General features: G+C 36.7%; 11 protein-coding genes and 2 long non-coding RNA genes across 16 annotated transcripts; 8 read left to right on the top strand and 5 right to left on the bottom strand.

The window, feature by feature from the left end:
• Positions 1-21,445: 21,445 nt before the first annotated feature.
• On the bottom strand, positions 21,446-23,425 carry LOC139189593 (uncharacterized). The gene is made up of 2 exons (XM_070808586.1): positions 22,197-23,425; positions 21,446-21,870 (listed from the first exon to the last, which is right to left on the bottom strand). The coding sequence occupies exon 1, from the start codon at positions 23,320-23,322 to the stop codon at positions 22,294-22,296; it is 1,029 nt and encodes a 342-aa protein (XP_070664687.1). The 5' UTR covers positions 23,323-23,425; the 3' UTR covers positions 21,446-21,870; positions 22,197-22,293.
• A 288-nt stretch (positions 23,426-23,713) lies between these two features.
• Positions 23,714-24,838, top strand: LOC139189720 (uncharacterized). Its single transcript, XR_011573588.1, has 2 exons — positions 23,714-23,844; positions 24,217-24,838. It is a non-coding gene; the product is annotated as an uncharacterized lncRNA (long non-coding RNA).
• Positions 24,839-25,689: 851 nt separating this feature from the next.
• Positions 25,690-26,838, top strand: LOC103448707 (uncharacterized). 2 transcript variants are annotated; one of them, XR_531265.4, is made up of 4 exons: positions 25,690-25,775; positions 25,869-25,975; positions 26,092-26,162; positions 26,627-26,838. It is a non-coding gene; the product is annotated as an uncharacterized lncRNA (long non-coding RNA). The 2 variants fall into 2 exon arrangements; XR_011573526.1 differs by lacking the exon at positions 26,627-26,838 and having other exon boundaries at positions 26,092-26,225.
• Positions 26,839-39,596: 12,758 nt separating this feature from the next.
• LOC103448708 (squamosa promoter-binding protein 1) lies at positions 39,597-41,904 on the top strand. Its single transcript, XM_008387976.4, has 2 exons — positions 39,597-40,498; positions 41,456-41,904. Exons 1-2 carry the CDS (start codon positions 40,140-40,142, stop codon positions 41,664-41,666), a joined length of 570 nt encoding a protein of 189 aa, XP_008386198.2. The 5' UTR covers positions 39,597-40,139; the 3' UTR covers positions 41,667-41,904.
• A 1,569-nt stretch (positions 41,905-43,473) lies between these two features.
• On the bottom strand, positions 43,474-46,019 carry LOC103448709 (probable protein phosphatase 2C 39). 2 transcript variants are annotated; one of them, XM_070808877.1, is made up of 6 exons: positions 45,803-46,019; positions 45,664-45,719; positions 44,763-45,008; positions 44,331-44,607; positions 43,906-44,060; positions 43,474-43,806 (listed from the first exon to the last, which is right to left on the bottom strand). In XM_070808877.1, exons 2-6 carry the CDS (start codon positions 45,694-45,696, stop codon positions 43,669-43,671), a joined length of 849 nt encoding a protein of 282 aa, XP_070664978.1. In that variant the 5' UTR covers positions 45,697-45,719; positions 45,803-46,019; the 3' UTR covers positions 43,474-43,668. The 2 variants fall into 2 exon arrangements, with proteins under 2 accessions (XP_070664978.1, XP_008386199.1); XM_008387977.4 differs by having other exon boundaries at positions 45,664-45,832.
• A 4,162-nt stretch (positions 46,020-50,181) lies between these two features.
• On the top strand, positions 50,182-50,916 carry LOC103448836 (uncharacterized). Its single transcript, XM_008388098.2, has one exon. It carries the CDS (start codon positions 50,182-50,184, stop codon positions 50,914-50,916), a length of 735 nt encoding a protein of 244 aa, XP_008386320.2.
• A 3,817-nt stretch (positions 50,917-54,733) lies between these two features.
• On the top strand, positions 54,734-58,797 carry LOC103448837 (E3 ubiquitin-protein ligase At1g12760-like; the record flags this gene model as incomplete). Its single annotated transcript, XM_008388099.2, has 5 exons — positions 54,734-54,771; positions 57,098-57,175; positions 57,263-57,395; positions 58,289-58,426; positions 58,624-58,797. Coding segments are annotated over 5 exons (561 nt in total), but the record flags the coding sequence as incomplete, so codon positions are not given.
• An 8,918-nt stretch (positions 58,798-67,715) lies between these two features.
• On the bottom strand, positions 67,716-70,532 carry LOC103448710 (protein RICE SALT SENSITIVE 3). 2 transcript variants are annotated; one of them, XM_008387978.4, is made up of 7 exons: positions 69,974-70,532; positions 69,780-69,830; positions 69,480-69,611; positions 69,118-69,223; positions 68,928-68,969; positions 68,745-68,801; positions 67,716-68,650 (listed from the first exon to the last, which is right to left on the bottom strand). In XM_008387978.4, the coding sequence occupies exons 1-7, from the start codon at positions 70,102-70,104 to the stop codon at positions 67,919-67,921; spliced, it is 1,251 nt and encodes a 416-aa protein (XP_008386200.2). In that variant the 5' UTR covers positions 70,105-70,532; the 3' UTR covers positions 67,716-67,918. The 2 variants fall into 2 exon arrangements, with proteins under 2 accessions (XP_008386200.2, XP_028944863.1); XM_029089030.2 differs by having other exon boundaries at positions 69,469-69,611; positions 69,974-70,495.
• Positions 70,533-84,577: 14,045 nt separating this feature from the next.
• Positions 84,578-95,653, top strand: LOC103448711 (uncharacterized). The gene is made up of 21 exons (XM_008387979.4): positions 84,578-84,884; positions 85,270-85,542; positions 85,917-85,973; positions 87,207-87,234; positions 87,322-87,444; positions 88,144-88,255; positions 88,623-88,660; positions 88,792-88,845; positions 89,032-89,100; positions 89,178-89,294; positions 89,430-89,498; positions 91,569-91,648; positions 91,884-92,009; positions 92,079-92,343; positions 92,763-92,855; positions 92,956-93,123; positions 93,634-93,758; positions 93,885-94,017; positions 94,515-94,639; positions 94,741-94,926; positions 95,353-95,653. Exons 2-21 carry the CDS (start codon positions 85,445-85,447, stop codon positions 95,390-95,392), a joined length of 2,106 nt encoding a protein of 701 aa, XP_008386201.2. The 5' UTR covers positions 84,578-84,884; positions 85,270-85,444; the 3' UTR covers positions 95,393-95,653.
• Positions 95,654-97,573: 1,920 nt separating this feature from the next.
• LOC103448714 (uncharacterized) lies at positions 97,574-101,365 on the top strand. The gene is made up of 10 exons (XM_008387983.4): positions 97,574-97,962; positions 98,170-98,279; positions 98,490-98,621; positions 98,713-98,786; positions 98,884-98,989; positions 99,496-99,564; positions 99,980-100,044; positions 100,130-100,228; positions 100,378-100,477; positions 101,019-101,365. The coding sequence occupies exons 1-10, from the start codon at positions 97,812-97,814 to the stop codon at positions 101,079-101,081; spliced, it is 969 nt and encodes a 322-aa protein (XP_008386205.2). The 5' UTR covers positions 97,574-97,811; the 3' UTR covers positions 101,082-101,365.
• A 720-nt stretch (positions 101,366-102,085) lies between these two features.
• On the top strand, positions 102,086-105,382 carry LOC103448713 (uncharacterized). Its single transcript, XM_008387982.4, has 7 exons — positions 102,086-102,443; positions 103,042-103,125; positions 103,278-103,418; positions 103,707-103,772; positions 104,062-104,229; positions 104,353-104,676; positions 104,959-105,382. The coding sequence occupies exons 1-7, from the start codon at positions 102,183-102,185 to the stop codon at positions 105,070-105,072; spliced, it is 1,158 nt and encodes a 385-aa protein (XP_008386204.2). The 5' UTR covers positions 102,086-102,182; the 3' UTR covers positions 105,073-105,382.
• A 38-nt stretch (positions 105,383-105,420) lies between these two features.
• On the bottom strand, positions 105,421-108,165 carry LOC103413301 (uncharacterized). The gene is made up of 3 exons (XM_008351778.4): positions 107,870-108,165; positions 105,857-107,542; positions 105,421-105,737 (listed from the first exon to the last, which is right to left on the bottom strand). Exons 1-3 carry the CDS (start codon positions 107,921-107,923, stop codon positions 105,672-105,674), a joined length of 1,806 nt encoding a protein of 601 aa, XP_008350000.2. The 5' UTR covers positions 107,924-108,165; the 3' UTR covers positions 105,421-105,671.
• Positions 108,166-115,575: 7,410 nt separating this feature from the next.
• Positions 115,576-116,654, bottom strand: LOC103413300 (ethylene-responsive transcription factor 4-like). Its single transcript, NM_001328795.1, has one exon. The coding sequence runs from the start codon at positions 116,627-116,629 to the stop codon at positions 115,937-115,939; it is 693 nt and encodes a 230-aa protein (NP_001315724.1). The 5' UTR covers positions 116,630-116,654; the 3' UTR covers positions 115,576-115,936.
• Positions 116,655-144,179: the final 27,525 nt, after the last annotated feature.

Genomic DNA, 144,179 nt, shown 5'->3' on the forward strand with positions numbered 1-144,179 from the left:
ATTTGGAGCTTCATTACGCGGTACAGCCCCAGAAGACGAAGGCAATAAATGCCTTTGGAACAAACCCACAAATCTCTGATGATCAAGTAAAACCTGACCATCAGTTTCCTTCATCTGGTCAAGCTTCCTCTTCATGTTTGTAGCATAGTCATGTGCGAGCCGGTGCAACTGTTTATTCTCATGCTTGAGCCCTCTAATCTCCTGTTTGAGACTCATCACTTCAGCCGCCAATGATTCAACTTGGCGGGTTCGAGCAAATAGGCGTTGGGCCATATTAGACACAGAACCTGCACACTGAACACTGAGAGCCAGCGAATCCTTAACAGCTAACTCATCAGACCGTTTGGAAAGTAGTCTGTTATCTTTGGGAGTGAGAAGGTTCCTGGCCACCACCGCAGCGGTCATATCATTCTTCATCACGGAATCCCCAACGGTAAGAGGACCAGTAGGGGAGACGAAGGATGGGCGCCATATGTTGTCTGGAGAAGGCGGGGCTGCCTCTTCAACAAGGTTCAAGTCAAAACGACGGTCGGAGGGGCCAGACATTTTCAAAGGTGTTGAAGAGAGAAGAGGTCGGACAAATCAAGATCTTAGAAGTGCAAGAATGAAGCTTCTACTGGTGGAGATTCAAGTGTGCTTTGGAACTTAATGCCAGCCCCTATAAAAATCTGCACTCGACGGAGCTTCAGAAATCGAAGAGGCGCCTGCTCAGAAATCGAAGAGGCGTTTGCTTTCTCAAAAGCTGGGCTGCTTAGAGATCACGAGGGTTGATCTCAGAAATCGAAGAGGCGTTTGCTTTCTCAAAAGTTGGGCTGCTCAAAGACCTCGAAGGCTGATCTCAGAAATCGAAGAGGCGCTTGCTTTCTCAAAAGCTGGGCTCCCCAGAGACCACGAGGGCCGATCTCAGAAATCGAAGAGGCACCTACTTTTCCAGCCTTGTCAGCACCTGTCACACGCACACTCAGCTTTGCGGAAATTATGGGCATTATGTCGAAGACTTCTGGGGAAGTAGAAAACACATGAATCTTACTGTTCAATCACCCACTTCCCACACGCAACAATAGCTCATGGGTACCACAGATAACTTTGCCAAAGTTCTCTGCCAAAGTTGAGCACGTGAAGCTTGCAACTCCCACTACATCGCTCTGACCAAGAAGGGTAAAAGAATAGCAAAGAAACAGCACTAACAAAGTTTAGACCCATAAATTTTGAAGGTCTAGCTACCATATTATTACCCACAAGGGTAAAGGAATAGTACCACTGCTGGATAATTGGAAAGTCCCTGTGTGTCAACCTCTGTGCTTCGTGGCAAGGTAGACTAGCAAACATGCCCAACCTTTACTCACATTCGAGAAAACACTCCCAATAAGATTGCTTGCTCCAAAATCGAAGAGGCACCGTCCTCCGAATCTCGAGAGCCAGACTCCCAACATGACTAAAAGGTCGTACCCAGTGCACAAGACTCCCAACATGACTACTTTCTTAAAAATCGAAGAGAGGGTAAAGGAACAGTACCATTGCTGGATAATTGGAAAGTCCCTGTGTGTCAACCTCTGTGCTTCGTGGCAAGGTAGACTAGCAAACATGCCCAACCTTTACTCACATTCGAGAAAATACTCCCAACAAGATTGCTTGCTCCAAAATCGAAGAGGCACCGCCCTCCGAATCTCGAGAGCCAGACTCCCAACATGATTACTTTCTCACAAATCGAAGAGACACTGCTCCCCGAATCTTCGAGAGCCAGACCCCCAGCATGATTGCTTTCTCAAAAATCGATGAGGCATCGTTCTCCGAATCAATCGAAGAGGCGCTCGCTTTCTCAAAAGCTGGGCTGCTTAGAGACCACGAGGGCCGATCTCAGAAATCGAAGAGGCACCTACTTTTCTAGCCTTGTCAGCACCTGTCACACGCACACTCAGCTTTGCAGAAATTATGGGCATTCTGTCGAAGACTTCTGGTGAAGTAGAAAGCACATGAATCTTACTGTTCAATCACCCACTTCCCACACGCAACAATAGCTCATGGGTACCACAGATAACTTTGCCAAAGTTCTCTGCCAAAGTTGAGCACGTGAAGCTTGCAACTCCCACTACATCGCTCTGACCAAGAAAGGTAAAAGAATAGCAAAGAAACAGCACTAACAAAGTTTAGACACATAAATTTTGAAGGTCTAGCTACCATATTATTACCCACAAGGGTAAAGGAACAGTACCACTGCTGGATAATTGGAAAGTCCCTGTTTGTCAACCTATGTGCTTCGTGGCAAGGTAGACTAGCAAACATGCCCAACCTTTACTCACATTCGAGAAAACACTCCCAACAAGATTGCTTGCTCCAAAATCGAAGAGACACCGTCCTCCGAATCTCGAGAGCCAGACTCCCAACATGACTACTTTCTCAAAATCGAAGAGAGGGTAAAGGAACAGTACCATTGCTGGATAATTGGAAAGTCCCTGTGTGTCAACCTTTGTGCTTCGTGGCAAGGTAGACTAGCAAACATGCCCAACCTTTACTCATATTCGAGACAACACTCCCAACAGATTGCTTGCTCCAAAATCGAAGAGGCACCGCCCTCCGAATCTCGAGAGCCAAACTCCCAACATGATTACTTTCTCAAAAATCGAAGAGACACTGCTATCCGAATCTCGAGAGCCAGACCCCCAGCATGATTGCTTTCTCAAAAATCGAAGAGGCATCGTTCTCCGAATCTCGAGAGCCAGATACCACAGACCACTTTTTCAAAGTGCTCTGACAGAGTTAAAACATGTGAAACTGGCAGCTCCCACTACCGTGCTATGACCAAGCAGGGTAAAGGAATAGCATTACTACTTCTTAGGGAGACTCCTATATATGTCGACCTCCATCCCCAACAGACAGGCAGACCTGCAAAAATGCTCAACCCTTCATCATATCTGAGAGGGCACTCCCAACGAAGCCTTTCGAAATATTCAGCTTTCCTTCCCCCCGATAATACCTCTGCAAACAAGCTATACTAGAGCAAGAATATCTCATATCATCAGGGTTAAAAGCAAGAGTATCCCATATCATGCTTTTTCCCTGTCTTTTCCTTTGGCCTTGTTTTTACCTGCAAGACAAGGAGAAAGAGAGCAATCAGTCAGCACTTGGAATCAAGCTTCCAGCCAGGAACTGACTGCCTGGAACCCCTTACCTGATTACTTACCTGGCATTGCTCTCGAGTACTCATCTTCAACATCTTATATTTCCAGGGAAGATTCCGCATCTGCTTGAGGAACAGATAGGGCAAGTGCGAAGGATACAAGGAAGCATGTGGAGACAAGCGTAACAGCACACGTGCCGATACATCCATTACTCTGTCAAAAGCAAAAGTATCCCATATCAGCAGGGTGGAACGTACTCTAGATTTGATGGACTTGTTTTGACCCTCAAATTCTTCAGTCGGCCTTATACTCTGGAGGAAACCAGAAAACCCTCCAGCTCAGTTCAAGAATAAGCCTGTGGAAAGTTACTTCTTCAAAAGCAAAAGTATCTCATATCATCTCTTCTCATTTTTCTTCTCTTTATCCTTCATGCTGCTGCAAGATGGGGAGAAGGTGAACAATCAGTCGGAGCTCTGATTGCTTACCTTGTCTGTCACCTCTTTCAGCAGACCCCCTAGCTCGGCGACTTGGGGGACTCCTACTACATGGTTTGTATCGCGCTTGACCAAGCCTGAAACTACAAGTAAGCTTCAAGTGAAATTGATACATTACCTTGTGCATCTCCACCAGTTAAAGATACCACCCCTGGATGGAGGAAGAGTACTTCCAGAGAAGATGCCACATCTACCTATGAGACAGATAAGGCAAGTCAAGACGACACCACACTCCGATACTTAGAAGTTTCGTGATTACGAGATCATTCTCCCACAATATTTCCTAATGTCATTTGTACTAAATCTTTCACTTGTACTCACTAAAGGAGAGCTTGAACCTATGTACTTGTGTAAACCCTTCACAATTAATGAGAACTCTTCTATTCCGTGGACGTAGCCAATCTGGGTGAACCACGTACATCTTGTGTTTGCTTTCCTATCTCTATCCATTTATATACTTATCCACGCTAATGACCGGAGCAATCTAGCGAAGATCACAAAAAGCGACCGTTTTCGCTACCTAGGATCTATCTTGCAAGAGAACGGAGAATTAGATGGAGATCTCAACCATAGAATACGAGCTGGATGGATGAAGTGTAAGAATGCATCCGGCGTGTTGTGTGACCGTCGTAGGCCACTGAAGCTCAAGGGAAAATTTTATAGGACGGCAATAAGGCCAGCGATGTTGTATGGCACAGAATGTTGGGCGGTGAAGCATCAACACGTACACAAAATGGGTGTAGCGGAGATGAGGATGCTTCGTGGGATGTGTGGGCACACGAGAAAGGATAAGATTGGGAATGAGGATATCCGAGGTAAAGTAGGAGTAGCCGAAATTGTAGGAAAGATGAGAGAAAATCGGCTCCGGTGATTTGGACATGTGCAAAGAAGGCCGAATGACGCTCCGGTTCGAAGATGTGACTACGGGACAGAGGTTCAGGGCCGAAGGGGTAGAGGAAGACCTAGGAAAACTTTGGAAGAGACTCTAAGAAAAGACTTAGAGTACTTGGATCTAACGGAGGACATGACACAAAACCGAGCGCAATGGCGTTCTAGGATTCATATAGCCGACCCCACTTAGTGGGAAAAGGCTTTGTTGTTGTTGTTGTTGTTGTTGTTGTTGTTGGATTGAAGATTAATTTCATAGTATGACACTAGTATGAACATTTTCTTGGTTGAAAAAAAAAAGGAAAAAGAAAAGACAAGAAAAGGATTTTGAGGTTCAATGAATCAATGACCTATCCTCAGCCGAGCCCAAGATTGAAAAAAGAAATAAAGACTTTATTTTCCATCACTACAAAAAGTTTGGATTGGACCTATTTTCAAGAAAAAAAAACTGCAATTGAAGCCCAAAACCTGTTTGGGCCTATTTTCATAAAAAGGCTTGTGACTGAAGCCCAAAACCAAATTGGGCTGTTTTCATTCCAAACCGAACCCATTACGTTTGGTATCAATTCGGTATAAACTCTCATATCGAACCGAATCGTATCGAAATTTTTTAAGTTTCAGTTTCGGTACTCTAACGAACCGTACCGAACTGAGCCCAACCCTAGTTGCAAGGAGATACTCATTAGATTTATTAACCAAAAACGAGATGCTTGTTTGCAATTTGCAAACCAACAGTTGGTGAAGTATATCACCATATGAGAGAATATCTAGATCAAGTTGGAGGAGACAAAGAAAGCTGACAGGCCAACTTGAGTTTGATTCCAAAGAAAAGTTGCATGTAAAAGGTGTCCAAACCGCTCCACGTGTCTCTCGCATAGGTGCTCCTTCCCATAATATCAATTTTGACACTGAAACAACCGCTACCATAGTTGAGGAAGAATAATATATATAAAGTGGAAAACAAAACACCAAAACATAGCAAAGCCAGCAACAATGTTGATCATAGCAAGAAGAGCTGTTGCCTCTAAACCTTTGATTCAACCCTCCGGCGGATACTCCAAGAATTGGTTCTCAACCACCGAGCTTTATTTTCTCAAGTTATGATATTGACACTACACATCAACCTAATCAAAATATCAAACCAATAAGAGCAATTTATGTGACACTGGGACATTAATATTGTGGTGTTATGTGGTCTTCTGTTACGTAGAGAAACATTTATACATCTATTCGTGTCATAGAAACTTTGGAGATTAGAATATGTTATTAGCGCTTCATATTGATAGTCGGACGTAAAATATGTGACAAAAATAACATGGTTTTTCAATCTTGTTATTATTATTATTTTGGTTCAAGAATTTTGTCATGTGTTTATGGGTCTCAATTTTCAGGGTGCCAATGCAGTGGCAGATGCAAGAGAAAGTGGGGGTGAAGTTAGTGGAACATCGGGCTTGCCTTTCTCGGCAAAGGAGACGGTGAAGGAATATGAAGCGAAGCATCAAGGTCTAGCCATGACGAGTGACCCTGCAAAAGAGATGGACCTGTGAAAGCTACTGAGATGGCAGAAACTGTGGGAGACAGAGCCAAGCTCACCATGGATGGTGCGTGGAAGGCAAGTAAGGAGACTACCGAAGAGATCAAAGACCGAGCGGGCATCGGGCAAAGATCGTCATCGTGATCCGGCCCGTCCAAGGGCCAATTGATGATCTGAGAAGCCATGGTGTAGGTTACAGGTATGATGTATGAAAATTTAAGGGAGTTTATGGGTTGCTCTCTATGTATACGTATATCTGTTATTGTAGGAAGTGAACGTAAGGTGGTGCACTTCCAGTATTGTACTGCAATCTCAAATATTTTTTTTTTAGGCATTTTTTGTTCTCCTTTTTTTTTTAAACAATGAGCAATCTCATCCTCTAGATAGATAGAGCTTGTAAATCTATAATATGTTTGGATTTATAGTTGTTGTCCATTCTAATAAGCAGTGGACAAGTTGTTTATTTTAGTTGACTAATTCTCTTACATTCTTCTAAATAACAAAGGATAATATATACTTGATTCGGGGTTTACATATTTTTTCTTTTGTAAACAATGTATCTTCACTATATTAATTTTCATTTTCATTCCCATCCCTACGGGGATGGTTTTATTTTTTAGGCTTCATTTATTTGACTTTTCAAAAAATTCTTCTTTTAAATGATAAAAAATAAAGGCTTATTATATTAACACCCCACAAATTGTTGAATAAACTTCACATACTAAATACACCTTGTTGGTACCATATTATATTGGGTCTCGTTACTTGGGCTTCCAGACATTGAGCCCATGATCTATGTAAAAAGGGAGGAGCTCTTAGTCTATAAAAGAGACTCCTCACCCTCACAATCCTCAAGCCTCACATCCCCAAACAGAGGCTCTCATATTTAGAGCATCCCTCTCTCAACTCTTTTCCTCTGTGAACCCAACAGAGGGCAATATCCTTACAAACACAACAACACTTTGTAATCCATACATACAATTACAGAGGAATAATATCAACATCAGTGTGGACGTAACCCAAACATTGGGGTGAACCACGATACATCTTGTGTTCTTTACTTTCTTGTAGATTCACGGTCGGATTTACGTTGTTTCAAGACCCCCTCCGATTTTGTGCATCAACATTTGGCGCCGTCTGTGGGAATCGACACGAAAAGCTATGTCGGTTATCTCTCAAATTGTCACCTCCGTCGTGAATCTGCAGAAACCCAGAACCTCCCCCTTAGGTTTTTCCAGAAAACCTTCGCAGATCTCTCTCTCATCAGCCATTCTCCCTCTCTAGAAAATCCGAAAAGAGCTCCCAGTTCTCCTGCAAGCTTTTTTAGATGAACATGGAGGCACAAAAGCACTTACACGAGCTGCTAAGAGAAGACTAGGAGCCGTTTCTGCTCAAGAACTACATTGCCGATAAACGCTGCCAGCTGAAAAGTGCTTCTACCAAGAGCCAACAAAACTTACAGGTCAAAAACGCAAACCCATCTCCCAAGTTTCAAACTTTCCCGACAATCTCTGAAAAAATGCCTGCTTTTTCTCCCTCAAAGACTCGCCGAACCTCAGAAAATCCCCGCTCTTTGACTTCTCGTCGTAGCGGCCAAAAGTCCATGTAAAAGCCCCAATGTCATCTTCCTCCAAATTCCGAACAGAACTGCCGCCCTGCTCGTGGAAGCTGTTATAGGATTCAGAAGCAGTCGACGAATTCTAAACCAAAAACCCAGAACAAAAATCAAGGGTTCGGGCTATTTGGGTCGTTTTTGAAGAGGTTAATGAATCAGAATCGGACTCGAAGGCGGGAAGTCCACGGCGAAGATGGGGTTCAGGTCTCGATGAATGACATACTCCGGTGGGATTCGTCAATCGGGAGGAGAAAGATTTCTTCCAATCAGGTGGAGGAAAAGGTTGAGTCTTGTTTGGAAGTTAAGGACAAAAGTGCATCTCTGATAAGCACTAGGAGGCCCAGCAGTGCGGTCTGGTCCGAAACCAATGAAGCCACTTCAAGCAGCTGCAGCCAGTCTGAGGAAGACACAGCCGATACAGATTATGCTTGTAATTGTGAAAGGCTTAATGCTTTTTACGAAAGCCCTTTCCGTTTCGTCCTCAAACCAACCCCCTCTCCATCTGGCAGCCGGGTGCCGGAGTTCACGTCGCTAGTGACGTCCCCTAGTCGCCACAAACAAGAGGCAGATTCGAGGACAGTGATTCGGTTTCTCATTAGCCCAAGGTTAATGACCGAAGCTCGTCCATGTTCGTGCAAATGGTGTGGCTTATGGAGCTTCTGAAGAGCAATTTGGAAGCTAAGTCAAAGATTTACAGGGACTCCGCTTTGTGCTATGTTTTCATGATGAACAATGGGAGGTACATTGTGCAGAAAGCGAAAGACAGTGAGTTGGGATTGTTATTGGACGATGATTGGATCCAAAAACACACTGCGAAAGTCCGGCAGTACCATGCGCAATATACAGAAAAGCATTGAAGGAGATAAGATTCTTTTTTCTTTATTATTTTACTTTATCATGATACAACTCACTACTCGATCAGTCTCAGGGATCATTGTAAACCATCAGACAGCTCAACCACTCATACAAAAGAAAAAGAAAAAGGATGTCTGGAGAAAAGCAGAAAGAAAAGCAGAAAGCAAAAGAAGATAAAAAGAAGCAGACATAATTGTAGTGGTGATGACATGCAGAAAAGGGAATTATGGACGTGACCCATTGAGCAGAGAGTCAGATTTATTTTTGAATGATGTGATTTATTTTTTGTTATCCTTTGGAGACATTTGTATAACCCCAACAGAGGGTAATCATAAATAAAGAAAGAAGGCAACATGCCAAAAAAAAAAAAAAAAAACAGGGCCAAAATGTCGGCAAGCCCACAAGCCCAAAATAGTGGGTTGGAATGTTATGTGGAGGGCGAAGGCCCATATGCCCAAAAGAGCCAGGCCCTATGACTTCAAACTCCAACCTCCACCCCTCCATTTAGGGTTCACCCTCTATTATCACCAACCAGGTGATCAAAAGTATGTCCAGTACTCCAAAATTATTCGGCAGCCTGCCGCTATTATCACCCACTAGGTGATCAAAAGTACGTCCAGTACTCCAAAATTATTTGGCAGCCTGCCGCTATTATAACCCAATAGGTGATCAAAAGTACGTCCAGTACTCCAAAATTATACATGAGCATCACTCATGTCATTCGTACATAAACATTCATGAGCATCACTCATGTCAATCATATATAAACATTCATGACCATCATTCATGTCAACATTTATGAGCATCACTCATGTCAACATCCATGAGCATCACTCATGTCAATCAACATAAACATTCATGAGCATCATTCATGTCAATCAGCTTCGAAAGCTTCATTTACAGAGTTCCAGCTTTGAGAGCTCCAGCTTCAAAAGCTTCATTTACAAAAGCTCCAGCTTCAAAGCTTCACTTGCAAAGCTTCACCTACAAAGCTTCAGTGTAGGGTATACAAATACTGCATCCGAACAATCGCCACTTCGGCCCATACATGGATTCAATTTGAAGTCTCCAGCCAACAGACTCTATTAACTGAAGACTTGGGGGACTACACTATGTACCATATATTGGGCTTTTGCAACTGGGCCTCATGAAAAATACTTGGGGGACTTAGCCCATTATTTATGTACTGAGGAGCGAACCCTTATTCTATAAAAGGGACTCCCTCACTTTCATTAGAGAGCACCCATTATTCATGTATTGATGAGCGAACCCTTATTTTATAAAAAAGACTCCTTCACCTTTATTAGAGAGAGACTCTTAGCCCATTACTTATGTATTGAGGAGCGAACCCTTATTCTATAAAAGGGACTCCCTCACCTTCATTAGAGAGCATCGCCGCCTGCTGAGCAACCGCCTCGCCGCGAGCATCACTCTTAACCCATCACTTATGTATTGAGGAGCGAGCCCTTATTCTATAAAAGGGACTCCCTCACCATCATTAGAGAGCATCGCCGCCTGCTGAGCAACCGCCTCGCCGCGAGCATCAACTCTAGCCCATCATTTATGTATTGAGGAACGAACCCTTATTCTATAAAAAGGACTCCATCACCTTCAACTCCACAAGCCGAGCCAAACAAGGCAACATAAGCCACAAGCCGAGCACCCTCGCAACATGTACTACTTTTAGTTGAGCATCATTTCACATTGAACACCGCCTCATATCAAGTATCAGTTCTAGACGACATCTAGTTACTTCGGCGCACATATAGACTGAATTTCAAGTCTCCAGCCAAAAGACTCTTTTGACTGAAGACTTGGGGGACTACTGTTAGTACCATATTATATTGAGCCTTGTTACTTGGGCTTCCAGACATTGAGCCCATAAAGAGCTCTTAGTCTATAAAAGAGACTCCTCACCCTCACAATCCTCAAGCCTCACATCCCCAAACAGAGGCTCTCATATTCAGAGCTTCCCTCTCTCAACTATCTTCTTCTGTGAACCCAACAGAGGGCAATATCCTCACAAACACAACAACACTTTGTAATCCATACATACAGTTACAGAGGAATAATATCAACATCAGTGTGGACGTAGCCCAAACATTGGGGTGAACCACGATACATCCCTCACCATCATTAGAGAGCATCACCGCCTGCTGAGCAACCGCCTCTCCGCGAGCATCACTCTTAACCCATCACTTATGTATTGAGGAGTGAGCCCTTATTCTATAAAAGGGACTCCCTCACCATCATTAGAGAGCATCGCCGCCTGCTGAGCAACCGCCTCGCCGCGAGCATCAACTCTAGCCCATCATTTATGTATTGAGGAGCGAACCCTTATTCTATAAAAGGTACTTCCTCACCTTTAACGCCACAAGCCGAGCCAAACAAGGCAACATAAGCCACAAGCCGAGCACCCTCGCAACATGTGCTACTTTTAGTTGAGCATCATTTCACATTGAACACCGCCTCATATCGAGTACCAGTTCTAGACGACATCTAGTTACTTCAGCCCACACATAGACTGAATTTCAAGTCTCCAGCCAAAAGACTCTCTTGACTGAAGACTTGGGGGACTACTGTTAGTACCATATTATATTGGGCCTTGTTACTTGAGCTTCCAGACATTGAACCCATATGAGCTCTTAGTCTATAAAAGAGACTCCTCACCCTCACAATCCTCAAGCCTCACATCCCCAAACAGAGGCTCTCATATTCAGAGCCTCCATCTCTCAACTCTCTTCCTCTGTGAACCCAACAGAGGGCAATATCCTCACAAACACAACAACACTTTGTAATCCATACATACAGTTACAGAGGAATAATATCAACATCAATGTGGACGTAGCCCAAACATTGGGGTGAACCACGATACATCTTGTGTTCTTTACTTTTTTGCAGATTCACGGTCGGATTTACGTTGTTCCAAGACCCCTCTGGTTTTATGCATCAACACACCTCATATTTGCTTTTTCAATGAAACATTATCTTAATACACCCCACATACTTCCCCATAATATCCTCACACCTCACATTCTCAATATACACCTTACATTTTCTACATGCACCTCATCTTTTCTATACACCCACATTTCTCAAATCTTATAAAGCTTTTAATTTGGACAAAAAATGCCGACTGGAATTTTGACAAAAGATGCCGCCTAAGATTTAAAGCATATGTGGGTTGTTTTCAATTCCACCATTTAAACCCATGTCATTTGTTTTTAATATTGGTGATAATTTTAGGTGTTTAATTCTTCATGTAATCCCTGTGATCTCTAAACAATGAATACGAACATAGAAGCTTGAACAACGGAACAAAATCAAGATTAAATAATTATCGATGAATTCAAAATCACTAAAACAATAAAAAAAAAAATATGAAGTCTTACCTCATGTGAAGCTTCCGAAACATCGATTTCGTGTTTCATTAGTCAAAAATAATTTTTCTCATTCAACATGTTTGTAGTTTCATTGGTTGGAGGGATTTTGATAGTTGAAGAAGATAAATAATACATTAAAAGTGATCTGAGATGTATTTAGAAATTTTTTATTTTTTTAAACCTAATAAGGTCAAAATTGTCATTGCATAGTAAGGTAAATAAATTATTTAATATTAAATTTTAATGTGGGGTGCATTGAATATTTTGTGGGATGCTAATATAAAAAGCCAAAATAAATAAACTGAGTATCAAATAACATACTTAGGAATTTTTATTTATTTATTTGACATATCTTCGTAGTTATAAATCTCTTATTCAAATAATTTTTTTTTAAGAATCTTACATCACAAGAGTAAAAAAAAATTCGGTACACTTATGTTTTTGCATATTTTCTTATTTGTTACTAATTCACTACAATATATTTAGGTACGGACATGTCGGTACACTAATTTAGTAAAATATATTATGATACGGACATTTAGGTACACTATCAGAGAAAGTAAAATAAATATAATGAATTAAAATGTGTATAATAATAAATAATTTTAATTTTAATGTAATGACATTAAATAAGATATCCATTAAATATTAAAACAAAAATATAATATAAATTTGAATTAAGTACATATTAGAGAATTAAAATCAATATCCAATCTAGCATTAGGTTTTTATTGAATTTTAATCTTCTTCAAGGATTAAAGTTCAAAAAACCCCTTCTTATATTACCCGCAACTATCTTGAACCAATTGTGGATGTCTTCCCTGCGCATGGCTTGACGGTGTTGGAACCAGAGGTTTGACGGTCAAGTTAGATCAAATTAGTACAACAGTTTGGGTGAGACAAGCCCTCGCTCTTATTAAAAGAAAAAAATTTGGAGTCAGAACGGCATGTCGAACTGAAATCGTTGATTTTAGAAAGAAAACCACCGTCAAGTCAGCAATACGCTATGCTTAACTTGCTACATTCCGGATACGACACTACATTAAGGGTGAGCATTCAGACACTCAAACGGAGATCGTCACCGTCGCCGTCCACAAGCAGAAGAAATGGAAAGAGACTCAGGCGGAGAATCACCTAAATATCCCATCACGTCGAAGGAATTGGACACTGGTGCAAATTCTGCACAAGGTGTCCGGCAAAGGAGAAGGTTGGTGTGGGGCACTCTAGTGCGATTTCAAACACTCAAACCACATGGTGAGTATTTGAACGAAGGGCTCTTACCATCAGCAAGCATTAGATGAGCAAGTGTTGGAACTAAATTCGCCATCCGTCAGTTAATTTTCTCTTTTATTGCACCTATTTTACCTTTCCACAATTGTTGAGAATTATCGTGTTAACTACTTCATAATAATTTGTGTGGAGATTTTTCATTGCACGAGTACCAGTAACTCAAACTTAAAAGCAGAATTTTATGATAAAATAATGAAAACAAAGGGAGTAAAAGTGGCAATTTATGAGAAAATCAATGGATACAGAGAGAGGAGAGTGATAAATTTGAGAGACTTACAGGTCCGGTGGCTCCCGAACTTTGCTGCTTCAGACTGAAAAAAGAAAATAGAACTACAGCTCCAAGTTTTATGACCTACAATCTCAAACCTAAAAGGCTTATTAACTGACTTATGTCACAATCTTAACACTGGCATGTACTTAGTGAAGTTGTTAGTAAATTGGTTGAGTGCGGTGAGTTGGTTAGAAGTTAGCTCACTTAAGAGGTTAAGATTACCACTTTACTATAAAGTGTCGACAGTGTTTTTTGTGATAGTGAATAGTGAAATTTTTTTTGGGTGCTCCAGAGTATTCGATATTCCATATGTGTTTACTGCTAGATTTTAATTTTTATGTTTTTAAACAAAGATCTAACGGTTAAAACACTTAAGAGTCCTAATTATTCCGGAGCACTCAAGAAAATCCCATGAATAGTGATTCATTAATAGATACTGCAAAAATTTCTCTCCCATTTCATCTTTCTCTCTGTGTATTTTCTTAGCTTTTCTCCCTTTTTTTAGAACACCTCGACGGTACGAGGGGAATTTTATTGATAACGAAAAAAGAGGTACACCTAGTCAGGGAGAAGATAAACCTAACCTCTCATAATACAAGAAAGAATGATAATAAAAAAATACATGAAAAAGAAGGGGGACATAAACCTTACCATTCTAGAAATAAAAACAACAAAGTTACAAGGAAAAGAGAGGGGAACATGAAACCTAACACCTCTAAAGACGAACCTAAAGGTCTAAATCTGCAAAACAGAGCAATTCACATCACAAGGTTAAGAAAAAAAAATCAAAAAATGAGACAAACCTGTATGCCGAGATGCATATTAAGTTGAGAAGCGGAACCCAGGAAAGCCAAAATAATCTGAAAACAAAGTAGAAGCGGAACCCAGGAAAGCCAAAAAAGTCTGAAAACAAAGTAGCTCGAATCACCAACGGAGGGGAATCCTGTCATACCGAAGTTGGAGAAGACAAGCCTATGTTAGCAAAATTGTCCGCAACCACATTGCCTTTGAGATATATGTGAGAGGCCAGTGGCAAATCAAAAAAAAAAAATTGGGAGGTCACGTATAAAATTCGCAAATATTTTTTCGACAAATAAATAGCCTTAGAAATAAAATCATAACTCCAAAATTCATAAAATAACATTACAAACTACAATTGTTTATCCACGACGCGGTTTCATATTTTGAAAATGTATTAACTTCATTATTTATAAAGGAAAATTGAAATTTTAAAGATCTAGAATTTGGGCTGGGATTGATAGAAATTATGATTAAAGACTTGGGTTTAAATATGTCTAGACTAGAAGGTTAAGTAATTTTTTATTTTTTCAAGTGGTCAGGTCTTATTGTTAAGAGAGCATATAAATTGACCTAGTTGTGCCGCATAGCAGCAGCAAAAGTGACTTTATCTTGGCAGCAGAAGAGACTTAGTATCAGCAGCGAAGGAGCTGCGCGCTGCATATAATGCCTTACCCTGCCCAATGTTCATTGAGGCATTTCATCAAGCGGTTAGAGGGCATATCTCAAGGACAGTTCTAAGCTTCAAAGGGGCAACACTTAGATCTCCCATGGAGGTTTGCAAAAGTTGGAAGGATCGGCTGACCCATTCCGCCCCTGTTTGGATCCGCCAGTGTCAAAGGTGTAAAAAGTCATATTTCGAATGCGGTCCAAACAAATAGACCACTACGTACGAAGAGGTCAAGGAGGATCAAAATCAATCGATTAGAGACCAGAAATAACACTAGAAGATTCACTTTCCTGTCAAAGACAATGTTAAAATATAATGAAAACCTTGTTGAGAAAAAATAAACAAATTAATTTAAAACTCACACATTCATTTTGAGAACTAGATAATAGTTTTTAATGAAAACAAATAAAAACAAGTAAATATGTTGTCAAAGTGAATTTCTTTTATTCAATTATATTGTGTGATAGCGAAACTGAACTAAATCACATAAAACATCAGCTATAATTTAATTACCAGTCTCAACCGTGATGCTATTTATGAGAGTTAAATATAATACTTTCACGTATAATGTAGTGTTAGTAGTGTTTTCAGAATAACTATTTGATAAAATGAAAACAAACTGATTAACAAATGAGCTTTATTAGAAAGGAAAAATTTCACAAATCACTCTTTTCATGTTGGTTTCCTTGTTAATTTATACAAACATGTTCTCTTGATCAGATGGTAGATGATGGTCTCTTAATTTAAAGGCATGTATGGTTACTAACATTTACATTTTATATTAAAGGGCAAATGAATGAGTGAGTTTTTAACATTTTAAGCTCAATTCTTGATAGCCGATTAAAAAATGTGTCATTATTATTCCTTGATCATCAGATGACGAAAAATTTATGACATTAAATGTATTACAAATCTTTGCTCAAACCGAATTTTCTACTCAATTTTACTATTTACAAGTGCATAAATAAAAATGTCGAATGAGCTTCAGATCGCGTTTATACGTAATATGAGGATGAGAAGAAACTCGTACGAGAAAAAATGTGGATGCATATGAATATGTATGAGAAAGAATATTTAAAAATAGAAGAATTCACTCACATTTCATTCTTGTGGTGGTTAATAAATACATGAAGGATATTGTTTTTATCTCTTATAAACAAACATGCCTTGAAGGAGATTTTTTTTTTCTTGAAAAAATAGATTTTATTATAATGTTTACATCTTCTGTAAGAGTATTAAATAGAAATTCTGAACCAATTTCGTTCCAAAGGAATGCACCAACATGCAAGGGGGCAAATGAAGCAACTGCGTGGGCAGCAAGATTGCCACCCCGCGGAACAAACCCAAATTTCACATCTTTAATTTGCATAGCTAATGACTCAATATCGAAAAGAAAAGGAGGATATTTTTTACTTGCTTACAAAGCTTATACATCTTTTTTTTATAGAAAAACTAATAAAAAAAACTTGAAAACTTTGAGTTTTAACAAAAAAGACAAAAATGTGTTGTAAGTGAATAGTACCAGGAGTGACATTTTAGATTAAAAATGTCCTTAACGTTAAAAGTGAACAGTACCAAAAGTGTTTCATTAAGACTTCTTTTTTTTTTTTTTTTTTATTTATAGAAAACTTCATTTTAATCCTTAAAAAAGATGAGTTTTAGATTATAACCATATGTAAGATTAAAATCCAATTTTAGTCCCTAGCACATTTAATCATATCATTTATTAGTTGTATTTTGATGTTTTATTTTATCCTTTTATTTTTATTTTAATGTATTAATTACATTTAAATTTAATTTTTATTTCATTTATCATAACATATTTTAATGTCTACATTTAGGCAACTAATTTTTTTATAATATATATTCCGATAACAATTTTGTATATTCTTTATTTAGGTACATTAATACATTTGAATATTTTGGTATATCCATCGGTACAAACATGTAGTTACATTGATTCAATATAATGCATTTCGGTCAATATAATGTATTTCGTTACGTACACTTTGGTACACAGATTTGAGTATCGACTTTTAGGTACATTAATTCAATTATTATATTTCGGTAAATACATTTAGGTACATACATTTTGGTATTGATATTTAGGTACATACATTTTCGGTATTGACATTTAGGTACATACATTTCGGTATTGACATTTAGGTACATTAATCAATATAATACATTTCGGTACATACATTTAGGTTCATTATAATATATTTCGGTACAATCATGTAGGTACAAATATTTCGGTACAAAAAAGTCAATTTTATATATTTTGGCACAATCATTTCTGAACACTTATGTATTTATATATTTTTGTATCACAATTTTTTTTAATATTTTCTCATTTACATTCATTTCTAATTAAAAAAAAAAACTAAATATGTGCATATTAATAAAATAAAATTTTAATATGTAGAGATTAAATAAAAATACACATTAAATAACAAAAATTGAATGTAAATTTTGATAAAAGTACACTCAAGGGATTAAATTGAATATTTAATCTAGCACCAGGTTTTTTTTAAATTTTAATCTTTTGCAAGGATTAATGTTCAAAAACCCCTTTTATTTATTGGTGATATAGTTAAATTTACAGTTCGGTTTGAGTTTGACATCAACGAAATCAGAAGGGTTTTACCAAAAGTTTTCACCACGTGATATTATTCACGTATAACTTCACTCCCTATATGTAGGAATGTCATGATTTATGCATGTAGTTTGGCCTTTCTAGTAGCTTCAACTGCTTAAACTATCACATAGCAGGGCAGATGTTTGCCTAAATCTTGGCTATAACCGGAAGCGGTTCGTTAAAGTTCCCTAAATTCTATAGTAACTCGTACTAACCGTATACAACAAAAAAGATAACAAGTGTCGAACATCTGCAACGCCGCAATGAGAAACGTTGTGCAAGTGTTGCTCAGGGGATGTGCCACTCTGTCACGTGGCTACTGTTTGACATACATATGATCTCACCAGATATTGGGCACTTAATAGATGAAGAATTCTGCGAACAGATAATTTTTTTTTCTTTTTTTTTTTCTAAGAGAATCAAATTTCATAGCGCGAATCATGGCGGCAACATTGAGAAAGAGAGCTATTGAATTTTGTGAATGATATATTCATCATAAGACAATCAGGTACAAGAGATAGCAAATATATATGTGCTAGAGAGAAGAAAACAAGAATACCTATCCCTCCTTGATTTACGTCTAAAGCTAACAAAAAAAGAACAAATAAAACACATCCCTTGAATTAAGGGAATTGACAACAAGACAAATAAGACACATCCCTTGAATTAAGGGAATTGACAACAAGAGACACATCCCGGCCCGGGGTGGATCACTTCCCGGACCCGCTCCACTACCGTAAGCACGATATTGTCCGCTTTGGGCCCTGACCACGCTCTCACGGTTTTGTTTCTGGGAACTCACGAGCAACTTCCCAGTGGGTCACCCATCATGGGAGTGCTCTGGCCTCGTTCTCGCTTAACTTCGGAGTTCCTACGAAACCCGAAGCCAGTGAGCTCCCAAAAAGCCTCGTGCTAGGTAGAGATGAGAATATACATTTAAGGATCACTCCCATGGGCGATGTGGGATGTTACACCTTGAATTAAGGGAATTGACAACACTATCTATCACCCTAAAATTCTTTGTACGGTGAACATGCAACCTAACCTAACAAATAAGACACATCCCTTGAATTAAGGGAATTGACAATAAGACAAATAAGACACATCTCTTGAATTAAGAGAATTGACAACAAGAGACACATTCCTTGAATTAAGGGAATTGACAACACTATCTATCACCATAAAATCCTTAGTACGGTGAACATGCAACCTAACCTAACAAATAAGACACATCCTTTGAATTAAGGGAATTGACAACAAGACAAATAAGACACATCATTTGAATTAAGGGAATTGACAACAAGAGACACATCCCTTGAATTAAGGGAATTGACAACACTATCTATCACCCTAAAATCCTTTGTACGGTGAACATGCAACCTAACCTAACCCTAGTTGCCATTCTTTCTTCCAATACTCCCCATCAAGATGGATCAAAGGGATTAATTGATCCAAGCTTGAACAAAAGACGCTGAAAAATTAGAGAGGTTAATCCTTTTGTGAAAATATCCGCAAGTTGATCATAACTGCGCGTGTACGGAGTATCGATTACCTTGGACTGAACTTGATTTCTGACGTAATGACAATCAACTTCAATATGTTTAGTTCGCTCATGGAATACAGGATTCGATGCAATGTGCATTGCGGCCTGATTATCATAGTGTAGGGACATGGGTTGTTGATGAGGAAAACCTAAAGCCAACAGAAGGCTTTTAAGCCAAATAAGTTCACAAGCAGTCGACGCCATAGCACGATATTCTGCCTCTGCACTAGAACATGCAACAACACTTTGTTTCTTGCTTTTCCAGGTAACTAGGTTGCCTCCCACAAACGTACAAAACCCAGTGGTAGACTTGCGATCGAGTGAATTGCCTGTCCAGTCAGCATCGGTATAGCCTGAGATCTGAGTGTGACTATTGTTGCGCATAAGAATTCCTCTACCAATGGAACCCTTAAGATAACGTAGCACATGATGAACAATCTTCAAATGATCCATGCTTGGAGAGTGAATAAACTGGCTAACAATGCTGACGGCATATGATATATCAGGAAGTGTGATAGTCAGATAAATGAGTTTGCCAACCATTCTTTGATAGTAACTTAAATTGGGAAGTGGATCACCATGAGTTTTTAGCTTCAAGTTGCTATCCAAGGGGGTACGAGCAGGCTTGCAATCTGTCATTTTTGCTTCGTGAAGAATATCCATGACATACTTGCGTTGGTTGAGGAAGAAACCCTTGTGAAAGTGTGCCATCTCGATACCCAAAAAGTATTTGAGAGTGCCAAGATCCTTGATAGCAAACTTGTTGAGATACTGTTTAAGAGCATTAATCTCTAACATATTATCACCTGTCACAATTAGATCATCAACATAAATGAGCACAACTAGTTTACCCACTGAGCTGGAACGAACAAATAGGGAAGAATCCGTAATACTTCGACAAAAACCAACCTTTTCCAGAACATGACTGAGCTTGGCATACCATGCACGTGAACTTTGCTTGAGACCATAAATGGATTTATGGAGTTTGCACACCATTTCTGGATTGTTTGATTGAGGATGACCTAGGGGTAACTTCATGTAAACCTCTTCTTCAAGTTCACCATGCAGGAAAGCATTTTTAACATCCATTTGAAAGAGAGGCCATGCATTGTTAATTGCAACTGACAACAATACTCTAACAGTGTTCATTTTTGCCACCGGAGCAAATGTCTCTTTATAATCGACGCCATAGGTTTGTGTAAAACCTCGAGCAACCAAGCGAGCCTTATTCCTTTCGATTGTGCCATCTGAATGAAACTTAATTTTGTACACCCAACAACTCCCCACTGCCTTATTTCCTTTTGGAAGTTTCACTATAGTCCATATGTTATTTTCATGGAGGGCTTGAAGCTCATCTGCCATAGCATTTCTCCACTCACTGTGAAGATTGGCTTCTTGAAAACTTTGAGGTTCTCGAGCTTCATTAATGGCACTTAGGAATGTAGCAAAAGAAGATGAGACTTTTCTATAGTCAATAACATCAGTCACGGGATACCTGGCAGTGTAGGTCACATAATCATGCAACTTGGATGGAAGCTTCCTCTCTCGTGCAGGATTGCGACGAACTGTAGGAGATTGAACTATAGGTATTTGAACAACATCATGGTTGGAAGGATCACTGGAGGGTGCAGTGTGAATCTTCGATGAGGAAGGGGTTTCATCTTCAAGATGTTCCACCGAGTGAAGATTAACATCATCCGGCACATGATCACTAGGAGTGCATGTTGCATCTTCTCCGTTTGGATATGGAAAAGGAAATAAGTCCATCAAATGCTCCCCCTGTCTAGAGTAATCCAGTGATTGTGAGAAGTAAGGAACATGTTCTTCAAATTTAACATCCCTTGAAACAACCATTTTTCTAGTTGTTGAATTATAGCACTTGTAACCTTTTTGGGTAGATGAATAACCTAGAAAGACACATTTGGCAGCCCTTGGGTCTAGCTTGTCACGATTATGAGCTTGAATGTGAACAAAGCATGTACACCCAAAGACTCTCAAATGGGAAAAGTTGATCTTTCTATTTTTCAAGACCTCATAAGGTGATTTAAAATTCAATACTTTACTAGGCAATCTATTGATGAGATATGCCGCAGTAAGAACTCCTTAAGACCAAAACTTCTTAGGCACATTCATGTGAAACATAAGAGCTTTAGTATTCTCAAGTAGATCTCTATTCTTCCTCTCGGCCACCCCATTTTGTTGAGGTGTTCCAACACAACTTGTTTGGTGTAATATACCATGCGTGCTCAAGTAGTGCGACATGTTATGAGACATATATTCTGTGCCGTTATCTGATCATAAAATATGAATTTTTGAAGCAAATTGGGTGGCCACAAGTCTATGAAAATCTTGAAAAACTTCCATCACTTCACTTTTAAATTTCAAAAGATACAACCAAGTAATCCTTGTGAAATCGTCCACAAAAGTTACAAAATATTTGTATCCATCAAAAGACTCTAGAATTGGTCCCCAAACATCGGAATGCACGATTTCAAAAGGATTACTAGCCCTAGACAAAGAGGAAGTAAATGGTAATCTAGTAAACTTAGAAAAATGACAAACATCACAAGGACTTGTAACTTTGCACATGTTTGGGAACAAGGTGGATAAAACTTTTTCAGAAGGATGTGCTAGACGTTGGTGCCAAAGTTGTTGTTCTTGAGCTAAGCTTGAAGTGACTTGAAAAACCTTGGGAACTTGAATATGCTTGGAAAGATAGTAGAGACCATTTAAGAAAAATCCTTCACCAATCGTCTTCTTGGTGACTACATCCTGAAAGATCACATTTTTAGGAGAGAAAATGGCAAGACAATTTAATGAGTTTGTGATCTTGCCAACAGATAAAAGTTGAAAAGGGAATGAGGGAACATAAAGAGCCTCGGACTCGACATCACTTGAGATCAAATGTATTTTTCCTTTTCCCACAACCATAGCATTTTTTCCATTGGCAACTAACATTTGAGATGGAATAGAAAAATTTTCAAATTTATGCAAGTTTGTAGACTTGTTAGTCATATGATCAGTGGCTCCAGAATCTACAATCCAATAATCAGGCACATTACCAATGTTGAGAGCAGTTGAGAATGAGTGTAAGATACCTGGGATGTCCCTTTGTACCATGCCTTCATTTCCAGCCAGGAAGCCAGCAAACTGTCCTAGTAGTGCAGTTTGATTATTGTCACATTGATTTAGTGGTCATTCACTATCTCCAAGACCTTGTTTCTTATGAAGAAACATAGCAAACTCGTTGATCAGTGCAACTAGATTAGTTGTGAACTTCAGTGCTCCCTCAGAAGAAGTTGTGGCAACATGATTTGCCTTGTAAGAAGGGTGGTACGAGCCTTTCGAGACACCTTTGTTATCCCTAGGAAACTTTGGTTTTAACTCTGGATGAAGAATCCAGCATCGGTCTCTTGAGTGCCCACCAGCATCAAAATGGCTACATTTTAAGCCAGTTTTCTTTCCTTTGTAGCCTCTCTCCTCACCAAGTTTTTGGTTAGAGAAGTAAGCCCTAGCTTCTGGTATATTTGCCTTTATGTCCAAGGTTATGACTTTCCTTCGAACCTTTTCTCTTTGAATTATGGCACACACACTTGAAAAAGAAGGCAGGTCAGGATTCATGAGGATATGGCTTCGAAGATCTTCGAATTCAGGGCTCAGGCTTGCTAGGAGTTGGAATATTTTGTCTTCCTCGGCTCTCTTAGTTAGCACAGCAGCGTCGATGGTGTGTGGTCGATACACATTCAGCTCGTTCCACATAGTGGTCAGCTTTCCAAGATGTTGCACAAATGGCTTCCCTTCCTGTTGCAAACCAGCAATGTCCTTCTTTAACTGAAACATACAAGCTGCATTGTTCTGATTTCCATACATTTCCTTGAGATTTTTCCAAATAGTCATGGAGGATTCAACATAGCTAAAATTTTTTGCAATCTTACGATCCATGGAATTGAGTAGCCATGACATGACCAACTGGTCTTTGCATAGCCAAGCATCATACTCTAGTGAGGTAGTCTCAGGCATTGGAATAGCACTATTAACATAACCAAGCTTTGATCGTCCTCCCAGAGCAAGAGAAACTGCTCTCTCCCATGGAAGATAGTTAAACTCATTTAGCAAGACAGAACTAAGATGTTGATTTGGGTTGATATCAATATCTGAGTGTGGTGATGGTGGAGTAGCATGAAAGCCGTCTCCTTCCAAATTTACTGAGCTTTCTTCAGCCATGATTGAAGGACAAGAAGAAGCTCACAAATCTCTCAAGAGAACACCACAGAAACAGGCCGGTTAGGGTCACGCTCTGATACCATATTGAATTTTGTGAATGGTATATTCATCATAAGACAATCACGTACAAGAGATAGCAAATATATATGTGCTAGAGGGAAGAAAACAAGACTACCTATCCCTCATTGATTTACGTCTATAGCTAACAAAAAAGAAAAAACAAATAAGACACATCCCTTGAATTAAGGGAATTGACAACAAGACAAATAAGACACTTCCCTTGAATTAAGGGAATTGACAACAAGAGACACATCCCTTGAATTAAGGGAATTGACAACACTATCTATCACCCTAAAATCCTTTGTACAGTGAACATGCAACCTAACCTAACCCTAGTTGCCATTCTTTCTTCCAATAAGAGCCCTTGCCAACATCTCAAAATCTTTGTCTAAAGAGCATCCTCCTTGTATTCAATCCTGCTTATCCAGGGCTTGCTTCTCCACTTCTTATGAACGTGTCCAAGTAAATATTTCTTTTCCCATTTTATTAGGTTTTTTTTAATATCTTTTTGGCATCTTGGGTTAATCTATCAATGATTCGATGTTAGTCGAACCCTAGACAACCCAGTGAATATTGGACTAAGAACATGCTAGCGAACAAGTTATAAGAGGAACAACCTTTTGTATCTTAATTCGCCTCTCCTTTTGGATATAAGTGTGCTAGAAAAGGCATAAATATATTAAGGCACCTACTTTTTAGGATACGCGCTCGAGAAAATTTATGTATGCCTCCAGTTCTGTTGTAATTAGAGTAGTATTATTATGCGAAACATATAGAGAATAAAAATTATCCTTATAGCTGTGCTTATTTTTTATTTTTTCTCCCATGAAATAGGACCCAAGAAATAGGCCACCGACAGAGGCAGGCAGGCATGGAGCAACGACCGGAGGAAGAGAAAGTGATACCAGGATTGATGACATGAGCGTTACAAGATTTGTAGCAGACACAGCAAGACAAGGCGCTGCAAAAACGGCTGATGTCGCGGAGGACCTGGTTAACTTGGCCAAGGGAGACAAATAATGTTGCATGGGATTCTGCCAAGAACACTACCCGGAAGGTCACCGACACTTTGGTTGCTGAGGCTGATGAGAACGTCGTTGATACAGCTGAGTATAGAACTATTGAAGATCTGAGTACGTTCGCAGATCAGAATGACCACCATCAGAAAGAAGGATCACATTTGATCAGGGATGAGAATGTAATATGAGACTTGATAAATAGGGCTTTTAATTATTCCCAGACTTTGTTGACTCTGTGCAACTTCCTCACAAATCGAGGGGAAATCGTATGTTGAATCTTATCTTTTCTTATTTATTAGTATAGAAAAGGGTATAAAGAGAAGATGTAGATATAAATTGTAATTTTGGGTGCAAGTGTACATATATATATATGTTAGATGTATGTTTAACATCCACTTGCGACTTTGGAAATATACTCGATCTATTTACAGTTTGAATCAGTAATTATGACATCAACTAACCTAACGCTAAATCAAAATCAATATCAATTTGAGGTAGATTATTCTACTTACACAATTTGGACACATGAAGAATACAACTTCAATTGTAGAAATGTAAGTAAGCTTATGTATTTCCTCATAAAATGCGATCATGTAAACAATTGGGGTTATTTAAATTATTAGGGTTATTGGGCAAGGTTTTCTTAGAGGCTCTCTGACGTGTGATGTAATTCAAGTTTAATTTACGTGGAAGTACGTAGGTGGTTTTATGGTAGAGTCTCAATTTTTTTCATGGTATCATAGCAGGTAGTTCTACGTGTGGCGCTCCACGTCACCTCGTTGTGCTAACGGCTTGAAAATTCGTCACACGTAAGTGGGCGTGTTGAGAATGAGTCTCACATTGATGAGAGAAGGGACCTTGCATGAACTTATAAGAGGTTGAGCTACTCCTTATATTGCCAATTAGTTTTATAGTAAAATCTAAACTTTCTTCACTGTTGGGCTCAACACGTGAATATTATAAGTAAGACTTTATTTTTCATACGATTTTTTTTTTATGACAAATGATATGATTATCTATTGAATAGATTTTACTTAAAAGAGAGATTCAACCACGAAATCTCGAGTACAAAGACAGATACTCTTGACCTATTAGTCATTGCTGTTCTGTACGATTCATTACTCTCTTTTTTGTCAATACGATTCATTGCTCTCAACTTTAATGAAATTATGTCTTGCTTATTATATTAAAGGCATGCCTACAATATAATCATAGCTTGTCTCCCCTCTCACTTTGCCATTGTTTAAAGGTACGCTCCTAGATCACCATTGTTGCTAATTTCTATGTTTTCTTCTCCTACGTTCGGTAAGGTTCACACCGCGCATATGCTTGTTTTATCCTTCTCAAGCATCTGATGCAAATATGTATGAAAATGTGAGAACCATATTTAGTTGATTGCTTAAAGTGATACATTGATTTCTGAATGTGATACTAATTTTACATCACATACTCTTTTTTCGGATCCAGAAAGAAGCCATATCTACTTCACATTGTTCTCAGTCAAACACTAACGAAATGCGCATGGAATGGTGTTTCCAGCAGGAAAGATCAAACTTTTGTGGAACTTGTATAAGGTCTCAGAAATATTTTGTATAACTTCTAATTTTGTATGATATTAGTGTTGTGTGGTGTTTACTTTGTCAAACTATACATCTTAAATGATTTTGTTTTTCATTTATTTGTTTTATAGCAACATATGAGAAGGAGTTGAGATAACTCAAAGCTGAACGGAAATCAAGTCGAAATGAGCAGTGTGGCAGGGTGAACTTGCTCATCTTTAAACCCTAAGAGTACAATTTGATGAGTTTTGGATATTTCTTTTTTGTTTCTGTTTTTTTCTCGATTGGGATTTTTGTAACAAATTCATAATTAGGCATGTGTATGATCTGTTTCTTTTAAGTTGTGGTTTTTTCTTCCTCGTTCTTTTTGACAGGAAATTTCTTTGCTCTGTTATTCGTGGCACCACGGTAATGCACCAGACGATTTGATATGACTTTAATATCTGTTTTTCCATTAAATTGTCTGTCGTTTCTCTCATTATTTCATTGAAATTTCGCACTAACCGATAGAAATGATGAGAATGTATGCATTAGATGATTTCATTGTATGAACAGATGAGTATCAACAGAATCCTTTCTTTGGTTACTTTATCCGTTTTGAAACTGCATTAATAAACTCTTGTTGGTATTGCCTTCTTATTGTGGTTTTCTTCCTTATTTTTACAGGAAATGCAACACTTCTTTGCTACAACGTGTGCTCTCATGTGGGTTTCGATACCATTTCCTTTTTCTGATAAATTGGCTACGTTGTCACCCTTTTTTAATTGGGTTATGATATTAAGAGATTTGTTTTTCGTGTTTTATAAGAAATTTGTAGATGTTATGGTGGATGATAACTATGTAGTTTTATATCATACAATGTGAATTGTCTTTGAGGATTTTATTTATGTTTCTTGCATCATGTGACCCTAAAATTGCAAACAAAGATGAAAGAGGCGATGGTTTTAGATTAGTGATCAACTTTTAGTGACCTCTCTTGAGGTCACTACATGATGAATGTGATTTTCAGTGTAGTGATATTATTTTTGTGACGAAATAAGTGATCAAAATTGTTGTAATTGAAGATTCTTGACATAGTGACCATGCAAAATAGGTTACTAATAGTTTGGCGTATTTGTGACCTAATCTTTTAGCGGGTTATCAAAGAGAATTTGTGAAGAGCTTTTAGTGACCACTCTTTATTGGTCAGAGTGAAATTAGCGACCAATTTACTTACTTTCAATGACCAACCAGGTCACTAAAGCCCTCTTTCCTTGTAGTGGCAAAATAATTTTTTTATTTACTTTTCAAATTTCATGTCACGCATGGTATATATAGAGATGCGAATTGCAATGAGGTTCAACAATGGTGTTATTCCAACAACAAAACTGGTATTATTTTCATAGACGCCAAGTGAATTAAGATGCATTTCTCGCAATTAATTTTTGTTGGATCATGTTTAGCAATTTTGATATGCTAATCTTTTGATATATCAAAATTCATGTTATTTTCATTGAAATATATATATATATATATATATATATATATATATGTAAAATTCATGTTAATATTTTGTGGCTGGTATTAATATGTCCAAATTAAGGCAATTAGTTTTTCCATCACCATATTCTAGTGGTATTTCTCTTTACTTGTAAATGAGAGGTTTTAGGTTTGATTTTTGCCAAAGACGAATTTGAACCACATTATTACTAACCCATTATAAGGCTTACCTCACTCCCTCACCCCTTAATGTAGATAATATTATTTGTTAAAAAAAAAAGGCAGTTAGTTTTCCTTTCCTGAATATTTTGGTGGTCCAACTTTCGTCTCATTACAGTAACCCTACATTTTAATACAACAAAACCTTATCTCATTAAGTGAGGATGGATGTATAAATCATAGAATACTATTGCGCTCATTTTCATGTCAAGTCTTTTGTCTTTTCTTAAAGTTTCTTTCCAAATCTTCCTAGGACTTCCTCTATTTCTTTTTCCCTGAGCATTTGCCTTATAAGCTCATTTTCTAACCAAAACATATGTAGGTCTTCGGTTCACATGTCCAACCACCTTAACCGATTTTGACTCATTTAATTCTCAATTGCAGCCACTCCTACTGACACACCCCGATCTCGATGTCCGAAGGACAGTGAGATGGTCACGTGCTGGCTGACATCCGAGGGTGATGCAAGTCATTTAATGAATGTATATGCCGAGAACATGTGAAATATGCATATAAATTTTGTTCAAACTACATAATACAATATTCAAATGCAAACTTTACCAAACTAATATAATAATATCCAGTCGTCAATAAAATGACAGTGATAATGCATAACATGTTCAGAGCATACATTTAATTCAGAATACAAGCAGAAGGTGTAACAGAAACTGCTATTACAAGTGATGTAAAAATCAGAGAGGATGACACGATATCACTGGTAAGGGAATGCCTCGTAGCTCGGATCGTATGCCTCATTCCTATGTCATGAGGGAGCGCAAAACAAACATGAGTGGACCAAGTTGATAAATATATAATATTAAAACAGTTATTCAACAACGTACTAACCCCCAAAGTTTTATGACAACTCAATAACATAATAAGTTTTTCCGAAAACCCTAGCATGCCATAAAACCTTCGTAAAACGTATATCATATATAGTGTGCTAAATAGTGGTATCAGTTTTGACCGAAGGCATAGAGTGCTCTTCATTTGCCCGAAGGCATATAAGTATCAATCGTCTGTAGGCTCCTACAGCACCGACCCGAAGGTAAATATATATGTATTAATCGCCCGTAGGCTCCTACAACACCCACCCGAAGGCGTGTATATGTATCAATTGCATATAGGCTCCTACAGCACCCGTCCGAAGGCATATATAGTAACCACTACATAAGCACAAAAACATTGCATATAATCTTTCCAACATAAGCACATATATCTCAACGGAGCTCAGTAGCTCAAACATCATATCTCAAAACATCTTCATAGTATATAGTCATCCATTATATATACTACAAAAAACATAAAAATCGATAAAGTATGGTATTCCAAAATATTCTCAGTAAAGCATAATATTTCGTAAAGTGTAAATCTAATTTACTCATAACCGTTTCACAAAACGTAACCATTAAATCATGATTTTCATGTATGCATTTCTAACAGTAAAATCATGCATTTTAGAAGGGGTCCATTCATAGATACTTTGTTGTCGAAGAGCCGTGCGAAATAGGAAGAACGAAATCACCTCTAATAATCGCACCTAAGCACATTGTTGAGCCATATATTTTCATAGAGAAAATATATTAGCAAGTTTTATAAAAGATGGGGACATTTAAAAAAAATAGTCCAAAACATGGACTGACCATAAATAAGGTTCACATTATATATATCTTTTAAATATATATATATATATATATATATATATATATATATATTACATATATAAGGAGAGAAAAAAATCTCAACAACCGACAAACCAAAAAATAAAGTTCTTGTCTATCCAGAACTCTCCTAAGCTCCCACGTTCTCAACTCAGTAAGGTGATGGCCTTCCTCAACTTCCCCACACCCTGGGAAAGTAGAACACGTAAAAAAAAATGGAAGAGGTTAATGGAACTGCTCCTTGAGTCTATAAAAAGGGGAGGGCACACGAAAAAGAAATGGGAGGGCACACGAAAAAGGCAACAAGAGGGACAGACGCACAAGCAGCAACTGTCGAGGATCCCATTGCTCAGAGAGAGATGTACTGCAGCAAAGCCCTAACAGGCCAAGTAGGTCAAGAGCTCTGCTTCCAAGAAACCTAAACAAGTCGCTGCAAAAAAAGATCTTCTGGTGTCATCGTTTTGTCCAAGTAGCTACTTTGAAGCCATTTAAGATTACGCCCCATGAAAGGTAGCCACCGCAGTCAACCTCCGCAAAAATTTGAGCATGATGATCCAGGTGACAAGCTTATGGATTTGTACGGGCAATTGTTGCCATCTTTACTCATGAACCACAAGAATGAAGAGGCCACAGAAGAGTTCCTCTTGGGACAAAGCAGGCTACAAGCTAAAATACACTATATTGATTTGATTAATCCCAAGGCAGCGGATATGCCTCTAAAACTTACGAAACTGTTTCATGGCCAAGCATCTTATGGTAGCCAGGAGTTGCAGAAAATGGGACGATGCATATGAATGCATAGAAGGCTTGCTGGAAATAAATATTTCACTTCCTTTTGGTCACCCTAAATATGATGACAGTAGAAGGATTAATTGAAGGAAACTGAGATAACATAGGATTCTAAAAGTCTATTTAAAGGTCAAAATGAGGCTATCGTACACGGGACCCTAATCTCACAAAAACCATGTTTGAGATATAAAAAATAAAAAAAATAAAAAAATAAAAAAAGGGAATGAAGGCTAGTACAACTTTTGTCACGTTTGATCGACCTATGCATGGTTTAAGCCCACGAAAGGGGGATGGCTACTGCATGTATTGAGGAGGAAAATACTTGAAACCACATGGAAAAGTCATGCAAAGATGGAGTCCTAATTCACTAAGGATTTATAACACAAGGGAAGCTTTTCAATAAGCCAATGCAAGTTGATCTCGTGGGCCCACCATTTCCACCAAAATGGACTTGTAGGCTTGAGCACCCATTAAGTCAGGGGTCCAAAACATGCAACGTCAACCAAGCTAACCCGTTATCAAGTACAAATACAAATGGGTGACGAGGACGACGCGATAACTCCAAGCACGGTAGATGTGAACCATCTCAGAACCATCTTAAAGCACAAAGCTCGGTGGACTTACATCATGTCAAAATTCAAATGGCATGAAACCGTATCAAATCCTAAATGGCACGAAGCCATGACAAGTTTCAAATGGCACGAAACCACGACAAGTTTCAAATGACATGAAGCCGTGTTAAATTTCAAATGGCAGGAAGCCGTATCAAATATCAAATGGCACAAAGCTGCGTTCTGCTCCAATAGCTCAAAGTCCTCATCCGCACGAGCTAAAACTGCATAAGGCGTCAAAAGCTCCAATGGCACAAAGTCCTTGCCCGCACGAGCTGAAATTGCACAAGGCATCAAACACTCTAAGTGGCACAAAGTCTTTGCCTGCACAAGCTGAAACTGCATAAGGCATCAAACGCTCCAATGCCTTAAAGTCCCCGCCCGCACGAGCTAAAACGACACAAGGCATCAAATGCTCAAATGGCTCAAAGTTCTCGCTCGCACGAGCTAAAACTACACAATGCATCAAATGCTCTTTGCCTGCACAAGTTGAAACTTTACAAGGCATCAAACCCCAACAAATATATAAGGAACTACGAGTGACTTAATCCCTCAACCAGGGTACGTAGGCAATCTAGGGCTCGACCTAGGTGCAGTCGCAAAATAAAACAAACACCCAAATCCCCAAGTTACGATTTATTCATATTGGAATCAAAGGGTTTTCCTTTTTAAAGAAGGATTGTAATTAATAGACGCATAGTCTAGAATGGGTCGAACTGAAATTAATAAAACCTTATTCGAAAAATGAATGAGGGTGAAATTGTGACAAGTGAATTATTTGTTTACATATTGTGTACATTTTTTGCTCAAACACACATAAATGTACCAATTAATAAAACTCTACCATAACGATTGAATTTCGAAAAACGGACGTCATAAACATATTCAGGATGCCAAAAAATATAAGGGGGAACCTCAGGTACTCCCATACGCCCTCATGCACCACCGCAGCAAACGCCGACATGGGTCGTCAGAAAGTTGGCTAGAAAAGTCGTAGGCGCCGCCGTGGAACACATGCGCTGGCACCGGCACCGGTAGCCCTTCACGCGCGCCCATGAACAGGCGCACGTGTGGCATGGGTTTTTGGGATTCGATTGAGTTGGACCAGATCCGATTATGGGCTTGGGCTTGGTTCCTAGGCTTGGGCCTATTGGGTTTGGGTTCAAGGGGCCAAAGGCCCTAGTTTGTACGGCCCAAAGACCTAGGTTCAATAGGTCTAGGCTTGGCTAATTGGGCCGGGTTCCATAGCCCAAATGCCTGGTCTGGGTTCAGTAGGTCACCCAAATGGGTTTGGGCTTAAGGGTTATCAGGTTGGTTTGGGCCAGAAAGCCCAACCCAAAGGTTTGGGCAAAAGGGCTTGGGTTTCCAGGTTTGGGTCGTTTCGACCTAGTTTTGATGGAAAAGAAGGCCGGAGCTTCCCGAGCTCCGTTCAATGCTGATTCTCAAACTTAGGGTGCGATTTAGCTATCCAAATGAAGCTTAAGAGGAGAGGAAGAGATTCATACCTATATCACGCCGTGTGGTGGCTAAAGTTTGGCTCGAAAGCCACGGGGCTCATCGGATGAGTTTGCTAGGTTTCCTGGGCTTCACAAAGGTGGAGGGAAAGAAAGACTCAACACTAGAGGGGGTGTGGTGGTGTCGTCATCTCTGTTTTCTCGATTTTGAGGTGTGAGGGTGTGTGTGTAGATCGGGAAGAGGGAGATAGTGTGTGTGAGAAAGAGAGTGAGTTGAGAAAGGGGAAGAGTGACTTAGGGGAGAAGAGAGAAGAAGAGAGAGAGAGATATGAGATGGGGGTGATGCCACGTGGCAGACAAAGATAGGGAAAATATCCCAAAAGGGAAATGGGAGATCCGGGTAAAGTGAGGGGATAAGAAGGTAAAATAGTCATTTCATAATTCCGTTAAAATGCACATATACATAATTTGGGACAGGGTTTCACAATCTACCCCTCGTACAAGAATTTCGTCCCGAAATTACAATCTCATATAAACAAATGCAAATATAGACTCCTCACCAGTTCTTCTGTTTCCCACATCGCTTCCTCAATTGCATGGTTTTTCCACAACACCTTCACTAACAGAATGATTTTATTTCTTAGCATTTTATCTTGTCGGTCAATGATCGCCACTGGTTCCTCAACATAACTTACGTCTTAACTCACCTCTAACGGTTTCGGCTGAATAACATGAGAATAATCCAGTACATACTTTTGAAGCATGGAAACATGAAAAACGTCGTGAATCTGCAACAACTCTGGTGGTAGCTCCAACTTATAAGCAACCGCACCAATTAACTCTGTGATCTGATAAAGACCAACATATCGAGGGCTCAACTTCCTTCGCTTACCAAATCGAGCCACACTCTTCCAGGGAGACAACTTCAAGAAGAAAAATTCACCGATCTCATACTCACGATCCCTGGAATGTCAGTCCACGATGCTCTTCTTTCGATTTTTTGTCACATCACCTGTAACATATATTTTGATCAGACGCACTTGGATTAAAGTGGCTGAAGGATCACCTCGCCGACTCACTGCCTGAGCCCTCACTAGATGATCCTGAACCCTGACCATGTTGCTTGAACGACTGAGAGCGTCCAGGGTCGAAGGAATTAGAAGAAATAAAAGGCTCCCTCATACTTCGGGATCGGAATCCACGACCCTGCTGACTCTGGCTCCAAGGCTGGTTCTGGTTAAGTCTGTTCCACCTCGTCTGTTAGATTCTTAAAGCCGCCTCATCTCCTAGTATGAGGTATGCCTCTGTGGTGCCAGAAACTTGCAAAAGTCTTGGTTTATAGCAATCTCCAGCTGAATCATCATCTTCCGTTGGTTCTCATAAGTTCCCTCATGGTGTCTTGATAGGCGAAACTCTTGTCTCTTGTCTCTTCCTCAGATTGCCCTGCCGAAACTCTAGGAACTCTTGTCTCTTCTTCAGCTTATAACCGGGGCTCAAAAAGTGTGCGCTGAATAGTTTCCTGAACGTAGCCCAAGTCACCAAAGAGTTATGTGGGCGAGAGCCTATCATTAACTTCCACCAATACCTCGCGTTCCCCTAAAGGAAGTAACCAGCGGTATTCGCCCATTCAGACGTTGGGCATCTCATGCTCTTTAAGGTGTTCTCCATCTTTTCTAGCTAATCCTCAGTCTCCTTACATGCTCCAACTACATTAAGTTCTGTAACGTCGTGGTTACGAGCAATCTCCATATAAGTATGACTTGGCCTGTTACTCCCAGGAAAAGCATTTCACAAAGCGGAGGTCAACTGTTGAATTCCTCCCATTAGACCAGAACGAGGTCGTCGAGGTACATTCCCACCAGTAAGATCCATGATTCTGATAAGAGGCAAACAAGACTTAGAAGGATGAAAGATTATGGCCACAAGAAAGCTTATGATTACCAAATGGAAGAATGAAGTCCCAAGTATGCTCTGATACCAATCTGACACACCCAGATCCCGATGTCCAAAAGACAGTGGGATGGCCATGTGTTGGTCGACACCCAAGGGTGACGCAAGCCATTTAATGAATGCATATGCCCAGAACATGTGAAACATGCATATAAATTTTGTTCAAACTGCATAATATAATATTCAAATAAAAACTTTACCAAAACAATATAATAATATTCAACCGTCAATACAATGATAGTGATAATGCATGACATGTTTAGAGCATACATCTAATTTAGAATACAAGTGGATGGTGTAACAGAAAGTGTTATTACAAGTAATGTCAAAAGCAGAAAGGATGGCACGATATCACTAGTAGGGGAATGCCTCGTAGCTCGGATCATATGCCTCGTTCCTATGTCCTGAGGGGGTGCAAAACAAACATGAATGGACCAAGTTGATATATATAATACTGAAACAATTATTCAACAACGTACTAACCCCCAAAGTTTTTTGAAAACTCAATAGTATAATATGTAATAGGTTTTTCTGAAAATCCTAGCATGCCATAAAACCTTTGTAAAACGTATATCATATATAGTGTGCTAAATAGTGGTATCAGTATCGCCCAAAAGCATAGAGAACTCTTCATTTGCCCAAAGGCATATAGAACACTTCATTCGCCTGTAGGCTCCTAAAGAAGCCACCCGAAAACATATAAGTATCAATCACCCGTAGGCTCCTACAACATCCACCCGAAGACATATATATGTATCAATCGCCCGTAGGGTTCTACAGCACCCACCCGAAAGCATATATAGTGACCACTAGATAAGCACAAAAAGATTGTATATAATCTTTCCAACATAAGTACATATATCTCAACGGAGCTCAGTAGCTCAAACATCATATCTCAAAACATCTTTATAGTATACAGTCATCCATCATATATTACAAAGAACGTAAAAATCGATAAAGTATGGTATTCCAAAATATTCTCAGTAAAGCATGATATTTCATAAAGCGTAAAAATCGAAATAGGAAGAACATAATCGCTTATAATAATCGCACTTAAGCACATAAAGGTTCCAATTAATAAAACTCTACCATAACAACTGAATTTCAGAAAACGGACGTCATAAACAGATTCATGACACCAAAAAATATAAGGGGGAAGCTCGGGTACCCTTACGTGTACTCACGCGTCGCCGCATGTTCCGAGATAGGTTGCCGGAAAGTTGGCCGGAAAAGTCGTCGGCGTCGCCGTGGAAGGCGGTACGTGTACTCCATGCGCCAGCACCGACAGCCCTTCACGCGTGTCCTAGGTTCTTGGGATCTAACTAGGTGGGGCTGGATCCAGGTCTAGGCCTGAGCTTGGGCCTATTAGGTTTAGGCTTGGGTTCAACGAGCCGAATGCCCTAGTTTGTACGGCCCAAATGCCTAGGTTCAATGGGTCTAAGCTTGGCCAATTGGCCCTGGTTCCATGGACTAAAGGCCTGGTCTGGGTTTAGTGGGTCGCCTAAATGGGTTTGGGCTTGAAAGCCCGACCAAAGGGCTTGGGTTTTCGAGTTTAGGTCGTTTCGACCCGGTATTGACGAAAAAGAAGGCTGGAGCTTTCCGAGCTCCGTTCAATACCAATTCTCAAACCTAGGGTGCGATCTAGCTATCAAAATGAAGCTTAGGAGAAGAAGAAGAGATTCATACCTATATCACGCCGTGTGATGGCCGTAGTTTGGCTTGAAAGCCACGGGGCTCGCCAGATGAGTTTGCTGGGTTTCTTGTGCTTCACAGAGGCGGAGGGCGATAGAGAAACTCGACACGGGGGGGGGGGAGGCGTGGTGGTGTCGTTGTCGCCATTTTCTCGATTTTGGGGTGTGAGGGTGTAGATCGGGGAGAGGGAGAGAGAGTGTGCGAGAGAGAGAGAGAGAGAAAGTGAGCTGAAAGAGAGGAAGAGTGACTCGAGGGAGAAGAGAGAAGAGAGAGGGAGACAGGAGGTAGGGGTGGTGCCACGTGGCAAACAAGGATAGGGAAAATATCCTAAAAGGGGCTAAAATAGTCATTTCATAATTCCGTTAAAATGCACATATACATAATTTGGGACGAGGTTTCACACCTACTTCCTTGTTCTTAATCATATCCTTTCTCGTGTGCCCACACATCCAACGAAGCATTCTCATCTCTGCTACATTCATTTTTTGCACATGTTTATGCTTGACCTCCCAATATTCTGTGGCATAAAGCATTGTTGGCCTTATTGCCATCCTATTAAATTTTCCTTGAGCTTCAGTGACACACGACATACGCACAACACACCCAATACACTCTTCCACTTCATCCATCCCCCTTGCATTCTATGGTTGAGATGTGAGAGGTGTGGGAATCCGATGCTCGGTCCATTTCTTGGCCATTAACTGGTCTAAAATAAGGTTCAGGATCGAGGAAAGATGATGAAAAAGAGGAGATAGAAAAGCATTTGAGTGAAAGATCCAATCCTTCAATTTTAGTGCGGTGCAGGAAAGGGACTGAATATACATCACCAAATTTATCATGCTCTGAAGAATTATATATGCACATATGAACACAATATGATTTACATGTCAAGCCAAAACCTTGGGACCAGCCGAATCAAGATTGGTTGACCTCCATTTTCATCAACCTTCATTTTCTTCACAGGTTGGAAAGGCTCCTTTCCAGCATGATAACATTCAAACTTTTCGCAAACTCAAATTTTATGTTTTCTTCATGTTAGTTACTATAAGTTTTTTGCCAATTGGAGGGAGAGAGGGATTCAAACTTGAAATCTATTCTCATATTACGTAGGTTTCCTCTGAGAACGGTATAGTGTTTGTGTCCAAACTAGTAATGTTTCTAAACTGAGAGCCAGTACGTTCGCTTTTTAGTCCACTAGATGAGTAAGATGCGTAAAGCGAACACTTAATTTTGTGGTGATATTTTTATTGAGGAGTTAGAAATGGGGCTTGATTGGGTTAGAAGTAACGTTTAGGGTTCAAGATCGAAATCTGAATCTCATTCCTCGGGTTTAAGGTCTAGGGTCCAGAGTTTGGATCAATTAGGGCTCTAGGTTAAACGTTGAGCTAGAGGTTCCAAGTCTAGAGTTTGAAACCAATATAAAAAGAAAGTATGTCAAATTACCGATTTTATATAACTTTGTGTATATCTCTTTCATTACATAGCTGAGTCACGCGGTACTCTTGTCTTGTATGCTAGCAATAGATCTTTTAGTCGTATTTTGAATTTGTTAGTTTAACTCCTCAATGAAGAATGATCTGATAAAGGCCTTATGCTTTCAAGTTCATGATAAAGAGAGAATCCAGGAACTAAGAGCACCGGGACCAAGACCCAACTCAAAGCTGGGAGTGATTGGCACAATATTGTGGCGAAAATTACTTGGTGTGACAAATGGATTCTTACTGGCTAGAGAAAGAGAGAGACGACGCGGAAGTCAGAGAGGTGAATGTTTCATGAAGCTAGCTTGGACCACAGTGTACGTGGTATGATGCTTTAATCATGTATGGCAAGCGACTATAAATGGACCAGTCACCTTAAGTCTTACGTCATGTTAAGTGATTAAATGGTCTCTAAATTGTAAATGATTTATTTCAGAGATGATTTATAGATGATGGTAAAGAGAATTGCCGGTTTCAATTATAAATGTTTGTACAATCAAATGATGCCACGTTAGAGGGAGGACTTTCCTCCTTATTGGAACTGAGGGAAGTATTATATCCCAAATTTGAAATCTGCAGAATAGATTGACAATGCTACATATGTATCACTAATGACATTGTTGATCATATCTCTCACACAAAGAACCTAAACTTCTAGGTGAATCCACTAAACCTACCGGGATATATTATCGATTAGTAATATGATTAGGAAACTGCTATTTACACTTCAAGAGCGTTCATTGACTTACTCATGATTAAAAAGAGTGCAAAATGACATTTTTATATTGTAAATAACTTCTTCCTATAACGACATATATGATGGCATGGACACATTGCAAACGAACCCAAAGCATTATTGCATACCAGTTGGAAGTAGAATTGTTATCGCCTGCTTTCTTCACTTTTGCTTGTGTTTTGAAAGATCAAACTAGCTAGAATGAATGTTTAGGTCCACAAAGGTAAAGATCCCATGACTTATTGAACGCTTGCATCAACCATTGGGTACTTTCGTACTATGACCATGTGAACGCAGGGGTCATGTCACACTTGATTTTTCTTGCTAATCTCTGCATATGTATGTACCTGTGTTCCTCCATAACACATCCAAGGTCCCGTGAGCTTGTACCATCCACATAATGCCATGAGCTATATACTAATACAAAACATCAACAAAATGGGGAACTATTAAGTCACCGAGCTATAACAAAAAAATATAACTAATGCAACGTGAAATTTTGACAATGAAAAGCGAATGGTCACACGTATACGTCCTATTTTGCTAAAGTTTTGCATAGAAGATTCTCAAAGGAAAATCTAAACTTGATGAATAAGATCATTAAACCTAATAACAAGCGGCCCCAACCATTAATGTATGTTTGAAAATTTTCTATAACGTGGTTATGGTTATGATGAGGGATGAGATTGTTTCAGAGCACATACATTATTAATTACGTTATTTTTCAAAATTAATTGCCCACACAACTTGTGTGCAAAAGGGATGCAAATTATACTGGTGGATACAATGAAGTCTAACCTTGCGACTATTGTTTATCAAAGTTTTGCACACTCTTGAAACAAATACCAAATATTCTAAAAATAATACGAACACTCAAATATTCAAGAATAAAATTTACATAAACTTTTATTTTTGGTGCTTTGGTTTTCAATAAAATGGTGGAGAGAATTGGAAAAGCTTTCGCTACATCATTTGTATAGGATGCTTAGAAATATGAGTGAATGAAGTCAATGACGATTCTAATTAAAATTCGTCCTTTATTTATAAAGGTTTCGGTATCCCTTTATGAAATAGGTTGGCAACCATTCAACTCCAAATAAGTCTTAGATTACACCCCTTCGGTATCACTGAATCATCTCCCTTTCCATTTGAATTTGATTTTAACCATCTAAACCATGTTTTGAAGTAACTATACGTATGTATTCACATTATAATCTAAGGACATAATACATATAATTATCTCTTGAGAAAACAGTGGATAAAAATGAAATCGACTTTACCCTGGAAGCTGTATATATATACTGTAAATTCTGCACCCAATAAAGCATAGGGTAAAGTAGAGAGTGGCAGACAAAGCATTCACTTTAGATTAAAGATCACTGTAATTCAAAGTTCTCTTACTGCATGCAAGTTTACTCATCCTGCGTACCGTACTACGTGAATTTAATTAAAGCATGAGCTACTGCCCTTCTTCTTACGTACTCACTTGTAAATGAACTGTCCCCTCTCAATCAATGACACTTAACTTCAGCAATGCAACGACCCCTGCAGGCTCTTGTGCTCTTTCACTCATCTCCGCATGTTATTGTTAATAGATCATCTCAGAAAGCAAAACTCAATTATATACTTTCTGATCGATATACTCTTTTATCACCAGTTGACCATGTAGTAAGCTCATTTTGAACGGATGGTCATTTTTTGGATACATGACAAACATTGATTTGTCGGATGAGACCACTGAGCCTAGGAATAGGTTGCAAGAGAAATTCTCTTGTTCTGATCAACATTAACTGTTCTTATATTTTTTTCACACTGATACAAATTAAGCTCAGAAGCTTTCAAATCCTAACCTCGTTTTTTAAGTGCTCTTTTGTTATATATTCACTGGTTCATTCAAAATTCTGCCACCTTATACGATATCGACACGTGCAGAACACAAAAGAATGGAGCTTGTGTTTGTGGTCCTCTTCCACTTTTTCACCTATTAATTCCTTACACTTTATCCACCTTCATAACTCCACCCAGTTTCCCCCCTTCTTAATAACGCTCAACCATTCTCCATTTCCACCAAAACCTCATTGTAAATTCTGATACGTAGACTTCCTTAACAATGGAGGGCAAAAATTTTGAAGGAAGGCAAACATGGAAAGAGAAATCGAAGAAAGATGTTGAGGAAGTAGAGGATGACTACTCGGACGAAGAAGAGACTGGTGGCGGTGGTGGAGGGTTGATGCTGAGATTTGAAGAAAATGAGAGGCAGAAGAAAGCTGCTGCAGCTGGAAGAAGAGGATCTGGTGGTGGAGGTGGAGGTGGGGTTTCACAGCCATCTTGTCAAGCGGAAAGGTGCGGGGCTGATTTGGTTGATGCAAAGAGGTACCACCGCCGGCATAAGGTTTGTGAGTTTCATTCGAAGGCAGCTGTTGTGATTGTTTCCGGGACTCGACAGCGGTTTTGTCAGCAATGCAGCAGGTCTAATTGCATCCCATTTTCCTGTTCTTTTTCCCTTCTTTCACTTGCTTCCTTGCATTTTTCTGCTTCTGTATGATTTAGGACTTGTTAGCAGAATGGTGATCTCTGCTTAATTTTTATGGAATAAAATTTTGGTTTTATTATACCCTCAGAAAGCAAAAACTCCATCCATATAATTAGGGTTTTGACTAATTCTGGGGAATTAAACTCGAAAAAATATATTCCTTTAACATTAACACATATAATTAAGGATTTATATTCCGCTTCAGATCATGAGGACCGTTTGGAAACATGGGGTTTACAGCTATGTAACAAATTTTTGAAGCAGATTATTCCTTGATTTTTGTTTATTCCTGAATGCATCTTTCCATGGAGTCAAATAGATCATTGACTTAACCATATAAGCTGGAATATTAAATAACTTTTACTTGACTGGTATTGTTAAGAGTGTCGTCAACACGTTAATTAATTTAGTCAAATGCAGCAACGGTTCATGCCGAATCATGCTAGGTATATAACTGGTACAAGCTTTTCTTAATTTCTTAAATTTGGAGATGAGGTAAATTATTAAGCTGCAGAATATTAATGAATATCTGCTTAAATAGCATAACGTGTGAGCCAGTCACTGAACATTTTCATTCCTTTGCTTGTCCATTAGTTAATCAACCCACACTAGCTGAACTTGCTAGGGCCAAAGCTATTACCTCTGAACTTCAATTGCAGAATTTTTGGAGACCCTTAATTAATATACGTAAGTGATTTCTGGATACCTCTTTTCTCTTCTTGCATTCTGACCTATAGATTGAATAAATTAAGGGAGAATCAAGAGGTAGTGTGCCAAAGAAAAAAAGTCGGAGTGCTAAAATCACCTCTCTTAATATACTCCTCCATAAAGTAGTACTCTTACATACCACCATGTTTTTGAACTTTTCATTATTATGGGACTGCACTGCACAGGTTCCATGAGCTAATCGAATTTGATGAAGCAAAGAGAAGCTGTCGCAGGCGTCTGGCAGGACACAATGAGCGACGCCGCAAGAGCTCAGGCGAACCTTATGGAGAAAGCTCAAGCCGGAGAGTGGTTGGTCACCAATACAAAGAAAGTCAGACTAGATATCAGATCACGCCCCCAGGAAACTCTTCCTCCAAGCATTGTCAGATCAGATAAGGCCATGCATCTTGTGATCTGCTCTCTACATGCTCTCTCTCTTCTGTCATCCGTGGCTTTGTTTCTAGGCCATTACATATGTGAGCTTCTAAAGCTATTCTGGTGTATGGTTATGTAGTTTCGACTTGTGTTAAAACTAATCCTTAACACTATTCTGGATGTTTCAATAAGACAATTGGGAATGTTTATGTAGGAAGCACCTATGATATTAATAATACAGAAACGCATATGCTCATAACTACCTATTATAAGCACAACAAAATCTTTACTGAAAGATCAAGTGTTTTTTAGAAAAGCACTTGAGAAGCACTTTATGGACAAACACCTCAAAAAAAAATTAATAGGACACATATAATTTGTTCGATGAATATCAAACAGGTATTAGACTATGTGTGATGGAATGTTTTTATAGGAAGCACTTATGCCCACAAAGTCACAATACATAATTAAGTGCATATCCTGGAACCGCTTTATTATAAGCACAACAAAACCTTCACTGAATGGCCAAGTGCTTTATGAAAAAGTACTTTTGAAAAAAAAACTTTCTCGAGAAGCGCCTCAAAAATTTTATTAGTGCATCTAGTTATTTTTGTCAAACGCCGCCAAAAACGATTTTTAGGCATGTAAACAGTGTCCAACATGTTGACAAATCAAAAGTTAGACCAATTAAGGCAATTATTCACTCTAGTTTTCTGTTGAACATGATTGAACAAAAAATAATGAATTAAAATGTGCAACATGGCTTTCACCATGAATGAAGGTTTTGACAATAAGATGCTGAAAACGACTACATATTATGGATAATACGACCAACTGCAATATGCTTTTACTAGGATTAATTAGGACGCCTTATCTCAGATATTTTCCATACCAATCGGAACCTAGCTTTCTGACGTTCATATATTTTCCCATCTTGTTAAAGGGTCATCTTCCTTAGCTGTCTTTTTGTCTGCAAATATAAGCTTTTAGCTTTTCTTTTGTTTGTGATAGCCATCCATATTATCTTTGTCACCATGTCAAGTATTTTCTTCATTATATTTTTGAAAACTTCGACGGAGTGATAAGTCTTCAATCTTCAAATTAAAAGTAGGAAAAGCTGCCATAATATGACATTTTCACAAGGGTAGTGTTTTTCACACCTATTTTTATCTCCCACACCCCTTTGATAATTTTGTCAATTGATCTTCTTTAATTCATTATATCCGACGACAGGAGATTGAGAAAATGTGTGTAAAAGGTAAAAATATGAATGTAGATAGCACTACCCTTTAACAAAGCAGAGCGTGTAACTATTGCACTCTTCTTTTCACCTTATGCACACCGCTCTTTAATTTTATCCATTGATTCACCTCTAGTAATTCAATCTAATAGTAGATCAAACATAATAGAATGCAAAAGAAAAACAAAAATTGCAAAATTCACTCCGTATACAAATCATCAATAAAAAGTATAATTTTGTCCAAAAGACTACTAAACATGTCATTTAACACTACTATCTATTGATAAGCACGTCCACTTGCAAATTAGAGATCTCTAATCCAATTTCCATGTATAACAAGTTCGATACTAATTTATTTTGACTGTCTATTATGTGACCTCCAACCTTTCTTGTAAATATCTCGCTGTAAAACAAAAAAAAAAGTTAAAAAAAAAAAAAGTAGAGACAATGAAAGGCACTAATTAAGGGACACTAAAAACATGTTATATTTCCTGTTCATTGCCCCACAAGTCGAAAAGTTGCATTTTGATTGAAGATTTGTAAAAGATTCTGTCTGCATACAGTCAAATTCGGAAAGTGTCGACCACGTTTGCCAAGACCCTTGTTCTAGCATTATATGAAATCCTCAACGACAACAATGTTCAAAGAGTATCAACATGGAAAGGGTACAAGAAACTTGAAGCACACTTGAATGCCGTAGGTGTTTATCAATACAACATATCTAATACATCTTTCAAGAGTTAAGAGAGAAAGGTAAATTACATGACAGAGAGAAATACGCATTCACCGAAATCTTACGACTATACAGGAAATATCATCGGAGCTCCTCCTCTTGACGGCCTCTTCAGTAAGGTGCTTTGCTGCTGCCCGCGCATCCTTTATTTGTATGATAGAATCCACAACTTCTTGGTTCGTCATCACCTGACATCAAATTGTATAAACAAATTTCAAGTCCAATTCTTTGCCATTTAATTACAATGGCAGTAAGTAGCTGTAGTTGCATAATTTCAAATAAACAACCTTCCATAGTCCGTCGCTTGCCAAGACAACGAACTCGGTGGTATCATCTATTAAATCCACCATCACATAAGGTTCAGAACTGAGATGTTTCTTCAAGCTCTTGTCACCAAATGCTCTTGCTACCGCCAACTGCCCATCAACCCGTGGGACGTCCCCTGAATTCATCAGAATCATAAATTTAACACTACTATAAAAAAAGATTGATGTGATGAGAGTGACGAGAACTGGAGAAGTATAAATTGATAAGGCTTTATGATCAATCTCAACAATGGAAACTATGCTTCAAGCACCTAAGGTCACAGCTCATAAATCACAAAGCAACAAATCCCGTCAAACTCAAACAATTTAAATGGTATTCAAAAACAGAATATATTTTTCGTGTGGTTTCTAAACACATTAGTTTGTATTATCAGAAATCTTCTCACCTGGAAAGTTTGACACGAAACCACCTCTGTTCTCGATATCTTCTCTTTCTGTGCTAGGCTCGTGATCAACAGATAATTGTTTAGCTACACCATTCTTGCAGACAATAGCTCGAGAATCCCCAACATTGGCTACCACCAGCTTCTGGCAGTCAATTAAAATGGCCGTCACCGCTGTTGAACCCCCCTTGCCCAAATCAACTGCCTTCTCCAGAATGTTAGCATCTGTTACACGATAGGCTCTTTCGACTGCCTTCTTGGGTTCTGTCCAGAAATCAGGCTGAGGAGAGGAGAAAACAAGGACCAAAAGTATAAAGACGTTGAAATTTGATATGTAACATCGTTTAAGTGCATGAGCTTCTATCAAACAACAACAACAAAATCAAAGCACATAAAAAACCTAACATAATACCAAACAGCTACGTAATACATTACCTCTTTCAAGATATTCTTAAAGAGATTAGACTGCAAGTACTCAGGAATTTCATGGCTCAAATGGCCATCAAATATTGCAAATAGTCCAAGCTCGTGGTCATCGATGTTCTTAAATTGCGCAACAACATAGTCTTCCATAGGATGATGCGCTTTTCCCTTTACCAAATGGAATCCATGTGTTATATGATGCGACATCTTGCTCTTTCCCTTTCCAGAGTCAGGGTCTGATGAACCTAAAACTTTCTCCTGCAACAAAACAAGAAAACTCCCATTTAGGTTCTCCACCGGAAAGATTAAACAAACGATATCAGGGTATTCATTTCTAACATGCAACCAGCAACACTATGCTGAAAAGAAATCTCCTTAAATAATCATCTCACCCATAAAGCATCAAAAGATTATCTAAATTAGCTTAACTAGTCCAACAGGGAGAGAAAATTCTCCTATTTGTTCATCGATTTTTTATTTCACTAAAAGCTTCTGCTACATTTTAATCTTCCCACCCATAAACCCCAACTAGTAAAAGGAAAAAAGGAAGAAGGGTTAAACAAAAAAGAAAAAAAGAAAAGGGTTTTCCTCTTCCACCATCCATAAACCCTGAGGGGTATCAAGGAGGAACAGTAGAGTTACAGATCTAAAATTGCAATTCTGAATAAATAACACAAACAATTACAATTTAGAGACATGGGTTTTTGCTATTAACACACATAACACAAGGATCTGCAACAATTTCTCTATATGGTGTGGATGGAAATTAAATTTGCAGATCAGGAAGATATAAAGAACAAGCCAAAAAAGTCAACTGATGAACAGAGGAGTGAGGCAATTGAAAAACGGATTGAAACACATTAAAGCAGATACATGAAGGAGTAGAGATACTGTTAAATGTAGCAAAAAATACCTTCATCTTAAGGAGGATTTCTCTGCCGGTCATGGCTGTCCTGATGTGAAGTTTATCTGTTTAAAAAAATAAAATTTGAAAAATGAAAATTTGGAATTGGAACCACAGTGGCCAAGAAAAAGAGGAAGAGAGACAAAACCCAGAGTCACCGAGACGATGAGAGAGAGAGAGAGAGAGAGAGAGGGAAGTGAGAAGAATTGAGGATGAGGTGAGGATGAGGATGAAGGATGCGTTGACACGCCCTATGGTCTCTGTTTTCCAGCCTTTCTCTTCCAATTCTATGCCGCGTTCCTTGCATTAATCAAAGACGCGTTCGCGCCGCGACTTGTCTTTTTTGTAATTATAATTGTAATCCTTTTTTACTTTTAAAACAAGGGTATTTCTACTCCAAAGTCCAAACAAAACGGAAAGAATAGCGTTTGAACTCGAAACTCAATAAGTTAAAAAAAAAAAAAAAATTAACCATCGCCAGATCCATTAGTGATTCAATTTATTAAAATTTGCATGTTACTTAGTCTTATAGTTTAATAATATCTCTCTTCACTTGTAAGTGAGTGATTTTATATTCAAATCTCGTAGATGAAATTCAATACCAATTTGTTCTCTAACCAAATATATTTTTGTATTTGAAAAAAAAAAGAGATTTTTATCTTATTTAATGCTAAGTTACATTGCATGCAATTACTTAGTATAATGTGGCCAAAAAAAAATGTAATAAGGGTAGCATCAGGAGCGTTTAGGCGTTAACTAGTAACTTAATACAATTAACCCTTTGATCTAAGTTCACTTCGACAATATCCTTCATAATTTGAGTCGATCACTTTTTAAGTTATCATGAAAGATTGATGTAGCAAAAATTCATTTAAACGGAATGACATTTAGCCCTCTAATGCCGACCTTATAAATCTAAGAACATAATGTCGTCGATAAACAATGAAAAGTTCACAATATGATTAGAGGGCTAACAACTTCCGAGTTGAGTGAATTTTCACTAAATTTACGAATTATGACATAAAATGAAAATTTTAAATTACGACAACTATTGTAAAGCGGTCTAAACAAATCGTTAGTGGAGTTGTATCAAAATTTTATTGCATGTTATCAAATGTCTTAATAGAAAGAGTGTTAGATTTCTAATCAGATATTGCACCATCGAAACTCTCTTCTTTTAAATTATTGCAATGGTGTAAAATCTTTTCCCCTCTCTTTTACAAATAATAAAAAATAGAAATAAGAACGTAGGTGGGAGCAGGCGAAACAAGCAACAAGGACGCGTGAGTGGTCGCGTGCATGGATGACACGCGCACGTTAGGATTAAATGGTATTTCACATATTTTATATTGGGTTTTGAGTTTTATAATTGTTGGTCATCATTGGAAGGTTTTTTTATTTATTTTTTTTTTTTTAGTACTTTGATATTTTTACACTAAAGAGATGAAGAGTTCGGTTAAGCCATATAATAGGCAACCTAATTTAGTATCAAATTTGTCATCTACGAGATTCAAACCTAAAACCTTACATTTCCAAATGAAAAGGAATATCATCGGACTATAATACTGAGAGAGCATCATTGGATTTAATTATACACTATTGACTTCCTTTAATCACACATATGAAGGACAAGCACATGCCAAATATTATTTTAATCTCAGGGATGAAAATGAGGGCCAAGGCTTGAGGTCCGAATTCTAGTTTGGGCTCAACATCTAGGACTTGAGTTTAAGTCCCCCTTGGCCCATGTTTAAGGTCCGAATGGGCCCAATAGGATAGGGTTCTCATCCAAAATCAAATCCCGAACTTCAAGTTGGATTTATTTAGTCCAAACTCAGTTTTTTATCTTGTGAAAATTCTATGGTGTTGTTGAGTATTCTATATTTCGAAATTTTCAGCTTTGGTTAAAAATCTTATAGAATTTAAGTTTTGTGTTACATTGAAACTTGAATTATATAGATTTTGGTAAGTACAGTCACTCGCTCGTACATGAGTAAAACATTCTTCTTTTTTTTTTTCTTTTCGGTTTTCAGTTTTTTGAACCTACCCCTACATACATTAAGCATATGAATGGTTGGGAGTGAGTGTCAGCTATGAGCCTTTGAACCTTTGAACCTTTGGTCTTTGAATTCAATTCATATCCCCAACAGGCCCTAGCATTGCACATGGGCTACACTCTAGCCCAATGTATTGACACAGAACCTCCCCTAGGCACCCCTACATAAACATCCATCAAATAAAGTCCAAGCCATTGAATTTTGCTTGAAAACATCGCGTCCGAAGTCCATACTACGGCTCCAATTAGCTAGGCCATCAAGCATATGTATATATGCTTTAGCTTGCACTCCCTCATCTGTTTTGTGCTAAATTGTCTGCTAAGAGAACAATTTTTTTCACACAAACATATATATACTTGTATATAGAAGTGGCAAATCAACTCATTGGGTTGTTAAACAATATGCAAACTTTTCGTCCGCCTAAACAATCTTATTTAATATTGTATATAGAGGTGGCAAATCAACTTATTGGGTTGTTAAATAAATACCACTAGACTATAATCCAGCTCAACTAATTTTAGATGTGTAGTTTCTTTCATCCCTACTCTTTGAAAGAAGTTGAGGTTCCATCATAAAAGCAGTTGACAGTATGGAAAGTAACTCAATTACTTATAAGTACATGCAAGTTCCCTCGTTCCTCCGATGTGGGATTGATACTATTAACACGTCCCCTCACGTGTGGTGAAACTTTTAAGCTTAGCACATGAACGACACAAATTGGAACGTGGAGCACACGTGGCCGTTGAGCTTCACAAACCGAACAACTTGCTTTGATACCATAAAAGAAGTATATTAATTAGCAACCTCTTTTAAAATTCTTGATTTTGCTCTTACCTCTATCTATCATAACTATACTTGTATACATGTTTATGTTTGTGTGTAACTATGCTTGCATGGATAGACATACACACGAACAAGTATTATGTCACATTAAAACAAACCAAACCTTCAATTTATGATAATCTTAACTCATTTTTTCACGCTTTCTCGTTACTTCGGCTAACTCAAACTCAGCAAGGAAGACCATGGACCTACCACACAGCATAATTAGAGTATCATCCAAGGAAGTGTATAACTTAATCGACATTGTTTTGTGTTTGTGTGTTGTGTGAGTGTGGTGGGTGGAAAGAGGACTGACTAAATCTGGCTGACCTGCGGTCCCCAATAGCATGATCAGCTGAAATGGACCCATGGGGTCTCCACAAGAAACCCTAATAGGAGACCACAGAATTTTCTAAGAGCCACTTGTCTCCATGTTTTGTGAGTAATCAAAGTGTTTGATCAAATATTATAAAAACTTGCGCTCCCTTTGTGAGAGGAAGGGTACTTCGTTTCCACAACAGCAAGGAAGCTTCACGCCATTGTGTTGCTGATTCCATCATTGCTTGGTTTTGTAAAAGCTCAGACAACCCAATATGCTTGTTATTATGTCTCCTGATCACAACTCTCCCTTTCTGCTTTCAGATGTGGGAGGAGTATTTTTGGGGGGCTGCACCAAATTTTAACAAAAACAAAAACAAAAGCTAGTGGACAAAAGATTAAAAGGATCCACTGGATTATGAATAAACAAACAAGGGTTTGAGAGTATTTATTACTGTACTTCAAAGATTTTATATGATCTTATGCCAAAATACAAGATCATCAAAGGATTTCAATCCACACACCTCTTGATTAAATATATAGACAAGTTACTTCTCAGCGTTCCATTTATCATTACATTTTAACTTAGTTTAAATCTTAATTTGTATGTAAATAATAATGTTACATGTATCACATTTGCTGATCACAAATTATAGATAGTGAAAACCATATGAATTCCACTTGCCAGTCAATGAATATAATATTAAAAATAATTTAGGTAAACCTATTTTCTCTTTATGCACTCTTCTCTTTATTTTTGTCTCTTGATTCTCTTTTGATTTATTCAATCCAACAGTTAAAAAGAAGATATAAGTGAAAAAATATTTATGTGTATTTGATACCTTATGTCAATGTAGTAATTTAGGTTACCATGCTCATATACAAGGACATGATAGCCATTTATGAATTGATTTATGCTTGGATTACAATTTATCATGGTTAGACTACCAATGTTTTGGTCACTTGGACTAAATGTGGGGCATTCTACAATGTGGGTTTTGTTTGACTAAAAAGTGTTAAGCCTCACAACATTTATGATTTCCTTTGGAGTATCCCACACTATGAGAGTGAGTGTTATGGCAACCCCACCCTAGTATTGAATTTAACATTTTGAGTTGGCCAGTAGGATTTCATGATTCACACCACCACAAGTCTATCCATCTCACCCAATAGAGGGTTAAGATCACTCCATGTGTCTCACCCATATCAAAAGAAATCCCAAATTCCCTCACTTGTTTCCCTACCCCTCCATTAAAAACCCTCTTATAAATATACATACCTATACCCCATGCAAATACACCAGCCTCCCCCTCAAAAAAACCAACCATCCATGGAAAATCGAAGAAAAAATAGCTCCTCCGGCGACACATTCTCCTTCCCTAGCACTCCAGTCCACGACCAAGACTCCGACTTCGAGTTTGGGTGCATCACCCCGGACTCAGCCTCCAGCACCGATCCCTGCAAAGACTCACCCGCAGACCATTTGTTCCTCAATGGGAGGCTCTTGCCACATGCCTTCCCATTTCAACCTATTAGCAACGGCTTTATGGTTGTTGATAATAGTTCTCGCAGAACAAGCCGGACAAGCAGCATTAGCAGCAAGGACTCTCTCATGTCGTCGAGAAGCAATAGCACCAACAGTAGGAGTAGCAGTTGTAGCAGCAGTGCTAGGACAAGCTCAAGTGATAACTCTGAGAGGAAGTTGGTGTATCACTCCAAATTATCATCCGATAGACAAAAGGGCAACAAACCTAATAACAATATTTCAAGTCATCAAGTTTATGGGAATTCTCAGAGGTGGCAATTCATAACGGCCGTGCCCATGCCAGCTTCTTTAAGCCGTGATAATTCGCGGAAGAAAGTGATAAAAGTGGATCAGCTTGAAAGGAAAGAGAAATCCGTTAAAGCGAAGAATAAAAGGCAGGTGAAGACGGTGGTGTCCCGGCGGAGATTCTTATTTGGCCGGAGGTTTTTCCGGTGGCTTGTTTCGACGTGCAAAAAGTGTCACGCAATGGAGCCATCCAAGAAAAGTACTAATGATAATGTAATTTCATCTGGAAATTAGCTAAAGTGAATTGTGAAGTTACATTAATTGATGATTTTTATATGTTAATTTACTGAGTTTTGTAATTTTTTTATGATCAATGTGAGGTCAGGATTTTGAAGTTTGTTTATAGATGTGTCAGGTTTTGAAAGAATAGAATTGGCTTTAGCTTTAGCTTTGGCTTTTGATTGCTTTGAACTTTGAAGAAAAGCAAAAGGTAATTATATATGCTGGGAACGTAAACTAGAAAAAGAAAACTTGGCGCTTGTTCATAATGATTCTTCACAATATGCGTTTAATAACATTGCAGAGCAAACGTTAATCTTAAGGTGAAGTTGTTATCCTAATCAGATATATCTAAAAAGCAATGGCTTCAACAACTCAAGTTTGAGCTCATTCATTCCATAGTTGTAAGAGGTCATAATCTTATTTCTTTTGACATTGTCGATAGTCGTTGTCATTGTCTGAAATGTAATGCAATTTGGGTAAACTCGTTAACTCTTGCTCTTGTTCTTGTGTTGTTTTTCTTTTATTTCCGACTTGAATTAGTATTTGTTCGATTATAAAGACACGACTAAAAATTTAAGTCAGCAAAGTCAATTATAGCCTAGTATTGAATGTATCCAAATCAAACGTCAAATCACGTAATCTACATTTAAAAACATATTTTCCCTAGCATTTTCTACTACATCTGACTTTTTTTGTTAGGATCGATGATCAATAAGCTTCAACTGGCTTTGCTAACTTGAATTTTAGTTGTTACGTTAGATCATTGGCTACAAATTTATCAGAAATTTCTAACACATGATTGTAGTTAGCTTATCAAATGAATTAAATTTGATTGAACATACAAGTTAAATCAAATAATTATTATAACTTTTTTTATAGGAGGAATTGAATTATGGACTATTCTAATCATAACTCGTTACTCTTCTCTCATCACTTGTTCGAAATCCTTTTAAAGCATAAATTATGGGATTTGTTGCCAAAATGGTCCATAAGATTAGTACAACTCCTTATTTTGGTCTCTAACACTGAAAATCGATAGAAGTGGTCCCTAAGTTTGTATACCGTAAATCTTTTGGTCATTCCATAAAATATCTAACATTATCCTCGTTAAATTATTATGTGAATGACTACATGACCACAAATTTAAGTGTGTTTTTTTGTCAAACAAACCCCTCCACTTAACAAGGATAGTAACAGATTTTTCACGTAATGACCAAAATAATTTACGATGGACAAACTCGGGGACCACTTCTATCAATTTTTATTGTAACAGACCATGGAGACTTATGCCAATTTCATGTTGGAAAAATTGAGGTCTAATTGCTATCTTAAATCACATGAAAAATCAAGAAATAATTCATGCACTTGTATATCAAAGTAATGCATGCACATGAGTAATCAATGTTAAATGAACATGATATAATGGATTAGAAAAACCTAAAAAATATGGTCGAGGCAAGTGTTGGACACTTTGTCCTTAAGACAAGTATACGCCTCACTAAGGTACTCAAGTGTTGGACACTTTGTCCTTAAGGCAAACATCATCATGTCTAATACATTTTTTTTTGCTTCAAATATCCCATGTTTTAATGTCTAGTCTTTTCATTTCCAAAGACAAATGTTTTGACTTAAAACGTCACTTTTATTGTCACAACATAATGTTAAATTGATTTCTTTATGAATAATCATGAGCCGGGGAAAACTCACTTCGCAATGACATATCATATATCACACTGACCTTTGGATAGTCATGTCTCACTAGTACAAAAACATGTTTGTGCAAATGGCCTTTGCGCGACGCAAGCCTTCGTCACGCAAAGTGTCGTCGCGCAAAGGCCATTTGCGCGATGTTTTGTGCTTCGCACAAAATTTTGGCGCTGAACTATCCCACTTTGTGTGATGTAATTGAACCTGCGTCGTGCAAAGCTGTTTTGCGCAACGTATGTGGCGTTGAGCAAAGTCGATGACTTTTTTTTTCTAAAATAACCACACACAAGGGCCTTTTTCTTCACATTCAACCTCTCTCTTTTAGACTTTCCATCTCTTTCAACCCTCACCATCATCACCTTCAGGTATTGTATTTATTTGATTAATTAATTAACTATTTATTGATTACATTTATGTTTGGATTTTTTTTTTTTTTTTTTTTTTTTGTGTATTTATTTTTTTCTTTAATTATCTTTGTCAATGCTTATTTTTAACAAGTTGAGTTTTGGTTTTGAACAATTGAATGAGTAGAATGAATGACTAGGAGTATGAAGGATTTTGATAGGTTTAGGGAAACAAAAGCTAAGAAACTGCAAGCTGCTCAGTTAACTTGATCTAATTTAGGGATAGATTGATGTGTAGAATGTTAGAGATTTAGAGAAGAAACCAGTTTACAGCTTTGTCAAACCACTATTCTATTACGTGGTTAGTAATCATTTTAGTATGTGCACCTACGTCGCGCAAAGTGTTTTTTTTTTGTTTTTTTTTTCCTTTTGCTTTTCTTTTGGGGTTTTTGCATTGCCTTTTTCTTTTATGGTATCTACTTGTGTAAATGTTTTAAATTGACGATCGAATTAGTTCCTTGTATTCATATATGATCCAAGAGTGTAGTTGTAAAAAATCATCACAATCGGAGTTAAAATAACCGTTAAATCGTGATTTTTTCGTTTATAACCGTCAAAAAGTTTTGTCCTGTTACTTGATCTTTGAAGGTTTGTTGTTTGCCATTTTTTGCGTATGCGATCTCGAAGCATATACAAACAAGTTTGATGGTTGGATCGTTGAAACTAGTTTCGTACAATGCGTATCCCATTAAAACGATAGATTCCCTAATCATTTTAGGTGTAGTCTCTACCCTTTACGATTTAGAATACGTGGTCTCATCATATAGGTCCTTAAACAATAATTTTAAGGCAGGAGTGGAAGGGGTAAATAAGAAGTTAAAATTGTGGAACTTCGAAAAAAACAAAAACAAAAAAAACACTTTGCGCGACCCAGGTACACATGCGTCGCGCAAAGTGTTTTTTTTTGTTTTTGTTTTTTTGTTTTTTTGTTTTTTCCTTTTGCTTTTCTTTTGGGGTTCTTGCATTGCCTTTTTCTTTTGTCGTATTTACTTGTGTAAATGTTTTAAATTGACGATCGAATTAGTTCCTTGTATTCATATAGGATCCAAGAGTGTAGCTGTAAAAAATCATCACAATCGGAGTTAAAATAACCGTTAAATCGTGATTTTTTCGTTTATAATCGTCGAAAAGTTTTGCCCCGTTACTTGATCTCTGAAGGTCTGTTGTTTGCCATTTTTTGCGTATGCGATCTCGAAGCATATACAAACAAGTTTGATGGTTGGATTGTTGAAACTAGTTTTGTACAATGCGTATCCCATTAAAAGGATAGATTCCCTAATCATTTTAGGTGTAGTCTCTACCCTTTACGATTTAGAATACGTGGTCTCATCATATAGGTCCTTAAACAATAATTTTAAGGCAGGAGTGGAAGGGGTAAACAAGAAGTTAAAACTGTGAAACTTAGAAAGAAAAAAAAACACTTTGCGCGACAAAGGTCCACATGCGTTGCGCAAAGTGTTTTTTTTTTGTTTTTGTTTTTCTTGTTTTTTTTCCTTTTGCTTTTCTTTTGGGGTTCTTGAATTGCCTTTTTCTTTGTGGTATCTACTTGTGTAAATGTTTTAAATTGACGATCGAATTAGTTCCTTGTATTCATATAGGATCCAAGAGTGTAGCTGTAAAAAATCATCACAATCGGAGTTAAAATAACCGTTGAAAAGTTTTGTCACATTAATTGATCTCTGAAGGTCTGTTTTTTGCCATTTTTGGCGTATGCAATCTCGAAGCATATACAAACAAGTTTGACAGTTGGATCGTTGAAACTAGTTTTGTACAATGCGTATCCCATTAAAACGATAGATTCCCTAACACTTATATTTTATTTATACTTTCATCAAGTATAACATAAGATTTTGTGGTATCCCCTTGTGTAAATGTTTTAAAGTGACGATCGGATCAGTTCCTTGTATTCCTATGGGATCCAAGAGTGTAGCTGTAAAAAATTGGAAAAATCGGAGTTAAAATAATCGTTAAATTATGATTTTTTCATTTATAACAGTTGAAACGTTTTGTCCCGTTACTTGATCTCTGAAGATTTGTTTTTTGCCATTTTTGGTGTATGCGATCTCAAAACATATACAAATAAGTTTGACGGTTGGATCGTTGAAACTAGTTTTGTACAATGCGTATCCTATTAAAACGATAGATTCCCTAACACTTGTATTTTATTTATACTTTCATCAAGTATAACATAAGATTTTGTGGTATCCACTTGTGTAAATGTTTTAAATTGATGATCAGATCGGTTCCTTGTATTCATATATGATCCAGGAGTGTAGTTGTAAAAAATCATCAAAATCGGAGTTAAAATAACCGTTAAATCGTGATTTTTCATTTATAACCGTTGAAAAGTTTTGTCCCTTTACTTGATATCTGAATGTTTTTTTTTGCGATTTTTTGTGTATGTGATCTTGAGGCATATACAAACAACTTTGACGGTTGGATCGTTGAAATTAGTTTCATACAATGCGTACCCCATCAAAATAATAAATTCACTAACACTTAGTTTATTTATACTTTCATTAAGTATAACGTAAGATTTTGGGGTATCCACTAGTATAAATGTTTTAAATTAACGATCAAATTAGTTCATTGTATTCATATAGGATCAATGAGTGTAGTGGTAAAAAATCATCAAAATCGGAGTTAAAACTACCATTAAATCTTGATTTTTCGTTTATAACCATCGAAAAGTTTTGTCCCGTTACTTTATCTCTGAATGTTTGTTTTTTACGATTTTTGGCATATGCAATCTCGAAGTATTTACAAACAAGTTTAACGGTTGGATCGTTGAAATTATTTTCGTACAATGCGTATCCCATCAAAACAATAGATTCACTAACACTTAGAGTTTATTTATACTTTCATTAAGTATAACATAAGATTTTTATGGTATCTAGTAGTGTAAATATTTTAAACTAATGATCGAATTAGTTCATTGTATTCATATAGGAACAAGGAGTGTAGTTGTAAAAAAACATCAAAATCGGAGTTAAAACTACCGTTAAATCGTGATTTTTTGTTTATAACCGTCAAAAAGTTTTGTCCTGTTACTTCATCTTTGAATATTTGTTTTTTGCGATTTTTGGCGTATGCGATTTCGAAGTATATACAAGCAAGTTTGACGGTTGGATCGTTGAAATTACTTTCGTGCAATGTGTATCCCATCAAGTTCAATGTTATATATATACATTAAGTAGACTTAAATTTATTTATTTTGTACGTATAACATTTAAGAAATTGAATGATATGTATATTTATTAAGTAGCTTTAAATTTATTGTTGTAGTTCGGATCGGATTTTTGTAGGTTTAATGTAAAAAATAAATAAATGTAAAAAGAATAAAGTCACATTTCAGTAAATTTTATAACATTTTTTTTAAATACCTTGCTCGACGTCATGATATGATCGTTGCGCAAAAACACTTTGCGCGACGTCCAAATGTATATCTTCGTCGCACGATTCCTGATAATTTTGGCGGTGCTATTGTTAAAAATGGGCGCCTTTTTAAAATTTTCCCAACTCTAGACAAAATTTTCCCACACCCGAACTCTCTCTCACTTGGTCTCTGTCTTCCCTCTCTCTCATCTCACCCTCTCTCTCCCTCTCTCTCCCACCCTCCTCATCCTTCATCCTCATCCTCTCCTCATTCTCTGTGGTAGCCTTCCTCCTCATCTTCTTTATTTTGAACTCATACCTCTCTTTCCTCTTCGCAAGCTCGAACCCCAAATCTTGAACCCGGACCTCTCTTTCCTCTTCCCATTCTCGAATCCAACCACCACCACTACTTTGTCGGTTGTCTCTCTCCCTCTTGTTCTAAACAACGGGCAGCCACCACCCCTTCGTCATGCTCGGAGGCTCTCCTTGAAAGTAAGTCTAATTACAAATTATGAAATTGTGAAATTAAGGAATTTGATTGTGAATTGAGATGAATTTTAGAATTTAGAGTTTTAATTTGGGATAAATTACTAGGGCATGGGATGTATTTCAGGGTTTAAAAATTTGTGAATGGGAATTAGGGTTTTAATTTTGAAATGGGGATTGAATCAGGGTTTTTATTCGTTTTAAAAATCTCATCCCTTCAACTTCTGGTGGATCATTGGGTTCTATTGGGTATCAGCAGGTGGTCAATCTTTAGCACGCGCCTCCCCTCAGCTTTACTGGTTTTTGCTATCTATCTCTTTCTATCATCTATTTATTTGAAAATCAAGGATAAACTCCTAACTATGGCAATGTGGCTTTGTATGCAGGTTATGTATTATTTTCCTGGGTTTTGATGTGTTTTTTGTCGTTTTCTGTGTTGCACTAGCATGTATGATTGGTATCGCAGTTTGTTGCTGTCTTCTGTGCATTTTTGCACTTTTATATGCTGTCACAGATCAGGTAGTTCTCATCCCCAGTAATCTCTATTTTTTTTTTGTGGGGGTGTGTTGGTTTTCATGTCCATAACTATCAGTGTCTTTTATCATTATCATTCTGTAGGTTCGGTGAATATTGATGTATTACTGGTTGAAAAATGAAACCGAAAACTGACAAGTTCTATATGTTTCTACAATAGCAAACTTTATTTACCAGTTATTTGACAATAACAAAAATTAGTCAAATCTTGTTAGTTTGAACGGAAATATCAATGTATCAAGATTTTCAGTAGGAGGATTTGGACTCTAAAATGGAACTCAGCTAAGATGGGCTTGATTCCGGTTTAGCATAACTTTATCTGGGGTGGGTTGGCAAGTGATGTTTTGTATAGAAGTTTGTTGATAGCCTTCATGAGCTCAACTAAACGGGCGAGTTCCCGTGTTGGTAAAATAAGTTACACTAAATTAAACCGTACCCTTCTCCCATTCACTGCTAAACTTTCATCTCCTCATAAATATCTGGTATATCCTCTCAAATTTGATAGTATTGATAGATAGTTGAATTACATGGTTCTATTTCTATTGATAAAAGAGGGTTGGAAAAATTGATGTATAGTAGTTTCCCTTGGAGCACTTCGGGATGAAAGATTTATTATTGTTATACTAATTCGTTTCATTTAATTTGTTCTGGCTCTCTTTTAGTTGCATCAAACTTAATGGGCTTGACAAAAAAATTTGATGGGACAATGCTTGATGTTTTGTTGTTGTAACTAAAACTTGGAAGTGTTGTTTACTCTTATCAATTTGCCTCCTCATTGTTTATAAATTTAATGGAGTGTAGTTGGAAGAATTATATAGAATATTGATGCCTTATTTACTCGTTCCCTTGTATATTTGTCTGACCTGTTATTGAAACAGGATGGAGCATCTAAGGAAGACATCGAACAACTTTCAAAATTTAGATTCAGAAAAGTTGCCAATGAGAAAGTTGCCGATGATGTACAAGGTGGTGGAACAGATTCACCCATCGAACATGTTCTTTCTCAGGAGGATGCGGTAAGTGGCTCTTGACTTTTAGCTCATACTCTTCTTTACTCTCTTGAGTTCCGGTAGTTAAGGAGGAACGTTTTCTAATTGACCGGTTATATAATCGGATTTGTTTTGTATTCAAATGCAATGTGTGGACTAAAGAAATCTTTAGAGCAGTCAAGAGATTCTTGTTACATTTGAATGATGATCATTGTGATTTACAGGAGTGTTGCATCTGCCTTTCTTGTTATGATGATGGAGTGGAACTAAGGCAACTTCCTTGTGCCCACCATTTTCACTGTTCCTGCATCAACAAGTGGCTTTTTATCAACACTACATGTCCTCTCTACAAGTACAATATCTTGAAGAGTAGCAGCCAAAACCAAGGGGAAGTGTAGAATTCTTTTAAATGAAGACAAATGCCGGGCACGCTGCGGAATTACATAAAATTCTTGCTCAGGAACTTGAGTGTAATGTTATGCAAAGCTTGGCATTGGACGATACCAAGTAGCCTGATGTATCGATCCTAGGAGACTAGTTGTTGTAGTTTTTTTCTTTTTTGTTTGCACATTTTGTATGTACATTTTCATATATTTTATAATTAAATACTTTTTCTTGATTTATTAATTATTGTTTAGAATTTAATTATAATATTTATAAAAAATTTAAATAAAAAATATTTTTGCCAAAAAAGAAAAGAAAAAACAAAGGTTTGCGCGACGCACCAAGAAGATTACTTGTAGTTTTTTTCTTTTTTATTCGGACATAGACAATACATTTCCATATATATTTTATAATTAAATATTTTTCTTTGGTTAATTAATTATTGTTTAGAATTTAATTACAATATTATTAAAAATTAAGAAAATAATATTTTTGACAAAAAACCAAAAATCCACTTTGCGCAACTCAGGCTATGTCGTGCAAAGTCGCGCGACGAAGGGTTACATGCGTCGCGCAAAGCCTTCTGTCACTGCCTTGCTACGACGGTTTGCGCGACGAAGGTGCGTTGGGCAAAATTTTGCGCGACGTTTTTTGACTTTGAGCTACGAAGGACCTGCGTCGTGCAAAGCGTTTTTTGTACTAGTGTCTGTTCATTTGTTTAAAACAAGAAAGGTTGTGTTCTTAAATCACAATAATTTGTAGAGCAACGAAAACCCGAAAGATCACATCCTCATCGCCACATTATCTTTATACCGGTTCATGAGGAAATGACAACATTCAGTGATTACCCACTGGGTTGGCAGCCAACCTTTCATTGCAATGCAACCGATGTACATAGCACAACCATTCAAACAGCCAAATGTAATAACAGCATATGTATAAATCTCAAAGCAATATCCGAGATCGAACAGCAGACATGAATACAAGGCCTTTACTGTAAATGCAGTCATACCAACGGTAGCTCATAACGTTTAACATAATATTCAGTGCCAAAGATAAGTATCTTATGCGAAATGCAAGGTAAATCTACCTAGTCTACAAAACGCATCCTTTCAGAAGATAGGTTTTCCCTACATACCAATCTTAAAACCGTTACACACTTGAGACTACTAGAACAAAAGTTGTGAAACAAAACCTTTATCCTTTTGCATGCATATTTCATAGAATTGAAATTAATAAACTCATTGTCAACAAATACATGAATTTAATTAGTGTAATGTCAAGAAATAAAATGCATATATGCAAGTATATATGTTAGTATAACTTTTCTGTGCCATCATTACTCGCACAACAGAATAAAATCACAATTGATTTCAAAGCAGTGCATGATCAATTTTGTCGAGAAAATTAAAAACCACAAGCCATATTATAATAGCATTAAACCAATAAATGTAACATCTCACATCGTCCAGGAGAGTGGATCATGTAAAGCTCATATGTATATTTCCATCTCTACCTAGCACGAAGCTTTTTGGAAGCTCACTGACTTCGGGTTCCATCGGAACTCCGAAGTTAAGCGAGTTCGTTCGAGAGCAATCCCATGATGGGTGACCCACTGGGAAGTTCTCGTCTGAATTCTCAGAAACAAAACCGTGAGGACGTGGTCGGGACCCAAAAAGGACAATATCATGCTACGTTAGAGTCGAGCTCGTGATATGATGGGGGCTCATGCCAGGATGTAACAATAAACTTGTAAAGAATATTTGGTTTAATTATAAGCAAACGAACAAAAGAATGATGAAAGGTTACGAGTTGGCATCTTTTGAATCAAATTAACTTGCAATACATTTGGAAACAATTAACATATGTACTTTTTTTATGCAAAACTAGAAACCAAACCATTCTACCACGAAAAGGAAAATCCACGCATAAACATTCATGACAGAATATTGATCTTAAACAAACATAGCAACCATACCATAAACTTGTCTTTTAAGTTTGTTGGAAAAATTGGGGTCTAATTGCTATATTAAATCACATGAAAAATCAATAAATAATTCATGCACTTATATATCAAAGTAATGCATGCACATGAGTAACCAATGTTAAATGAACATGATATAATGGATTAGAAAAACCTAGAAAATATGGTCCAGACAAGTGTTGGACACTTTATCCTTAAGACAAGTTTACACCCACTACGGTGCTCATGGTTGATCTACACATGTCTTCCAAGATACAAAGACCGCGTCCGTGTAATAGTAGCACTCCAAATCACAAGACTCCATGAACCACGATTGTGTTGAAAAACTTTCTCATATGAACTTAACGAGACTCTAATATTTAATGCACTATATGTATGTATGATGAAAAGTTATTAAATGATTATAGGGGCTTTCCTATTTATAGAATGTGAGATACCTCTTTAGACAGCATGTGACTATTCATAAAGGGTCAAAAGTTACAACTCTTCATTTGAGTAGACACATTTTTCTACTAAAAGGCTCCACTTCTAATTTCCATTCAATTAATAAATTTAATATAAAGGTCAATTGTTGAAGAGGGCAGGGGCACCACCCAAAACTGTTTATGCGATTGAAAATGCTTTAATCCAAGCCCCACTCATATGATTCAAAAGTCGAATTGGGTTTGGACTTGACCAAATCAAGTTGAACATGGTCTACATAGTTTTGTGTAAGGAGTTTTTGTTCGGAACCAGCAGAAATGCTCAATTCACTCAGCAAAACATGGAAATATCCATTTTATCCCTTAAAAGTATTTTGAAAACTAGAAAACTGAAAATAAATGACCATCGGTCTACTTAGTGTCACCGTCTAATAGTATTTCTCTCAACTTATAAATAGAATGTCTTAAGTTCGAGTTATGTGAATGAAAAATTCAATACCAAATTATGGTTGGTTAATTATGCGCCTTAACCTAATCTCTCACCCTTTAGCGTAAATATATTAATGTATAAAAAAAAAAATTGAACAAACACCCGACATTGTTGAATCACAATAATCTGACCTCCATCTATGTCGTCATTATAGTCTTGCCATTAGCATCGATGAGGGAGTTTCCAAAATGAGTCGAGGTCAATGTCAACGATTGGGTACAAATAAAAACTTTGTTTTTTTGTATTTGTAGTTAAGTAGATGATTTATTATCATTTAGTATTATGGTCCAATAATATTACTTTTTACTTATGAATAAGATGTCTTAGGTTGAAATCTAATAAATAACAAGTTCAATATCAATTTATTTATATGCCACATAGTATAAATATATTATTGTAACTATATTAAAAAAATGTAGATAGTCTTACTATATGTTGTGTATTGTGGTTGTATTTTGGATCAACCATAAACCCATTTTGGACATGATGTGGTTGTACAAACCAATTCCATTGTGGCTAGATGTGGATGCAACCTTGCAGTAGTTGAAGGATGTGATTATGTTGATTTTTTTTCCTAGTACAAGCAATATACGGGAAAGAGAGACCAAAACTTGAACTAACGACCAACACTTCAATCGAAAAGGGGTTTTGCATGATATTCAGTACTATATAGGGAACAAACTGATACCATTTAAACCAAAGCATGCACTAACTATATAGATATACATGTATACTCAAATCCAAATTATTTAGGGAAATACCTAAAAATAGGACACTTTCTTAATTTTGGGACATAAATAGGACAAACCGGTCATACACAAGCCATGTACACCATGCACAAAACCGAAATTAGTAAAATACCCACATATAAATACTAAAATCATCAGCACATTGCATCACTTTTCTGATTTGGAAGAGAGGGAGAGAAAGCTCTATGAGCTTGGGGTTTCTAGGTTGAGCTCAGATTTCAAAGAGATGGAAGTCCAAGAGAGGTGAGAAGAGTGAGTTGGGTTTTGGATTGACCTCATACCTCTGATTTCAAACAAAAAGATGCGAGAGAGAGATGAGAGGAGTGAGCTAGGTTTTGTACCATATTTTCTGTTTTGGCCGAAAAGTTCCATTTTTTTCGGACGACTGAAGCTTTGGCAGGCATAATCTGGTAGGGTGTTTAGTTCCGAGTTTCTACATCAATGATTTATGGAATAAATGGGTTGTTGTAATATGAATTAATACTTAGAAGTTAAATTAGGGTTTGTGTTTCATGTTAGGGCCTATGGGTTGTGGAATAAAATTTACTTTTTGACGTGCTACAAAACTGGGATGGAACAATTTATGGTTCAAGTGTTCAATTACATAAATTTGTGAAAATTTTTTCCGTAATGTGCATGTGGTGTGCATGATTACAACTTAATATGAGAAGCGGGAATGTTCATAATGCACCTATGTTAGGCCTCGGAATTTAGCAAGTATGATCACAACCTAGTTGGCCTCAGCAAAAAACAAAATTAAGAAAAAACTTAGAGGATGTTAAGGGTCATACGTGTTCATGTTTTTCATGTGCACAGTTAAGCGGTAGTTGATATATGTAAAAGACTTTTCAAACTGCCACTATAACCTTATATACATAACAATTATGTTTTAATTGTATCCACTATACTAATAGATTGTCGTTCAAGTTTCTTATTAATTTGAAAACCAACTTGTTGCTCAATCTCCAGTTCTGTGCATATCATGTGCATGTACTGTTCATATAATGTGCAGATGGTGTGAATATAGTGTTTATGGTAGTGACGTCATGATGTCATTTTTCTAATTGCGAAGAGAGAGCTGTGAGTTCTAGATTTTTTTGTTGACTCAGATCTATGAGCATATCATGAGCATGTCACTGGAAATAGATGATTCTTCATGGGATTTCCAGAATCTAGGTTCATGTCAAAGATTTATAAACTACAAATCTCTAAGGTATTTCTAAAATCTAGACCCCCACATATCCCCCAACGCCGTTAATTGCACGATGCATGTCCACAACAAAATCGACTTCGTGGCACGTATTGATACAAATAACAAATTTGGGATTTTCTTCCAACTTAGAAGGAGAAGGCGTTCATCGGCAGAGGGGAGAGAGAGAGAGAGAGATTGCAGCAAAAAAAATGGTGTCTTTAGTTTTTCATAATGGATTTTCTTCAACATATGAAAATTTTTTGGACTGCATATTGGTTTTGACCTAGATGGGTTTTGAATGGGATTTCGAATTTGGGGAAGAAGATGATGATTTGAGGAAGAAATCCCAAATCTGCAACTATAAGCACATAAATGTGTTCATTTCCCAAAATGGCCAATCAGCAAACACAAACAATCTCCAAATAAATCAAATCTTCCAACTGGGTTTTCAAATTTGGGGAAGAAGACGATGATTTGAGGAAGAAATCCCCAATCTACAATTGCAAGCATAGAAATGTGTTCATTTCCCAAAAGGGTCAATCAACAAACACAAACAATCTCTAAATAAATCAAATCTTCCAACTTGGCTTTCCATTATCTTTCACTAATCTAAGAACGTCCAATAACTACTAATTTTAGAGAGAGGGAGAGAGAGAGAGAGAGTAGAGAGAGAAAAAATTAAAAGATTGGAGGAAATAATCCATTTATATACCAGGGCAATTTGGTCATTTTAAGGTGTAGAAAAAATTGTATTTTTGTCCGATTGTTGTGCATTTCGTGTGCATATTAAAAAATCATCTTTCTGTCCCAAAATTAATAAAAGGTCTTATTTTTTGATATTTCCCAATTATTTAAGCATCTGTACAAATAAGTTGTGAATCACAGTGGATAGGTAAATCGACCTATATCAGAACAATTCACTCAACCAAGTCAAGGCTGTCATCTCATCAGTTTCTGGGTTGCTTCCCTTCTAAATTTCGTTTTCTTATCATATAGTTGAAACACTGATCTCACTGATTCTTCCTGTTCATTGCTAGGATGAGAAACTGAAACTAAGAACACACTCTATTACTCGAAGGCATAGAGGAAGGTTAACGGAAAAGGGGACGGAGGAAAACTCTGCTATAAATTGTTCCCGCAAATTCATTTTAAGAAAACGTACATTTGCTAGATTACTCTTACGTAGAAAAGTAATTTGTTTAATGGATGGAATTGATTTCTTAGTAATGTGTGTAGTCATGCCTTCATGTTTACATTCTATAACTAAACCAAGCCAGCTTTTACGCTATCAAATGTTTGTACATGTCTGATATTCATAGTTTCAACTATATCAAGTACAGCATCTGGTTGGAGTTGGTGATATGTACATATTTTCACCGTTCCAATTACAGACCAATTGATAAAGCTTATATACAACTATATAAGCTTAAGTGTACTGGTATTATATAAAGTGAGATATAGATTCAAATTCCCGCCTAGTGTCGGATAGGCGCTAGGCAGCTGACTACCGCTCCGATGAATTCTTATGCATTTGAAAATTAAGAAATGACACCTAGACATGTTTAGGCATCCATCTAGACACCTGCCTAGGTTGTGACTCTCACTTAGAACATCGTTAACTTTCTTTTTGCATTTTATCTTTTTCAAAAAAAATGTAAGAGACTTGTTAACTACGTGGATGAACAATCACTTATATCCTTATTCTCCATGTTTTCAGTATGTTCTAATACTTTATAATCTATATGTTGAACAACAAAAATAACAATTTTTGCTCAACACTATATGTCATTTTATTTTGTAATTTATGTATCCCAATACAATTAATTATTTTTTGAAGTATAAATAGGCATGTATGTGTTCATTTATTTTCCAAATATAAATATATTCAAAACGTTTCTTGTAACCACGTTATTTTAGATCAACCAAATGACTTGTTTTTTTTTTTTTTTTTTGGTCTAAGCAACCAAATGAATATTTGAATTGATTGATTCAATTAGTAATACCAAGTTATTTGACCAGGATTAGAGTGGGTGTCGTGCCCTTTTGTGATGGCTTGTACTTGTAAATAGGAGTTGATCATTATGGTAGTCAGTGAGTTCGAGCTATGCTTTTGTTTTATAATTTAGGTTAGGGAAATACAACAAACTTTATGGAAATTGATTTCACTAAATTTTGTGAATGCTATATTATATGTTGATCGTTTTGGTTGATCAGTCTGGTTGGATGCTTATTGGTTATCGATTATTGTGTTACCATTTGGAATATTGTTCGTTGGTGAAATAAGAAATGAAATCATTTGTGAATCATTCATGATGTGTCATGCGGTTGGAGCTTTCGGTGTTGAGAAATGAATTAAGGAAATGAGGGTAATGGTAAGATCTTTTCTGTAGTTAGCCAAGGTCTTAGTATGTGTGGAGCCAAAAATAATCACAAGGCGACACGTGGATTTTTGGACAAAAGATGACAAAAATACCCTTGAGGTACAACGAGATTCCTACGCGCGAGCAGTGGGCAATCATTCTTCAACCAAATCAAAAGTGCTCAAAATAGGTAACAAATTCAAAGTTATTTCATCCATCCTCATCCTATATATTCCACAAGGTAATTATTTCATAACCTTCAAAACATCCCATATAAATTACATAACCCCCAAAATATTTATTCCAAAAATGTGTTGACTAACCAATTAATGGATTAATTGCCTAATTAATCCATTAAATCACACATTAAACCATAAGTTACACCCTATCCCTATAAATAGGCTCCCATTTTCACCAAAAGATCATTCCAACACACTTGCAAAATTCCCAATACTCTCCAAACACTTTTCTCTCTAAATTCTAACTTTGGCATCGGAGGTTCTTCGGTTAAAGTCCCCCCAATTCATCGTGGGCACGTGAGGCTCTTGGCCTTGACCCTAAGGTGTTAATTGTTTTGTAGGTGCAATTTTGTCCAAGATCAAGGAGGAAGAAATTTGCATCCACAGTATGTACCACGTCTTGGGCGAGCCTACAATTAATGAACAATTTTTTTTAGGATAATTCGAGACTTGCAACGACGAGTTTAGGCAAGATGACTAACAAAGGAAAATTTTGAGTGATTGAGTTACGGTGGTTAGTTTTATATAATAGTTACTAGGGATCAAGTTGTATAAGTACATAATGAGATGTACGAGTTCGAGGTGTTTAGTTATAGGGATTTACGGGTATAGTTAAGGTTCTTTGCATTGCATTCATGCATTGTTATTGATTATATTTGATATTTGATTGCGTGATGCCATGATACTTCATTTAGTATTGCCAGTTTATTATGGTAAGGTTATGTCCTTATTGAGTTGTTGATGCTCATCCCTCTATTATTATGCATATTTGTGAATTAAACAATTGAGAGGGTAGGTGGGATGAGATTGGATTAGTTGTGAGGATAGAAAATTTATTTGTTTTTACTTTTATTTTTAGCCTTGTAAAAAAAATTCTTGATTATTATTTTTTAAATAATTTTAATTTTCACCTTGTTTTAGTTTCTTTTTAGTTTTTATTTAAGGAAAACTAATGAAAAGGATTTGAAAACTTTGAGTTTTAATGATAAGGACAAAATAAAGGGTAAAGTGAATAGTATAAGGTTGACTTTATAGTGTAAAAATATGGTTTTTCATTAAAGTAAACAGTACCGTGGGTTTTTCGTTAAAACTCCTTATTATTTATTTATTATTTAAATTTTAGCTCACGCACTAGGTGTGAGGTTATTTTTTCTACCGACCTAAGGTCCAGAAACTAACAGAATAGTATCATTGTAAAGGCGGAGGCACAATGTTCTAATCAACTTAGTTACGCAAAAGGATGCAATGTGTTGATTTTCTTGAGGCTTACTTTTAATTTAAGGAACTTTAACGAAAAGCTCCTGGTATTGTTCACTTTAACGAAAAACCATATTTTTACACTAAAAAGTCAATCATGATATTATTCATTTTAACCTTTATTTTGTCATTATCGTTAAAACTCAAAGTTTTCAAGCTATTTTCATTAGTTTTTCTTTTAATTTAAGATTCCATGGTGACAATTAGAAGACAAAATAAAAATTGAGGAAAACTCTTCATGGGATGAACTACATGCAAATTTTCACTAATTAAGTCTCACTAACTGATTGGACCAAAAAAAACCATTAAAAAAAACAAAAGATATAAAGAGCTAAGAGCATGAAATAAAAGCACAGAAGTATAAGCAGCAAAGGAGCTCGAAGGCTTTGCCGACATACAACTCTTCCCCATCGTTCCTCTCTTTAATACAGCCCTCCCCGTTTCACTCCAAGAATGTCTCCATGACATCTGAGTACATACCAGCTTCTGCGTTTCGATACCCGACAGGTTGGTGCTGATGGTGATCAACCGAATTCGAAGACGACGAAGCCATCCTTGCAGGCAAAGTAAAGCTCCTCTTGTACTTGTTTTCCATGTGCTTCCTTATGCTACTATCCGGATGGCAGTCCAAGCTCAAAAACTCATTGTGGTCTGAATTTGCATTCGGGTTGTTGTGGTGATGATTTTCGTCCCCGCCTTTGTTTGCCAAGCTCTCCGGATTGAACAAAAGCTTTGCATCATCAGACCGCCCCGTGAGTGCATTGAAGAAGGACAATCCATTAGGCCATTTGATGTCACCTTCATGCTCTCCTCCTCCTCCTCCTCCGCCTCTCATCATGTCTCCTCCCATTTGTGTTTCGGCCGAATGAGGCAGCAAAAACATGTGTGTCTCGTCTTTACCAGCTTGAGGATTGTACCCTAGTCTAGCAGCAGAGTTTTGGAAATTGGGTGAAGGAAGCTGCATGGTTGCTGCAGATGGAAGAGGCCTTTGAGCCCAATTGAAGAGAGGTGGAGAAGGGCGGATTGGCATTGGGGACTGCTTTGAGGGCAGCACCGATGATCCAGAGTTGTTTCGGTTTGATGAAAAGAGTTGGGAGAGGTAGAAACCAGATTGGTAGCCTAGAGATTCAAATGTATGCCTCATTCTTAGCACAAAATGCAGGTCTTCAGGAATCTGGTAACACATTGTTCATACCCTTTTATTAATTTACAAATTAATAACATAAAAATCAAAATTATATCGAAGTGAAAAGAATATATAATCTCACAATCTTGCAGGAGCCCAACTGCAGAAGCCCGTGACCAGCTTGAATTACAGCAATTGTCTGGTGAAAATTAAATTCACTGTTTAAAAACTAAGAACAACAAACAACTAGGGAAAAATTTAACTGTAACTTCAAAAAATGATGAGACCAATAACAGTAAAACAGTAACTATTTTTCTGTTCTGACCTGAATGCCTGACTCAAACTGATCAGTCCATTCAGGAGGAAGCTGCAATAAATAGCACCAAAAAAGGAAAGGTTACCATATCAATCATCAATAATTCCGACCCGCGACTCGGTTGAATACTCTTAACTGCGTGAGCTACAAGCGCTATTGATAAATAAGCAAGAAGAAACATGTGGGTTTGATTACATACAGCATCAAATGAACTTTGCCAGTAGTTGGAGATGTTTGGTTCACACTCTGTGGGTTCTTTGAAGACCCATTTGTGGCACTTATCAGATGCCACCTTCCCCATCAACCTGTTTAAATTAGTGCAATCAATGGGAGCACACATTCACACAACTTATTTCCCATAATATTTTAACAAACGAAAAAATAAATTTACTAAATTTCTACGGGGAAGGAGATTCGAAGTTGGGTCTAGCCCACTTGGATTAGACCCATGTCTGGAAACTCCATACAATTTCATGTCCTGCAAGATTGTTTAGAGAGAGAGAGAGAGAGGGAGGGAGGAGAGAGAGAACAACAACATAAAAAGACATACCAAGTACCCACCCTTCTCCGTAATTATACAGCTGAATGGACATTTTGCTGAAGGCCTTTCTGACAGGATCTTCTCCATCAATTTCTTCCAGACAATCTGATGAAACTCTCGCTCGACAAAACCCATCTTCCCACATCAACATCCTTCACCAAATTTCACAAAAAAGCAACAAAAAAATTACATAAATTTTTCACAACTTGAAAATTTTACTAATTCAAACAACACCAAAATCCCAAAATTACCAAAAACCCATTTGTAAAAACAGAGAGAAAACAGAGCAAAAATTGAATTAAAGAGCTAATTATACTTACAAGCTGCCATTGTCATCCCCAACCTTGCAACCATTACCACCTCTAACTCTCCTGCAACAAAATAATAACAAAAAATGAATTAAACCCAGAAAAGGAAACCATCTAAAAATCAAAGTATCCAAAGTTCAACACAGATCAAGGGTAGATAGAGAGAGAAAGTAGAGAGAGAGAGAGAGAGAGAGAGCGGTGCATACGGGCGGGGACGGATAGTCCAGAAGACAGAGTAAGTCCAGTCAGTGTTGAGACAGACGGTTCTGAGGGCCTCATGAAGGGCCATCATCCCAACAGCCTCTTTGCTCCTATCTGTTGCTCCTGAGCCCACCATAATCTTCTCTCTTTATCTCTCTCTCTCTCTACCACTTTTCCTTTTCTTCTCCCTTCTCTCTCTCTATATCTATCTACTTCTGCCTGAAAACACTGCCACTAGCTACCTCAGCCTACTTCTCTGCTAAACTCAACTCAAATTTTCTATCTTCTTTGGCACCTGCATACTGCTTAACCACCACAAGGCACAAAGGCACACCCTTTATCCATCTCTCTCTCTCTCTTTCTTTGATTTTCGATATTTCGTTCAGCAACTTTGTCTTTGTTTACTATTCCTGCTTTGTTTGTCCCAAGTAGTCAGGTTTGGGTTTTCTTGAAGGGTTGGGTTAAAAAAGCAGGGTGGGGGGGGAGTAAAAAGTGGGGGTTTTGGGAGTTGCAAGTATTTAGGCACTGGAAAAACACTGCGGGGATCAGCTTTTATCCTCTCTCCTCTCTTGCAAAGCCGAACACTGAGAGAGAGAGCGAGGGGGTACCGCGCGTGGGAAAAGTAAAAGAAGGGTTGTGTGAATGTGATTTTCATAGCGAATTACCATTCTACCCTTTTCTTAGGATTGTCTGTTAGTTTAGGTGTTGGATTCCTCTTGATTTTGGCGACAAATTTGGATACCGAAAACACAAAATCACGTTTTTTATCATTTCACTTGGATTCCTTTCTGTTTGATGACTAATAAAGGTATTAGAAACGCAAATCACATTTTGTATCATTTTACGTTTTAGCAATAAATACAAAAATTCTCCTTTAACCATTGATGACATATGACAAACATTTATTAAGAGATAACTTTTTAACACGCAACAAAAATTTAAAGGACAATTACCACCATTGAGCCTGTTCATTAGTTGCACGACTGAATCCTTTGTACAACAAAATTGATATATTTCATTTTAAAAATATATTAATAAAAAAATTATATATCATAATTTTGAGCAAAATAATAAAATCACAAAAACGTATTTCAGATACGTTGAAAAGCTCTTAAATTTGGCCTAGTTACGTGACAGATTCTTTTAGAACGAATCAGTCAAATAGCTAGGCTTTTCCCACCAAACCCATTTTTCCAACAATTTTTACTATTTAGATGACGTGGCAATAGCCAACTATATTTCAGCATGCATCAGATCAAACTTTTCGTATTAAATGAAAATTATAGGCATATGATTAATTGTGTGGTAGAAATTAAGACAACAAAGGAAAAGGCAAAAGGGAAGGAAGAAAAAGGTTAATTTTTTTAGTGGTAAAAGTAAAAGACATCATAAATTGGTTGTGGTACGATGCAATTTTTCACTTTAAGCCACTGATTAAGCATTAAATAACGGTGAATTTGAATGATTAGTAGTATAATTGAACTTTGTGTTTGGGAAAAGTTTCATGTTCAAGTCACTAATAGTGATTAATAGTAACAGAAATTTGGCACCTATATAAACGTGCTTTGAAGCTGGACTTTGCCAATTACCAATTAGCAAATGCATTTGGACATAAATAGGACAAAGTCACCAAAGTTTTCTCCTTATCTCTTGCTTGTTGAATAAGTATACATTGCACAATTAGTTACATAGACATTAGGCGTTCCAAAATAGATTGGAAAAAAGAGTGTGATTCTAATAATATAATAGTCAAAATCCTACGGCAGGCCGGAAATTCTGAATGCTATGAGAGTGCTTTTTTTTTTTGAGTTCAATGTATTGAAAAGTCGTTGGGTTTCACATTTAATATATACAACTCATCTGCATCAAACTCATACCATTGTGACAACAGTGTAATACGAATTAAATTCAAAGTGTCTAATTCCTAGTATAGGTATCACAATCACCTAAACCATTGTGTATCGTTCACGGTTGTATTGATAACATGTATAACATCATCATCTACTTTCATCCCGTGTACGAGGAGGGTTGAGGCAATATAGATTCAGTTTTGTTGTGCATGTTAATAAATAAGTAGTGGTACAGAATGGAGAGATAAACTTATGATATTCCTAAAACTAACATTGTGATACCATATTAGACAATTCCACACCAAAATCTTAAGCATTAAGGAATAAGGCAACAACGTTCATATAAATATAAAAAAGAAGAAGAGAAATTCTAAGAGAATTCTCTAAAAAATGAGACTATCTACCAGTTTATGTTTTTTACGCAATATTTTATAATGTAGATATGAAAATTAAATTTAATTAATTCATAAAAAAGTTCATCTTTGAGAGACTCTCTTTAGCATTTCTCTAAAAAAAATATTTTTCTTCGCAATGTTACCTACTTAACCTTACTTAAATCTAGAATATCAAAAAATGAAAGATAAGTAAAACAATTGGGATGGCACAGAATCTTTACCAGTCAAAGGCGTAAGGTGGATACTGATGGTTAGATTTGGATTAATATTTTAAGACAATATAATATTGTTGTTATGTCAGTTTCAAGGACATAAACGTAGTCTAATCATAATAATATTGTAGGGTTCGAAGTATAAAGATGGCTTTTATCATTTGAGCACTCTTCCTCTTGTTATTGCCTTACCTTGCTTCATAACTAAGGTGATCGCAACTTCTAATTTGCCCTTCAATTTTATAAAAACAAAACTCTAATAAGTAGAGGATGTTTGTTATTATTATTATTATTATTTTTAGCAAACAATATTGTAAGGAGGGGACGGGCTTAGCCTCACAATGTGATGACAATAATGTGATTCAAATTTGTCTTTGGCGAGAATCAAACCTAAGATCTTTTACTTACAAGTGAAGAAAAATACTATTAGACCGTAGTACTAAGTGACAGAGGATGTTTGTTATTAGCAGATGATACTTGCATTCACCCCAAATTCATCTTACGTTGCGAATAAAATAACATTTTAATCAAAATTGTTCAATTTTCTAATATTCATTTAAAGATCATTTTTACATAATCATTTAAATTTGAGATCCGATTGGTCATCTAAATACATGGAACAAATCAATGGCGTAAAGACCAAGTAACATATTCATGATGAACCTTTTATTTATTTAATATATTAAATAACTAAACAATGTCTAATTCAAAAGTTTTTTTTAATTTTTATAGGTATGATCCTTAACTGGTTTAAATAATTGAACAATTCGGATTATGAAATTTGAACAATTACATTATTAACAAGAGGTAAATTGGGGTGAAATACAACTATTATTTGTCATTAACACTTTAAAAATGTCAACTTAAATTGTTTTCTTTGTAAATTTAACTTTGTATTTTTATAAAATTCAATATTACATGATGATTTGTTCGAAGTGCTAATGTATAACTCCCTAAAATTAGTATGTTTTACCGGGGGGAGGGGGTGGATTTGGATGAATTTTAAAATCCTTTAAAATCTTTTAATTTACTACACCTAAATTTGAATAGATTCTAAAATCCTTTAAAATCTTTTAATTGACTACACTATGATTTTAAAGTCTTTTGCGAGTTTGACTACACCGCCTTAAATTCTAAAATAATTTATCCAAGATGATTACATTAGAACACATGGGGGCAATATTGTCTTTTCAAACAAGATGGTGCTCTTGTAGGAAAATGGTGCTCATCTGCTTACACGTAACTACGAAATAATAATTAAACAAATCTTAGAGAGAGAATAAGGGAGAGAGATTTAAATTCTAAAATAATTTATCCAAGATGATTAATTAGAGCACATAGGGCAATATTGTCTTTTCAAACAAGATGGTGCTCTTGTAGGAAAAAGGTGCTCATCTGCTTATACGTAACTATGAAATAATAATTAAACAAATCATAGAGAGAGAATAAGGGAGGGAGATTAAGGTCTCACGTGCGCACGTGCGATGGCAGTGAGTCGGTGCATCGTTTCTCATAAAGAAAGGGAAACGCACGAATAGCGGGGGAAGGAGCGCACCCAGTTTTATAATTAACAAACAAAATTCTAGAGTAAATTGTAATTATGGTTGCTTAATTTTAACTTAATTAGAGCAATGATCCCTTAATTAAAAATTCATCATCATTGGTCCCTCAACTCATCAAAATGTGCAGATATGGTTCCTCAACTAAAAATTCATTACCATTGGTCTCTCAACTTTAATTCAACTAGAGAAATGGTCTCTCAAGTTTAACTCAATTGTAACAATGGTCATTCCAACATAACTTGTTTTGACACAGTCGACAAAAATGACCATAATTACACACTTTGATGAGTTGAGAGACCCTAATTATAAATGGTTATTCCAATATAACTTATTTTGACAAAGTTTTGACGAAATTGATGAAAATGACCGTAGCTACACATTTTGATAAGTTGAGGGACCAATGGTAATGAATTTTTAGTTGAGGGACCATTGCTCCAATTTGATTAAAGTTGCGGGACCATTGCTATAATTTACTAAAAAATTCCAAGACTTTTCTATACTAGGAAAGTTTTTATCTACTGGGACTAACTATACCTTTGTTTCCCAAGTTATTACCTCAGAGAGAAATACTAACAAGACTTTCTCAAAAATTGAATTTTTAATGGACTCTGTCAGTTCATGTTTTTTACCTAATTTTTTATTTGTTGGCATTAGAATTGATGATAAACTGTATGATGACAAAGAGTTTTACTTTCGAGATAGTAGGACAAGCTTAGCTTAAAGATGTAACAAATAAGAAAATGTTTTGACATTAATGACTGAAAATGGATTTAAATGTTTTGACATTCAACAATTTTCAACTTTTGTCCCAAATACTAATATTTGACCATGTCTTTGTTTGTTTGTGTTTTTTTTTTTTTTTTTTTGACAAAACTCCCTAATTTGAGGAGGAGATCGAACTTGGCTGTGAGTAACCAAGTACAATTAGGGGTGGGTTCGGTACGGTTACCGTACCAAACCCCTTGTACCAATTACTATATCAAACTTTCGGTTTGGTAAAATCTATTACCATTACCGTACCAAACTTTTAGTATACCGAAGTGCGGTATTGCTAAAAGTTCGGTTGGCATGGTATGGCAATGGTAATTGCCATTTTGTTTTGGGACAAAATCTGTTTTTGTTTTTTTAACCCAATTCGACGGCAAAACTTTTTTTTTGTACCTTTATCTCATACATTATAGATTAAATTCATCTATTATTCATCATTCACAATTCACACACATAATAATTCAAATGATGCATCAAGATTCATCATGAAAATTAAGCTTACAATCCAAATAGAAGTTACGAATCAAAACAAATAGAAGTTAACAATCCAAATATAAATTAAAGTTTCAAACCAAATGAAAATTGGAAGTAAACTTCAAAAAGGAGAATTCATTGATCGATTATTCAAGCTTAAAATGTTGAAGCTTGTGGAAGAGGCATTGAACTTGTAGAAGATTGAGTTTGTGTCAAGCCTACATTACAAACAAAGAAAACATATTAATTAGTAGCAAGAATAATTAAAGTTGAAAACCATTTAATAACAAATTTACTAACAAAATTAAAGCATATCTTTCTTGTTTTCTCTTCTTTCATTTCCTTGTAAAATTGAAGCATATCTTCCGTTGGTTCCTTGTAGAAGTTTATTCATCTGCCCTAAGCCAACCACTAGTACGCTCTAGTGCCTTCATAATTTTAGGAGTCAAGGATACCCTAAAGGGTCCACAACCCTCCTCCCTAGGCTAAATGCATTTTCACTAGCAAAAGTAGAAGTGGGGGTTACAAAGATATTTTGGCTATTTGTGAAAGAATTAGGAACTCTTTTGTGTTTGATTTCCACAATTTCAAGAGATCAAAGTCGCCAACAACAATACTAATATAAGTAGGGTTTTATTTTCAAATTATTGGAATATTATAAATATGTGTTATATAATTATCTATTATATAGTTTCTAAATTATATATTATATTGTATTTTCGGTATGGTACGGTAATACTGTGATAATGGTATCCATTACCAATACCGTACCATTACCGATTGGTACAAAAAATTTGGCACAAAATCGGTATGGCACGGTTGGCAATTCGGTTGGCACGACAATAACCTAGGCCACACAACAATTATATAACTTATATTCGCAACAAAGAATTTTTGTGTAGCTTAGACCTTCTACATTGGATCAAAATTTGATTGCAATGCTGTGATTTTATACACTAAATAAGAACTAAAATTAAGAAAATAATAAAAACTAACAAAGTCTACTATTAATATATAAGATTCACTTGGTGTTAAATTCACACCATTATTAAAATACTGCATAAAAATTAAATTCAGACCGATTATTTCTATATTTCTAATTATTTATTAACAAATTCTATTTGTTGACAAAAAGAAAGTGAAAAAACAATTTATTCTTATATCACAAAATAAAATTATGGCCAGTAATGTAGTACTGCACAAATTAAATTTTGCCTTTTTTTCTTCAAATGATAATATCTCTAATTTAAGACTCTAATTAACTTTAATATTATGGTCTACCGATATTCCTCATCACTTGTAAGTGAGAGATCTTAGGTTCGATTCTTACCAAAGACAAATTTTAACCACATTATTGCTAACCCGTTGTGAGATTTACCCCACTCTTCCACTCTCTTAGTGTAAAAATATCATGTGTTAAAAAAAAAAAAAAACTTAATCCGGATCCTCTTTGTGAAAATTCCGGAGATCAGTGAATCATGGCTGATTATTGTACATCATGTGATAATAAATTATTTTAAATATTTTTATTTAAAATTAAACACAAATAGTACTTAACAAAAATTAATCATACGATATATAATAAATAGATAGAATTTACAAATCTCTAAGATCTCAACAAAATGATCCGGAGAGAATTCTGTTGGAAATTACAGTGGAAGACCAATAGAAACCCAAAACAAACAAAACAAAAAGAAGAGAGGTTGGAAAAACAAAAAAAGAGAAGCACACGAATTGCGGGATGTGCTTCCTGAACCTGCGACAACCTCCTCCCATAAACCACGCGCTCTGTAAGACACGGACACTGGCAAACTGAAGGATGGTGGGTCACCACGGAGCGTGGGAGACTGGGCGCGTGATCTTGGTCTCTGCCGAAAACAACAAAATGATACGTCAATCGGAATCGTTGGGCTTCGCTCTGCTCCGCGTTGACCGGCCCAAGCCTCGCTCCAAACCCATTTGACCGTATCTCTTGTGGGACCCTACTTCCTATTAACCTAATCCAGAAATTGTAAATATTTCCATCCCTTGTATTTTAACAATGCTATGAAACGACTGATGGAGGACAAATACACTGCATTTCCCAAAGTCATTAGTTCCAAGTTTTAACTACACTAAAATATCACGCAATTGGTTCCAAGTAGGGGAAATCTTATGAATGATTGCTTAGTCGTTGGTGTATCTGTCACATTTAGCTCCAATTAACTCTTAATTTTAATTCTACTACATAACAACGATGCTAAAATTTGCAGACTTGCAATAGTACTTAAGCGGTAACTAATTAGAAAGTTAATACGATGATAATAACTTGTTTAGAATGTTTCATAATTTAATCTCATGATTTGATCCGTTATTTTTAGGTCATCAATTAAAGACCATCCTCCACAAAATTCATTCAAATTAGAAATTAATTAGCCTTTTGATTATTGCCATTAACATTTTATTTTTTAGGGACAACGTTCTTTTTGTATGTGTATGTTGAATGAGGATCCTCTCCAGATCCTCTTTGTGAGGATCATTGGGATCCTCAAATCGTGTCAATTCATTGTACATCGTGCGGTCATAAATTATTTTAAATATTTTTATTTAAAATTAAATATACACAGTAACTAGCAAAAACTGATCGCACAATGTATAACAGATACAATTTGAGAATTCTCGTGATCCTCACAGAGAAGATCCCGAGAGGATCCTCATTTGTGTATGTTGTCCTAGTTAAATAACTAAAAACTTTTGAATTTGAGTAAGTTTCTGCAAAATGATCTTTTATTGATGATTTCTAAAGTGATCGATTCAAATCATCGCAAATATTATGGAGCAGACCTAAACAAGTGGTGGGTAGCAACCCTTTCAACTGTTTTGATGATTTATATTCGAAGCACGGTACCTTATTGACTTTCAATTTCCGTTGCCGAAGGAAGGACCCAAAAATAAGCTATGCAAACTAGCTAGTACATCATCTCGATCGAGCCTACGTGCATCGGTGCATGCATGTTTGGGTGTTAGGTTTCTTACCACGAAAGTTTATATTTTTGTAAATGCAAATCGACATACGTATCATCGACTAATTGACTAACTATATAAACAGCTAGCAGCAATAAGTACTGGTGAAGTCGATCTTTCATCAACTAGCAGGATCAGGCACAGTATGTTAACCGATTATTGAGGCGAGAGTCGAGAAGACAGCAAAAACCAAAAGAAAGAACAGTTGGCTATTTCCCTAGTTTACGTTGATATATAATGTTGCAACCAGCCGCGTAGTTAATTTTGTCGTACATTTGATAACCATTTCGTTCTTAAAAAGTAAATACTAAAAATTTGTAGAGTAACTGTTTTCAGTTTTCATACTAATTTCATGAGTTTTTAAAATTTAAATTAATTTTGATTTTTCTAAAAAAATGAAAATACTTACTAAATAAGTATTTAAACTAAAAATTAAAAACTAATAGTTGAAGGATTCCTAGGAAAACTAACGAAAAGTAAAAAAAAAAAAAAACACTTTAGTTTTAATGAAAAATGACAAATAAAAGTGTAGTGAATAGTACCATGGAAAAGTACAAAATGTGATTGTTCGTTAAAAGTGTTTCATTAAAACTCCCTTATTTTCCATAAAGAAAAAAGAATGACAAATAACTTCATGGTTGAGCTGAATATGCAGGTTTCAACTGAAACTTTTCATGCCGACATGTGGTCTCCTTTAACCGGCTAACTAATAAAATGGATGGCTCGATTGATTGCATAGGAACTTGCATGCACATTGGTTGGCGTTTATAGGATGATATCATGATACCCATATTTCTCAGGCAGGTTAATTAATTAGTTAATGCCACTGTTTAACTTAGTGCTTCATTATTACGTACAAAATTAGGTAGCTGTGTTTTATATAATCGTGATGCCATATAATCTCCCATACATGCTCATGAGGAATATGCAGGACGTGATACGTCTGCTTTGGCAACAATTGGCATGCATGAGTCACATGCGCACACACGCACTGTAATGTATGAAGATTTTATGTCAAATAATTGAGTATGGATCCATAGTATGATGAGCTAGCTGGAATCTATGCAGTGACGGAGTTAAGATTGTAAGAGTGGTAGAAAGGGTGTCATTAGCTTAAGTTGCATGCTCTTTTTTATTATTTATTTATCATTTTATTCATGTAGCAAAAGAGTTCTATGTACCTATATAAGCTAGGCTTAAGGAATACATACGGATGCAATTAGAAGTGCGACCCTTTTATGCGCAGATAATAGACAACAAATTTGATCACCACCTACTTTTAAGTGGAGGTGAAAATTAATACCGCATTATTTACTTTCAATGAGTGATTTAATCTAACCTCCACCACACAAATCATAAAATTAAATTTATCTAACGATATAATAGAGTGGTAATGTTTATCACCAATATGGAAGAAAATCTATTATCGTTGAGTTAACACCTACTGCAGCAAAGTTAATTACTTGGACATAAATTCTATAAAATTAGACGAGTCAAATTACACAATAAAATCGGATCATCGAATTTACAATGGAGTCTACCAAGGAATGCCCTCCATCGCCACAAATGGTAAAATTTAAGTTATAGCTAATTCGGCCCAATAAGCTAATTCTAATTCAACCCAATCCATATGCATATATAAGAGTTCTTGGTCAGACTCAACACGCCTATAAATCAGATGATCATGTAAAAATGATAAATCGGTCTGCATGTCACACGGCAAGAATTGTATGTTATATATCAGTTCAGATTATTCATTTTTCTAATACTAAAATTAATAAAGTAAACACTAAAAAAATTAAGATTTAATTCGTATTTCAAAATTTCAATTGCCCTTAAAAGCAGATTACAGAATAAAGATTAATTTGTTACAGAAATTAGCAACATTTTTGTTCTCTAATAAAAAACATGAATTATTATGGTAGCCAGCTGGGTGAAATGAATAATTTGAGAATGTTTGATAATAATTGAGATTTGCTTATTCTCCCTCTTGTTATTAATCACACGTAATGCATGGTCACGAACGCAATGCATCTTCTCGATGCTGTCATTCTTTTCCTCCCAATGCATAACGTGAAGTAAAAAAATAATCAAGGAAAATATAAATGCGGACTTTTAGGTGAAAAGACAAAATTATCCTTGAAGCACACCGGAACTTCCACGCACAAGCAGCGGGCAATAACGGCTCAATCAAGGTCAAAAGTAATCAAAATGGTATTCTTTTAAGGAAACTTTAATGAAAAACTCAAAATACTGTTCACTTTAATGAAAAACCACATTTTTACACTAAAAAGTCAATCATGGTACTATTCACTTTACCCTTTATTTTGTCCTTATCGTTAAAACTCTAAGGCCCTGTTTGGCAGATCGGATGAAGGATCGGATAGGATTAGTTATACCGAGCCGGGTGTTTGGCGTCCCTTCGTACTAAATAAGCACCAGATTAATCTAACCGGTCTGCTTATTTAAGCAGGTATACGCCTGCTTAATAAAACCAACCAAAAGGCTCGGATTATTTAAGCAGGTCGTCGTCCTCCCCGTCACCTTCTCTCGCCATTGTCGTCCACGCCGTCACCTCTCGCCATCGCCGTCCTCGCCGTCCTCGCCGTCACTTCTCGCCATTGCCGTCACCCCTCGCCGTCACCTTTCGCCTTCTCCTTGTGGCCTTCCTCATCGCCTACTCGCCGTCCTCCCCTGCAACTAGGTCTTGCAAAGAAACATGGTGCGGCTGACAAATGATTTCAATTTGGGATTCTGCTGCAACTGGTTGTTTGAATTTATTTGGGATTCTTCTGCAGTCGGGGAAAAAGAAGAAGGGAGAAAGAGGGAGGGAGTTTAGGGGGTGCGGTGGAGAGATATGGGGAACAATTATTTGGGATTATGCAGTCGGGGAAGAAGAAGAAGGGAGAGAAAGGGAGGGAGTTTGGGGGTGCGGAGACATCTAGGAACAAAAAGCTGATTTCAGTTTTTTTTTTTTTTTTTAGTTTAATTTTATTTTAAGTTTGATTCCTCTTATCCGGTATAATACCAAACACAGTATAAATAATACGATTAGTCCGATACTGCACCAAACGCTCGACTAATTTAGTCAGTACTATCCGATGGCTATTTATCCTATCTGACAGAAATAGTCAGTACAGTCCGAGCTGCCAAACGAGGCCTAAGTTTTTAAGACATTTTCATTAGTTTTCATTTCTTTTAAACCCTCTCATAACTCCTCATCAAATCCTCACCCACAAGGTAACTCCCAATTATCCTTTTCAAATTTGAATTAATTACCAAAATTAATTGATTGCAAGATATTATTTGACATAATATCTTGCAATTAGAGTAAAAAACCACCATAAGTGGCCGGTCCCCATTTCTCCAAATAGGATCGGTCACACCCCTATAAATAGCCATCACTTCTACAAAAAATCTAAGTCCAAATAGGATCGGTTAGAAATTTGTTGTATACACAATTTCCTTGCTCTTTCTTCTCTCTCCATCACATTCATACAATTTCTTTTTAGTTATTTATAAGGGAATATAATTCGGTTTTGCTAATTGAATATTCTATACTTTGTTGTATCCTGGAAGTGATTTGCCAAGAACCCTTTAGCAAACTCATTCGAGTGGGGGCAAATAACACTTTAAGGATGCAACAAAGTATGAAATATTTGATTAGCAAAACCGAATTATATTCCCTTAGAAATAACTAGAAAGAAATTGTATGAATGTGATGGAGAGAGAAGAGAGAGCAAGGAAATTGTGCATACAACAAATTTTTGAATGAATCCTTTTCTACTAATGTCACCAATATATATAGAGAGAATTGCACATTTTACACATATCTTTTGGTTTTGGGTGTGTCCTCTCATCATGAGACACAACTGAACATTGCAACAATGTTTCTAATGTATATGTCTGATACAAGAGGCATAAAGAAATGCATATGTACGGGATGCATTATGTCTTTTCGCCAATAGAAAAAAAAAGGTGCACTGTTTCATTCCAAAAGGTATGATTATTGGGTTGAATCCCATCCCGTCAAACAGCCGCATATATATATATATATATATATATATATATATATATATATATATATATATATATATTACATTATAGTATACTCTTAAAATATTCAACAAAGGTAGAAGGAAGCTTGAATACAAGACCCACCCATTTAGGGATGAAAGTCGGCCTTAGTGATCCAAGGGTACTGAGTGGAAGGGCCATCCCTCAATGGATAAAAGTTACCCTAAGATAAAAAATTCTCCCAATATCAATAGGTTGATTGTTTACTACTGGAAATGACAAAAAGGACGATATCAACATTTCCCAAACGTAATCCCTTGTATAGGCGTTGAGGTGGACGTACACTAAGATGGAACAGACCTGCCAATATGCCCAAGGTCTTTGCTGCAATATGATGAGAGGAAATAAATATATAAAGTAACAAAGCCATCATAGTAGTTTTGAACTACTCCAAAAACAAAAATAATGGTGGTTATTGGATCATTTACCAACCCGTCTAATAGACCCTATATAAAAAAAAAAAATTATTGTTTTTCCCCTTGATTTCACGTTCTTATGTAAAAATTTTATGGCATAATTTTGTTTTTATTTTCTTATAATATTAACTATTATTGGGAATAATGATTTAAAACTTAATTCGTTCAGGGCATGTTTACATGCCTGCAATTGGAATCAAAAGTCAAAGTATTATTTTGATTACAGGTGATTTGTGTTTACCAAAATATGAAGGAATGGTCATACAAAAAAGGGAATTGAATCCCTGAGGGGAAGTATCTATTGAATTGCATGTTGTTCTTTCTAATATCTCAATTCCTCAAGTTGTTTGATACAACCTCTGCACATAGTAACCAGTAGCATGTGTGTATTGATACCGAGGAAAACCTTAGAAGTTGTAGGAGTTCTATTCCGTCTTTGTTGTTTTCAGGAGAGACATGTTAGATGCAAAGCAAATAAAACAGAGATGAGGGAGGGAGAGAATGGTAATGGTGGTTGCTGCTGAGAAGGTTACTATTGGATAAGGGAGTGGTGAAGATAGATGTGGGGAGGAGAGGAGAGGATGGGTCTTCTTGGCCTTTAAAAAATAGCAAAATGGTATTGGCGGCTGGTTTAAAGAATTTAGTCACCTAGTATCATGGTTTGGTGATATTCATGTAAACACAAAAATCCTATAGCAAATAGCAAGAGAAACACGTTTACAAAGTAATATTTGTATTAAAGTAAATGTAGGGTTACAATCTTTACAATTTGAATCCTCTGATTCGATCTCTCAAAAAACAAGTGTGTAGTGTTGTTGATCCAAGGGTCGCGATTACTTGATCTTGGACGAAGGAATGCCACAATGTTTTGGCTCTTGACAATGAAGGAACTGGCACGTATGTGTGTGCTTGGTGGTTCTTCACGGGTTTGACGAAGAACGCCGATGGTTTTCGTGTTTGAGTATGAGTTTGAATGCTTGAGAGTTTCAGAATTTCAAGGCTTCAGCGTTTGAGCATGAATAATTTTCTGGCCCTTTCTTTGTCTTTGAGTTTCGTATTTATAGGCTCTCTTAGCCCACCATTTGGAGTGGGCTTGATCAATTGATGAAAGAATCATGACTCGATTTGTAGGCTGGTTCGTGATTTGACTCCATCAATTAATATTTGATTTAATTAAATTAAAATCAAATAATTTATTTCCACCAAGTGTTGACTCATGTCCTTCTTGATGACTCGTTCGATTTTGATGAGTCATATCGATGTGCATGATTTGTGAGGGACATGGCGCATGCCACGTATGTCCTGATTCTCACCAAAGACGAATTTGAACCATATTACTGCTAACTCATTGTGAGGCTAAACCCACATCAAATTTCTATCATTTATGAGTTAAGTTGTTATGAAATTAAATTCTATTAATTATTAGATAAAACAATTTAATGTAATTTATTTAAACTAGTGACAGTTTACTAATCAGTTGGTTTTTTTATGGATTCATGTTTTAATTGGTAAACAGCTTCTATAGAATCAATATCATTCATATCCCGATTCCAAACAGTTTAGTAAACAACCTCCAAAGAAATATGATTATGATTTCTTCTTAATTCAATTCTTCATTAATTCAATCTCCCATTTTAATTACAGAGTAATAAACCTGCCAATAATGACTATTCCAAATAATACCATGATTGATTTTTTTTTGTCAACGTGTGATTTTTCGTTAAAATGAACAGTACCGGAAATTTTTCGTTAAAATTCATTTTTAATTACGAAGGAAAATGTATTAATTAAAAAAAAAAAACTCAAAAGATGAAAAGTACTATATTGCCAAGTTTTGCTGAACTGTGTTGGCGGGTTGTTCCAAGAACCGGATCAAACCCAAATTAAAGTTTTCTGGAATGGAAAATTTACAACAAGGTAAAAAACACTATGAAATTAGGACTTAATTATTTAATAAATATAATAAAAGAAAATTGAACCCAAAACACTTTCTCTTCGATTCCTTTGAAGCTCTCAAAGCTTCTGTGCAGTGGGAGAGGGAGGGAGAAAGAGCCCCCGATACAGATACGACGCGAAAGAGATCCACCCATGGATTCAATACGCAGACATTAGCTTCTCGGGCATACAGATTCGTATCAAAATCGCATTTTGTGTAAAGGGTAAGTCTCAAATCTCGACTTTTCTGTGAATCATTGCGTTTAGATTTGAAATTTGGATGAAATTCAAGGACCCCGGATGGGAGCCGCATGTGGGTTGTTTATATTTCCCTTTCATTGATTGGAGTTTTTTTTGGTATAATTTTCCATTATGTTGGGATGTCACTATGTGGGAATCCCACTTGACCTAACAAGTGTTGGTCAATTACAGCAAACCATATGCTTTGCTTTGAGTCCAAGAGCTTGTATTGCATTGTGTCTTGCCATTTCCATTTCTCTGTGTTATCAAAAATTTGTTTCTTTATGTTTTTTTTGGTCTGTTGATTGTGGTACATTTGGATTCATTTGCATGGGCTGATTAGTTTTGTGTTTGCTAATGCCGTTTCAGATTTCGTATCCAAAGCCAATATATATTTGGCTTCATAGAAACTGATATTGGGTGAATTTGGGGTTGTGAATTGGAAGTTCGGGTGTTGGAAGAATTTGGTGATATTGTAGTGTTGTTTAGTGACCTTCGTTTTACTGGTTAAGCGGGCAAAGGGGGAAGCAACTTGTGCACGAAAATGGCTGATGATGCAGCAGCTTTGGCAGAGGCTGCAGGATCAAGATTTAGTTCATTGGAGCTAATTGGAAGAGGATCGTTTGGTGATGTGTATAAAGCGTAAGTTCCAGTTTATAAATGCATAGTGTATAACTTTGTATAACAAGCCCTTGTATGATGACTTGTTTGGGCTCATCATCTGTCTAATTGAACAACTTCAAATTATACCTGACTTACAGAAGGTACTTAAAAGTGTTATGTGGAAAAACCGTACATGTTACTGCCACTGGATTTCTGCAATTACTTGTTTCACTTTGTGGCCCTTTCAAATACTAGCACATGGCTGTACGTAATATGCATGGTTGTTATATATATATATGGATACGTTGTGATTGATTGTGGTGAAATCTGTTTAAATGTATGTCAGGTTTAGCGTAATGTAAGATTGGTTATCTCCTAAGCTGGTGGCCCCTGACTCCTTTTCTGTCTTACAGGTTTGATAAAGAGCTTAACAAGGAAGTTGCAATTAAAGTAATTGATTTAGAAGAATCGTAAGTATATTGCTTTGAATCTAATTATATGTTTTTCTTTTTACTGCTCCAGGCTGTTGCCATGATAGGAACTTTCCTCTCTTTGTCGATTACTTTTAGTGGGTAAATTTCAAGACAGGATATGAAATTTCATAAAGCACACATAGGGTTATACTGATAGCTATATAGTTAGTGAATAAAGGTCGTACCCAGTGTACAAGGCTCCCGCTTTACGCAGGGTCTGGGAGAGGTGAATGTCGGCTAGCCTTACCCCCATTTATGGAGAGGCTGCTCCCAAGTCTCGAACCCGAGACCTACCGCTCATGGGCGAAGGCACTTGCCATCGCACCAAGTGCGACCTCTTATATAGTTAGTGAATGCAGAAAGTAAAGTTGATTTCAACATTCTCACTCACCAGAGAGAAGTTGATTTCAACCAACAACAACAACAACAACAACAACAAAACCTTTTCCCTCTAAGTGGGGTCGGCTATATGAATCCTAGAACGCCATTGCGCTTGGTTTTATGTCATGTCCTCCGTTAGATCCAAGTACTCTAAGTCTTTTCTTAAAGTCTCTTCCAAAGTCTTCCTAGGTCTTCCTCTACCCCTTTGGCCCTGGACCTCTGTCCCGTAGTCGCATCTTCTAACCGGAGCGTCAGTAGGCCTTCGTTGCACATGTCCAAACCACCGTAACCGATTTTTTCTCATCTTTCCTTTAATTTCGGCCACTTCTACTTCACCGCCCAACATTCTGTGCGATATAGCATTGCCGGCCTTATTGCCATCCTATAAAATTTTTCCTTGAGCTTCAGTGGCATACAACGGTCACACAACACGCCGGATACACTCTTCCACTTCATCCATCTAGCTTGTATTCTATGGTTGAGGTCTCCATCTAATTCTCCATTCTTTTGCAAGATAGATCCTAAGTAGCGAAAGTGGTCGCTCTTTGGTACTTCTTGGTCTCCGATCCTCACCCCTAACTCATTTGGGCCTCTATTTGCACTGAACTTGCACTCCATATATTTTGTCTTTGATCGACTTAGTTAAATGAAGTTATTCTGTCCTTATTCATGCTAATGGCCCTCATCAGAAAGTTCTGTGCAATGGAATACGACATGGATAGTTGTGATTCATTATTATTTTGCATATCGTATTATTAATCTTTCTCCTTCAAGCATCCCTTATCTATTTGATATTCATAAAGCTATGAAACTAACGTTACATTTTCTTTTACTTATTATTTTCTGCAGAGAGGATGAGATTGAGGATATTCAGAAGGTGCCACTCATAATCTTTAGAGTTAGGATATTGTCACTATGATTATACAAATATTTGTTTTCTAAATTGAGCTTGTATGTGTTCCAGGAAATTTCAGTTTTGTCACAATGTCGATCTCCTTATATTACAGAGTATTACGGTTCCTATCTCCACCAGACAAAACTTTGGATAATAATGGAGTACATGGCCGGTGGCTCTGTTGCTGACCTAGTAAGTTACTTCTGTTGTTTGTACATATTCAATGTGTTCAGATGAAATTGCTTTCATTTATAAGGCTTGTAGAACTCTCTTTTATATCGTCCATCTATCTTCATCATAGTTCCTCTACAAGATGATGAGATTTCTTTTGGGTGCTATGTAATTAACTCTCTTTAGAGTTCACGTTTTTTATCAGGTAAATTTACCCCTAAGGAAGATATTAAGGGGGCATTATAGCTTGATTGCTTGCTAATACACAATTCTTGATAGTTTATAAGGTCTACTAAGTGTCATAATACTTGAGCCCGCAGACAGTAGACAAACAAACTTGCCTGTTATCTCTTTCCTACGTATCCAAACCACTTTTTCGTAAGATGGAGATTCTATTACTGCATCTCCCTTTATCCTTAACTGAAAGAAAATGGTGTTTCTTGTCAGTTATCATAATCAGATAAATATGTAAATAACCAAGGAGGAACTGCAGGTGGGGTTCCCTTCTCAGTGTACTGTGTCAGTTTAAAATTTTTGACCCACTATGATGACAATATATTAATAGTGAGTTGATAGATCAATGTTTTAGCTGTATTAATGTTGTTAAGTCTTGTGTGTGCATATTCATCTAGTGTGGCATTGATAACTGATGTAAAAATCCCAAATGTATGCATCTATCATGCATTCTTACAGAATGCTCAGACATTTGTGTTGTTGCAGCTCCAATCAGGTCCTCCACTGGATGAAATGTCAATGGCATGTATTCTTCGTGATCTGCTGCATGCAATTGAATATTTACATAATGAAGGAAAAATTCACAGAGATATCAAAGGTGTTCTCCCCTCCTCTTCTGCATAATTATGCATATTTATCAGAGAATCATTGGAAAAATTTGATTTTCTGTGCTTTTAAATGTCTTCCCCCCCCCCCCCCCCCCACCCCACCACCAACCCTCATATCATTTTGCAGCTTTATTTAGTTTCATCAGTTCACTTTGGAAGAGACCCTAAGAAAAGACTTAGAGTACTTGGATCTAACGGAAGACATGACACAAAACCGAGCGCAATGGCGTTCTAGGATTCATATAGCTGACCCCACTTAGTGGGAAAAGGCTTTGTTGTTGTTGTTGTATTTAGTTTCATCAGTTCAACTTTCTTGTTCTAGCTCTTGTTTTAATGACACGTTTATAAATATTGCAGCGGCAAACATTTTATTGACAGAAAATGGCGATGTTAAGGTATATCTTCATGGTCAAAGGCCTTTAATTTGTTCATAGAATTAGCTAAGTAGAAGTAGGAACTGCATTGAAGGGTGGTGTTAAATTTATGAGCCTTTGGTCTTCCAAGTTACATTTGTGACTTGTAACAGGTGGCCGATTTTGGTGTTTCCGCACAACTTACAAGGACAATATCAAGGAGGAAGGTACCATAATTAAACTTGAATTCATTTGCTTTGTTGTTGATCAGATCTGATGAATGATTAGGTTAACTTATAGTTTTAACTTATAGACGTATTATTTTGTGCTCACTGTGTGTTGTATTATGTACAAGTAATATCTTAAATGTTATATGCTAGCTAGAATGCACTAATTTTTTTTAACAACCCCAGACATTTGTAGGAACACCATTCTGGATGGCTCCAGAAGTAATCCAGAATTCTGAAGGATATAATGAGAAGGTATACCTATTGGTGACCTCATTCTCTATCAAGCTGAGCCTTGATCAATGACTCACATTGACTCTTTGCATAAGCAGGCAGATATCTGGTCTCTGGGAATCACTGCTATTGAGATGGCAAAAGGGGAACCACCACTTGCTGATCTTCACCCAATGAGAGTTCTCTTCATTATACCTCGAGAAAATCCACCTCAGGTTCTCTAAATATACTGTAGTGTCTCACTGATGCAGTTATCTTTGTAAATGAACTTTTCAAGATGAATTGCTTCTTAGCCATATGGAGATATTACTCACAACATAAAAGAACCATTATTTTTGTTCGTTGTGCAGTTGGATGAGCATTTTTCTCGGCCAATGAAAGAATTTGTTGCACTTTGTTTGAGGAAGGTACCAGCTGAGGTAAGTACTTATGCCATCTGAATATTTGACTAAATTTTCTGTCTATTTTTTTGTTTGACCAATTAAAAGGTGGGAAATCATTACAAACTTGACAGTATCATTGTGGTTACCCCAAGATGTGTAGGAAAATCCAGGAACTGGCCCTTTTTCAAACTCAGTGGAGAATATCCACATGATTAACCTGCATAAATAAAATTAAACTAAAGGCAGTCATCAAACAAACAAACATTGAGAATATGTTTTTGGAACATGGAAGTGAGAGTTGTTGAAGTTGAGGACAGTGTATGCTTGTCGAATTTTATTGGTTTTTTTTTAATTTTTTTAATTTTTTAATTTTTTATATCATACGCTCTTAAAGAGAACTATCATATTCTTCTATTTTGTTTTCTCTTAGCAATAATTAGACGATAGTACATTGGTGGTCTTCGAAACCCATTTAATCCTATATTGGGAGTTAGTATTGAAGTGATCGTATTTTCTTTAAGGTACTTGGCTACCTTTTGTGGTTGTAATATATTACTTTGGACTTATTTGCAACTGTTAGGGCGACATACAAAATTGCATGAACTATAGGGGTATTAAGTTAATGAGTCGTATAATGAAGCTTTGGAGAAAGTAATTGAGCATAGATTGAGACAAGAGACACGGGTCTCAAACAATTAATTCGGGTTTATGCCAGGAAGCTCGACTATGGAGGCAATCTATGTCTTCCGGAGATTGATGGAACTATAGGGAGATATGCAAAAGGATTTGCACATGATCTTTATAGATCTGGAAAAAGCATATGATAGGGTTCCAAAAGAAATTTTGTGGAGGATTCCAGAGAAGAAATGATTACGAGTAGCATAACCAAGCATAAAGGATACGTATGATGGCGAGGACTGCAGTGAGAACTCATGAAGGACAAATTGAAAGCTTTCCCATAACCATAGGGTTACACCAAGGCGCATCTTTAAGTCCTTACCATTTTGCATTGGTAATGGATGAGTTAATGAGACATATTCAAGATGTTATCCTTGGTGTATGCTTTTAGCAGATGATATAATGTTGACAGATGAAATGCAAGAGGGAGTAAATGTGAAGCTTAACCTTGAAGGGAAGTGTTGGAGTCTAAAGATCTTTGCCTAAGCAGGTCAAAGACATAGTATTTGTAGTTCAAGTTTAGTGGGAATGGGGTCCACATGAGATAGGGGTGAGAATTGGAGATCAAGAAGTACCAAAGAGAATAAGGCCCTTTCATTATCTTGGATCTATCTTGCAAAAGAATGGAGAATTAGATTGAGATCTCAACCATAGAATACAAGCTGGATGGATGAAGTGGAAGAGTGCATCGGGTGTGTTGTGCGACCGTTGTATGCCACTAAAGCTCAAGGAAAATTTTTATAGGATGAAAATAAGGCCATCAGTGTTTTATGGCATGGAATGTTGGGCGGTCAAGCATCAACACGTGCAAAAAATGAGTGTAGCGGAGGTGAGAATACTTCATTGGCTGTGTGTGCACACAAGAAATGATAGGATTAACAACGAGGATATCCGAGGTAAATTAGGAGTGGCCGCAATTGAAGATAAGATGAGAGAAAATCGGTTAAGGTGCTTTGGACATGTTAACCGAAGACCTACAAACGCTTTGGTTAGAAAGTGTGATTATGAGACAGAGGCCTAGGAAAAAAGGGGTAGAGGAAGACTAAGGAAGACCTAGAAAAAGAATCTAAGAAAAAACATGGAGTACTTGGAGCTAAAGGAAGACTTGGTGCAAAACCAATCGCAATGGCGTTCAAGGATTTGTATAGCCGACCCCACTAGTGGGATAAGGCTTTGTTCTTGTTGTTGGACTTATCTGCAACTGTTGATAGTGTTATATAATGTTATAGTTAAATTTAAGTATTGTTTGGATCAGCTTTTGTAGATACGTTTCTTCAATAAGTAGAGCGTGAAGTTCTTTGTTTCAGTTTATAGCACTTCAAATCTATGCTGATATAAATTAAAGCAGGTTGCAATCCATTAAATTGATTATAAATTCTTCAAGTTTGCTTATTGTTTTTTGTTTTTTTGTTTTGTCTTTTATCTCAGCGTGCAAGTGCCAAGGAACTTCTAAAGCACCGTTTTATTCGGACTGCAAGGAAGAGTCCAAGGCTTCTTGAGAGAATAAGGTGCTATATGTTGCTATTGTGCCTGAAATTTTTAGTGATGTATCTTTCTTTCTAGAATGAACCTGCTACACGATGATGCTCCCCTGGGCTGTGCCTGCCCACAGATACAGGGGATAAGAGAACTTGAGACATAGTTTCATTTTCTGGCATTTACATGTCTTTGTGTTTTGAGTTGGCAACTAATGCCCATTAATATGGTTTAGCTAAGATGCCATGCTTTATTGTTACCTTACAGAGAGCGTCCAAAATACCCTATCAAGGAAGATGCTGACAGCCCTAGAAATGGTCCTACAGCTAGAGGGGAGATATCTAGTACTGTGAAAGTGACAAGAAATATAAGAGATGAAACTGTTGGAGCTAGGTGAGTTATATATTGCTGATCACTAGTGCCTTGCAGGTTGTGTGGTTTAACTCTTGTTTTAATTTGCAGTGACCAGGGTAAGACCACGAAAAATGCTGGTTGGGATTTTAGCATTGGAGCACAGGGTACAGGTACTGTTAGAAGTGTTCCAAAACTAAAACCACCGCAGGCAAGAGAGAGAAAGCCAGAAGGCAGTCAGATTACCCCTGGAAGAGCCCCAGAGAGTACTAACCAACGGTTCTCGGCGTCTGGGAATGCTCTTCAAGAATCACGTGAAGATTATTTTTTTAGGAATGGTAGAGATTCATATCATGATGAGTCAAATCCTGAAGATGTAAGTCTCCCACCCCCGTTCCTTTTTTCTTTCACTCATGTTTTATACAAGTGACATCCCAGTTGCAACCTTTAAATATAATTTTTTTACTTCATCAATGGGCTATACAAAGTTGAGAAAAGATTTTTAAGGTTGTATGTCTCAAACTCTGTGATTTTACTGAACTCTTATCTGTATAATTAGTAAAGGCTGTACACCATTACTTAATTTTCACTTTTGAGTTTTGTCTGCTTTTACCGGGGTAAAGTTAATCAGGGTATGTAGTCTACCAAGCCAATTTTCTTTTCCTCAAAAAGCAAAATGTTGCTTTTATTAATTCACATCAACTTTTAGTTAACTGATTCAAAGTTGGAATACATGATTGTTTGCACCATGTTACGTTATTATATATTATTTAGCAATTTGAGGTGTATTTCCAGGATGAATTGACTGTGAGTGGGTCAGGAACTGTTGTTATACGAACTCCCAAAGGATCCCAACCATCTACTCAGTTTCGTGATCAAAACTCTCTGGTAATAATCTTGTACAGATATGACAATAATCCAAAGTATTCAAGTTTGAATTTGTCTTTCTCACCTATCCTTTATTTGATTAGCTTCTTTTGTTTTGTAGTCTAGCGGCACATATGCTTCATATGAAGATACTTCTTCCAGTGGAACTGTTGTTTTTCGTGGTCAACATGATGATTCTGATTCTCCTCGAACGCCTAAATCGAGGCTGGGAATTCAAGAGAAAACATCAACTGCCTCAAACGAAGACAGTGCCATTAATCTTGCAGAGGTGCCTTTTGATATTTCAATTGATATCAGTTAGCTATCTGATCTTCAATAAATCTCTGACATTACAACGGTACTAGTTGAAACATTAAAAGTCTTCATGTGTAATAAAATTCAGTGCAACGTCTTGGAGTAATTGCAAAAAGCTACTGATCTTCAAACAGTTGATATGTGTCGCCCAAATAGATTAACTTACTCGTCAGTTGCATTTGGTACCATCCAGTATCAAATTTGAAAGACCTTTTCCTTTAAAATGTTCTTTCAGTAGATTTCAGAATTCCATGAAGTCCCAGATCCAATCTGCTCCTAGGGTTTTCATCCCTAAATTCTCCTTATATTTTGGTTGTAAATATGAATTTCCTAGTACCCTTCTGAAATTTCCTAGGTCATTGTCATATTTTAGGTTGAAAGTAAAACCAGAAAACCAAAACCTAATGGTTGAAGTGCTATTGGCTTCAGTAATCCAGTGTCTTGACTTATGAAGCTTCTTTTGGGGTTGACAATGTTTATGCAGGCAAGGGCCGCAATTCAAGGAGGGAGGAAAGGAAATGCCAGAGATAGGTCTGCACTTAACAAGATCAACTATGATGCGCATGATAATAGAAGAGAGCAGACGACAAGTAGCTCTGATTCTTCCAGGTACATCTATTGGAAAAAGTGCCGTTATTGTATCTAATCTTTACACGCACCCCCACCCACACATGCGCACACATACGAGATAGGGTTGAAATTTTCTAATTTATGCAACAACTCTCTTTACCTCAGACAATCTCATGAATACTTAGATGCCCCAAAGGCATTTCCAAGATCATCCCAATCAAGTGATGACGAAGAAAGTGCAAAAGTTATATCATCGTCTGCAGCACTTTCAATATTGCTTATCCCTTCGTTAAAAGAGGTGAGAACACTCAGATATATTCATAGACCTCTTGGCTTGATATGGTGTCAAGGGGGTAATCTTGCCTTGTTGTTTTACCTTCAAGAAATATTGTTTTCTTCTTTTTCTTTCCTCCTAAGGGAGTAATTGTTGGCCAAACTTGTGGGTTTATCATAAGTTAGAAGCCTGTTGCACCATATTTTTAATTGCTTTGTGGTGTCATAGGGTGGGTGTCTTTAATTAGAAATACCACATTATTTGAGGAGTTATAGTTGATTTGTGGAAGAACATAATGTCCAGGCGTGATGCAGATTGCTTGTTGTACGCATACGTTTAGGACTTTAGGTTGTAACTATGTTAGAATCAGCAACATAAACTTCAAGATGTGGTGTATATGGTTCGAGCTAGTTCATTTTCTCTCTTCACTTATGCATGCATCTCCACTGAAGTCATAGTGTATGTAGTTTCAGATCCTGTGCTTTACCTTTTTTGTATAATTTACCCTCGTGTATATGCAGGCCAATGCTGATGATTCAGAAGCGTCAGCTGTGCGTTCTGTTGTAAATTCGCTGGTCAAGTTGGAGAGTTTGAAGCCGGGATCTTCTGAAGTTTTTGTCAGCAAATTGCTTCAGCGATTAGCAAGGTTTCACTAATTGTCTTTTTTTTTTTTCTTGTCCTATTCTTTCCAACCACTTAAAATGGTGGCCTGTGGTCTAGAGGACTTATAGAAGAAAACCTTTGCAGTTCAAAAGGTCCAAAGGAATCTCCATTGAAAGATCTACAGGAGTTGGCTGCTCACATCTTCGCTAAGGGCAAGACAGCTGCTGGAGAAACACAAAATGCAGAAACTGATAACAAGAAAAGGCAGCAGAACAAGGAATTTCAATCCAATGCAAATATAAGCCCACTCGCAAGATTTTTGCTCTCAAGGTTAGCGAAGTTGTTTCTCTCTCATATTCCTTTTTTCACCTTATCAGACACTGATTGTAGTGTAAAAAGAAACAAAAACTAAAAGGTTTCCCTCGAGTTTTAGTTTCTAAAGAATTGAAAGCGTCCTAAACCTTTCATGCAATTTTCATCAAAAGGAATTGAACCATCATTTGGAATGAGAAGTTCTTGTCGGAATTTCCAGATTTCATCATTTAAAAAGAAACCTGAACGTTTCAATGTCAAATGTTTGTTTGCTACCTACCATGGTGGGTAAGGTGTGCCATGCGGGTCTAGGGCCAGGCTCAACACCCTCATACAACCAATCACTTTAATACCCTCTTGGTTACAAACGTAAACAAGAGAAACCATTAATTAAAAAACACGGAGATCAAGTCCTTCAAGTTTATAATTAAATGTTTGATGCAGATGGCAAGGGCAAGTCTCGCGCGATCTCAACCCGGTTTGAAAGAGGTTCGAGTAGCGATTGGATATTTATTTTTGTAGTGTGATTCCTGTTTATGCATTATACTGGTTTGATGTACATATCAGTGTAAGAAACTCTGCATTTTTCATCTGTTATGATTAATTTTTTTAATAACATTTTTGTTTGGGAGTAGCCAGCATTGAGTTTAATTAGGGGTTTGCTATTGTTTTATCATCGTTGTAATGTTACCAAAATTGGTTATATTTATTCATAATCATATTATTGGTCGTGGTTTTTGTGGAAGGTTCGGTTTTTTGTGCTGGTGAAACTATAAACATCACTGCAACGGAAGAGATGTTCTATAATATAATGCAGAACTTGGGGATTCAATTTTGCAATTAATACGAGAAACCTCGCGAACAAGACCAAAACATAGTCCCGACCTTTTACATAGCCAAGACCAGAACAACTTAATGAACTTAATAATGTTATTATAACTTTAATGAAAAAGGCTTGGATTAAGTTTATTTTAACAAAAAACCATGCTATAAACTTTATTTAATGAAAAACCCTTAAATTTTAATAAAAAGGACAAAAAAACTTAATTTTTAACGAAAATGACACAATTTAAAAAAACAACAAAAACAAAAAACCTGACGGGCGAGCAGTGCATGTACAGTGTTTATGAAACTGAACGCTGTTTATAAAACTGAACACTATTTATGAAACTGCACTATTTATGAAACTAAACCGTACTATACTATTTATTGGTTCAATTTCATAAATAGTGTCTAGTTTTTTGTCCACTTTCAGAAAATGATGTCTAGTTCTTGATTATGTTTCATAAATAATGCCTAATTATTGGGTCCAGTTTCATAAATAATGTATAGTAATTGGTACAATTTCATTAATAGTGTCTCTTTTTTGGTCCGGTTTCATAAATAGTGTCTAGTTATTGGTCCACTTTCATAAATAGTGCCTATTTCTTGGTTATAATTCATAAATATTGTCTAGTTCTTACTCCAGTTTCATAAATAGTGTATAGTCTAGTGTTCAAATTATGCCTAATTCTTGTTTTAGTTTCATAAATAGTGTCTACTTATTGATCCAGTTTCATAAATGATGTCTACTTATTGGTCTAATTTCATTAATAGTGTCTACTTATTGGTAAAGTTTTATAAATAGTGTTTAATTCTTGGTTCAGTTTCATAAGGTTTGAAACTTAGACCATTATTAGTCAAGTTTTATAAATAGTGTTTAATTCTTAGTAATTATATTTAAAAAGCTGTTTTCAATTACCAAATTAAAATTTCCTCACTTTTTTCATATACCTACAATGATAAATGTAGCTTTCCATCCAATTTCTTGAGCTTAGGTGTCATCTTCGAAATTTTTTTCCTTGTGCCCGTAACACAAATGACATACCACATGTTATTATATAAGTGGTGGAAAATTTATTTTTTATGTTATTAATTTTTTAACACAAGATTCTCACAACTTGTATGGAGTGTACCATCATGTGTTCTAGGCATATTGAAAAGTTTCTCATCATCATGACTACTATTAGAAAACAACACCACAAAAATAAAACAGGAGAATGTAATTCAATTCGAAGTTTTTTTTAAATTCTATGCAAAAAATAAAAAACAAACTATTAATGTAGCTGAATGATGGGACAAAAGGTAGGAGAAAAAAAGTGGACTAGGGGGTGGGGGGGGGGGTACGCTCCCAGCGCTAGTGGGTTTGTTATGTTTTTTTTTTTAGTCTTTTGTCCATATTATTAAAATAAAGTTAGTGGGTGATTTTTGATTAAAATGTAAAGATTTGAAGCCATTTTCATTAATTTTCTTTAAATTTAGATCTTTAAGAAGTGTGAGTCTACAACCCGAAATCATATCTCTTTATTAAAAAAATGCTTTCAATAATATTGAAGTAGATTTCAAATTTGATTGTTAGGTATGTTTTTATTATACAAGTGATTATAATTTAAACTGTACAAGAGAGGTTCAAAGTTCGATGTAAAGTGGTGCAGTTTCGCTTCTGGCAATGTGATTACGTCCACACCTGTAACGTTTTAGGTATCTTTACCTACTTAGAATGAGATAATTCATGAATCAGAATAAAAAGAAATACGAAAAAGAAGAATAGCAAATGAGATATAGTACTCTCCCTTGATCAATCTAAATTCCTAGAATTTCATAATCCTTTTGTGAAATTGAATGTTGATGGGGCAGCCAATCAGGATGTAAGTTTGCGAGGTTTTCTTTTCAAACGAGTTCAGTTTGGTCCCTCTAATTTTGGACCCGCCCCGACCTGTGCCCACCCCTAGTTTGTAAACCTGTGCAAGTGCAATACTGGGCTAAATTTTGTGAAACCAAAAGCCCCACCAAAAGGGAGAAGCACACATTTTTCCTTACGAAATCAAACACTTGGCCTTGTGCAGTGCTCAGAGGAGAGGGACATGGCTGCCACCAGTTTCTTAGCAGCGTCACTTGTAAGAAGAGCAACCGTGGCGTTTGCTCTCTCGCATCCTCTTCTTCTGACAAGCAGCAAGCTTTCTTGCCGCAGGACCCTTATCTCCTTTCCTCTCACTCCTCGCTTAAGTTCTTCAGGTACTGCGAACAAATCCCGCTTTTGGGTACCTGATTATTTAACATAAATCATGTTTCTTTCCCTCTCCACTGTCTAATTTCTTGTAATTTTGACTACCCATTTGGTTGAATTGTGGATTGGATAAGTTGAAATGGTTATCAAACAAGCCATTATTTTTGTATCTGATGATTTGCTACGTAATCACTGGATTACTCTCCTTGATACAGCTTCAGAAATATGCCATTTAGCTCAAGCTATAAAGGGGGATGTTGATGGTTTGCTTAAGGGAGTGGCAGACAAAACTGTTATTGAAGAAGTAAAACGTGTTCTCGAGATGGTACTTCAAAACTTGTTTCCTTATCAAGACCATATTTTTTGTTTCTTAATTTAACCCTTCCTTTTAGAGAGACTTATAAAGTCCAGATTTTCAGACAGATGAATGTAAGGTCACATCGAATAGCTGAATAGGTTTCACCTTTTTTTTTACTTGAAGATGAAGAGAAGAGATGTTTCTAAGTTGTCATTCTTGGTTTTCCATTTTTTGTAGGCTAGACGTGCATCATCGAGAAGGGAGGTTCTCCATACAAATTTTCTCACCCCTCCAGTGGTGAAGGAGTCAATGCTAGCATTGGAAAAGCTAGCTGATCTGAAAGTAGTTGTTCAAGGTGGATACCCGCAGGTTGAACTAAATAGTATTTGCTCTGTGTTGCGCTTGTGCAAATCAAAGTGTACTTGTATTAATTAATGTGTTGCCGCTTCAAATTGTCTAGGCTGAGCGGTGTCGGATTTCTGTAGGACATCCGGAAGGATTGACAAGTGATCCTGATGTAATTGCAGCATTGAGGTATTAATATCGTGTCTGTACCACTTTTATTTATCCAAGAATTCATCTTTAATTGAAGGAAAACCTTATCTTAAGTTTTCTCTAATGGTTCTTCCAGTATCACAGGAAACTTCGGGTTCCAGCCTTGTTCTCATGGTGATTTCCTAGGCGCAATTCTTGGTACAGGGATTTCTAGGGAGAAGCTTGGAGATATTATCTTGCAGGTATCATTTGTATTTTTTTTGGTTAAGGGTTTAGCTCTTGATCAAAATTTCCAATGAGAAGGGTCATTAGGTTTTATATGTAAACTAAATAAGAATTTCCTCTTCTGTAACATCAGAGCTAAAATAAACAAACACATGTCAATCTTTGCCTCAACTTATTAATGGCTACTTCGTATGGGATTTCAATGTCAGGATTTGGATGTCTGTATCCTATATTGGTACGTGGATGTGATAACGGCATTACGTAGTGTTGCTGTGGTCCTGCCATAGCAGGGCAATATCTTTTCAATGTATTTATAGAGAAGTATTAATTTGAAACATCAACCTTTAAGTGCAGTACTGTCTTAGAGCTTTCAATTGGATACCATTGTGATCAGTTTGTAATTCCCACTGATGCATTCAGTATCCATTATTTTGGAGTTTGGATTTTTTTTCGTGTTTATGAGGGATACGGCCTGGTTGGATCAAGTGTTTATGACTTTTTATATCTTTTGTAATGCTTCTAGGGGGAGAAGGGAGCTCAAGTCATTGTTGTTCCAGAACTTGTTGACTTCATCATATCATCACTCGACAAGGTTGTCTAACATCTGAGTATTTTGTTTCTTATGAATTGTTCTTCCTCGTTAACGTCAATAATAATAAAGTTCTGGGTTTTGTGTCTTTTTATTTCTTCTTTTGGTTCCTTACATAAGGTTGAATTCATCTCTGGAGCAAATTTTATTTTTGAATGTTACATCTCAGGTTTATCATTTAATTTCTCAAAAACATCTGAAAGAACTATTGTGGCATTAATTTTTTAGCGATCATTGCAGTGTACATTGAGGAGATAAAACAGTGGCAAATAATAAACAAAAGAGAAAAGAATGGTTTCACATTTTCTAGTATGAAAAGAGAAGCATTTTTCACAGAATCACAGGTCAAGATAGCTATGTATATCATAATATTTAAGCGTACACGTTTAATGTTTGCAAACAATTTTTCACCTTGCAGGTTAGTAATGTGCCAGTATCTTTTAAGAGGATACCACTGATTGCTCTTGATTATGAACCGCCAAGGTTGCAAATTATCATATTGTTATCTTTTTTCCATTCTCCATAATGCAGCATCATTAATTACTTAAGTATCTTGTTCTCTTTGCAGGACTAAGTCGTTCAAAACCATAGAAGCATCAGTGAGAGTTGATGCTATAGCTAGTGCAGGATTTAAGTTATCACGGACAAAACTAGTTGATCTTATTCGGTACGGTCTTTTCACTTGTACAGAATTCTCGCTCGAATAATAGTTTATTGGTCATATGCAATTTTGTTAAGCTTTATTGAGTTAATTAATCATATTTTGTTGGTTTACTTCTTAGTTAGATGGGTTCTTTCGTTTTCTTATCTGTGCAGTGATGGTGATGTGCGTGTGAACTGGACCCCTGTTACTAAAAATGGAGCTACACTCAAGACTGGTGATATTGTGTCGGTTAGAGGTAAAGGAAGACTAAGGGTGAGTTTCCGTAATTAAGAAAACTACTTTATTTTTTTATTTTTTTACCAAATTACTTGTCAGCTATGTAGCACCATACATGAAACACATTGACACTTCTTGTACAGTTCCTGATACCTTTCCAGTATTTTTGCAAGTAGTGCTTTTGGATATGGAACCATTTCCCGTTCTTATATGTTAAGAGTAGTATAGTACTGTATTGTTATCGAAGTTGCGAGTGCTTACTACATGTTATAATCTGCACTATATGCACTCTTCACTAACTAGACCCTGGCATATCATTTTGCCATGACACTGGTGAGGGTATAAGGCTACCCAAATAACAAAGGTTATGATTGACCATCGTTTGATTGGAGATGCTTTCGAGTTATATTACTGTAATTTAATAGAATGTATTATTTTGCATTATTACCCTCATAATCTGTTAAAGAGTTTAAGTATCAGCATAAGTGCATAACCATCTCTTATATTTATGTTCATGTTTAACTCTTAATATGTCTTTAGCCTGGCATTTATGATGTTCAAATTTACATTGGTTCAGATAGGAGAAATTAACCCTACGAAGAAGGGGAAATTTGCAGTTGAGCTCATTCTTTATCTGTAAGTTTTCGAAACGGGGAACACTCTAACATTACTGTTCATGGGATCTAAACGAGTCTTGAGGTGGCGTTTTTGTAGCCTAAAACCCAGAGGTTTTATTCCAAAGATCAAGCATATGCTGCATCCAAGTTTGGCTCTCTTTTGTAAGTCCAAATGTGTACATATTATATTTTCCCTACTTTTTTTTAATTTTGTGCATTAATTGTTGTATTTTCTATACAATTATTAAGCAAATACATTTTACAGACTTTCCAACCAACAAAACAAATCAAACTATCTTTTTGCTTATGTAGCTACAGAAAGTAGCCATATATTTATTCATTTCAATTACCTTTAAACTCTGGCACGAAACCTTTGACTATTCAGCCATATCCACAAGTTGAACAAACACATTTAACTCTGCGGCAGCATTCCTTATCGCACTTGCCGCAATTGTTTACGTTGTTAGCAACGTCGGTGCATTTTCCACGGCAGAAAAGCTCTCCAAGAACATAGACGCGCAGTGTCTTGCAGCATCAGAGAAGACTCGTCCCGTTGTTCGCTGAAATCCACTGCGCACATTCCTTGTGGACAGATTTTAACTGCATAATCTGGGCCTCTCCCTCGGTCTGCCACTTCAATTTTGTTTCTTCTTCAACGGATTTCGTCTAAGGCAACAGATATCATGGCTGCTTCTTTGGGGTTGCAGATTTTGCTTCATACGTGTTATGACAGCGTGCGCGCGAGCCTCAATTGTGAAGCTAAAATCATCATTTTCTCTTCTTGGTCGACCATTTAACGCTCAGAAGCTCAAAACTAAAACTCATTCATAGCCACTCTCCATAGCAGATCGATGAAATCGCGGTGTGAGTTATTCAAATACGAACTAGCCTCACTCATTTCAATTGACGATAAAACGTAACACCCACGTCGCTATTTCATTCTTCTTGAATAAAAAATTACGAAATTTTCAATTTTGAACCTAAATCTTATTGGACTTCATCACAATAATTTAGTTCGTAATTTTTCACCATGGCCCATCTTCCGAATACCGACGATTAATAAGCATTTATCCGATTAGGCCTTTTTAACCCACTAGGTGGTGATTACACTTTGATTTTCAATAATGTCAGGCGGATTGCTCAGACACCTTGCGTACAATCTCACCTCCCGCTGCTTCACCACCGTCTCTCGCCCTCTCGCTCCCCCATTCTCCTCCCGCTTCTTCCCAAACCCCAAACCCAGACACCTCTCCCGGCCCAATTCCCTCGCCGCCGCAAATATTTCCACTGCTTCTTCGGACCCTCCCACTCCCTCCGCCGAGCCCAACGAGCCCTTCGCTTCGCCTTTCCTCTCCGTTCAAATCCGCTGCCAAAAACATGTCGCTGTGAGCTTCTTCTCTCTCTTCTTCTTTTGGTGCATTTAGTTCAGTTACTGGGATTCCAATGAAAATGTTATGGGCATGTTTGGTCACAGAGATTGTATATGTTGTGTATATTCAAATGGGAACTCAGAAAATTATGGAGAGAAAACTGATTCTGTATGGAATTTATTGTCTGTATTGAAATGGGGACTCAGAAAATTTTTACTTTTAACTTCTTTAAATTTTTTTTTTCTTACCAAAGGTAGAAACTTTCTTATTGTGAGGATGTGACGATTTTCCCACGTCGGAAAGTAAGAAACTTCGTAAGGGCTTATAAGGAGTTGGGCCGCTTCCGCTAATGCCAATTGGTTTTAGGATGGAATCTCAACTTGTTTCATTATTATGTCATTTTGGTTGGATTTGGAAGAAAATGAATGTTTTTTATTAGTCGTAATCAATAAAGTTGAAGTTTACAACTTTACGTGCCATTCAATTGAAAAGATGAGGTCTTGGAAGTAGAGACATGGAGTTAAAGACTATCAAAACTCGTTGAATCAGCTAAGGCTCTGTTAAGTTGAAGACAATACAATGCCTAACCAACTTGGTTCTCCTTGTTGACCAGGATATACTTTCAGAAGCGCTGTTATGTTTCGGTGCAAGTTCTACAAGTATTGACGAAGAAGATGACAATGACGGAAAGGATGAGGTGGGTTCCCTGTTGATTTATGACGTTCCATTTGGAATGCTTTTTACTTGTCCTTATGTGTTGAAAGCTTCTTTCGTTGTGCTATCTTTCTAGTGTTAGACGATTTTGCAGATGAACAACTGATGAGAATGCGCCTTTTTTCTTAAACGCAGATCTGCATTGATTCCATATTTCCTGAAGGCGAAGATGTAAAAACCTGCATTTCACGTGCTGCAGATTCCGTAAGTTTGAAAGAGATGCCTAGTTATGAAGTTAAGATGGGTGAGCAGTTCGACTGGATAACGAAAACTCAGGTTAATTTGCTTGTAAATTCTGTCCTCGGAAAGAATTTCTTCATCATTATCCTCTTTGGTGCGATATCTTTTGCTAATGCTTGTTGAATGATAAATCAGTTTCACTAGTAAGAACTTGCTATAGCTCTAGTACTGTTTTAAACAGCATAAGGGTATTTATTGGCCAAAGGAGAGACAATATGCAGAACGTTAAAGCAACCAGTGAATATGCTCAGTGGTACTGTTTTACTCTTGGCCATATTTTCTAAGCATTATTTCTTTAATCTGCTTTTCCATTTTTGTTTACAGGAATCATTCCATCCTGTTGAAGTTACTGAAGGACTTTGGATTGTGCCCGAGTGGAGAATTCCCCCGGTATGATAGTATTACACTATTTCTTCTGGTTTCAAACTATTTTTTGAAAGGGTTTGTTTGCTATGGTGGTTCATGATGCATTGACAACTTGATCATGTACTGGAAAATTCTACGTCTCAACACTCAGAAATTTATTGAAACGTCTTGGCAGACGCATGATCTCAGGCACATCTGCGTGTATATGTTCACGCCCTTTCACTTTGTTATTTGTCTTAATGCTAAGTGATGCCAAATTACTTACTCTCGTCTCTTCTTATGCCATATAGTTATATTTGTTTAACTCCTACAGGATGCCCAAGCAACTAATATAATTCTAAATCCTGGATTGGCATTCGGAACCGGGGAGCATGCTACTACCAAGTTATGTCTATTGCTGCTCCGTAGATTGATAAAGGGAAGAGAATTATTCTTGGACTATGGCACAGGTTCTGGAATTCTCGCAATCGCTGCAGTTAAGGTATTTTAACTAAATCTTGTAAATGATGTTGCTGAGTAACTCCATCCATTTGATCTTTTGCACATTTCATTATTGTGATGTAATTCCTTTCAAATGATGTTGGCATTTTGACTGTAAACGCAGTTTGGTGCTGCCTTATCAGTCGGAATTGATATAGATCCCCAAGCAATTACTTCGGCGCGGCAGAATGCTGCTCTGAACAACATAGGACCTGAAAAGATGCAATTGCACCTGCTCCCCAGCAAAACTAGCTCTACCTCGAGAGATTCATGCGGAGGTGTGGAAGATCGGAGCTCATCTGGAGTGGAATCCATCTTAGAAACAAACAAGTACGACGTGGTCATCGCAAATATACTTTTGAATCCCCTATTAGATTTGGCGGATCATATCGTCTCTTATGCAAAGCCTGGGGCAGTCGTCGGTCTCTCTGGCATTATCTCTGAGCAGGTATCATTCTAGCACAGGTGATGGATTGTAAATGTCATTTGCTTGCTAAAGTTTAGGTTACATGTTGCTTGGTAAGCTATAGGAACGTTTTCCAAATTCATGAAGCTGCCAACCTAAGGTTTAAGTATCTGTTTCTTAAGCGATGTTTAGCTTGGCTGCGCAAACATGGTGGTTTTCTTTCGATCCACCATGAATTTCACTCAGAAATTCTAAATGAATTGGTATATATTGGATCATACATAGGTTCCTCGTCCTCATTTCGTTGTGCCCGTGTTCCTGCAGCTTCCACATATCGTAGAGCGGTATTCACAGTTATTAGAAGACGTATCGATTACTGAGATGGATGATTGGGCCTGTGTTCATGGAACAAAGAAGCAGAATCTTTCTGAAAGCTAACTTTCTGCCATTTCAAACGTTGACGGAAGTACCATTGGATAAGCGAGCCAGACAGTATTGTGAATTAGCAGGACTGACCTTGGGAAAAAGCAGCAGTGACCCATGACAACTTGTATGCAGCTTCTTTCCATGTAGAAACTCTTTTCACCCGGGAGTAGGTCAGATGATCTTGTATTGTAATCGGGTTTCTCTTGGCCGAGCAACAATGACCGGCGTCGACGTTCTAGAGAGATACCTCTTTTCCAAACACAGATATTGACAACTCTCATGAGCTTGAATCTACCTCATAATTTTATTTCATTATTATTCATTTCATATTTGCAGAAGGATTCGATACGCGCAGTGTAATATCCTGAACATATTATTTCATTATTATTCATTTCATATTTGTGAGCAACTTAACTTACATAAACAAGAAAAAGAACACAAAAGAGAGAAGTATATCAATGTCATTCAACCTAGATGCGTGTCAGATGATATAACTACCAAAAACGACTACCAAACCGCGGATGAAAATGTCTGCTAGAAAGCCAATCAGACCGTGCAATGCAACGCTTTAATCAAGAGCAAATTGTGCGCACCAGAACGATGATCAGATATCAGCGCTTGAGTTGCCTCCTCGCCAGAGCAGGAGCTTTCTTAGGGATGTAAACCTTGTAACTCACCTGCCAAAAAATAAATTAAAACATCGTTAAAGCTAGTGGTAGAAAACGCCTGCCTTTCAGGGACATCCGGTAATACAGAAAGAGAAGTAAGCAAATTTGTGACGGATCAAAACACCCACCTGTACCATTTCGCTACCTCGCATCACCGACATTGTTTTCTGCTCAAACTGTGAGCCATCAGTAGCTTCATCTTGCTGTATATCAGAACTATCTTTGACATCTTCACCGTTTCTATTGCTTCTTTGGGGCACGGTTTGGGCAATATCAGAAGCACCCTTATCTACATTACTCTCACTCACCAACAATCCTTCCTCGGGAGGTTCCTGCGAAGCAGGTTCTTGTTTCAGCGTTTGGTGAGCTTCTAGCAAATGGCCCCTCAAGGTTGGTGAAGTCGAGTTTGGTTTATAGAGCGAAGCAGTGGTCTTAATCTTTCTGCCGACAGCCACTTGCTCTATTGGACAACCAACTTGCTCTATTGGACAAGCAACATCTTGCTTGGCAGAGATAAATTCACTGCCACTATTAATCCTATCGGGTTCCTTTTTCAGGTTTTGGGAAGAAAGAATGGAAACTCTCTCTTGAGGCCCATTGGCCTCTTCTACTGATTGCGTTGCATCAACCCTTTCAGCAACATCCTCCTCGGATGACTTTGCTACAACCACTCTAGCACCACCCTCCCTGGGCGATTCTATTTGAACCAATTCAACCTTTGCAGTGGACGGCTGTGTCAAATCAATGTCGGTCTTGTCTTCCTGATTGGTAGTTACCGCTGAAATTCTTTGATGCTTTCCTTTGAACCTTTTTAGATTTTCCAAAGCCCTTTGTCTTAAAATTGATTCCAGATCCTCACCTGGCAGACTAATGATTGCCCCAGAAACCTCATTCTTATTTTCATTAGCAGGACCAGAAATCCCGATTCCATCATCTTGGCCCGTACAATCTTTTTCCAAAATGTTACAACTATCTTTGAGATCCATGACTAGAACATTAGAAACATAAGCTTCTTCCTCTTTCCCACTCTCTACTTCCGTTCTCTTCTCAAATGCAACATCCAAACGATCATCCAACTCCCTCTTGCCCCCTCCATCATTACTATCATTACTCCTACAAGAAGGGTAGTCGTCATCATATGTAATCTCTTCTTTGTGCGCATCCGTATCCATCCATCTTCCATGCTCGTTTTCTTCTGCTACCGTAACTACAGATCTCAACCTCCTCGAATTGTTCTCATATGTCACTTTTTCCTCACTCCGACAATCACCACTCTCGCTACGCTGACTGCACAAAGAACAACTCCTTGACCTATACCTAGCCTTCTTAGTCCCACTTTCAACCTTGTTAATCCCACTTTCAACTCTGTTTCGTTTTCCAGGTCTGCCCCTATGCCTCTTAGATTCAATCTCATCACCGCTAATACTCTCACTCGGACAAGTTGAGCACCTAAACGACGCGCTACTCCTGGAACTAACGCTAACATTCCTCCTAGGCTTCTTCCTCAAATGCGTTTTCTTATCATTCTTCTTCTTTGCCAATTTCCTCTTCTTTCTACGGGGAGAGTCCCCGCTGCTGTCAGGGCTATAAGATCGTCTCTGAGCCCTCTTCTTGCTCCCTTTTGCATCCTTCCTAGCGCGCGATCGAGCCCTTCTACTTCTCAAATCATCATCTGAGCTAAAAGACGATAACGATTTCAAACTTCTTGAATCATCCTCACCGGAATAAGAAGAAGAATCGTCACGACGGCGAAGCTTCTTGGATCTATATTCCCTTGTTTTGGTCTTACTCTTACTTTTCTTCCTTGTTCGAGCCTAAAGCAATCACATACATAAATTAGCATTTAGCATAAGACATTGGCAATCATGAACCAAATTATAAAACCTTAATCTCACACATAATCGTGCAAATATATCTGTACAACATTATAGTCAAAACATCATATTTCTTAGCAAACTACTTATAATGCTGCCTAAAATTTTCGATTTGTTTTTCGTTTCGTTTTCGATTCCAAACCTAAATCGGAAGAACAAAACCAAACAAAGAAGTAATCTTTTAAGCAGGGAAGGAAAACCCATGTAATTAAACAAAAAACGAGAAACCTAGAACACGACAACAACTGATAGAGAGAGAAAGACAACCTCGGAGGAAACATTGGAGCGTTTCTTGGTACGAGAAGAAGAGGACTTGCCCATCTGGGTTCACACCTGCAACAATCGAAACTGTTAAAAAGCAAAATTCAGACTACAAAGAAAGCGAAAAGGGGTTGTGCAGAAGTTGGATAGGAGGATTCCGGAGGATATATACATATATAACATATTTATAGTTCTCTCGTTCTCTCTCTCTCTCTCTCTCTCTCTCCTCTCAAGGATTGTGTGTTACGCTTGGTTCTGCCCTAACTTCTTTCTACCTCTCCCTTAATTGCACGATCGATTGGACTTTTGACCTCATGTGACTAATCTAACATTTAATTTAACAAAATTTATCGTTTGACAAAACAATAAAAATATTTGTAAAATCATTCTGTTATGTACACCGCGATGTTAATTAGACCGTATATCTTCTAATTAAGACGCAAAGGGAGAGAGAATCGGCTGAATGAGCCCAACAATTCCTCAAACCCAAAACAAGGAAAGACATACTCAACAAGCCCAACAAAGAGGGCTCATATATCGGCCAAAATATCTATAAAAGGCTGACAAGCCCAAGTAAAAAATCAATTCCATGCTTGAACTACAAGTACACGCACATCTGCGTTCTTCAAAATTCTTGTTTACCTTGTAAATAGGCAGAAGCAAGAGAGAGAACCTTAGCTTTGCTTTGCTTGAGATCGAAGTGGAACGAGAGCAATAAATCGCATTTTTTATTTTCTTTGCTAGCGTTGGACAATTGAAATAGACGTAGAAGAAGAGATGTGAAAGAAAGCTGTATTATCTTTATGCTCTTGTTGTTTTGTTGGGTAAGAGAAAGAGCAAAGTTGGCACAAATTGTTTAATGAGATAGGTAGATAGAAAGATGGAATGCTCTTTTCATTGCAAATGTCTCGTTATATACGAAAACCTTATACCTGTAGAAAATAAATGGCATAAGTGAAAAGTCATCATTCATTTTTACTATTTCACCTCCTTGAGACTTCCATCTAGAGCTTTTAATTGGTGTCACCAAAGCCCACTTAATAACTCAAATTTGTGTGATAAGGCTACAATTACTGAGGAACAAAGAGATAAACTTTTACAGTGTTTAATGATGGATCATTTTTGTTGTGAGTGAAAGATGCAATCTTTCAGCAGAAATTGGGAGAAGCGTGAGAAAAAGTTACCCGAGAGACAGTCGGAGAAGAAGTTATCCCTCCCATCTTTTTTTTCTTCCTCAGCTCTTCTTTCTTGCTAGTGAGTAAGATTCACTCTACCCCCAATATATATATATATATATATATATATATCTGTTTGGACCCGATTTGCAGGATCGGGTTAAGTGTTCTAGGCCTCAAGAAAGATTTTAAAGTGATTTTCAATGACTTTTCTTGATGTTATTAAGAATTTTAATTATCATAATAATTATTCTGAAAATTATCTTCGTAGCTGGGAGGTCAAGGCAAAGTGAAAAGAAAAGAATAAAGATAATGCTAGGGATGTCAAATTTATAACTAGATTTGCAAACTAAATGATGTGTCACCGGTAGAAATAAGCACGTTGACCAGTACTTAATGATCCATTCATCAACATCTACATCATTTAATTTATAAAATTTGGTTTATAAATTTGATCTCCACATTACGTTGAATTTTATCAAAGTTAATTATCAAGTAATCAGTTTGACTCGGGATAATGATGGCAAAATTTAAAATGGATGAGCCGAGGATTGTGTCTTATGGCACAGTGTGCAACGCGTAGGGGAGAGTCCAATTTGAGGAAAGGATTAATGTCATGCACAAACATGCAATTATTGGAATTGTATTAATCTAGAATCCAACTTAAGGAGAGGATTGATGTCATGCATGCACATGGTCTTCAAATGACAATCCTGTTATCTGAGTCTGACATGGGATAATTAGCAAGGAGAAAATGAGATAAACTCTCAGGAGGCATGGTGCAATCAAAATTGCTTTTATAACTTATCATCTTAGGCACGCATGTCCCTATAATACAAGAGGTTTTGGACATTTAATTTACCACAAATCAACGTTCTATGTGAATTCTCTCACATTTTGAGAAAAATACTAACTATTTTACTAATTGTTAGTACGAATACAGTCTGGTTAGATAAATTTGGGTTGGCAACCGACGAACAAACATTGCCTGGTTAGATGAAGTTTTCCAGAGGCAACCAGCAAAGGCGACAGTCTAGTTAGACAGCCACGGAGTTGTAGAATCAGTTATACTTAGAAGTCCCGACTGCTTGGTTAAATGGCGAGTTTCTCAAGTCCGACTGGTTAATTATCTAAAGCTTCTGCTGGCGCAGAGGCTTTGATTCTCTTGTGGAAAAATGTCACTTCATTTGCTTTCTCAGTGAAGTGGCGTGTTTTTATAATTGGATACTCCCAAGTCATATTTAGAGTTCAATATGTCGACGGGCACACCTCGTACAATAAAGACACTCATTTTTTTTTTTAGTATCTTTGTCCTATAGTTTGATACCGGTTTCAGTAGACCTATATTCTTACCTCTATGGTCGAGGCTGCTAAAGGGTGCACAAGATTCAAAGCTTCATAGTGAGTTGCATAACCTTGTTTTTAGGTTATAGAACTCAAGATCGAGAGTGTTTATCCCTTAGTAGAAATTGCTCGATTTAGGTGTTAGAAGCGCATTTCATACATTCAAGACATTCGCCAAACCGAGCTTGAATTGGCACACCCACATCAATAATCAACCACCAAAAAACGAAGTTAGTTCCTTAGTTACTTCAGTGTGAGTATCATGTAGGCTGTATAATTGTTAAAATCAACGATATATCAAAAGATTAGAAACCAATATATATATATATACACACACACACATTCAGCCAATGTAGAACAGTGAACCTAGCCCGTGGACTCCATTTGTAAGTGGGCCTAGTTCTTAGATTATACATTGCTCACTTCTTTGCGGGTAGGTACAAATAGGCAATTTGCACTCTGATAATATTGTTGTTTTTTTTTTTAAACACTTGTCCAACTCACCAGAAAAAAGTTACATGTATATTACACATCTCAATTTTCTGTCGTTGGATTGAACGAACTAAAGAAGATTAAAGGATAAAAATTAACAGAAGGTGCGTTGAAAATAAAAAGAGATGTATGAATAGCACCACCCTTAAAATATTGACTTAACCATTTAGATCCTTTAATCATCCCACAGTTCCCACTCCAAAAAAGAGTTGATAGAGAGAAAAGCAAAGATAAAAAGGAGAGAGCTAATGACTTGATGAGATAGCGGATGATTCAGTCTAAATATCTTGGATACGAACAAATCCAAATATATCGATACAAGTTAAGCCAAACAATAAAACCGTTTAATTTAAATCCAATCATGAGATTCAAACGAGCTCAAAATGCTCCAAAGTTCCTACATATATCTCTCCTTGCACATGATTCTGTTTGTTATAGATTTCCTTTTGCAATGCCATCAGATCCTTCCCAAACATCGGATCCAAACTATATACTTACTGAATTCATTAAATTATTATCTAGTATTATATATTAAAAATTACAATATTTTTATATATTTTTATTCCCAAGTAGCATTTTATGCAGTATATAAATATCCCACCAGCCAAACAGAGCCCATATCCGTACTGGCTTACCTGACAGCCCAACAAAGAACAACAGCCGCCCCAATTCCAAAACTCACACATATTTTTATTTAATTTTTAAATTCCCATATGATAAAAAAATAATACAAATAAAATATTTAATTTTATATTCCTTTTATTTATTACGTTTCGGCGGTTCCCTCCTGCTCCATGTGGCGACCGATCATGCTCCCCTCTTTGCATGACCTAACCCCAGGAGCCATTACGTCACCGCCGGGTCCCGCCCACCGTTCGCTCCACGCAACTCTCGCCGACGACGCGCCTTCGCCACGGCTGTCGGTGTCACTTTCGCCCACGTCACCGCCACACCCGTCGCAGCGCAGCGAGCGTCCGTACTTCGGGTCCACGTGAAGGCGGCCAGCGTGGCGGAGAGCCATACGCTACGTGTCAGCGTCATGCAAGACTGCATGGGGGGCCGAAAATCTTGTGGACTTGTTCGCGGATTTCAGACGACCCGATATCGGTGTGTGGGCCGAAACCAAAGCGGGCTCCGCGCCTCCACGTAAGTACACTATTTTCTTACGTGGACCCCTTTAAATTGTGTAATTATGAAAAATACAGTGGGGTGTGTTGGAGTTGACCTCACATTAGTCGCTAGTCTCTACTTTCAGCATAACTCCCCGATAGTTTTCGGTTTTTAACTTTTGGCTACTTTTTTTATAAATATTTTGAAAACACCTTAAGATAACGAATCAATATTTTTTTATTACTTTAGACGGCGGGTTTGGGCCGGCAAATTAATCGATTAAATAATCTTGGATGTAATTTTTGAGTGAAAAGTTTTTATGAAATGTCAAGGAGACGCACTTAAAATAAGGCTCTCATAGACAGTCTGCCACATCAATTTTTCTGACACATTATTTTATCATGTTGGTATGAAAATTGTATTAAAAATATGAGACGGATGAGAATTGGTAAAAAATCATACTTCTAAGAGAGTGTTCTTAACATTTCTTGTGTTTTATTAATCAGCGTTACGTGATGTTATTAGATTAAGCAAAAATTGATCTCATAATTGTGTCTCACTCATCATAGATGTTGCGGCTAAGATGTACCTCATCATTTAATCCCTCATCTAACAATAGATATAAAAATGGATTTGAACGTAGATTAAGACGGTTAAATTAAAATTGTATTTCCTTAAAATTAGGTGTTCAATTTCAAAGTGTAAATGTTCGTTTACAAGAGTATTTAGGTATGATGGACTACATAACGATAGATTGCACACAACTCAGTATTAGATAATGTGATAAAAGAAATCAAATATATTATTAATCTAGTTTTTACATATCAGATAAATAAATGCTTATCCACACTTAAAAATTTGTACTTGTATTAGAAATTTGGGAAAGATAAAATGCAAAATCGAAGAATACATAATTACAATTAATTTAATTGAATTTATTATAAGAAGAGGTAGTTATCCTTAATAAGATGGACTAATTATTATTAACCCAAAATAATAAGATGGGTCCAACCACCCTTTCTTTTCTTTTCCATGCTGAATTCTCTTCTCCCTCAGTCTCTCATATGCCCCAACTCAATTTCTCAGTCCTTCTCTTTCTCAACCTTAATCTAGATACCAGAGATGTCAATCAAACAAACACCCGAATCTGGGCAGCCGAGTGGGGGATCAATTTGTCTCTCTCGACCTCAATTTCTCAATCTCGTTGATGAGATGTCTTTCATGCAACCTACTTGTAACATCACACATCGTCCAAGAGAGTGGATCATGTAAGCCTTATATGTATATTCACATCTCTACCTAGCACGAAGCCTTTTGGGAGCTCACTGACTTTGGGTTCCATCAGAACTCTTATGTTAAGCGAGTTCGTGCAAGTGCAATCATATGATGGGTGACTCATTGGGAAGTTCTTATATGAATTTCCAGAAACAAAACCGTGAAGGCGTGGTCAGGACCCAAATAGGACAATATCGTGCTATGGCGGAGTCGAGCCATGAATGTGGTGGGGGCTCGGGCCGGGATGTGACACTATTGACATTCGCCTAGATACTACCCATCACCCACCCAGATTGTCGAGGCCATTAAGACAACGCCTAGAATGTCGCCTAACTCGCATCCGATTTACTGCGGCAACTCGACTTCACCTAGCGCTTAGGTCATTTTTTATAACACTGGTCATGATGTATTAGACAAAATAGGAAATGCTTTTAGGACATCTATTGTTAGATGGACAAAGTAAAAAATAACATGAGTATCATTTTATGTTAAAGAAGTTTTTTTTCTTTTGATGCTCTAATGATCAAAGAATTTATTTGTTCTAGGATTTTGAGTCATTACCAATATAACGACACAAATGTTCATGTCTAAGATCATGCAATTCAGTTATGATGAAGCAAACAAAGATAGAAATTCACGTAACCAAACTTTTGTTAAAGCGACAAGAAGTTATGATGACCAAATTCTTAGTCTCGTTATAGAGATGTCATTCGTGCAGCCTGCAAACAGCCGCCCAACACCCAGCCACACTGTTGAGGTCACTTAGACAGTGCCTAGGATGCCACCTAACTCACATCTTGATTTAAGCTAAACTGTGGCGGCTCGACATTGCCTAGTGCTTAGCCAGCCCTTGTAGGCTGCTTTTTAGAATAATGGTTATGATGAACTAGATAAAATAGAAAATGCGCTTAGGACATCTATTTTTGGACGAACAAAGTAAATAATAACATGAGAATATCATTTTCTATTGTCGATACTCTAATGATCAAATGATTTATTTGTTCTAGAATTTTTAGTGATTACCAATATAACGACACAAACGCTCATTCCCAAGATCATGCAGTTCAGTTATGATGAAGCAGACAAAGATAGAAATTCACATAACCGAAGTTTTGTAGTTTTGTTAAAGCGACAAGAAGAAATGATGGTGTTCATATGATTTTTCATGTCGATAGAGAATCATTTGTTCATTTTGTTGACAACCAACATTTAGAGCTCAAAACTAATAATTTTTACGTAAAACATGTATATCATCATATGAGCTAGAGTACGGTTGTGGGTACTCTCATTTACAAATGAGGTATTTAGTTAATTATGACGAAATAGAAATATAAGAAACTGCACATAGGTCGGCTTTTGTTAAACGGGCGAAAAAGTAATAATGACCAAAGAATATCGTTTTATGATAACTTATTAGTTATTACCCTTTTCCTATTTGTGCTTAAGCACTAGACTAACTAAAACGCAAAAAGAAGGTGATGATATTTAGCCTTCCAATGTAAATATTTACAACCAAAGGGGCAAATATTTATCAGAAGAAAACTGACGGGGCGAAAAGAGAAAAACCAGAAAAGCGTGAAACAGAAATAGTGATTACTGGACGGTGAGTGAAGTAGGGTGCACGTGACGACAACCCAAATCCCGACATGAACCTCGTCAACACGGTCCGCTTGGGCCCCATCCCGTGGACCCATCCGCTTCTGATTCGGTCCTCTTAAAAGTCGCAGGGGTTTCGCCCTCGGTGCAGCGTAAAATAAAAACCGGAGAAAAGATGAGACAACCGAGAACCGCCCTCACGGACCCACCCCTGAGTCACGGCATCCTCACCGTCCGATCATGGTACGCTCGACATCCGCACCGTGACTTGCAGCATTTTTATCATTATTTTTATTTAACATTTTTAATTTTTGGAAAATTATATTTCTTCTTCCATTTGCTAAAATAAGCTGGGTGGTATGGTGCGTGGTCCTCCACGCTGGGGGAGGCGGGGCCCGAAAAGTGACGTAAGCAGGGTAGAATTTTCTTTTAACGTGCGCCCACCTGGAACTGAAAACAGTCGGCTGACGCGCACGTTAGAGGTGTCGCGTGAGAACTCAGACCCGCGCCGCGGGACAAGGCTCGTCAATCGGGAAACAATGCCGGCGACATGTCTGTTGGATCGTCGGCACAGATTATCCACAAATGATAACATTTAACGTAAAAATTTAACGAATTCAAAAAACGGGTTTTGTTCGTTGCTTGTTCGGATCCAGCCGCGTTTTTCATTTTCCTGCGCTTTCTCGGGAAACAAACAGTAAATACGAAATAATAATGGCGTGATGATACAGAATGAAAGTTTCATTTCATTGCAGATTTCTGAACATTTAACTACTAACTGAACAACACAGAGAGAAGCTAAGATCTCTCAGATGGGAATAAAAAAAAAGAAAAAAAAAGAAGAGAAAATTAGATAAAGGTCGGGTGGGTTTTTTTTCCTTCGGGTATATACATAAGGAGCTGTGGAGCAGTTTTTAATATTAAAAAACTGCATGTAGGGGGCTAATTTCAAAATACATGACAGCTCGAGGGTTGCTAGCTTTCTCGTTTTCTAAGAGGGGTTTTGTTTCTTACATAAAAAAGGAACAAACTTGGACCGGAAAGATAAAAAGGGGGATCTTTCGCGGCGGGCGGCGGTAGTTTAGGCGACTTCTGAGGGGGGAGGAAGGTTGAGGTCGAGATCGAGCAGCCCGTTGCGGGAGGTGCGCTCGAAGTCGACGACCGAGGACGAGGACGAGTCGCTGTGGCCCGAGCCTGATGTGGGGGCTGGGGGGTCGAACCTGCAAGTTTCGCGGGCGTGCTGGAGGGTGGCGGTGCTGTCGGCCCGTGCGAAGGCGTCGAAGAAGATCACGGGACGGGAAGCGGGAAGCGGGCGGAAGCCGCTCGCGGCGGTGAAGTAGCCGCCGCCGGTGGACAAGCGGGGGGTTTTGAGAGTGAGGTCGAGCGGGCGCGGAGACGGCGGGGAGGAGGACTCCACGGTGCTGCTGTGGCTGCTGGGGCTGTTGCTGATGTTCGTCGTCGCAGCTAATTTGGCGGCGTTGTTCATGTTGGCGATGTTGACGGCGTCGAGATGGAGCTCAGTGGGGGTGGGGAAGTTGGTCTTCGCCTTGCCTCCGCGGAATTCACGCGCCGCCTTGTCGTAGGCACACGCTGCCTCCTCAGCGGTGTCAAAGGTCCCGAGCCATACGCGGGTCTTCTTCCCGGGATCTCTAATCTCAGCGGCGTAGCGTCCCCAAGGCCTCTTCCGGACACCCCGGAATCGGGTCTCGTTGGATGTCGGGTTCGGGTCCTCAGAGCCGGATTTGGGTGGGGACTTCTCCGTCGTCGGAGCCATGGCTGCTTGGAGAGAAAGATGCGAGCCTTGAGAGAGAAAGGGAGAGGGTTGGTTGGGGAGAGGAGAGGGAGGGGAGTGAAGGTGCGGTTTTATAGCGGGGAGAGTGTAAAAGCGACGCTCCTTTTTTGCGCTTGTGTGTTGTGGAGAGTGGAGAGTGCACAATCTAAGCCTAATGTGGCTTCTCTTGCACGAACCACCTCAGCTACTTCTGACCACCTCTCACCTCGCGCCACGCATTTTTTCTCTTTTCTTTCCAATTTTGTAGATTTTTAACCACCCCCTACCTCTCTACAAATTTACTGCTGGTTTTGGTACATTATACATACATCGTATGTATCTTTGGTATGTACAAAAATGTTCTTGCCTTGTTTGGTAACTAAGATTTAGTAAAAATATTTGTTTTCTTTCTATTTTAGATGTTTTTGGTACATATCCTTATCTTGCTTCACTCAATTTCCATATTTTGATGAGAAGTATTTCTAATTTTGTAATGGAAATTTCTCATTTTTGTATTGATATTAAGATTGAATGTGATGTTTTTAGTGGCGAAACAGTTCTATGTCATTTCGGTCTTGGAAACTACACCACATTATAAGTTTGCACTTTTGTGATGTTTTATGATGAATTTGTAGTTTGATGACCTGTGTGGGTCTCTCGGAGCATGATTTAGGTATTCAGGTGGAGGTTTCGGGCGTGTTGTTTTGTTCAGCAATCGTCTTTGTGCAATTGTTGTAATGGTTGTATTTTGGGAACAATCTGACAAGATTGAGATTAGACTTTTACAAGTTTGAAGGTGAAATTCTGAGATTGTCATTGACTCCTTGTTAGGTAAATTTGTGAATGCAATTATGGGTTCATGATATTCGGTCTTTGACATTTCGATTTCTTGAAGTACAGTTTCGTCGTGTGTTTCATGATGCCAATTTTCTTGCATACCTTTTGGCACGAATACGACATATTCTAGCTTTATAAAGGCCTCTAGGTTGACTTTTTTTTATTATTGTCTTGGCCCTTATTGTTTAGAATCAGGGTAAGAAGGGTATTGGTTGCATCTGTAATGTTATATGTCGTTATTAATTTTGGTGTTTCAGACATATTTTCTATTATTGTGCTTGACCCTTATTGCCGGGAATCAGGGTAAGAAGGATATTGGTTGCATCCGTAGGTCACATGTCATTATTAAGTTTGGCGTATTAGACAAGAAGAATGTGCTGCTTAACGAATCTGGGCTCAATTTCTGTTTGCATCTTTAACAAAATAACAGGACGGTCTCCTTGGCACAATCCGACGAATTGAGATTAGACTTTTATAAGTTGAAGGTGAAATTCTGAGATTGTCATTGATTCCTTGTTAGGTAAGTTTGTGAATGCAACTATGGGTTCATGATATTCGGTCTTTGACATTTCAATTTCTTAAAGTGTAGTTTTGTCACGTGTTTCATGATGCCAATTTTCTTGCATACCTTTTGGCCCAAATACGACATACTCTAGCTTTATAAAGCCTCTAGGTCGACTTATTTTTTATTACCGTGCTTGGCCCTTATTGTCTAGAATCAGGGTAAGAAGGGTATTGATTGCATCTGTAGTGTTATATGTTGTTATTAATTTTGACATGTCAAACATTTTCTATTACCGTGCTTGGCCCTTATTGCCAGGAATCAGGGTAAGAAGGGTATTGGTTGCATCCGTAGTGTCATATGTCGTTATTAAGTTTGGCGTATTAGATAAGAAGAATTATGTTGCTTAACAAATCCGGACCCAATTTCAGTTTGCATCTTTAACAAAATAACAGGACGGTCTCCTTGGCACATTCATTATTTTAAGATGGGAAGATGAATATTTCAGACATTCAGAGAGATGGTCATTGGTCCATTACTAACCAACCGATATTGCCTCAATTTAACCACCTATTGCTAGATGTTCGGTTTTATTACAAAATGTCTCAGTATTATTAGGAGTGGAACCATACACCTATATATTATGTTATATTTTCTTAATTCTCTGATGTGGAACTTATATTTAACATGATAAGGATATCATAAGCTAAGGTTCAATTCACTTTAATTTTAAGTGAAACCTATAAGTTATGGTTTGATAATTTAGCATTGGTCTTGCCACGAAAGAATCGAGAAGGGTTTGTTAGTATTGATTTAACATAAAAGCCCTACACGTACGGAACCGGATCCCTTTTGGACCCAAAGGAACTGAGCCCAATGATCAAATGATCTGGGGCATTGAAAATTGATTTAACGGCTACAATTATTATAACTTTTAGAGGGGCTCATTGTTTGTAGCCGTTAGATCAAATTTCAATGGTCTAGATCATTTGATCCTTAGGCTCAAATTTTTTTGGGTCCAAAGGGGATCCGGTTCCCTACACATACCATCACATTACAACCATACATTACAAAAAAAAGGGTGTGTGTGGTGCCAAATATGAAATTAGCCTAATTGAAAAATATGTCAAACTGACACACCCCAACCCGGAATGTCCACTAGGACTCCGAATTGAGTTGTGCTGGCCGACACCTGGAAGGTGACGAATTCATAAAGTATAGTGATGTGGAAAATGTGAATAAATTTAAACCTAAAAGTGCTTAAAGACAAGGATGTGTTGTGAACGGGGATGAACCCATTTCACACGCAACATCAGAGCATAAGTAAAGTACAATAGTGTGGGTAAGGATTATACCCTCAGAGGTAGCCACCTATATTGAGATTCGCCACGAATTCTTGTCGATATGAACTTTCAGCAGCTAAAACCTGGAGGGCACAAAACAAGGGTGAGTGGGCCTAAAAATAAAGTTTTTAATAAAAACATTTTGAAAACGTTATAACTCATCGCCGTAAAACCCATATAATTTCCCAGAAAACAATAATACATACGTATATAGAAATCATGCTCGAGAGTAGTGAAAACCAAGTATATGTCATGTCAAGTATCTCAAGAATGAAATAAGTAAGCCAGGTGAAATAAATCAATGTAAAATTATATGCTAGCCAGAGTCACCTAACGTGACTTGTACGGCTGAACCTATAACTCATTAACCAATTCCTGGACACGAGTCAGAACCACCTATTGTGGTCTGTACGACAAGGCTAGGTGTAAATAAGTACGCTCAAGTGTTACGATCATGTGAAGGCTGTGCGAATAATTGCGGGTCACCTACGAGTCGGAACCATCTAATGTGGTATGTACGACAAGGTTGTGCATCAAACTTGGATCCAAGGTGAGTGTGCAGTGAGGGAGGTGAACATCACGTGAAGGATTGTGCCCTGGCCACGGGCAGAAGCACTAACATTGGGGTGCAGGATAATGAGCTCTACATGCCTCTACGTATAACCATAACCAATGCAACCACTAACACCATACAGTACTCACTTGACATTTACCTGGCCTTCACAGTGTCATACAATAGTTTGCATATACATACCAATGCATATAATAAAATGAAATGCATGCATGACATGACATTTAAAAGAATACGCTCGTCTCAAAACAGTTTCTGGGAAAATGTAAAGCATATCGCGCTACAACTCCCTAGCACAAACATGAAAACGTCATGAACAATCGGCGCCTAGAAAAATTATCAAATCATGTCTTAGAATTCTTATCAATAGAACATGTAACTTACATATCCTATTCGGGAAGATCTGTAAGTTGGATTCCTGATCTGTAAATTTCTAATATCCTAAAATAGTTCGTATTATAATGTATCAAAATTTGGTGACGATTCAATGGTTGGATCGTCGATTGCTATAATAATCAAGCGGTGGACCTTAATGGAACTACATTCAAATGACGGAAATTCATCAATCAGACTTCACCAATGGAACCAGGGTATTCAAATTTAGCCTAGGAAGGTTCGGGGACGTCTCAGCCCACGCGCCGCCGCAGGTGGCGATTGGCCGCCTCGACTTGCCGGAAAATTTAACTATTTCTAAAAATTCTCAAAGATCACAGAAATGAAGATCTCAGTGAATAAAGCAACTTTCATACCTGTGACTAAGGCCAATTTGGTCGGGAAATATCCCAATTTCATCCAAACCCGCCGGAAACCCCATAAAGGGTGTCATTAACTTGACCTCTATAATTGCTTCGACGTTTCTCGGACTTTGTTCCTGAGATTGAGAGGAGCCTATTGGTGGTGGAAATGGGTTGAGTTAGCTTCACGATTTGCGGATCGCCACAGAAAACCCATAAGCTCCACCGTCGGGTTTTTCCCAAAACTAGCACTAAATTCCTCCTAATTTTGGGTGGAAATGGAAGGGGGAAGGCTAAGGAGTCATTCCTAGGTGGTGATTTGCCTCAATTCGCCGTGAAATGTCGTGAATAGCGTCGGGTTTGCAAGCCCCGTTGGGTCGGGTCGCACGAACTAGGCAGGGATCCATGATCCCGTGCCTCTCTCTTCTCTCCTTCCCCCCCTCCTTTCTTCCCTTTCCTATTCGTCCACTCTTCTCCTCTCCCCTCTCCTTATTGGCCAACTTCCCATCCTCCTTCTTTCTTTCTCTCATTTTCTTTTTATCTTAACCATACATCTCTCTCCCTTTTCGATCCCAGCCACACACGTGGCTCTATCTGAGGGTTCTAGAAAATCTGGAACCTTCTAGCAAGGTCAAAATTACAAAAATATCCCTAACATTAAACGTTAATAACTTTTTTGTTATAGCTCCAAATCACACTTCATTCGCGCCCATGCACTTGTGTCGATGAGTACTACTCGAATACGCCAAGAAAATGAACCTTACATAACATGACAAGGCGGTCAACATAAGTCAACATATTTACCTCGAAGGGCATTTTCGTAATACCACATACTAAAATCATAATTTTTAGGGACGGGTCGTTACACAAACTCCACATCATCATAATTTACCTCCAACATTAGCCATGGAATTTACTAGATCTCTACTTGGACTTGATTTTGCATGCACTCTATCCATATACTCTAAGTTATTGAATGAAAAAAAATTTAAGAATCGTGATTGGTGAGGTTCAATCAATCGAATAATCAATTTAAGTTTAGAGTCCTAGTTGAAGATAATGAGACTCAGTGACGATAGAGTTTTGGCCAAGAATAATTCCAAGTATGTTAAGAGAATTTGCTAAAGAATCGAATACTATTAGAATTATACCAATCGGTAGACTTGACCATCACGAAATTCATCTCTATAAATACAAAGGTTTTGCGACGTGAGAATCCCATTCAACTTAAAACGCTATACGCAAAAAATCTCATTATACGCAAACGCTCTAGGTGAAAAAAATCACTATATGCAAACCATTTCTCACATTGTTGAAAAAAAATACTAACTATCATATCCCTCCCATCAACACCTTACCTCTTCAGTTTGGATAAGTAAATAAGACTATGTTGACAACCGGCAACACCTTCAGTTTGGATATAAGTAAATAACATTGGAGCCGTAGAAGCAAACGATTCAAGAGTGCCTTTAGTTTGGGCAAGTAAACAACATTAGTTTTGGTCGGCTGATAATCTATCTAAGTTTCGGCTAGCAAAGAGTTCTTAATTCTTTAGGCCAAAGTGGTCACTTTATTAGTGTTCTAGGCGAAATGAGGTGTTACTCAAGTTACTTAATGTTCGGTTCATTGATAGTCAAACCTTTATTGAACTTCACTATAAAGCAAATCTTGTTTTCAGGTTTTCAGAACCCTAAGCTGAGACGTGTTAATTCCTTGGTCGTACTCGCTTAAATGCAGAAGTCACCAATGCATTCGACACCACCACCACCGCATCTGTCCTACTCGCCCGACTGAGCTCGATCGCGAGTTAGCACACTCACGTTCACAAATAAGACGTAATTAGCTGATAGTTACTCAACTTGCACACCACGTAGATTTTATAACTTTTGGGGCCAACAATCTCCCATCAGGAATTGGTTAGTGGCGCATAGGGAGCCATATGTACGATCATAGACTTTGAGGGTGCTCAGCTATGGGTGAGGAAGGACATGGAGATAGAGAGAGAGAGAGAGAGAGAGAGAGAGAGGGAGAGAGAATGAGAGAGAGAGGTAAATAGTTGAGGGAGAGAAAGTAAAAAGGTGTCAACTTTTATTACTACATCTGTTAAGTTAGGTTCGTGTTTCTATATTGTGAAGAGAATTATGCATTTGTCTTTTTAGCCTCCTGCACACATATATTCTTTTTTAATCATTAGACTAAATAAATAAAAGAAAAATCAAGTGACCAAATTAAAGATTGAAGTGTTGAAGGTCAAATAGGAGTAAGAAAATCACTTCCCTCCTATATTATTGTTATGGATGATTTTGTATTTTTTTTTTAACAAACGATATTATCTATATTAAGGAAGCAGAGATGGGCTTAACCTCATAATAGGCTAGCAATAATGTGGTTTAAATTCGCCTTTGGCGAGAATCAAACCTAAAACCTCTCATTTACAAGTGAAAAAAAATACAACTAGACTATAGTACTAAGTGGTATGGATACTTTGTATTTAAAGTAACTATTTTGTAAATTAATGAATATATATTTTTTTTATTCCGAGCCATATTCAAGATTTTCTGGTAAAATAGTATTGTTAAGGGTCACATTTACTGTTAAAAAAAGGGAGGGCCCTAATATATTATATTCGCACAAGCCTTCAAAATCTCAATTTTCGAACCTCTTTTTTCACCCTAAGATTACGATTTCATTTATTAGGCTATATCCAATGCATCATAAAGTTTGAACTTAAATGTTATATTTTCTGGAAGAACTCATATATTATATTAGAGTCCAAATATAACGGGAATATTTTTGTTCACCACCATAAACTCTGGTGTATGCTTCTCACACACCTAATTAATTGACACGTGTCATTTCACTTAATTTTGGTTAATTTTTTTCAAAATTGAAAAACTAACATTTAATGTGAAAGTTAACTAGAGTTAAGTGAAATAACACGTATCAATTGATTAGATGTATGGTGAGCATATACCATAGTTTATGATGGTGGGCAAAAAAGCTCCCAAATATAACGGATCTGGATCCTCTCCTGAGCTAATGGAGAGGATCCTCCTGACCAGTTATCATGGGCCGTTGGATTTTTATCCAACGGCTACAAACAGGGGGGTCCCTTTAAAGTTATAATAATTATAGCCGTTGGATAAAAATCCAACGGCCCATGATAACTGGTCAGGAGGATCCTCTCCATTAACTCAGGAGAGGATCCAAATCCAACCTTTTCACAACAATGCAATGGAAAGTTAAAAAAGAAAACTAATGAAAAGGGCTTGAAAACTTTGAGTTTTAATGATAAGGACAAAATAAAGGGTAAAGTGAATAGTACCATGATTGACTTTTTAGTGTAAAAATATGGTTTTTCGTTAAAGTGAACAGTCCCAGGTGTTTTTTGTTAAAGTTCCCAAGTTAAAACCTATGTATAAATTTTAGTCAAATTGAAACTAATATTTGACTTTCAATATAAGACCTGATTCTAAAGTGAAGCTCATACCTACAAGGAAAACTATTATTTCAACAAGAACAACAACATTTGAGTTTTGAAACCAACCATCTGCCAATTCACATACTCAAATTTGAGTCCGAAATCAAATGTTTTCTCCTGCACATACTTAAATGTAAAAAGTCAACCCTGAGTTTTAAATTTTGCAATCCAGATAGTCTTAGTAGTGTCCAGAAAGAAATTAAAGGCCTCATCACATAAAACATTACTAGCTAGATTCAACAAGATGATTGAGACATGTAAATTATTGTCACACAAAAAGGAGTCCAAAAGTTTCTTAAGAAAATTTGACCCCAAACGTACTACTTTCGCCTTTTTCTCTTTGAGGGAAATAAAAAACAAGGAATTTTTTTTTTTCCTTTGCCCATCGTATCTCATACAGAAAATAGCACTCTATCCATATTTCATGAATAATTTACAAATTATCCAATTTCTGGACAAGAAATAGCAAGACTTTAGATCTTTTTTGGATGAATCAAGGGTATCTCCCGCACGTAGACGTGGACTCACTAATCCCTCAAGCCGAGTCAGACCCCATTCAAGAGGCAAGCGCTCTCAATGCTGGCTTCTTCATTCACAAATGCTTGAACTCGGGACCTTACTTAAGGGGAACAAGTTCCTTACCAACCACCAAGCATTGGTCAAGACTTTAGACCTTTATATATAAAGCCAACAACCTCTTTTGGGTCACAAGCTTCACCAAAAAATTTTGGACAAAAATATCCCCAAAACAAAAAATTTCAAAAGCAACCCAAAATAATTAGGGGTGGAAAACAAAAACCGAAAATTCCAAACTGAATTGAAAAAATTCTGAAACAGAACCGAATAAATCCCAAACCGAAAATCCTGAAAATTTTGGTACCCAATACCGAAACGATCCCGAAAATTCAGTATGGGAATTGGTCTCACATTTGCATTCATTCGGTAATCCCAAACTGAACCAAACCGAACCGAAATAAAATATATATTTGAAATTATAACAGCCGTCCGATTTGGTTGATATTTAATCTCAACCGTTGAATCCAAATAAACCCTGATTCAGACTCATACTCAATCACTCTCTCTCAATCTCTCTCTCAGCCGTTCGATTTGGAATTATAGCAGCCGTCTGATTTGGTTGAGATTGTAAATTACTAATGACAATGGTATTGTGGACACTGAAAGCTGGAAATGGAGCAACATGGTAATCACCAAGCGGTAGTGATTGTAGGCTTTTCATTTCTAAATTGATTCCTGATGTGATTCATCAATGTTTGAGTTCTGTGGAAGAATCTATTTATACAAGGTCCTCTATAATTTATTTCTCCACGTATTCTTGTTCTTTAAATTTAGTGCAATATGTCGATCTATACTTGCTAGAGGACTCAAACGGTTGCGTAAGGGTACTGTTGAGTTTTGTAGAGGAAAGGAGGCTGGAGTTCTGTGGGTATGACAAGTATTTTAGGGAAACAGTCCCGTGGGCACGTTTAATGGTGTTATCTTCTCTGGCAATCTCTTGCTTGTTTTGGAATTGGTTTGTCATTTCATGTCTAGTCGTCGAATATCTGAACACTTCATCCTTTTCGTTGTCCACTTGATCATTCAGTCGCTTAATAGATTACAAATCACACTGTTGGGCAAGGTGTAAAGGGAGTATTGAGGAAAACACTAGGAGTAGGAGACTCAATGCTTGGGTTGTAGTATCGTCTGCGGTTTAGTGTGGTAATAGCCCAAAATTATTTCAGGATTTTCGATTTGTTCCGAAATTCTAAAACTATTTCGGGATTTCTGAAAATTTTGTTTGAGATCGGTATTGAAATTAGGATTCCTTAAAACTTCGGTTTGGGAATCGGGACAAGAGTTTCGGTTAGGTATCCTATACCGAATCAGTCCTAAAAATAATGCACCAAATAATGGAGGGATGTTTTCAAAATTTTAAGTCTTTTTTTTTAATAATTAATTTTTTTTGTACAGTTTTATTTTATTTTATTTTATTTAGTTTGTACCTTATAATAGGCTAGCAATAATGTGATTCAATCAGTTGTTCATTAAATATTAATTTCTTTATTTTTAAATACTTTCAAAACATCTTAAGAGGTGTGTAATGCCGGTTATAAAAAAAGTCTTTCACACACGCATAGTAATGTGATTAAATTAGTTGTCAAATGATTGTTTTTTTTTTTAACAAATGATATTAAAAATTAAGGGGGGGTGAGCTTAGCCTCACAATGAACTAGCAATAATGTGATTCAATCAATTGTTTATTAAATATTATTTTCTCTATTGTTAATGTAAATTCAATAGAATGTAGATGAAAATTGAAAGACCAATTTAATTATGTGAATTCAGCTATTTTGATTGGTTTGTGAGGGTTTTTTTTAGCACGATTTAAGATTATTCATTTACTTCAAATATTTGACTTTTCTTTTATCAATTCATGTATATAGATACATTTAAATTGAGTAAGTCGCGCGTAGCACGTCGTGATTTAAAAAATATCTTCTGCACGCACTTGAGCGCGTGCATGAAGGCTAGTGGAATATAAAATAAATAGAAGAATAATGTAGATGCCCTTTCTCTAAAGGATCCCTTTTTGGTAAAAATGGAGATTAGTTGTGGAACTCAATCCACATTGACAACTAATATTCAAGTTACACTTTATATATCATTTTAGCAAAATATTAGCCAAATTGAAAATGTTTGAGGTATCTAACTGAGTTCAAAGAAGTTAGCGAACATTATATTCTAAGAAACAGTGAAATTTCATCATGACAGTCAAATGAGTAAATAGTTTTGTATTTAATTGATTTTTTTGTAAGCATGATCTATGAATGAAGACTTAAAAAATAAACTACTTGGATTGTGAAAGTTCGGTGTACAATAGACCCCCACAACTAGTACCCATTTTTTTAAACAAAAAGGATCCTTTTAGATAAAGGCTCTGAAATACTATATATCTATTTAGATTTAGAATGGTAACTTAGTAAATGGTCATGGCCTTCTGTTTTGTAGAGGAGGATTCTCCACCCTCCTATTCACATCCCCTTCTATCCCATCCTCTTACACATTACTTTTTGTCTTATTATGTTTATAAAAAATCAATATAAGATGTTGACGTTGCTTAACCGTGACAGTTCAAATAGGAGGGCATGAAAGGGTAGAGAGATTAGGAGGGTAGATAATCCTCTTCCCTGTTTTATAGCAATACATTACCTGTTAGGGAGATTATATTCACACACCCCAAATTACTTCTCCCATACATTTTTAATTTTTTAATATTTTTCTATCAAGTGTTAGTAATGTGTAAAAAATATTAAAAAATTTAAAAAGTGTGGGAGAAATAATTTGGAATGTATGAATATAATTTCTCTACCTATTATACCAAAAGTCTAGATCTAATAACTTTATAGTCGTCGGCTTCTTGCTTCGATTTGGGGCCTGACAGCCTTTCTCCTGTTCTCGGAGCCGTTCTGTTCATTCCATACCAAAATTCTAGATCTAGTAACTCTAAAAAATTGATATTCCAGTATTCTAATAAATAAAAAATAATGACTATTTTGAGTGATTTTTCAGTTAAGTGTCATTTGTCTTTTTCTTTCTTACTTTTTAACAGATGTATTATGCTTACTTCATGTGTGTTGCATAAATGTAGACCAATAATTATACACAACAAAAGAACGATAAGAGACAACTTATTACAATTATTAACAGGCAATGAGATAATAATAATAAAGGCTTCGCCACAACTTACATATTGATATTTTTCTTTCTGAGAAATTTAAAAATTGATATAATAAATAAAACTGAAAATATAACTTTAGCCCTTAAAATTTAATTTTCTCTACATAAAACCCGACATAAGTTTTGTTCTTGAATAAAACCCATTAATTAGATTCCATATTAGCAAATTCATTAATTATGTTTGACTTCACATATTAAAAAAATTCCGGATGACTAAAATACCCCTATTTGAATTTTTAAACCCTATTTAAATGTTTGATGTACATAATTAATGTCATGCGGATGGATGGTAATGGAGAATTAATGATTTTACAAAAAAAAAAAATTAATGTTATAAATTCATTGCCTACTATATAATAACATAAAACTTGTCTAATATATGTTATTATACCTACAAAAAAAACATTTGATTCAAATAGTGCACCTACTATTAAAATTTTAAAATGTTAGATTGCTTAAAAAAAAGAAAAATAATATACCCAGTATATGTAAAATACATGAAAAATAATGCACCTACATAATAACAAACCCATATATGCAAATACATGCAAACTAATTTACCTTATAAATTCATTGTTTAAGTTTTAAAAGAAACAATGTTTCTACTAGTTTTTTTTTTTCTTCCAAAAATAAAGTACCTATTATTTAATTTATACAAGAAACAATGCGTTTACTAGTTTATTTTTACCTATTTTTGTTTTAATTTTCACAAGTTAATGTATCTACTTTTTCAATAGAATGTATATTGACCTAATTAGATTTGGATTAGGCGATTTCACATAAAAGAAGAAAAGAACTTCTTCTCTTCTTTTTTTTTTTAATTAAAAGCAAAAAAAACTTAAACTAATTGAATGTTGTTGACAAACAAAAGATAATAATTAAAAGTCTACAAAAAAAAAACCGTAATAGCCATATTAATGTTGGTGGCATGGTGTTGTAAATAAATTTAAATGTATGGACATCTTTTATCTTACCTGGCATTAAATTCAAAATTTGGGTTTTATTTAGATGTTTTAATATAGGTGGGTTTATATCTAGAGTTCAACAATTGTAAGGGGCTAAATCTAAAGCACCCAAATACTAATATTTTGCATCAAAATACTAATATTTTGCATCAAAATTACACATGCTTCTTAGATAAGATAAGCACGGCAATCTTATAACACTCATAGCACACGCATCTCTTATTGGGATGTAAATTTCTACCACCTATCTAGCTATTCGTCCACAGTAATATTAGTAGCACATGATATCTAATATTTTTTTGGAGGGTTTTCAAAATTCAAATTTCGTGAGCAATAACAATCGATAACATAAGTAACAATTAAAATGTTAGTTGAGCACAAAAATAAAATCCCAAAAACAAAAGATAAATTAAATAACGTAAAAGGATGATTTACAAGGTAACTAAAATTTTGAGGACTTATAACTTTCTATTTCAATAATGAATTTCAGCTTCTGATAGAAAGAAAACAAAAACAAAAAAAATAGAAAGAAAACAAAAAAAAAAAAAAAAAAAAAACGTCTTCTAGAGGACTCGTTAGTTAAGCACCATTTATCCTTTTTGTTTTGTTATTTGACAAGTGTATATTTGCTCACTTTTATATTTTAACAGGTGCATCCTACTTACTTCATACTTGCTATTAATTTAAAATAGAGAGAAATTTTTATTTATTTTTGTCTCAATGTGATACAATAATATTTTTTCAATCCGAATTGATCTTGTAAGAGATCCCTTACATAATGAATATGTCTATTTTTCAAATGATTCATACTGTCAAGGGTATCCATTCCAAATTTCATTCCAATCAAATGATCCGCAGCTGCCAATCTATATTGCGGTAACAAAAATGTATTGTTCTGAGGTATATCAAGATTCAACCTTCGGTTCATATTTCTTCGACCAACCCTTTCTAATTCACATCTTTGTTGAAATATTAATTTGTTTGGATAAGTTTAATATTTCATCTAAAGTCATACTTTTTTAGCTTGAAATTTTTATTACCTTTAAAGCTTAAATCATTCGTGAAGCATGGATAAGATCAAATACATTGGAGAAATCAGATTTTGCCTACATATCAATAAAATGGTAAATAGCAGGGAGGAGGCTTTTAAAGGAATTGACCTCTATTTTTTTTTTCCTAAATGGGATTAGTTGTGGGGTTCACACCATATCGAACTTTAACGATCAAAACTGTCTATTTTTCAAGTTGCACCTTATAGATCATCCTTGCAAAATATTAGTCAAATAAAAAATATTTGAGACATCTAATTGAGTTTAAAGAAATTGACGAACACTTTGTTTTATAAGAAACAATGAAATTTAATCGTGATAATTCAATAGCCAATTGTTTCGGATTGAATTGAATTTTTGCAAAGATGGTCTATGTATCGAGACTTACAAAATAGATGTTTGGATTGTTGAAGTTCAATGTGGAATGAGTTCCACAACTAATCTCTATTTAAAAAAAGGGGAGGGGGATCCCTTCTCTTAAAGGGCCTGATAACAGGGATTACAAAAGCCCTCCTCGATCATTATATACGAGAGGAATTTGCAAATCTCTACTTAAAAGGTGTTCTTTGCATATCCCTTCTACAAACCGTTATGATGATCATAGAGTGCATTTCTTAATCCCTCCTATCAATTTTTTATAATCTATTTTTAACTAACTTGGTCGCAATCTATTGAAACTTGGCAATCCAACGTAGCCAATTTTTGCATGACTCTTCTTACAGAAACATCACCCATATATTTAAGTGTGTTCCAACACTTTAAAGAAAAAGGTTTAATTGTGCTAATAAATATTTCATTTTTATCATTACAAATACACAAAATGAAAAGTACAAAAAAAAAGGTGTGTTCTTGGGGATTCTAGATTTAAATACCATTTGACTTTTTCTTTCTTATTTTTTCACAAGTTTGTTTTGCTTACTTCATATGTCTTGTTATCTTTCAACGGTAAAATAAAATATATTTTTATTTTATTTTATGATTACCAATAGAATCAAATTATAAGATTATATTTTGAAGAAATAAAGTTTTTTTTATTTATTTTATGGAGGGACAAAACATAGCTATGTGACAGGTGATATCATAGTTGTTTTTTTTTTAATTGTATTTCCATTTATAATTTTACTCCTCTGTATCTCTTTTACTTCTTTCTTTTCTTTTTTTGCTTCGGTCCATTTTTCTCACATCTTCTTCTTACCTCACTCTTTCTCTCTCCTCTCTTCTTCTTCGCATTATTCCCTAAACGAGCAGTGTCGACTCTGAAGATGAACCAACTAGTGTTCAAACCAACATAAATTTTATGCTCAACACAATTATTAAACCTACCAGAAACCACAAAATAGACCCAAAATGAGCTGGTACACACAAACACAAACTTAAAATTATCATTAGGATATACTCACAAGTATCTTCACCAAAGGGCGCTTATAGACGAAAACACTAAAATTAAAAACAAAACTATGGAGGAGGGCTAGGAGAACGGTATAAAGGCTGTCATGGCCCCCTACTCGAAGTTGAAACCGACGACTATAAAGTTATTAGACCTAGAGTTTTTGCATGGAAAGGAGAGAACGTGTGCTAGGATTTTTCGATCGACCGGAAAATCATTATTAGACATCATTGGAGTAAAAACTTTTAAGATGTTGTAGATTTAAATGGTTTAAGTTCCACTAATTTTGCTTAATTGTAAAATTAAAGCTCTAATTGTTTTAGAGGATAAAGTTAAAGCTCTGATTGTCCAATGCATGTTACTTGAGATTAGAGTGAAAAGGAAATAGGATTAGACATTAGTGTTAATACATGATTAGCAAATGGAAAATGCTTGTTTAAATTTTTGGGGATGTACTTGTCCCTTCCTTTTATAGTCTAAATATTATTATGAAAACTGTCATTCTTTTTATCATCATCTAAAGGTAATATATACGAAAAGTCATTTAATATGAATATTGTTTAATCATTCATATGCATAAAATAAATAAACAACTCATCATGATAATATTACTTATTATCAAAATCGTTAATTGATTTAACATTAGGAAGTGCTAAATGTCCGTTAACCATATGTGAAGGACGCAAGCATTATTCTTAGCAAAGTATTCCAAAAGAAAGAATGGATTTTGACTTCCTGTGAACTAAAAAAAAATCTCTAAAGATGCTTTGAATTTGAAACGAGTAAGGAGAGCCCGCGTGGAGCGTTGAGTCACGCGCCACACGTGCCCGTGCGCCCAACACCCACACACTGTAACGCCTGCACATTCTCAAATTTCACTCGGTCGTGGGCCCACGTGGATGACAAAAGCGCAGCGATCAGCGCTGGCGCGTGGTGAGGCCAGAAGGAGCCACTGCGATGGGAGGGCGGCTTTTATACCGGCGGTTAGGAGGGCGCCGTCGTGGCTGCCGATTCTTTTTGTGTCGGGGCGATAGATGGGAAGTTTGTGGCGGCGTTTAGTGTTGGGGTTTGTTATGAAAACTGGGGCATGGGCCCGGCTCTACGCCGCGTGAGTCAGATAGGTGAAAATGCTTTCGACCCTTTTGAACTGGTCCCATCTGATCCGACGGTAGTGACAGTCTTTGGCTTGTTGCGATGATGCCGCGTGTGGCGGTGGTTTTTGGCAACTCTTGTTCAGCCACCGCAAAGGAAAGTTCTTTGTATAGTGGACCCATTTTAAATGGAAACAAACAAAGAGCTGGATTGTCTGCCCTCTTATTTTTATAGGAATATGCTATTCACACATCTATTTTTACTTCTTTCACACTTTTTGTTAATTTTTGTCATTTGATCTTCATCAATTCATCCGATCAGACGGTCGAAAATTAAAAGGGTGTGAGAGAAGTAAAAAGGGTGTGTGAATATCACATCCATTTCCATACTCTCCCCATCCTCTTCTATTTGTGTGGTCACGGTTAAGTCAAGTCAATATTTTATATCAATAGAGGGAAATAAAATGTTAGGGTAACTTGGTATATCTCAGATTTTTTTTTTTAATTTATTGTATGAAAATTTCTCATTTAGTACTACGGTTCTATGATATTCTTATTCACTTATAAGTGAGAGTCTTACGTTCAAGTCTTGTCAAAAGTGAATTTGAACAACATTATTGTTAGCAATTATGAGAATAAGCTTACACTCTTTCCGTTTAATGTAAATAATATCATTTGTTGAAGAAAAAAATTTTAGCCTAAGGTCAATGTCATTTTCATCTTCTTATACTCTTAGAAGCCGAAATCATACTCTGGCCACTACGTTAAGCTTTTGCTAATATAAATTTATTTCTTATAATTTTACAACTTTTTTTCTTATACATGCGTCCGCTCGCTCTTAGCTATGTAAATTTTCACCTCCACTAATTTTTGATAACTTTTTGCTACACACACAAGCCTTGAATTCTCTTTTCAGAGTAAGTGACTTAGACATCAAAGATTCAATGGCCAACCACCCCCGCCCACCTCGCAGGCACGTGTGGCTTTGGTCATTTGATCAAAGGTGTGTATTTGTTCTGTAGTACAATTTTGCAAGATAGAAGGTGGCAGAATTTTACTACCACATACACCATTTATAAAAGCTTCCAATTGATTTTATATTCGTAAAATTAATTTATGCACTTCTGCAAGATCAGTTTCAAAATTCATGCACTTATGCAATGATCAGTTTCAAAACTCTTACACTTCTACAAGATATGTTTCAAAAAATTTAGCACTGCAGCAATATCAGTTTCAAAATTTATGCATTTCTAGAAGATTAGTTTCAAATTCATGAAATTTTACAAGATTAGTTTCAAAATTTCAGCAATTTTGCAAGATCAATTTCAAAATTATGAAATTCTGCAAGATCATTTTCAAAATTCCTAGACTTTTGCTTATCTAGTTATAAAATTTTAGTACTTTTGCAAGATCAGTTTCAAAATTTATGCACTTCTGCTATATCAGTTTTAAAATTCATGTAGTTCCGCAAGATTAGTATGAAGAAGAAAAGGAGGAAAGAGAAGTATGAAGAAAAAGTAGGAGAGAGAGAAGGACGAAGAAGAAGGAGGAGAGAGATAGGTTGGAGAAAGAGGAGAAAAACAAGGAGAGAGAAATAAAAAGATTGTGATTTTATCCTTCAAACATAGATGGGCAAAATTGCAAATACAAAGATAATAAGAAAAACAACCATGGAAGTTTTGTCCCTCTACAAAATAAATCTATTATTATTATTATTATTTTAAAGGCAGCCAATTGATGGCTTCGCCACAACTGTCAACTCTTTCAGGTGACGAGAAGGCTCGTAGAAGCATTTCAACCTTCACTGGCCACCATTGTATGATTCACCAACGACAAGTATCGAACAAAATAAAAGAAGTGTCGTGTTGAAAGTTCTAATTATGAATTGAGACCAAGTAGTAAGGAAAGGATCACAAAAAATTTGATAGGAGGAATCATTACACTGGTATATAAGAGAGATTTGCAAATTTCTCTCTCATGATGAGTTCCTAAATAATTTGACCTCATGCCCTTAGAACATGGAAATCCCTCAGGGTTTAGGGTTTAGATGATATGTAGGCAAATCTAATTACTTCAATATATTTAATTTTATCAGGCGTAGCAAACCGCAATTGCTGCTCAAATTAAAAAAAAAAAAAAAAAGAGTTTGATCTTATCCATGTATCACGAATGGAATAAACTTAAACGAATTAATATTTTAATTCAATGCATCACGATATTCTTTTATTTTTTCCAACAACTGTATAAAATAACATTGAGGTTAAAGAAAGTTTTACTATTTCCTCATTATAAATTAACAGCAAGTATGAAGTAAGCAGGATGCACTTGTCAAAAAAATAAAAACAAGCTTGCTTGTCGAATAACAAAACGAAAAAGATAAATGGTACTTAACTCAAGAGCCCTCTAGCAGACACCATTTTTGTTTTTGTTTTTGTTTTCTTTTTATCAGAAGATGAAAATTGATTATTAAAGTAGAAAATTATAAGTCCTCAAAAATTTTACTTTACCTCTTAAATCATCCTTTTATGTTATTTAATTTTTTATCCTTTGTTTCGGGGTCTTTTTTTGGCTGCTCAACTAACATTTTAATTGTTATTTATGTTATCGATCGTTATTGTCCATGAGACTTGAACTTTGAACCTCCACAAAAAAATTAGATATTATATGCTACTAATATAATTGTGGACGAATAGCTAGATAGGTGGTACAAAAATATACACTCTTATAAGAGATGTGTGTGCTATGAATGTTATAAGATTAGCTATCCTTATAATTATCTAAGAAGCATATGTAAATTTGAGACAAATATTAGCATTTTGATGAAGATTCCTAGCTGGTAAACCAAAACTTGCCAAAATTCTTATAAGAAAAATATCAATATGTAAGTCCTAGCGAAGTCTTTATTATCTTATGTTAACAATTGTAATAACTTTTCTCTTATCGCTCTATTGTATATAATTATACTCTATTTTTATGCAACAAACATGAAGTAAGCATAATGTACTTATTAAAGAGTAAGAAAGTAAAAAGATAAATGGTACTTAATTCAAGAATAACCCGAAATAGTAATTATTTTTTACTTATTAGAAGACTAGAATATCATTTTTTCAGAGCTAGTAGATCTAGAATTTTGGTATGAAAATGAGAGAACGGCTAGGAGAACGAGAAATGATGTCCGGCACCAAGACAAAGCGAAAAACCGACGGCTATAGAGTTATTAGATCTAGGATTTTTTTTTAACCGTGACCGCACAAAATAGGAGGGTATGGAAGGACACCACAACTAGGAGGGCAGACAATCCTTGTCCTTATTTTTTACTTATTAGAAGACTAGAATATCATTTTTTCAGAGCTAGTAGATCTAGAATTTTGGTATGAAAATGAGAGAACGGCTAGGAGAACGAGAAATGATGTCCGGCACCAAGACAAAGCGAAAAACCGACGGCTATAGAGTTATTAGATCTAGGATTTCGGTATGGAAAGAAGAGAATGGCTGCTAGGGCTTTTTGATCGACTGGAATATCATAATTACACATCATGGGAGTAAAAAATTGTGGACAAGGATTGTCTGCCCTTCACTTCCGTTGCATTCCTGTTTTGTGTGGTCACGGTTAAATCACGTCAATATTTTATATTATTTTTTATAGATATAATAAGACAAAACTAAATAGTAATATAAAATGTTGATGTGGCTTAACCGTGACTACATAAATAGGAGGGCACGGAAAGGGCACCATAAGTAGAGGGCAGACAATCCTTGTCCAAAAATTGTAGGTGTGTTTTAGATTAAAATGATTTATTTTCCACTAATTTTTTGTTTTATTTCAATTAACCTCTCAATTGAAAAGTTAAAGCTCTAATTTATTTCATTTTAATGTTATGAGATAACAAGACACATGAAGTCAGTCAGCAAAACAAACTTGTCAAAAAACAAAAAGAAAGCAAATAGAGGAGTTTTTTCCTTGCATCATGATAGGGACGTGGGTTCGAACCTCATCGACTCCCTAATCTAACAAATCTATCATTTGATTAAAAAAAAGGAAAGAAAAAGACAAATGGTATTTAACTCCAGAATCCCCAAGAATAACACATTCTTTTTTCATTTTCTTTTTATTTTTTGGTGTATTTATAATGAGAAAAATGAAATATTTATTAGACGATTAACTTTTATTTATAGAAAAGTGTAGGAACATACTTAAATATATGGTCGATGTTACTGGAGAACAGTCATGCAAAAATGTATTTATTTAACAAACGATATTATTTACATTAAATGGTGTGTGAGTGGGCTAATCTTCACAATGAGCTAGCAATAATGTGGTTTAAGTTCGTCTTTGCAAGAATTGAACTTAATAGCTCCCACTTACAAGTGAAGAGGAATAAATCATAAAAAAAAAAAAAAAAGGATCTAATGGATTGAGACCAAATTAGTAAAAAATAGATCATAAAAAAATGTATACAAGGGAGTAGGAAGTGCACTCTAGGATCATCACAAGGGTTTGTAGGAGGGATTTGCAACTGACACATTCTAAGTAGGGATTTGCAAATTCCTCTCCTATTTGTATAAAAAAAAAGCATGACTTTAGATGAAATATTAAAACGTATCCAAACAAATTAATATTTTCTAGACTTAAATGTTACAAAAAACAATGTATCAAGATATTCTTTTATTTTTTACAAAAAAAAAAAAAAATTATTGTATCAAATAACATTGAAGCTAAAACATTCCCCCCCCCCATTCCAAATTAACAGCAAATATGAAGTAAGCAGGATACACTCCCCCCCCCCCAATTCTAAATTAACAGCAAATATGAAGTAAGCAGGATACACTTTTCAAAAAATAAAAGTAAACTATATACCCTTGTCAAATAACAAAACTAAAAAGGTACTTGCCTCAATGATCCTCATCCTCCGGAAGACTCCTTTTTTGTTTTTGTTTTCTTTATATCAGAAGATGAAATTTTGATTATTAAAGTAGAAAATTATAAGTCCTCATAATTTTATTTACATTGTAAATCATCGTTTTATGGTATTTAATTTTATCTTTTGTTTTGGGTTTTTTTTTCTTCTGCTCAGCTAATATTTTAATTTTTACTTATGTTATCGATCATTATATGCTACTCAACATAATTGTGGACGAATAGCTAGATGGTGGTAGACAGACCAAAAAAAGCTAGATAGCGGTAGAAATGTACATTCTAATAAGAGATGTGTGTGCTGTGAATGTTATAAGTCGGCATGCTTATATTATCTGAGAAATATAAGCATTTTGATGAAGCTTCCTAGCCGGTTTCATAGCTAGTAAACTAATAGAACAAATTTCTATCATATCAATTTGCAAATTTCTTAAAAAGAAAAATGTCAACATGCAAATCGTGGCGAAGCCTTTTATTATCTCATTGCCTATTGATACTTGTAATATGTTATCTTTTATCGCTCTTTTATTGGATACAATTATGTGTTTATTCTTATGTAACACAAATGAAGTAAGTAGAATACACTTGTTAAAATGTAAGAAAAAAAAAAGACAAATGGTGCTTAACTCAAGAATCACGCAAAATAGACATTATTTTTTTATTTATTAGAAGCTTGGAATATCATTTTTTTAGAGTTATTAGATCCAGAATATAGGTATGGAAAGGAGAGCATGGCTAGAAGAACATGAGAAACAAGAAGCCGACGACTATAAAAGTTATTAGATCTAGAATTTTGGTATGGAAGGGAGAGAGCGGCTACTAGGATTTTTGATTGACATGAATATCATCATTAGACTTAATTGGAATAAAAAGTTGGAAGTGTGTTTTAGATGTGTAAATTGGACAAATATTAGCATTTCGATGAAGTTTCAAGGCCGGTTTCATAGCTGGTAAACTGATAAAACAAATTTCATTTATCATATCAATTTGTAAATTTCTTAAAAAGAAAAAAAAAATCTATCAGTATGCAACTCGTGGCGAAGCCTTTTATTATCTAATTGTCTATTAATAATTGTAATAATTCGTCTCTTATCGTTATTTTATTATGTACAATTATGTGTCTATCTTTATGTAACAGATATGAAGTAAGCAGAATACACTTGTTAAAAAGTAAGAAAAAGACAAATGGTACTTAACTCAAGAATCACCCAAAATATAGTTACTATTTTATTTATTAGAAAGCTGGAATATCATTTTTTTTTAGAGTTATTAGATCTAGAATTTTGGTATGGAATGGAGAGAACGACTAGGAGAACAAGAGAAAGGCTATCATAGATCTCAAGTCGAAGCAAGAAGCCGATGAATATAAAGGTATTAGATTTAGAATTTTCGTGTGGAAAGGAGATTACGGCTGGTGGGGTTTTTGATCGGCTGAAATATCATTACTAGACATCATTGGAGTAAAAAATTGTAAATGTGTTTTAGGTTTAAATGGTTTAATTTCCACTATTTTTTGTTCTATTGTAATTAACCTCTCAATTGAAAAGTTAAGGCTCTAATTTTTTTTAAAGGATAAAGTTAAAGCTCTATTATGCAATGCATGCTATGTGAAATTAAAAGGAAATAGGATTGGACATTAGAGTTAATACATGATTAGCAAAGCGATAATGCTTGTGTGCTCTGGGCTCCCCTGCTGGCGACAATATAATCTAAATATTATATGGACAAAAAATTATTCCAAGTGGAGTTGGTTTAGTCATTAGTGTGCATAAAATAAATAGATAGTTCATCATGAGAATGCTAGTTATTATCAAAATTGTTGATTTATTTAGCACGTATAGATGACTAAACCATCTCTAAATTAATGAAGTTTGTAAATTTAATATTTAGATGATGATAAATAAAATAAATAATTTTAACGGTAATAGTTAGATGAAAAGTTCATTAATCATATGTTAAGGACACAAGCATTATCATTAGCTAAGTATCCAAAAGAAAGAAAAAGGATTTTGACTTGCTTTGAATTTAGGGTTAATCTCAGTTTACTACCCTGAAGTTTCTTGGTTTTCAACATTTCGTACATGAAGTTTTTTTTCATCTTAGAGTGGTACCTAAAGTCATAATTTTGAGACACTTTTATACATTTGTTAAGGTTGTTGTTAAATCTGCAATTAAATGGTGACGTGGCACCCACGTGGACAATAACTGGACGCCACATGTCAATATAGGCCCACGTGAATATTAAAAAATTAAAAAATTAGGCAAATCTCTATCCCGCCCCTTACCCACCCCACCTTCCCCTTCCCTGATACCCACCCGCCACCATCCTTTTTCCCCGTCCCCTTCCCCAAAACCCCCAAGCAACCCTCCCTCCCTTCTCTCTCCATTCCAAAATTCCACCATAACCTTTTTTTTTTGTCGAACCACCATAACCCATTTCACTGTAACAATCATTCTTCTAAACAAAAATTCCACCATAACCCATTTCACCAAATCACCAAATGAGCAGAAAAGAGACAAGAAAATCTTCAGAGAAACTTATAACCTCAGGAAAAGATCTTGACTTATACATTGGATCAAATAGGTGGGATGCACGAACACCAGGAGGAAATCTTTGCAGAAAAAATCGCAATCTTGAACCCAGATGAGCACGCGGAAGAATAGGGATCAAACGGCCTCTCGATTCGGTCGATCCTCGGACTATGAAATCAAACTTCTTTGTTGGCAGGTTGGCCTATGCGTGCGCCAAGCTCTCATCCAAATCGAGAAACTTTGTCATCTTCTTCGGAGAGACAGATGCCTAAGCAATGGCTCGAATAAGAGCTTGTGGCAGACCAGGTTTCCTGATCCGGGTTTGCATTCTGGGCGTTGACGGTGGAGATAGAAGGGATGAAGGGTTATTTGGGGGTTTTGGGGAAGGGGAAAAGGGACGGTGGCAGGTGGGTATCAGGGAAGGAGAATGTGGGGTGGGTAAGGGGTGGTAGAGATTTAACCCAATTTTGTTTTCTTTCTATTTTTTCAATATTTTTAAATTTTTTAATATTCACGCGTGCCTATATTGACACGTGGCACCCAATCATTATCCATATAGGCGCTATGTCACCATTTAACAACTTATTTAATAGCAACCTTAACGGGTGTATGAAAGAGTCCCAAAATTATGACTGTAGGTACCGTTTGGTATATGGGATGTGACAGAACGGAGTGGGACGAGGTGTTCCATCCCACGTTTGGTGTGCCTAAAACAGGTGGAACACGTTGTCCCACGAGACGAGTATTGGGTGAATTTTCATTCCTCTCACCCCTTGGAACGACTCGTTCCACGTTCGTGGAACACAAAATGTAAGATCCCACATTGCCCAGGGGTGAGGATCCTGTAAGCCTTATATATATATATATATATTTTCATCTTTACCTAGTACGATGTCTTTTGGGAGCTCACTGGCTTCGGGTTCCATCGGAACTCCTAAGTTAAACGAGTTCATGAGAAAGCAATCACATGATGGGTGACCCACTAGGAAGTTCTCGTGTGAGTTCCCAGAAACAAAATAGTGAAGGCGTGGTCGGGGCCCAAAGCGGACAATATCGTGTTACGGCGGAGTCGAGCTTGTGATGTGGTGGGGGCCCGGGCCGAGATATGACAATTTGGTATCAGAGTCAATCCATGGCCGGAAGTGTGCCGACTAGGACGTCGGGCCCCTAGGGGGTGGATTGTAAGATCCCACATCGCCCAGGGGTGAGGATCTTGTAAGCCTTATATGTATATTCTCATCTCTACCTAGCACGAGGCCTTTTAGGAGCTCACTGGATTCGAGTTCCATCGGAACTCCGAAGTTAAGCAAGTTCGCACGAGAGCAATCTCATAATGGGTGACCCACTGGGAAGTTCCCGTGTGAGTTCCCAGAAACAAAACCGTGAGGGCATGATCGAGGCCTAAAGCGGACAATATCGTGCTACAGCGGAGTCGAGCCCGGATGTGGTGGGGGCCCGAGCCAGGATGTGACACAAAATTATAACATTTTAAGACAAAAATGCCCCTTCCCATTGTCTCTTTCCTTAGATCTCAACCTCTCCGTCTCCTTCTTCTTCCTCCTCGCGTCCATCTAAGCCCTAATTTTCCACGACATCTTTGCTCCGTCCCTTCGTTTTCTCTACTTTTATTTTGTATCAAAGAAAAACAATGATACAAATTCACAAAATAGATTATTTCCAATAATCAAAGAAAAAATAAAAAATAAAAAATAAATCAGAGAATAATGGGAAGAGAGGTTCCACAACAACAGCAGGTGGTGCTCCCGGTGGAGCAGTTGCTCGCCGTGAATCCGTACAACCCCGACATCTTTCCCTATCTCGAAAACTACGTCAACGAGCAGGTATGTATCTCCCTCTCCGTCTCTGTCTGTCTCTTCATTGATGGGAACCGATACTTGGGTTTGATTAATTTTGATTGAACAACTGGGTTTATTTGGTTGTTTTTCAGGTTTCTTCGCAAGCCTACAATCTTGATGCCAATCTCTGCCTTCTTCACCTCTATTAGGTAATTTGAGAATTGGGTTTTTAATTTTAATTGATTTTTGTTTTAGAATTACTGAGAAAGTGAATTCTTTTTAATTGGTTTATGTTTTGCAATCCATAGTTTCCTGCAAAGATGAATGCTTTTTAATTGGTTTTGTTTTAGGATTCATAATTTACTGAAAAACGAAAATTTTAGTTGGTTTTTGTTTTAGATTATATAATTTACTACAAATTCTTTATTTGGTTTTTGTTTTAGATTGTATGATTTACTGCAAAGCCAAATTCTTTGTAATTGGTTTTCGATTTTCAATTTTATAATTTTGCAAGTGCCAAAGAGTTTGCTGAGCGTGATGAACACTTACAATGCCAGCGGAAGCCCCACAGTCTCTGCACCTCCGGCTGTGGCTCCGCAATCATTTAATCTTTTGGTTCCATTCCGTTCAACACGTACCACTCTAGGATGAAAAAAAAACTTTATATACCAAATGTTGAAAATCAAGAAACTTCATAGTAGTAAACTAAGATTAACCCTTTAATTTAAATAAAACTCTAAAAGTGCTTTGAATTTGAAATGAGTAAGGAGCCCACGTGGAGCGTTGATGTCACGCTCTACACGTGGCCGTGCACCCAATATGCCAACACCGAGAGCCAAAAGAGAAAACATTCGCTCGGTCGACGAGGCGTTTGACCCACATTTTGTAACGCCCACACACTCTCACAATTTCATTTTGTCATGGGGCCCGCATGGATAACAAAAGCCCACGCTGGCATGTTTTTCTAGTGAGAGTTGCGATGGAAGGGCGGCTTTCTAACGGCGATTATGAGGGCGCTATCTCGACTTTCGTGCTGCCGTTTCCTTTTGTGTTGAGGCGATAGACGGAAAGTTTATGGCGGCGTTTAGTTTTCGGGTTTGTTCGACTTTTTGGGCTTTGTTGTGAAAATTGTCGGGATGGGCCCAACTCTTCGGCGCGTGAGTCGAACCGGTTCGTGTGTGTGTGGGCTACGAAAATGCTTTCACCTCCCCTTTTGACCTGGTCCCCATCTGATCTGACTGTTGTTACAATCTTTGGCTTGTTGCGATGGCGCCACATGTAGCGGTGGTTTTTGGCAACTCTTGTGCAGGCCACTGCATTGGAAAGTTCTCTGTTAGGGTGACTTGGGAATTGGATCGTCTCTGAGGCAATTGGTCAGGATCCTTCTGATCGATGTCTGTGGACCATTGAATTTTTATCCAACGGCTACAATTATTATAACTTTTAGAGGGCCCTCTTGTTTGTAACCTTCAACGGCCCACAAACATCGATCAAGAAAATCCCAACCAATTGCCTTGGAGAGGATCCAAATCGGGTGACTTGGTGTATCTCTTTTTTATTGTTTTTTAATTGTCATATCTTAGTTATTATACTTTCATCATGAAGGTACTAAAAGGAATCATGCGCTAATCAGTTGGTGGACAGAAGCTTAACACCTAAGCGTCTAGGAGGGGAGACCCTTTTTTTTAATTTAATTATATTTGTTATATAATATAAATAGATGTCTACCTATATTTAAAAAAAGTTACATAATTAGAACACGTTGAAAATTTTGAGAATAAGCATATAATGTGTGTTCATCTATAGTTATTTAACAAATCTAATATTATAATGTATTGAAGAAATGAAATGCAAAATAAAAGTTATTTATTTCCTGTCTAAGTGAGAGCCGCAATTTAGGTGGGTTTAGGTAGGCTAGAAAGGTTTAGGCGCTCTTTCTTAATTTTCAAACACCTGAAAATTAATCAGGGTGGTGGGTCGCCTGGTGCCTAAAAAAGCGTTAGACGGAAATTTTCTAGAACAAGGAATATTACGATTAAGTAATGTGGTGTGGTTTGGTATGGCCGTCTCTGAGATTTCGGGGCCCTATGTGAAATTTATAAAAGGGCCCCTCCTTAAGATAATTTAAAAAAATAGTAGAACAATGTATTGATGTTTGGAAACAATCACTTAAATCAAAACAAACTTTAGCACTCACTGATTGCAAGTTTACAAATGTCATTAATCATCAATAAAAAAAAGCTGCAAACATAACCTTCACTAAATAATCAAAAGCAGTTCAATCTTAAACAACCAAACATGGATAAAAACTTCAAAACTCTAACTTTATAATTTCACTTGAATATATGACATTATTCTATAATAAAATTGAAAAACCATCGTTTTATGGGGGTGCTATTATTGACAATTAGAATATCTCATTGTACTCTAAATTTTTATATTGAGTAATGCTAGAGAGACTAAATTTTGTAAATTAGACATATGAATGGATGATTGGATTATTATTTAAGAGTTGATATACGTGCTCATTCCCTATTAGTAACACATCATTTAGTTTAGTATTCCCAGCATTACCCTTTTATATTTAAAAAGGAAAAAAAAATTACTCTTAC

The sequence above is a fragment of the Malus domestica genome, chromosome 11, assembly GCF_042453785.1.
Source record: "Malus domestica chromosome 11, GDT2T_hap1".
NCBI classification, from domain to species: Eukaryota; Viridiplantae; Streptophyta; class Magnoliopsida; order Rosales; family Rosaceae; genus Malus; species Malus domestica.

What these genes read in the sequence shown, in the direction of transcription:
- LOC103448714 (XM_008387983.4), top strand. Translation starts at nt 97,812, where the DNA reads ATGGCTGCCACCAGTTTCTTAGCAGCGTCACTTGTAAGAAGAGCAACC. An exon ending in TTCAAGGTGGATACCCGCAG is followed by an intron (nt 98,622 to 98,712) that starts GTTGAACTAAAT and finishes CAAATTGTCTAG; the next exon opens with GCTGAGCGGTGTCGGATTTC. An exon ending in TCATATCATCACTCGACAAG is followed by an intron (nt 99,565 to 99,979) that starts GTTGTCTAACAT and finishes TTCACCTTGCAG; the next exon opens with GTTAGTAATGTGCCAGTATC.
- LOC103413301 (XM_008351778.4), bottom strand. Translation starts at nt 107,923, where the DNA reads ATGGGCAAGTCCTCTTCTTCTCGTACCAAGAAACGCTCCAATGTTTCC. An exon ending in GCTCCAATGTTTCCTCCGAG is followed by an intron (nt 107,543 to 107,869) that starts GTTGTCTTTCTC and finishes TGATTGCTTTAG; the next exon opens with GCTCGAACAAGGAAGAAAAG. An exon ending in GAGGTAGCGAAATGGTACAG is followed by an intron (nt 105,738 to 105,856) that starts GTGGGTGTTTTG and finishes ATTTTTTGGCAG; the next exon opens with GTGAGTTACAAGGTTTACAT.
- LOC103413300 (NM_001328795.1), bottom strand. Translation starts at nt 116,629, where the DNA reads ATGGCTCCGACGACGGAGAAGTCCCCACCCAAATCCGGCTCTGAGGAC.
- LOC103448708 (XM_008387976.4), top strand. Translation starts at nt 40,140, where the DNA reads ATGGAGGGCAAAAATTTTGAAGGAAGGCAAACATGGAAAGAGAAATCG. An exon ending in TTTTGTCAGCAATGCAGCAG is followed by an intron (nt 40,499 to 41,455) that starts GTCTAATTGCAT and finishes TGCACTGCACAG; the next exon opens with GTTCCATGAGCTAATCGAAT.
- LOC103448836 (XM_008388098.2), top strand. Translation starts at nt 50,182, where the DNA reads ATGGAAAATCGAAGAAAAAATAGCTCCTCCGGCGACACATTCTCCTTC.
- LOC103448710 (XM_008387978.4), bottom strand. Translation starts at nt 70,104, where the DNA reads ATGGTGGGCTCAGGAGCAACAGATAGGAGCAAAGAGGCTGTTGGGATG. An exon ending in CTGTATAATTACGGAGAAGG is followed by an intron (nt 69,224 to 69,479) that starts GTGGGTACTTGG and finishes TAATTTAAACAG; the next exon opens with GTTGATGGGGAAGGTGGCAT. An exon ending in GGCAAAGTTCATTTGATGCT is followed by an intron (nt 68,970 to 69,117) that starts GTATGTAATCAA and finishes TATTTATTGCAG; the next exon opens with CTTCCTCCTGAATGGACTGA.
- LOC103448711 (XM_008387979.4), top strand. Translation starts at nt 85,445, where the DNA reads ATGGCTGATGATGCAGCAGCTTTGGCAGAGGCTGCAGGATCAAGATTT. An exon ending in TTTGGTGATGTGTATAAAGC is followed by an intron (nt 85,543 to 85,916) that starts GTAAGTTCCAGT and finishes TCTGTCTTACAG; the next exon opens with GTTTGATAAAGAGCTTAACA. An exon ending in GCAAGATTTTTGCTCTCAAG is followed by an intron (nt 94,927 to 95,352) that starts GTTAGCGAAGTT and finishes TGTTTGATGCAG; the next exon opens with ATGGCAAGGGCAAGTCTCGC.
- LOC139189593 (XM_070808586.1), bottom strand. Translation starts at nt 23,322, where the DNA reads ATGGCTGAAGAAAGCTCAGTAAATTTGGAAGGAGACGGCTTTCATGCT.
- LOC103448709 (XM_070808877.1), bottom strand. Translation starts at nt 45,696, where the DNA reads ATGACCGGCAGAGAAATCCTCCTTAAGATGAAG. An exon ending in AAATCCTCCTTAAGATGAAG is followed by an intron (nt 45,009 to 45,663) that starts GTATTTTTTGCT and finishes GTTTTGTTGCAG; the next exon opens with GAGAAAGTTTTAGGTTCATC. An exon ending in CAAGCGACGGACTATGGAAG is followed by an intron (nt 43,807 to 43,905) that starts GTTGTTTATTTG and finishes ATTTGATGTCAG; the next exon opens with GTGATGACGAACCAAGAAGT.
- LOC103448713 (XM_008387982.4), top strand. Translation starts at nt 102,183, where the DNA reads ATGTCAGGCGGATTGCTCAGACACCTTGCGTACAATCTCACCTCCCGC. An exon ending in ACTGGATAACGAAAACTCAG is followed by an intron (nt 103,419 to 103,706) that starts GTTAATTTGCTT and finishes TTTTGTTTACAG; the next exon opens with GAATCATTCCATCCTGTTGA. An exon ending in TCGCAATCGCTGCAGTTAAG is followed by an intron (nt 104,230 to 104,352) that starts GTATTTTAACTA and finishes CTGTAAACGCAG; the next exon opens with TTTGGTGCTGCCTTATCAGT.